Source organism: Adiantum capillus-veneris, chromosome 5, assembly GCF_014529385.1.
Source record: "Adiantum capillus-veneris isolate H3 chromosome 5, ASM1452938v2, whole genome shotgun sequence".
NCBI lineage: Eukaryota > Viridiplantae > Streptophyta > Polypodiopsida > Polypodiales > Pteridaceae > Adiantum > Adiantum capillus-veneris.
Genome location: NC_140935.1, coordinates 82,983,960 through 83,128,138, shown reverse-complemented (window position 1 = coordinate 83,128,138; position 144,179 = coordinate 82,983,960). Strand labels below are relative to the sequence as shown.

Here is a 144,179-nt window from a genome sequence, read left to right as displayed (position 1 = left end):
GATTTGCAGCCATATTTTATAGCCGTACACGAGCTTGGTTTACTCTACAGGAGCCTTGTACACTTGGCATTTGGGATTTGCATCATTGCCATTTGTGGAGCACAATGTGGTTACACTACTGCGAGAGATTTTATGCGTGGATTCACATGAGCATTGTAGGTGCTGGTGAGATCTTTTTCTGGAGAGCATTTTCTTGTTGCAGGTTGCTTCTTTTGGATTAGTTGAGTGCATTTCATTGCTAACGTACCTAGAGTAGAGTTACAGCTCTTGGTTATTTTTGACATTCACTTATAGTAGTCAATATGTGTGAGACTTTCGAGTCTAGGACAATGACTCATGAGAGACGGCGTTCTCGTTCGTGTTGACACTTGAGATGTTGGCATTGTGGTCACACAAGGCACATTAGACGGCGATGCTTTCGTCGTATGAGACAGCACAGGAGACAACCTAGTCTCAAGGATATAGTAGATGCTATAGGCTCCGTTGGCTTGACAGTTGCAGGATCAGATACAGTGTCTGAGTACCCTAGTGACAGTGAGGTCACATTTGCTTCCTGTATTACTCCTTATTTTTTGACGTCTGAGGATAGTGCACTTCTTTTGCAGTGGGTGCTAGACAGGGACGCTACTTTTCATGTGACTCCGTATCGTGACTGGTTCAATAGCTATTCTAGAAGAGTGCATGGTAGTGTGCGATTGGCAAATGGGTCATTGCATGAGGTTGCTGGTTCAGGAGATGTGAGACTGTCATTACCGAGCGGTGCATCGTACGTGCTCAAAGATGTGCGTCATGTGCCAGATTTGACGATGAGTTTGATCTCCATTGGTTAGCTCAGGGATAGTGGATGTCGGGTATCACTACTTGAGCGATATTTTGCGTTGCATTTGGGTTCGCTAATGATTGCGAGAGGTGCTAGAGTTGGCACATGGTACCCATTGCACGTAGTACTGGTGCGAGATGGTCGAGTCTCAATCTTGTTACAGCCATGCAGAGAGCGAGAGACCCGGACAGTCTCTTTTGCTCATGGGTTGCAGGGTGCTTTGCATGGAGTGCAGAGTAGTGAGCTCGTTGTGCACACAGTTGGGGCACGACTTGAGCAGTCACACAGAGAGGTGACAGAGTCACACATGCATGCTTTGCTAGTGACTGAGCAAAGCAGAGAGTCAGTTGTGCGAGATACTTCTATGCAGGATAGACAGGTAGAGCGGTCTTGCTCTAGTGAGTCACGACATGAGGACGTTGTGCAAGAGTCTATGCGTACGGAGTTAGAGCATGAGAGCTCTAGTGAGTCACAACAGATTGAGTGGTCATGTTTGCAGTGGATGATTTCAGAGGAGGCTGAGACGTCAGCGATTATGCAATCATTCCTTTCTATGCTCGACAGTGAGCATGGGGATATAGTTGTGCAGGATATGTCTTCCAGCAGACACCTAGAGCAGCTGGTTTGCTCCGAGGTTGCACGATAGGTTGATGCGTCTTTTGCGGACAATCAGGAGATGAATGTGGCTGACATGCCTTGTCAGTCAGAGATGCCTATTGCCAGGGATATATATGTTGATGCATGCTCCGTAGAGCTAGCAAGGCCCGCTAGCATTGCATCGGCATTCGGTGGTCTCATGTATGAGATGCTGATCTTGAGACCGGATATCGCAGCTGCAATGGGAGCATTTGCAGTTGGGATTGTCAGTCGTTTGTTGACTGATGATGGCATAGTGCACGAGGGAGATATGTAGGTATTGCGTACATACTTGCAGTACGTGTGCGATACGTCTGGTGGTGTATGGACTTACACGAGAGCAGGACAGCCAGATGCACACGATCACAGCCAGCCAGTGGACATCGATTGAGAGCGATTTTCTCTCGCCTTTTGTAGTCTTTAGACCATGTTCCCTTGCTTAAAGGCACAATCACCTTTAAGTGGGAGGTTGTTGGGGTATAGGCGCCTGTGCCTTGCCCGGCCGCCCAGAGTCTGGGCGCCCACTGACTTGTATACCTTATACATAGTATAAGTCCCCACCCATATCTATGTGTCGTGTGTCTCCTTCTCTCTCTCACTCTCCGTCTGTGGTGCTCCCCGATCCCCTTCACTTAGCCTCGTGCTCAAGCTCTTTTACAAACCCTGGACTTTTCCTATGTCATTTTTTACACAAGAGGAGAGATCTTGACAGCCTTTTGGGATTGGTTATTTTGACTCCCCATTGAATAGCAACTTTTGGAGTTCAAGATTAGTCAAATAGATCCATGAGATCTCTTGGTTTCTTGGGATTTCACCCTTCGTCTCTTGCTTCCTTCTTCCACTCCCTTCCAAACTTCATTCCTATGACATTAAAACCGCTCGAAGCATTCTTCTTCCTCTAGTCTCTATTGTGGTGAGGCATGCACCATCATGTGGGATCCCCGAGATCGAGAACATCCAACAAAGAACCATATAGCGAGACTTGACATAGAGTCCATCCCGCCATAACCCTCAGCATAACCAAAAAGAAAAATTAGGAAACACCGATCCCAATAGACGTACCAATGTCTATCAACCATTGCCGGAGTTGTAGGTCGCCTCAACAAGCCCTTCTGCAAGATCTCACAGGCCATGCATTCTGAGGTAGCGCGATGCACCAACACAAGGGCCTGCTGAGCCACAATAGCCCCCAAATTGCATAAGCGTTAATCGCTCCCTACAGATGAGCAACAACTTTCAAACAAGGCTTTATCTAAAGCCATTACATTGCACCCTAGCCCGAGATGCGAGGCAGTTCCTCGCAAAGAAGTGAGAGGTCCCCCAAGGTGTCAAAAGTCCAAAAATGGAGGGCCAATAAAACTGTTGCTGAGGCATCATGGTTGCCCAACCATGGCCTCCCCTCTCGAAGGCACCTCTGCAACAAAATCCTTTCCTTACTTCAACCCTATCCTCCATTATATATGTACATCTTTCCAACGTTGTCGTTTTGTAAGCATCAATTAAATTACAAAACGGCACTTACAATTAGGGAGTGTGAACCATTTGTCACGCAGGTATGATCCATGTGATAGTCTTGAAAAAGATTCATGTTGGCATTCTAAGCGCACCCACTATGGTTCAACCCTTGAGACATGTGGGTGTGGATGAGTGGACACAATCCCGTAAAAGCGAAGCTTCGAACGGCTTTAAAAAAAAAGAAGAAAATGTAAAGGAGTCAAGCCATCCAATGAAGTGAAGTAAAAGAACCCATTCACAAACTCACTTCACTTGTTTGTATGAAATGTAGTTCCCATCGATGTAAGAAAACAATAAAATTACAAATGTCCATGAAAGAGTAGAAGCAATAAAAGTACAAATGTTAGCCTAAATCTCTTATCGGCCTCTAAGAGAAAGTCAATTGTTAGGTAAAGGCGATGTGTCTCACCGTGCTTTGCCCTTGTCCGCCAGCGAGTGTCTGGCCGCCCACATTTATCTCCTTATTCTTTGTATGAGGAGCTCTCGCTCACTCTCACACTGTTCTCATACAATGAGATTTGGGAGCTCCACCCAACATCCCTGTGTCATGCTCTCTCTCTCTCTCTCTCTCGCGCTCTCGCACTCTCTCCATCTTCGCTGCACACACGCATGCCTACAATCCATTCCTTCACACCAATATCCTCTGGCATGCTTGTAAGGGTATGCGCAAGCGAAGGGGGGTAAGAGTATGAGTTACCCCCTCCCTCCTCCCCTAACTGCACCTCAAAAGGTTGAAGTTAGAGTTAGGCCTCTTACGAAGTTCCTACTGTGTGCATGAGGAGACGTCACATGAGTGTCACTTCTTTTCTTTCTAACAAATTATGGCCCTGTGTGCATGAGGAGACGTCACATGAGTGTCACTTCTTTTCTTTCTAACAAATTATGGCCCTCTCCGACGTGCGGGGGTACCTAATGTTGGAGGCGTCGGCGAGCTTGGGCCTCGGGACTATTTGACACCCCCTTGTTAGGTGGGATCGACGGTGTACGATCTCTGGATGATGTGAACTGTCCGTTTATTGTCAAGAATAAAAAGATTTCTATTGGGTTTGCCCCCACAATTGAACCCACCAACTCCCACATTGAATGTAACGACTCTCCCATTAAGCTATCACGCATCACTTGAGATGGGGATGAGAAAGTAAAATAATATGGCAACAATGACGAGGTGTGATCACACGGTGTTCACTTTGGGATCGTTGGGGTCACACACTGATCACTTTGGAACACAAGGTGACCACATCTAGATTGGGATTCACACGAGGATCACTTGATGTTCACATCGAGTTTCTTTGGGGTTTACTTTGATCGTGATCACATGATGATCAGTTGGGGATTAATTTGCCATCGGACGATGCAAAACCAATCCCACCACCCCCAATTAATAGGGACCATTGATCCCACCTGACAGGAGGGTGTCAAATAATCACGAGGCTGGACGGAGTGAGGGCCCTAAGAAAATATCCAGATTGATTGATAGTAGATATCCCACGTAGTGACCAGTTGGCACTGAGAATTTAGAAAGTTTGCATGCGCATGTGCATGCGTGAATAGGCATGACATGACTCATGAGTGAGACTTCCATTGCAAGCCTTCAATGGTTCAGATGTAATGTGGGTTCGGACATGCAAGGCAGAAGCCTGACTAGGCTATAGCATAATTAACCTTTCACAAATTCACACAGGCTCGCGAGGCGGAGTTGCATTCCGCACAAACGCACGCAGTACACTGTGTGTGTGTTCTCCCCCGGCTCTCCAGAACCACACAGACTTGCATACACTCTCAAAACGAGGAGCAGCAGTATTATTCAGGCAGGCACGGGTGCCATTCTTCATTATCTTGCACCTCCAGTGTAGATCGACCCCCTCAAGCCCAGCGCACGCAGATCTCCAGCGTTTCTGTTCAAGGTGATTGGCTTCCTCTATGCTAAAATGCAACCTACATTGTCTTCTTCCCTAGAACTTTACTGCTCTGAACATGGTGGCAGTCTGGATATGCTCATTTTAATCTTTAATCATGTGGGTTTGTAGTTCTGCAGAGACGTGCTCCTTCCTCCGGTTGCACATGATTTAGCCTTGCCTTTTCTCTGCCATTGAGCCCAATGGCACCCCGCTTTCATTTGGAAGACTCATTCGCAGTTTTAGAAGAGGAACCACGTACTCCCAGAGAGACAACGTACACTCCCCAGGAAGTTCTTTCTCACAATAGGCCTCAAGATTGCTGGCTAATTATCCATGGCAAGGTTTACGATGTCACATCCTGGTAACTGTTTTGTGGTCAGTACACAGCGTTTTTAATTTTTTTAGCGCTTCATGTATGTTCTTGTTTCCTTCTGCTTGAAATGGTGCAGGATTCCCCATCATCCTGGAGGTACTCTCATCTATGTTAACGCAGGCAAAGACTCTTCTCAGCTCTTTGATTCGTACCACCCTCTCTTTGTCAGGTAATTAGAACCTTCATGTGCAAATTTATTGTTTGAAAATTGTTATGGGTTTTTTCTGGTTATTTGTTCTGGTGGAAGCAAAGAGCAACCTGGTTCAAAACCCTAGTGGATATAGACATTACAAGCCTATGATTGGGAAGTCTACCTACAAGACATTGATAGGGAAGTTTAGCTTGCACAATAAAGGCATGTTACTGAAGCAACAAGGAAACAGTTCTGAGCTATTAGAAGCTGGAAGATTGCTAAGATTATAAGGGTGTGTCTCGATGCAGACCTTGAAGCGCTCGAGTGCCTTCATGTTCAGGAAGGAGAAGCTCGATAGGGAGTCGTAATAGGCATGTAGATTCGACACTGCAAAGGCTTTGGATTAGTGTCTGCTTCTTAGGTGCTAGAGGAATTGCATTATATTGCCAAAGTGGAAGGGGCAACCTGTTTGATACTTTTCCCCAGCATCGACTTCTGAGTTTGTCAGCACTGTCATAAGGCAATATTTCAGGCTGTACAGACACGTTTGTTTCAACCTTAGGCTGGACTATATCAATATAGCAATAGAATTGGTAGCCTACTTATAATTTTATTCTATGACTGCATACATCCATTAAAATGAAGGCTGGAAAAATATGCAGGAAAATGCTGGAACGGTACTGCATAGGTTCTCTTAAACTATGTGGAGCAGAACAAGATTTGGGTGTGCCCTCTGTCAACTACAAGAATGCTGGAGAGGAAGATTTTTATCTTACCCTTAAAAAGCGTGTGGAGGATCATTTTAGAAGGATGAAGGTGCACATGAGCTTTTTTGTGCTGTGAAATGCGCTTGTTGTCTATTGAGTGCCTGAGCTTAACTGTTTGCCTTTCAGGTGAATCCGAGGGTGCATCCCCACATGTTCTGGAAATCTTTATTTGTGTTGTCCATATATATGCTGAGTTATTTTGTCACATTTTATTGGGGTGGAAGTTTTGTCGTAGCCATGGTTGCTGCAGTGGCCACAGGATTTTGGGCTGCTGAAGTTGGTATATGCATACAGCATGATGCCAATCATGGTACGTAAGTTATGCAATTTTTCTGTTGAGGTTGTTTCTCTTACAGCCCTAAAAATTTAGCCAACTGCCGGTGAACTTTTACAGGAGCGTTTTCAGACAGGCGAGGTCTGGGCTACTTAATGAGTGCATCCCTGGATCTTGTTGGGGCAAGTAGGTCAGTGCTGTTGGATAGTTTGTTCATGCCTCCAACCTACTGGCTAGGCGTCTTGTATTGAGTATTGAGATTTACTAAAGGTGGAGTTTGCAGTTTCATGTGGAGACAGCAGCATGTCGTTGGCCATCACAGTTTTACCAATGTAAATGGCTACGATCCTGATATAAGTGAGTTTTCTTTTGCATATTTGCACGGTTTATTATTCAAGCTTCACATCTATGCTCGTATGGTGGTGCTTTGACCAGATTGTATTATGGATTGTCCCAGTCCTACTTGTTAATTTCTAGTTTTTATGTTCAATCAGGAGTGAATGACCCTGACCTGAGAAGGGTTACAGCAGATCAGCCTAGGCATGATTACCATTACTTTCAGGTGAATTTTTGGAAACTGCAATGTGAATCTTTTTCCTGATTTTGCACTAAATTATTACTGGGATTTTGGCAGCATTGGTATCTGGGATGTCTCTATGGTCTTCTCGCTTTAAAAAGTGTGTTTGTGGATGATTTTGTGGCATACAAATCCAGCTCTATTGGCCCGTATGTGTTTGCTCTGTGCCTTAATTAAGTTATTTACTCAGTGGGTACTAAAATAAGTAGATGCTCCAGCTTCTTCAATAAGTTTATTACTTACAGCATTTCTGTTTCAGAATTAAAATCTCAAGGATGACGACATTGGAGTCTTGCGTCTTTTGGGGTGGGAAGTTATTTTACATCTTGTATATGCTGGTCTTGCCTGCTATTTTCAGCTGTCATAGTGGCTCTCGTGTGGTTATTCTGTACTTGATCAGCCAGGTACTTTGTTACTACTTAATTTTTATGGACTTTCAAGCTTGTTGTATTTTTTTGTTTAGAAAGATACTGAATTGTGGTTATGACATGGCAGCTGATTGCTGGCTGGACTCTCGCATTAATGTTCCAAGTAGCCCATGTTGTAGGGGAGGCCGATTTCCCAGTCGTGGAAAAGAAAGATGGAGCGTTTAGAGTATCAGATGGTTGGGCAGCACTTCAGGTATTGATTGTTTGATCTCATTTTTGGTTTCAGAATACTCTTTTCATCTCGCTCGACAAACCTTAGCTACGTTGGTTGGACTCAGAGGACCCCCAGGGTATAGGAAACGAGGTGAAAAGGCTCCACACTTTGATGTTTTTTCCTTGTTTCTGTCCTCAGGTGAGCACAACAAACAACTTCAGCACAGATTCTCTTTTCTGGACGCATATAAGTGGCGGTCTTAACTTTCAGGTTTGTTGTCTGGATAGTGCACCTTCTCTGTAGAATTGGGGCTTTGATGCAAAGTTTTTGATGATTTTACGCGGAAAATTTTGGAGCAGTAATTTGAAATTATGAATTTGAGACACTTAAGAGTATTCATCCATATAGGTCAGAGCAAGTGTGCTCTCTGTTTGTTTCTTCAAGCATGCTAGTTGCACTATGTTCCAGTCTCTCCTTCAAAAAGAATTTGACTGGTCTATAAGGCGAGAGCTATTATCAATGTCGTCAGGTGAGACAATGGACAACTCTGTCCTCTGATAAGAGATGTCCCTTCTGATGGCCTTCTAGCAAAGATTCGAGGCCAGATCTGCATTTTTTTGCTTAAGGCATAGGTCCTCTTAAGGAGAAACTATTTATATGGCTGATATTTATAATGTTTCAGCCATGAGAAGGGTTTCAGATCCTTTTATTCAGATGGAAATCCCGAACCTGGCATTTTCAGTCTAACGTGTAAGTAACTTATCCGTGACCAAGATGGGACCCAGTAGATTCGTCCTAAATCATAGGCACAGTACATGAGTGTGCCCACCCCCCCCCCCCCCCCCCCCCCCCCCCCCCCCCAAGGAAAGAACAGTAATTGTGAAGAATGGCCCTGCTTTGGAGGGCCTGTGGCTCTGCAGCATGCTGTTATAGCTGCCCAGATCCATTATTGTGGGCCACGCATATGGTGGATCAGCTTGAGCCATAGGTAGGGCGTTGATCATCCGGTGGTTCCACAGGCAAAAATTAGATTGGGGAAAAGGAGCCTAAGGTGTAGGTCCTCCATCCTCTTTAAGTGTGAATTGCAGTTTAACACCTTCGTTGAAGAAGCCTCCATCCAACCCAAAGGAGTCATTGCAAATGGAATATGCCAATCTAAAAGGACCACATCCACAATGTCAGTCTCGTCTTTACGATGTCTTAGTCTCGTGCTTGTGTTATCCTGCATTTTGGGCGCTTAACTCCATTGTACATCCCTAGGCAAATCACAATCTGAAGTGAGGCTCCCAGGGTCTAGGCTGGATCAGCAAGTGACTCCCAATCCTTGCAGTGCCATGCATTTGGCCCCCGTACCAATTGCTTGTAAACTCTCTCTTCCATGCAAAATGGGGGGCCTTTAGAGGGAGGGGCAAAGGTGCTTCCATTATTGTAGGAGGCTCATAGGATCATAGCTGAGGCCAGTGTCCGCAATACATAAAAAGCCCAATGCTGTCTTTGGGAGCCATGGATCTTATGTTGGGGGAACTATTATCGATTTTGTGCAATAAAAGCTCCTTCCATTGCTCACTGCCTGAAGGAGACTATGAAGTTGATGAGTATGAGTTCCAATTCACATGTGTTCTAGTACGCTGGCTTCAAACAAATTAATTTATTTCAAGTTTGATTTTTCTCATGCTCTTCAAGAGCTGGGAAAACATGGATTTCTGAAAGGGGTGAAAACTGCCATTTCTTCCTGTTGATGCAGATAGAGCACCATCTTTTTCCTGGCATATGCCATCTTCATTATTCAAGTATACAACCAATAGTCAAGGAGACATGCAAGGAATTCGATGTTCCCTATAACTGCTTTCCCACTGTATGCATCTCAAGTTGATGGTTTTTACTTATTCAGGGTTTAGTCATGGCCGTTATGCTATTGTTTCTCTTCTCATGCCTGCAAATATCTTTTTTGACAGTTTTGGTCTGCCTTAAGAGCTCATTTTGATTATTTGAAGAAAATTGGGAGGGCCGACTTCAAGCTGCGGTTGGATGGTTGAGAATTTGCCTTAGCTCATTCTCAGGGGCACAGTTACCCTCTTTTTTTCCCCCCTTAACCCGCAGTGCACATTTTGGAACAGCAAGGGTAATGACATTTCTTTTGGTATCATTACCGCAAATATTATTAGTCTTTGAAAGGTGTTGTTGCTCTACACATAGCAAGGGTCCAATATTACAGGGTCATGTATGAGCTGCAGTTGAGGAAGTGCATTTGAAGTTTCAGCCATTGTTGCTGTAGTTGCACAATATTATACCTTCCAAAGGTCTCCCTTGTGAACCTTTAAAACATGTTCAAATAATGGAAAGAAAGTTTTGAGTCTTTCAAATTTCAACCATTATGAGAAGCAATAACAGCTCTGTCTCATAATTGAATGAGATAAGCTTTACTTTATTAAAGACTATCTAATAAATTCAGTTTGAAGGCCATTGGGTAAGAGTGCAGACTTGGGGCTAGGTTGTGTGAGGCTGCTCTGCAGCTCTCCTGCCCAGTGGCCCGGTTACAACTCCATGCAATTATGTGGTAAAAGGTGCGGTCAACAGCAGGTCAAGCACGCAAGATAGCAGTGATTAAAGGGAGGGCAGCTCGATTAGCAGGGCGGCTGCTTTGTGGAGGCAAAAAATGGACAAGTCTTTAAGGTACTCATGAGCGAAAGTGGGCGTTACAGCTGATTTGACGCAGCGCTGCCGGTGAAGCTTACGGGGCTGAGGGTGCCACCCGACCTAGCCCTTGGCTCTTCCACAGGTTTTGTTAAGAGACAGAGGTTTCGTCATACCATATGATGGTGTTAGTAGTTATGGTGAGTGCTATATACATAGATAACTAGTTATGATGAGTGCTATATACATAAATAACAACCTTGGAGTAAGGGAACTTTTATTTGGCAGGTTGAAGTTTTAGTTGAAAGAAGCTCCCATCAGTTCCTGTGGTTTTTTTCTTAGGTGCATGAAATAAGTGTAGAAGTCCAAATCAAGGGCTCGTGTCAAGATTTTATTTTGTAAGTTCAACTCTTGCTACCTATTGTGGTAATATTGTTCTATTTCTCTCTTAACATGCAGCCTTATGCTTGATGATAGCAGCAACCGTAGCGTTGTTGAATTTATGTTTCTTCCCATTTTCTTGCAATTTTCATTGTTTGTGACAAGCTAGGTCTAAGCTCTCTCTTAAAGCTTCGTTGTTTGGCATTGTTTCCCGGTAGCTTGGTGATGATGCTTCTACAATTGTCATTACATGCCTGTATGGGGCTATTTGGGCTGTGCAGATAACTGAAACTCCTGTTTGAGAAGTCTGTATCAGCCGACTGCAAGAAGGTAGAAACATAAATCATTGTCAAAACAGTAGTGTTAAGTCGGGCATCTTTCTTTGCTTGGGCAGGTGCATGCATGGTCATTTGGTATGGTGTGTTATCATTGGAAAATCTCTTTACTACTATAAATAGGCAATATGGGCCTATTTTATGAGGAAGAAAAACAAACATTTAGCAATTTTTTAGATGGATTTTAGCATGTAATTCATGCACGCTTGAGGCAAATATTTTGACTTCCAGATGGGAGCATGAATATATTACAAGAAATGATTCTGGAAGGCAGAGAAAAATTGATGCAGGTTTTGGGTCAAATGTCTAAAAAATAGGTGCAAAAGTGTTTTTCTAAAATCGTAGTTCAAACCATGAGAAATTCATGCAGCCAAATGACTTAGAGGTAGGAGCAAACAAAAAAAAAGAATCTATAGGGTAGTTCAACTGAGAGAGAGAGAGTGTGAGCATAGAAATAATGCATGTTATGTTTTTATGGGAATATCGCCTTGTTGTGTCTTGATGGGTGTGCATGGAAAATGGCATCTCGTGGATAGCTTCATTCAGGGCCTAACTAATCCAAGAAGATCAATCCTATGAGTGGGAGAATCTAAAGTCCAAGCTCAGATTGTGTTCATTCTATTGAACTGTTCTTGGCCTTTTCCATTAGACCTAACTGACCGCACAAATTCAATCGGCAAATGAGTGGTAATATAGGCAGATGTTTGGTTGTGATACAAAGCACCACACTTGGGTTTAGATCGCGATTATTAACACTTGTGAGAGTAAAGGAGTCAACTATGAGACATGCTTCAGAAAAGAGAACATACACTCCCAATATAGAGACAAAAAATCTAGCATTGCTCAGCCTTGGCTATTTCTAATGCCTCAAGAAACTCCAAACTGATTTTTCTCAAATGGAGCATTGAGATAAATGTTAAAAGCATATCAGCGTTGTTTAATTCATCTTCTCATTACCAATTTGATGCAATTTTCACATTACAAAATCCCCACCGAAATTACCTTTTTGAGCTAAGTGTATCTAATATTGTTCTTCTATGCTAGCTCCAAGCGGGACCAACAGCCCCCATCCATCGCTTGACATGGGTTGTTGACGACCAAAATGTGATTGACATACACTTCCTCACACCTGAACCCACTCCCTCTTGGGTGCTGGTAGGCCTAATCAACAAGTCACGTGTCTTGATATCCGAGGAGTTCCAAAGACCAAGCAAGATTTTCCAAGCAAACAAAAAAACCAAGCAATTATAACCTTTCAAAGAAAACGACTAACATAGCATTATAAACTTTGTATACATTTTGGCAATCTAGTTTGATGTTGCATGACTAGTAAATACCATTACATTCTTCATATAATATGATTGCAAAGTCGAATGAGTTGAGGATGCTGTACTGTATTGTAATATACGTACATGGCTATGATAGGCCCCTCTCGTGTGTTGTTAGAAAAAAAAAGATCTTTACGTTATCTAAGGTTTCTATTTAGGGCCACATCCTTTTCCATAAATTTGAATGCTACTTTCAATTAACTACTAAATTGAGCATGGAGTAAAAACAAACTTTACCTTGCAGCATCAAGTAAAGAAGAATTATCATATGATTTTATTTTTGCAAATAAAGAGAAATCCATGATTGTCAACCATCCATTTGTCACATGTCCAAGTGACTAATGAGTGCAATTCTATTGAATTAGAGGTTCGAAATTCTCTCTCTCTCTCTCTCTCTCTCTCTCTCTCTCTCTATCTCTCTCTCTCTAAATGAGAGCCGTATGTCCAAGAGACCACTCTTTCTTTGTAAAAAGGTGCAACAAATATGTGAGCTGCCAACCCAAAGCTATTCAATCCATTTCATGATCATGCAGGAGATCACGAACATTACAGGTTGTGATGTGGTTGCACATTCCAAGGCCACCTTCATCACACTTTACTTTATATGCCTACACGTGCACGCGGCGTGGTGGACTAGTAAGGGACGATGGTGGTGGGCCAAAGGATGGCCTGCGTAGGGTATATAGGAGCATGGCAATGTCACAACCCAAAAGGCATCTCGAAATGTTTGGTGACATCTATGACATCATATCACAACATCCACGACACGAATTTCATCTGGTGGGTCAGGATGAGGAAGTGGTAGAGGAGAAAGTGGTGGTGGGAGAGGAAGAATTGGAATCGAAGCTATCATTTGGTAGCACTAGGGTAAAGGAGCCAGTTGTAACACATGTGCCTTTTAAAAGTCATGCACGCCCCAATTTAGAGACAAAAATTTGGAATATGCTAGGAATCTTGCTTATGTGTCAACTTGTGATTTGCTGAAAACTGTACCATTACTGGGCCTTGGGTGTTTCTAACCCCTAAAAGACCTCAAAATTTAAACTTTCTCAAATTGACTGCCCAAATTAAATCAAAAAATATCAATCTTGGTATTATCTAATCCGCCTTTGCATGAGGAATCTCATGCAAATTTCAAAATTCAAATCTGACCAAATTTACAAAATCCCACCCAAAATTACACTTTTTTTCTTGAGTGTCTCTAAACTGGCTCCTTTACCCTAAAAGTTGATGAGAATAATGTGCTTGTAAGACTTTACTGTTAAATGTAATTCTTGTAGACTTCAAGCATGGAGTAAATGACACGTCTTGATGGCTTGCTTGGAGGCCAAAGTCAATGGTTTTGATCCCCCATCGTATCAGTGCGCCTATAATATTAGCTCATCGAGTCCATCACACAAGGAACTTTAAATCAATTCCTACATAGTAAAAAAAAAAGACTTAGATAAAACTTGAACATATATAGGAAAAGTCCAAACTAATAAAAATAGAATATATTATATATATATATATATATATATATATATATATATATATATATATATATATATATATATGTATGTATGTGTGTGTGTATTAAAAAAGACCTACATAATAAAATTATACAACTTTTTGACCAACATATGCACAAAAAAAAACCTACATAGCTCCAACATATGCACGAGAAAAAACTACATAGTAATGTGGATGGAAAAAAATCTATATAATAATATGCACGTGAGTTTTATAATCAGAATCTAATGCAATAGTTACATAAATAGAGTCACATGTGAATACCATAAATTTTTCTTCTTTATTATACATGTATGTGTTACATAGTATTTAATGACCTTATAATTAAACTAATAGTATTATAATGACAAATCCCATAAATGTGCCAGAGATCTTCCATCAAAGAAATTAAATCTTTGCATCAAACTCATTATGTATGGGTATTTGGAACAAAGAGCTCTTAAGAAAAGGATAATATACAAGAATTAACTCACAATAGCTTTTTGAAGAATTCAATTTAAGTCACAAATTTAATAATTGAAAATAGTTGACGATAGAATGTTCACCCTTTCTTTGGGTCTCAAATTACATCGAAATAAACAAATAAACATAACCTCACTCGACCACAATTACATCATCCACACTTAATGGAGAAGTGTCACATTTGGAAATTCTAATTTTATTTGTGACCAAAGGTACGCCACTTCTGATTGACACTCTGATTAAGAATATTCTTCAACACACTCTGCATGCATAGAAAATTGAAATCATAAAAGTTCAATTAGAGCTTTACACTATGAATTTTTTGATAATAAATAGCAACTACGTTTTTCTTGGTGCAATCTTTTTTTGCCTTTTTAGTCTTCATCATATCCATCATCTTTTGATTCTACTACATCAAAAAGGTTAAGTTAGAGCTCAAAGCACTGAAGGATATGAAATACATAAAAGTTAAAGAAGTGAGCAAACCTTCCGTGCACGCTTGCTCTTTCTAACACATCTTCTTGATTTTCTTCATGAGAGCTCTCGATATCCATTTTTTCTTTAATAGGATCAACCTTTGTATATTTTCAAAATAAAATACAATAAATAATAGCTAGTCTAAATAGTGCACATGACACTCACATAGACATACCTTTTGTACAAGAGCGAAGAAAGAATCAATTGAAGCTTAAGCCTCATCCTCTTCTTCTACATCCTAATAGTAAATAACTAGATTAAAGAAAGTGTAGAAAATAATTAGAGATAGTTTATGTTAAGAAAACATACATTTAGAAGGGCTTCAACTTGCACGCCAGTGAAAATTTTCTCTAAATAGTGTCGGTCTTCTCAAATTCAATATGAGATGATACACATCCTCATCGATGGGTTGTAAAAACCTTTCCTTAATCTATGATTGTATAACATTTCCAAATAACTTAATCAATATAAAAAATGCAAAAAATTAAAAGATGTAGAAACTCCCACAAGCTGTGTTCCTTTATCTTCCACCTTTGCATTCACTAAGTCAGCTCCCTACAATGCACAACTTAATATAAGCAATCTTTATATAATAGCTAAAAACTACAAAAAATTAATGAGAATGTGGTTTACAGGTATTGAATTTGTGGTCTTGAATAGCGTTGATTTTTTCTTTTCATTCTTTCGCTTAGCTTGCATGTGATGCAAGCGAAAGGTGTAGATATGTCCTCCACTTTCCAATGGTACTTTGCACCTCGGAACTTCATCTCCTCAATTTCATCACGGTGCTCTTGAATGAAGCTCATAATTTTGTCCCTCCCGTCTGGATTGTGCAGTAGGTCATAAAGCTTGGAAATGACTTCATCCAACGTGTAAACAGTTCTCATATTGGAGAAATGGAATGCATGTACACTGTCAGAGTAATACTTTGTAAAAAACTCTTTTCTATACAAGAGTGTTGGATCTCTATCATTTTTCTTGAGTGGGAAGCGAAAGAGCTGTTCATATGTTGGAACTGGTTTTTTAAATGTGTCTTCCTTAGCAACTTGTATAGCCTTGCTGCGCCTTTGAGACAATCTTTCAATTGCCATACTCTTCTTATTATCAACCTCAGAGGTCTCTCCACCACTTGATTCTAGCTCTTTCACCCTTTTCTCTAACATTGCTATTGTCTCTTTGAGAGACATTGTTTCAGACGAAGAAGCCATGTAACAACTACAATTACAGAAGTTATACCTTAAATCATATAAAGTATGAACAAAACATCAAAGCCAATACAAAATAATGTTTTTTTCAATTAATATAAAGTCTTTTAATGATAGATACATCAAAGCTTAAGCACTTGTGCATCTCCAAAGCTCTGGCAAATTTAAGTGTTCACCACTTTTTGAAGACATCCACCTCCTACTAACTACAATAGAGTCATCTATCGCTACTTTGCATGAGTTCCAACATATCTCTTCATCCTTGTGGCTTTGTATCCTCCATTTACTATGATTGGAATGATCACATATTACTAGCCAATCTAATTTGCATTTTTTGCCTTGGTGGTCAATCTCTCTAACTACTGCGTGAACAAGATCACCTTCACCATCACTTTTGGTTGCTAACACAATATCACCGACCTCTAGCCAAGGGGGTGCATGTCCCTGAACTCTCCAAGGGTTATAAGCCTCTTTCTTTGTATCAAATATTTTACCTCATATGCTACTAGCCTGTTACTTGTCAACGACAGAGGTATGAACTTATGCATCAAAGATGAGATTGGTCTTACACAATCCCAAGTGTATGGCATAATTTGTTGATGTACAATGCTCATTCTAGTTGCATGATGAACTATTAGCTCGTCAACCCCATTGTCTGAGGATATGCATTGTCTATAATAGTCTGCCCCAAAATACAAATAGTATTGACCATTGTGCTTGATAGAGAACAATGTTTTAATTTTGGCCTTCCAATGCCCCACAGGTAGAGCATCAATAATACCATTGTGTTGCTTTACAATCACATGATTGCCAACTTTAAAAGCCTCACCATGGTAAAGTATCTTCTGGTAGGTCGTGACAAGAGTATTTTCACCTTCACTCAGTATCCTCGCCCATGTTTTTTGAAAGTACATTTTCTCCTCATCTGAAAGACATCTCTTTGTGCGTTTCTTCTTGGTTATACTGATCCCCTTTGCTCTTATCATGATGTGACAGTACGTAGCTACATAATTTGCCAAAATCTTATGCCATAGCTCTCTAGCTCTTATTAGAGAAGAGAGCTCTAAGAGTCCTTTTTCATGGAAGATAGAGCATTGTGGACTCATAGGAAGCACTAGAGTAAAATCATCTGAAAGTATCAACCTTTGGTGCAAGAATGACAATTTCTCTCATGTTGCAGGAATCCATCCTTCTCCTCTTGAAGCATGTGAGTAACCCATGTAAACAAAACACGCTTGTATAAGTGGACATAGGTTGTCTCATTATTATTTTTATTTGTCTTAACTCCCATATATATGGAGACCATCCCTTCAAAAATGTAACACCAATATACATTATGAGACCCATGTCTGATAATGTCATCAAGCAATTCCCCATTCCCAGCAACATGCTCCAATGTTAAAGAATTTGGACCAAAGGATTCCTCACTCCTTACTCTCCAAGATGAGAACAATGATCGCATCGTCTCAATACTCTCCTTTGTCCAACACTTCTCCCGACTAAAACTATAAAAGGTATGGGCAATGTCTATTAGTAGGAGACCAAGCTCATACATGGGTCTTGATACATCCCAAAAATCATGGATAAACTTCGGCTGCAATTCAGGTGGCTTTCCCAACCACTTGTCTTGGTTTCTCCACATGTAGAGCATGTCGTGACACAAAGACTTACTGCTCAACATAATCTCAATCTGTCTTTCTTTCAATCGAGAGATAATCAAAGGCTAGTATCTCCTTGAGAGGCTTGTGACAACTCAGGCACCTATCACAACATGCCAAGCAATCACGCTTCGCTTTCCTTTTTCTACTATTATTGATGCATGCACAAATTTTCACACTAGATCCTTCATAGTTGTCCTCCTTGCTTGGACTTAGGAGCTCTGGATCATGGCGATTTTCTTCGTCACCCATGAAGATTCTGTATTGAAGAGGTTGTACCATACCAAGCCCTTGAAACAATGATTGCAACTGCTCTCAACAAGCAAGCACCCTATAATTATCAAATAGAAATCCGTCCCAATCAACTTCAAGTCGAACCAAGATTTTACTTGGGCTTGGATCCTCTCTAGTGGAGTCATTCTTGCCTATTTTGGCCCCACCCATGTCATCGAATAATAGACGAAGCATTTCATCTTGCCCGCTAATGGAAACTTGATCCCATAATGTCTAAAATTGAATGATCTCTGATAAGATTGCAATTCCAAGCTAATGACCTAGACAACACTAGGGGAAGTTTGAGGTCTCTAATTTGCCCTGTAATATATGATAGACAGAGAGAAAATACTTTTTATTTTTGAAAAAATGAACAAGTAATTTTAGAACTCAAAATTGGGGGGAATACTTTATATTTTTACTCGGTGTACGGGATGTCACTTTTCGGGGTCCCACATGTGGTGTCATTTTCATACACTGAGAAGAAAGAGACATAGCTTGGGCTTAGACAAAGACAAAGAAGTTGAAGAATATAGAGAGTCTCAAGCGAGGGGGTGGAGGCTGCAGTAGAAGAATCAAAGCAATGAGATAAAATTGCTCTTTTTTTAAAAATCAAATTGATTTTTGTTTTACAAGTTGGTATCTTTGGCTACTATAGTATTTCTTTGTGTTTACCTTAGGTCCTTAGTTAAGCCAGACTGTTTATAAGGAAACATGAGAGGTGTATCACAATCATTTTGTGAAGTGATTCCACCTGTTTTTGCCAACCTATTGAATGAAACAAGATCTACAGTTGCTAGGTAGAAATGCATCAATCGATTTTTGCAAAGTTCTACTATGGACAAAGATGAAGTTCAAGGCACTTTGGACAAAGTTGGAATCAGTAGGGCAGTTTACCAAAATCTCTTCAAGCTCATCAATATAAACTTGAAGCAGAAAAGAGTGAAGGGGTCCTTGCTTCCAAAGTCATCAGTTTCTCAACAGGCTAGGCTCAAAATTAATTCCAAGGTCATGGAGATTCTTGGAGAGGCTTTCCACATCAATGACATATATCCCGGTAAGAAGAAAGATCTTAAGTTTTTCTCCTTCAACAATCTATTTTTTGACTTGAAAACTTTGTAGAGGGCAATGACAAAATTCTATGATCTTCAACATACTGACGTGAATGGGCAAGCCATTTTTGTCATCAAATTAGATGAGAATAAAGTTGTGAAGGGTAGAATCTTGAGAGAGTATCAAAATAACCCTCATGAATAGAGCTCTTCATACCATAGAGGGGGGAAAAAGCCTAAATTTTTTAATGTACAGTCAGAAAAAAACATTGATGGTTGGGTGATTTTGAGGTTGATAGTGAAGATTTCACAATGTGTTGAATTGGGTATTCCACCACACTACTATCCTTGTAATAATTAAAGCTCAACGTGCTAGGGAGGAGCTAGATGTTGAGGGCTTTGGTAGGTACAAGGTGGAATGGCACATAGGGGGGACCTAAAGACACTGAAGTGTAAGTTCAATGTGTCAAGGGATGCTAATGCCAAAAGCCCCTATGTCTACTGCATGGGTGCATTAAAGGAGCTAAATCTTGCTAACTGAAACAAAGCTCAAGATAGACACCCTAAAGATCCAAACTTTCAAGTTGTGGTTTAAATATTCCCTTTTCAAATATCCACCTCTAACCAGTGCATGCATTTTTGTTACTGTGATAAAAGTCATTAGGGAAAGAATGATCTCTCCAAGTTTAAGAAAGATTTGAACAAATTCAAGAAAGCTATGACAAGTGCTTGGAGCCCGGAGCTCTTTACACACTACATGGGAATACTTATGAATTTTGCTTCTACTAATTTTCTTCATTACTTGTGTATAAGTTGATAAATATATTATCTTTTTTTGTGCACCACATTATCTACAATCACACTCCTGTAAAGAAACATGGAAGCTTGTCAATTTGGTCTACTCAAGGTACGGAGAAGTCCATCAAGCAAGAACGAAGTTTTCCAAACACACTAGAAATGGTGGAGGAGCTCAAAAAGCTAATAGATTGCTTGAAGTATTCCAGTGGTTTTATAGACAAGTGTGACATAGAACAAGATCACAAGAGACTAAAAAATTATTAGACAGCTCTGATATTGCTACATCTATACATAGGAGTATACAAAAAAGAAAGGATGCATACAATAGATCATCTGCAAATGAAAGATTTTTACAATGGATTTCCACTAGAAAAAGGCAAGGAAGCAAGGGGGGATAATACAAGGATCAGTTCTAGCTGCTTGATCAGACTTTACATTTTTCTCCCTCCAAGTACTCTGCTTCTTGTAACCCTCTTCTAGTCAAATCCATGCACAATGATCAAGTCCATGCATCGTAAATTGTGTCAATTCAAATTTTACATGGGTAATTGTGCACTACTATATATAGAGGCATTTGCAACCAAACAATATTTTTCACATTTTTTAGGGTTAACTCCATTCTTTTATTGCTCCACATTTCTTCACAAAGTCGATTTCAACCGAACCTTTATTCATTTTCTACTCTAAAATCTTTGGATGCTCGTTGTAAGAGGTGAAATTTTGTAATCTTAATACTTTCTTTGTAAATTTTGCAACACAACCTTTTCTCAATCTATGTCGTTGCTATGCAAAAATAGTGTAGTTGAATGCATGTTCGACTACCCTGTTTTTGCATAGGGATGACACAAAGGCTTTTGTATAAGTTTTTGGGATGGTGTCCTCCTTATGCAAAAATAGTGTAGCCGGATGTTTGTCCAACTACACTATTTTCGCATAGGGACAACACAAAGACTTTTGTATAAATTTTTTTGATGGTGTCCTCTTTATGCAAAAATAGTGTAGCCGAAAAGGCTTTTGTATAATTTTTTTTTAATGGCGTTCTCCTTAAGTGAAAATGGAGAGCCACCCAAATACATAGTTTTAGTACAAGGAGGACACCATCAAGAAAAATTTGATTTTAAAACTCGAAATATGGTGATTTTAACCTCGTAAGTGTGGCTGGAAGGCCCATAAACCCTAGGATCGACTCTAAGTCGCCTCTTTTGGACAACCGAAGAGGGGAAAATGACAAAAAAAGCCTTTGAAAATGTCTTCGGGGCCTCCCTGTGCAAATTTAGTGGCCTCGGAGGCATTTTCGGAGCCTTTTTTTTATACTATTTTTCCCTCTCCGGCTGTCAAAAAGAGGCGACTTAGAAGTTGATCCTAGGGTTTTTGGGCCTTCCAAAAAAATTGACAGGGTCAAAATCACCATATTTTGAGTCACATTGTTAATTTTTTAAATTCTTGTTAATTTTAGTACTTTATTTAAAGAATTTCAAGGGCACTCTAATTTTGTGCATAAGAGACACCCTTTGCTAAAAAAAATCTTTACCCTGACAATAAACTTGGATGATACTCACCATCTTCTATATCTGTATATGAAAGACAAGTATTCATCTAAATTATATGCTTCTTTTTACTTATACTATGATTGATGATATAGGGAGGGAAAGTCATTAATGGCAAGGACCAAGAAACTACTAGGAAGGTTCCTAAAGAGGAGAGGAAGAAGGAGGAGCTACATGATGAATCAAAAGCAAACCAAGTAGAAAGCTCAAAGCAAGAAGAAAAGCTTGCACCTAAAAACCTATCACTTAAGGAAGGGATTGATACCAAGATTCCACTTCATTCTCTTTCACATAAGAGAATATTTTTTCAAAGAGTGATATGCTTGAGAGAGATTAGGAGAGCACAAAAGGCACTTATTGTGGCAGTTCTTAGGCTTCCTTTTCAGAAACTTTGTAGGTATGTTGCAGAACAACTCATTATAAATATAAGGTGGAACATTTTGTAAAGAGCACGTAACATTTTGTAAAGAATTTACAATATCTCTTTGTAAAAATCAACATTTTGTATAGCTATAAATCCCTTGCAAATCCAAACATTTGATTATAAATTAAGTAAATACAAGTAAATTTAACCAGGCTTTCATTTTTATAATTTCATTGTCTCCAAGTCAAGTGTGACTTCCAATTTAGTCTTCAATTTTTGTTACAATTGTGACAGTCCTTGGATATGTCTCTGCATGTTTAGTCCCATCTAATTTTGCTGAAGGTAGCATGTCAAGTCCCAAAGCGTAGTCGATGCCATCTTCTAGACCTACACCTGGAGGGCCTAAGAGTTGAGATGATGAAAATTGACTCAAAGTATGCCTCTACCTTCTCTTCTACTTCCTCCTCCTCTATGGTCTTCTACTTATCCTCTTTTCTCTTTTTCTTCTCCTCCTTGTTCTTGCTTATAGGGAATGAGGAAGAGGAGCATGTATCTTACCCATATCTGTATCTGTATTGCCCATTGTAGTGTGTATATGTGATTTTTGAAAATTGGCTTGAGCTACTTATAGGGTTATAAAGCAAGGGCATGATAAGACTGTGGTATGATATCACTTTCTTTTCTTAACATACAGAAACCATACAATATTGGGGCATGACATTGACACAACTTTTTCCATCTAACCACAAAAAAACCTTACAAAATGAAACCCAACAATATGAGACATTTGCACCAAACAAGTAATTGCCAAAGGTAATTGTCATTGATACACCTTACTAGCTACATACATACTACATACAAGCTTGTTTCTAATTTTATTGCTTGGAATCTTCTAAAATTCCCTTTGATGTATTTTGAAGATTGTAGGGCTGGCACGGCTCCAAAATTCCTAGGCTATCTATAGGGAGATCAAACTCATTACTTGTGGCTTTGAATAAAGTTCTTTGAGCTAAGACGACCCATCGCAAAGGCAAGCCGCTCTCTGAGCAATCTTTATTTAAAAAATTAAACAAACAAGCTTCTCAACTGGCTCTCTCCTTAACCACGTGGCTTGTGTTTCTCCCAGGCCTGCGTCGCAAGAGCTCTGACTGGCGGCCTCCTTTGCTACACACGCCCGCTGCTTTTTGCTTCTCGCATCGTCGCCGACGTGCGCCTTTCCCTTTGCTATTCGATCAGACAAAGCATCTTCAAAAGATTTTGCCTCCGCTATTTTCTGAAATGTGCAGGACATACCTCGCTACTTGCTCGCTTCTAATTCTATTAGATGGAATCTCACAAGATTCCTTGTTGCTCAAGGGTTTGAATGGTACTTTGCTTTCTAAAATCAAAGACCCATACATGAAATCGAACTCACTCACATGCTTTTGACTCTCGCCTTTGCCTTTGCTATTTGATCAACAAAACATCTTCAAAAGATTTTGCCTCCGCTATTTATTGAAATGTGCAGAACATACTCATTTGCTATTGGCTCGCTTCTAATTCTATTAGATGGAATCTCACAAGATACCTTGTAGCTCAAGGGTTTGAATGACACTTTGCCTTCTAAAATGGAAGACTCATAGATGGAATTGAACTCACACACATGCGCGTCCACAACTATTTGGCTACTCCCATAAGCCATGTGGGTCAACACCCTTCGTGCTAGGATCTATATCCCTTTAAATTAAATGTCTCCCGCCACTCCCAACATCGTATCTCCACCACATGTCTGCCCCCTCCTCTGGCTCTTGCTTCCTTTATCTCACTTTGACGTCTTCTCTCTACCCCGCCAGGGAATCTTCTCTACTAATGCTTGATGTTTTGAATAAAATCTAGTCGGTACCCCCTATTCTCTAATTAAAAGGTATTCCTAATGGCTTAAAAAAAATTAAAAATCAAAAGGTATTCTTAATTCAAAGATTCCCACAATAACAACAAAAACGATGTGCTAGACTATAGCATCAAACAACGAGCAATGACAAAGCACATAGATTAGCAACAATATCAATTGGACGTGAGAAGGATGGATACAACATTGAAAGAAAAGAGAGAGAGAGAGAGGATACTTTAAAGAGAAAAAAACGCAAAAGAGAAAATAAAAGAGAAGAGAAACACAAATACACAATGTGAAATCAACCACCTCTTTATATGGACACAAAAGGTCTTTTGACTTTCCACCTTCATATGTCTTCTGACTTTCTACCTTCATTTTTCTTTTCATTTCCTAAACTCACCCTTCACTTACTCACTTAATATGTTTTGGAAGACTTTTTTTTTCCCGAGATTGGGGAGACTTAATCCCTTGAGATCTTTTCAACTAGCATCCACCTATTGCATACACTCCAAAATTATTTAATCCATATTGGTGATTGAGAAATGATGACAAAGAGCAGCACATGTGCTAGGGCTACTCCTGTTGCATCTTTTATGAAAGCACCTTTACCACTCTATAGGTTTTGTGGTTTGGAAGATTCATAGTAGAGACACTATGAATACCTCATGCATGGACGTAGTCTTACTGAGCTCATTTTTCTTGCATCTTATATTACCAACATCATTTTTCTTGAATTGTTGTACATCACTAGCACCCTTCATGGTGGGAATTTTTTGGTTTCTTCTTTTGTATTTGGATAATGTCAGATCAACCTACTAACTATGTCAATTATTTGTGGACTTTGTGTTGTATTTTGTACTTGGATAATGTCATGATAACCTACTAACTATGTCAATTATTTGTTGACTTACGGTGCCAAGGTAAGATAAATTGCACAGTGCCTTTTGTTGTCCACGTGCTTTTCTTTCTCATCATCATAGCTGAGAATAAGTGGCTTTTGGAAAGACATCCGTGATCACCAACTAGTGCTAGTGATATGTTAATATCAATTAGCTGGCAACCTCTTCTCACCCCCAAGTCTCAAATGTCATCGAAAAATCTCTTGTATACTTGCAAATACCTATAGTTCCTCCCTAATGCAACATCATAAATGCAAGTGTTCTTTATATGTAGCTTGGTTGACCTTCATGTAACAATGCAAGTAGCTATTTTAACAATACAATCCTTGTAATCTATTTGGTTGCCATTATTTCCTTTGGTGAAATGTGTTCCAATTTTTCTTTGCTTAGAAAAACTTGCTTGACATCGAGTAAATCTCTAATATCCAAGAGAATTTTTTATTAGGCAGCAAAAAACATCAGGAGCATTCACAAGTAGTTTGCTTTAGGAACTTCACTTGGAGTTTACTTGGGAAGTTATGAACTCACATTTGCCAAATAGTTCACTTGTGGTTTTACTTGGTTAATATCACGTAGAGTGCACTTAAAAGGATCATACTGAATTTTACTTGTAGTTGAATATAGGATTTGGGTGATGCACATTCGATCTTGCCACTTCGCCTATTTGGGATCATGGATCCATCTGATACAGAGTGTCATTAGCTATGAGGGATCACAAGAGCATCACCAAGCAAAGATCATGATGCTCCTATTTGGGATCATTGATCCATCTGACACTTGGGAGTGCCATTAGCTACAAGGGATCACAAGAGCATCACCAAGCAAAGTAATGATGCTCCAGTTACCATTACTTATTAGCTTTCCCTTGTAGTGGTCACATGCTTTGAAGTTTCATTGTCTAATAAGACTTGCTTCAAACGAGCCAGTGGAAGACAAATGAAAAGGAGCATGGCTCCATTGTGGAAATTGCCTATTGGACCAAAAGTAAGCAACAAATTTCTAGACCCATACAAATATCTTGGAAAAAACCCTAATCTTCTCTTGAGATTTATAAAATAGAGATGTTTTCAAATTTGAAGAAAGTAAATAAGTATTAGATAGCGCAATGGGCATGACACAAGTATAGTGAATAGACCAGAAGAAGATGCCTCATGACTATGTATCAATGCCAAGAGGTTGCCTCTAGATATGCACAAAACTACTAGCCATCCCTTATGGTCAAGTGGCATGCAATGACACTATAAAATGGAAGAAATTAAATGTTTATAGACATGACGCTAACGACATTCGATTTGCCCAGGGGTTGAAAACATATGGGAGAAAATACAAGCATTGCCTAAAGTTCTTTTTGGAAGTTCACTTGAGCTTCTTGTTCTGCATTCTATACGGATGTTAGCAAAAAAAAAGGGTGCCCTACACTTCAATGTAAACGCCCTACAAATGCACTCATATCAATGTCTTACGCAAGAGTAGAGAATGACCATTTTCTTCCAGGAAGAATCACAAACACAAAAACTCAAAAGAACATCTCACTAGCCCAGCAATGCTCGAGCTCTGCTTTGCCACACGAAATGGTAAATAGACTCACATTATGCTTACCTATTCCAACACAAAAATAGTGTCGGATGCAAGTGTCCTTCGTTGGAAACACCCTACAAATGCTCACTCATATCAACATCTTATGGGAGAATAGAGATTGATTTTGTTCTTATAACAAACACAACAATTCAAAAGAACATCTCATTAGCCTAGCAATGGGATAATGGACTCAACATACACTCACCTATTCCAACATAAGCAACACAATTTACCTTACATAAGGAGTGACCAGCTACCAGCGCGAGAGCTTGCAATGGGTGTGCAGCATTTAACTGATTGGATGAACAAAGTTCTCAGGTGTGGAGCAGGTGCTGCTTCATTATCTTTGCTGACCTGGGCACCCAATCATTGCGTCTGGGTTGATAGAGCACCACCGAGTTGTATATCTATTGGCACACACTGAAATTCTGGCCAAGAATGGACTGCAGATGGAGGGCCAGGATGCTCAGCCCCGCGACCCTGGACCTTGACGGTGTAGGGAAAGGACCTCTAGTGTCCTCTCCCCTGTAATAACTGCGACCACCATGGCTCCCGGTGGAGGGATACTAGAGGTCCTTTCCCTACACCGGGAGCGGTATTATGGGGGAAGCACACTGGAGGTGATGAGTTGTAAATTGAGGAGCTGTATGTCTGCAGAGTAATCGACTGCTGACTTGAAAGTGATCTGAGCTACTACAATGGAGATTACTGTCAGTATTATGGGGGGAAGGACACTGGAGGTCGTTTCCCTCTGCCGGAAACTGATGGGTCGCAAATTGAGGAGCTGTCTGCAGAGTTTTCGGCTGCTGACTTGGCAGTGATCTGAGCTACTACAGTGGAGATTACTGTCAGTAAAGTCTAGTAGATGTAGGGCTGAGATCTCATGCCCCCTGACCCTGGACCTTGACGGATCGAGAAAGAGCCATTCATCAATTACAGTCGATGCAATATCATAAAAAATCATGAATCGAGAAAGAGCCATACAACTCTTTGTACACAGGACAGTATCATCAAAGACACGATGGCCTTCAAGTAATGCGGACTTTTGCATCTGGTGCTGTCCAAGGAGATCCAAGGAGGTTATTCATTATGGCCCCAAAGAGACCTGAAAGAATATGGCTTAGTCCTACTCAAGTCATGAGTCCAAAAACGTACATATTGTACAAGGAAGCCTCCAATCCAGTTATCCGCAAAACCGAAAATCATACACAGCCTAATAGATACTATGCCGACATAAAGCAACTTGCTTTTCAAGCCATGAAGCTGAGAATAATTCCCCAAAATGTGGCAATCTCTCAGAGTGAACAAACAGACTTTCTGAGTGTCAGCTAATGCTCCTGCCTCACAACTGAGTTCTGGACACTTCTCCGTCCACAGACCAGGCATCCATAAGAAGTTGTAAGAGCTGCTCAAGACTAGTCCCTGAAGAATCAGCTATCATACTTGTTGCTACTCTTTCCTGTAAGGACAGGAGCAGCTCTTTTTTTACGTTCTCAGAAAAATCCATTCCGTCACTCACAACCAAGTCTGCAACCTGCAATGGATATGAGGACCCACTTTAAATTACTGAAGGACCCACATCTCATGGAAAATGCAGTTTGTAGACTAATATAGGACGAGGATCTATGGATGGATGTATGCCATAACACTTCTATATATGAATGTATCCATGCATGTAGTTGAGTATTGGACGCATGCATAAGTGTATGTATTAGGTGTACATATCGGTATATATGTTGGTTTGCATGTCTACACGGATGTATGTGCGCATAAGTAACATGCATGTATATATGTATACATGCTAGTTAAGTTTTTGTATACAACATAATTCACCTGCTGGATCCAAGCAAAACAAATCTCAAAGTATTTCTGCTGTCGTAAGAGGTGTGCAACAGTATGTAGTAGCTCATTTGCTGTATTGTCAGTAAGCTGGTCAAAGACTGGTCCTGTTCTACTCATCAGTCTCACAAGCATCATCACATCGTCCGTGCTAAGCACTTCAGTATAAGCTGACTCCATGTCACTGGAAAGAACAAGCTCCAAGATGGAGCCCCACAGACTCCATTGACCTTTACTCTGCAATGCCCTTTGAGAGCCCAACCTTGACATTTGATTTGAAAGAGCATCCCCTTCTGAAGCCTCCCTTTCTTCACCAGCAACACGAATTGCTGCCAATGTTGCTTCATCTTTTGATGCTTGCCAAACACTTCTTGCAGAAGGGCCTTCTCCGTGCCTTTCAAGCCCAGATTGTGCTATTTTATCCCAAGCTCTTCTTGTTATAGTTTGCTCAACACCTAAATCTTCACTGCCAAGCCTTGCCATATCACCTGCCTCATGATTGTTTCTTTGCTGATAATGCAGTCCACTATCAAGCACACTCAAGCTGGCTAGCCTGCCTCTAAGGTTTCCACATGTGAAGTCATTCCAGTCCTCAGAAGCTGCCTCAGCAGAAGCCTTGTTACTTTTTGGGGCAGGGCTTGCTCTTCTGTTTAATTGTTTAGATACAGGTTCACTCTTACCCCAAAAATTTCCAAGGTTAGATCTCAGAATGTTACCAGGAGGAGCCACGATGCCACTCATCTCATGGGCTGCTGGCGCATCACTTTTCCATCCAGCAGGCATGTCAGATTCACAAGTCAACTCCACAACCACCTTCTCCAAGAGTCGTACTCTACCTTGCAATGCAAACATAGTTTCCTGAGTGCTTGAAATAAAATCCTGCATGGCAACAATCTCAAGGTCATCCAGGATTTGACATTACGGTACAAGAGTCTCTCTCTCTCTCTCTCTCTCTCTCTCTCTCTCTCTCTATGTACACTATGAGGAGGTAGAGGATGAGGAGCCATAGTTACAAGAAATGGCCATTTTCAGGTCTCCATTCCCCGTTCCCATCCCAATTTCCCGTTCCGTGTTTCAGACGTGAGTATCTGAAACATATTTCATGCATGTTGCCGTTCCCCGTTCCCTGTTCCGATTTCCTGTTCCAAGTAGCTATGTGAGGAGCACTATGTACACAAGTGCAGGGCCTACACTACCATCAGCAGAGCGAGATCCCCTTGAAGAGGACGTTCGCGAACCCAAGTTGGGCGAGTTTGGGCGGCGGTGTGTGTGCATGCAGGTGGTGTGCAGAGATAGAGAAAGAGGAAGCCCTGGTTGCAGGAGAAGAGGCTATGTAAGTTTTTAGAAGTCCAAAAACTTAAGTGATGAGGTTTTTGGGACTCTTATTAAAATGTGTCACTTGGCAACTTGGACAATGTGAAACCTTTAAAAATAATCAAGTGGCCCAAAGGCCAATAAATGAAGAAAAATATACAAAAAATATATCCGCGAAGCTCTCGAGCAAAGCTACGTGCTGAAAACAGTCCAGAGGAGATCGAGGGTGACCTTTGGGCATTTACCCCCAACAACCTCCCACTTAAAGGCCCAAAGAGTCGCCTTTCAGCTATGTAACTCCCACCATCTGTAGGCAATGCTCATGTTGTGCCTTAGACAGATTTTTGGTAAGAGCATCCCCAAGGTTTTCATGCGTGCTGATTTTGATCAATGAGACCAAAAACCATCATCAAGCATTTGTTTGATAAATTGGTACCGCACGTCAATGTGTTTGGTACGTGCATGAAACATGGCATTTTTAGCTAAACAAACTGCACTTTGGCTATCACATCCAAGCACAGGCGTGGCATCACGCAATCCAAGCTCACTGACCAAGCGTGCTAACCATATGGCTTCTTTGGAAGCCTCAATGATTGAAATATATTCAGCTCAATAGTAGAGAGTGCAACTATCCTCTGAAGTCTAGAGCACCATGAAATAACAACACCAGCCAGGGTATAAATGTACCCACTAATTGACTTGCAGGTATCAACATCACCTGCCATGTCAGAATCACAATATCCCTGTAGTTTTAATGGACCCTGTCCATAACATAGACATTTGCTTTTGGTCCCTTTCAAGTACCTAATTATGGACTTTACGACATCCAAATGTGCTCTGCCAAGATTAGACATAAACCTGCTCACTACTCCCACTGAATAAGCAATGTCACATCTAGTGGCAACCATAGCATACATGAGAGAGCCGCAAGTTGAAGCATAAGGTATTCCCCTCATAGCATTGGTTGCATCATCAGTTTTCGGGCAATCACTTGCACTCAACTTTACATGTGGTTGCAATGGCACGCTCAAAGGCTTAGCATCAGCCATATTAAACTTGTCAAGTACTTTTTTGATGTACTTTTCTTGAGACAAATACAACAATTTTTGTTACCTGTCTCTTGTTATGCGCATGCCCAAAATATGTTCAGCTGAACCCAAATCTTTCATTGCAAAAGCTGAATTCAACTCGTTTTCGAGAATGTCAAGAGTGCTCTTGTTCTTCCCGACTAGCAGCATGTCATCCACATACAATACAAGAATCACTGGGCTACTGTCCGCGTCTCTTTTGATGTATAAACAATGATATGTATGGATATATAAACAATGATATGTATGGATGTATAAACAATGATATGTATGGCTGCGTTTGAGCCCATGCTTAAGCATGAAAGTGTCAAACTTTTTGTACCATTGTCTAGAAGCTTGTTTCAAACCATACAAACTTATTTTTAGCATGCATACAAGGTCCGCATCTCTTTTGATGTATAAACAATGATATGTATGGCTGCGTTTGAGCCCATGCTTAAGCATGAAAGTGTAAAACTTTTTGTACCATTGTCTAGAAGCTTGTTTCAGCCCATACAAACTTCTTTTCAGCATGCATATAAGGTCTTCCATGTGAGGTATGAAAAAACCTTCCGGTTGTGCATCATGTACAACTCTTCTTCAAGATCATCATGCAAGAATGTTGTCTTTACATCCATCTGATCCATGTCCAAATCCAAGATAGCAACGAGAGCAAAAAGAACGTGACGGGTAGTCATTTTCACAACAAGAGAAAACACCTCCTAAAAATCAATTCTTGCCTTTTGCGCATATCCTTGGGTTTCCCATTCATAGTTTTGATTTTGTACACCCACTTGTTAGGAATGGCTTTCCTACCTTTGGGTAACTTAAACAAATCCCAAGTATCATTGGCATGCAGCTCTCCCTCATTTGTGAACATAATGTATTGCAAAGAGGGGTCAAATCTTTGAATCAATCTCCTCACCCTGCTAGATCTCCGTATCCAATGATCTACATTATCTAACATAGGTTCTAGATCAGGAGGGATGACATCATCATCATTTATGGGCTACTATAAATCATTTTCAGCCCTATTTTCAGCATGTTCTCCTGGATGCAAATTGCCTTCAGGTGCATGCAATGGCTGTCCAACATCTTCTAGCTCAATAACCACTGGCTCATTGAGAGTTTCGGGCATTTTTGGTGCATCCTGGGGCTCAATTTCAGAACTAATAGATGCATGTACATGCTGAAATTTGACCTTTTTAGAGTCAACATCAGAGGCAACATTGTTTTAAATAAGCTTTGCCTCATTAAATTCAACATCTCGGCTACGTATAACCCTTTGAAGTTGAGGTAGCCATACTCTATAGCCCATGTATCCTTCATCTCCATATCCCATGAAGATTCCTTTCACGGACTTAGCATCAAGCTTGTTCCTCAAATCAGGCCTTACATGCACAAATGCCTAACAACCAAAATATACGTAAGCGGTCATATGAAGTGGGTTTGCCACACCAAACCTCTTCAGGGATGCCAGCTTTCTATGCAACGTGGGGTGAATGATTGCAAATATGAACTGCAGTTTTTAAGTCTCTCCCTAAAAACCTTAAGGGAGATTAGCGGTGGACAACATGTATCAAACCCTCTCACACAACGTCCTATATATCTCTCAGCCACACCATTAGACAAGGGACTATAAGGGGTTGTTAGCTCCCTCTTGATACCATTCTCTTGGCAAACCGTAACAAATTCAGCAAATGTGAACTCACCTACGCAAGCATTTCAACTTTCTACCTGTTTGGGTAGTCACAAATGCATGAAAAGTTTTCAATGAAGCAAACGTGTCATTTTTATTCTTGAGCAAATAAACCCACATTTTCCTAGAGAAATCATCAACAAAGGAAACAAAATACGTAGCACCACCCATACTCTTTAGAGGCATGCTACACACATCAAAATGTATAGGACTAAGACGACCACATTCGCGTGACACCAAAGTAACAAGAATTTCTCACTTACTTTCCATGTCACAAGGCGGGCACCACGTGCCAATAGAAAAGAACAAACTGAACAGACTTATAGCACTTCAATAACAACTGCATTGAGAGAGAGAGACGACACGCGACATGGAGTGGCGGAATTCCACCCCAGAGAGTATTGGCCCCAAACCTTGGCGCCCCTTTCGGTATTTCTTTATATTGCATCAACACAATACAATGCCGGTACTCGCGCTCTGCACCTTCTCATTGAAGCGTGCCAGAGAATGAGCCCTTAGCACATATTTAAAGGCCCTTGGCCTACGAAAAGCAGTTTACATGAAAGCCTTCAAACTCAAAAGCTTCTAGCCCAAAAGCAATGCCAAAAAGCTGCTAGCGTAAATCACGAAAGTCCGTACAGCAATCAGCGCAAAACAAGGAAATCCGTACAGCCTGCCACGTCATCATGTTAGTGCAATTTTTGAAAATCTGCCACGTCATCAGTTTGCGCAAGTCTTTTGTGTGTGTGTAAGAGTCCAGCTTTGTTTGAATCCTTTATGTCACTTGGAGCCTCATCGGATGGGGTCCCCATAAATTGGTAGGACTTCTTCTTTTGTTACTTGTTCTTCTTAGGGTTTAGGCCCCTCGGCCAGCATCTGCAAGTTGGCTCCATTCTTCAGGGCTTTGACACGTCCGCAGTTTGTGATATCTCCCCTTCTTGAAAGAGAGTAATCTTCCGAGATTACAGCATGTCTGCAAAACAACTCAAGTTAGCTCAGAATTTCCTGAGGGTCATTCCAAGGGACAATCAATTTGCTCTTTTTATTAAGGAGTTAGCTTCTCCTCTCGGCTCTTTTGATCAAGGAGTTGGCTTCTCCTTTCGTCCACATCGGAACTCTCGATATTCCGGCGTAGTAAAATTAGCCATCACACCCAGAACGCACTGATCTTCCACGTGTATCTTGATGCACTAAAATTACATACCTAGGCAATCTCATCCAATTAGGAATATTCAGTAGTTGGCACATCACAATGCAACACAAATGCTTACATATGCATGTTACAAGACACAACAAACAGTGCCGCTGAGCACTCCCCTGGGACAAACGGTCTGCGGTATGAAGCTACTCAACGACTACCTCGTCACTCCCCTCGCAAATAACCTAAAAAGGTCCGGGTCATGAGATCAGAGGACTGTACAACCAAACGCTCCCCAGAACGCAGTCTGCGTCGCTTGGAGGTTCAAGCATACAACCAAACGCTCCCCAGGCATCAACCTGCGTCGTTTGGAGGTTTTCTAGCATACAACAGAACGCTCCCCAAGCATCGGCCTGTGTCGTTCCGAGATTCAAACAATACCAAAGCAATGTTTCTCACTTCTCCACCCGGGAGTAAAATCACCAATCATTGAAACTAGGATTAAAACCAGAGTCAAATAATTTAAATCGGCACCAAGACAGGTTTAAAACAGATATCATCCATTTCAAACATTGTTGGGACAACCGAACTTTGAGAACAATTGGCTTGCCCTTCTGCATCACGGTGATGGTTCGATTCCGAACCTGGAGAGTTGCATCATTCTTGTCGTGCCAAGGCATGCCCAAGAGAACGTCGCAATTGCCCAACTTCATAATGTGGAAATCGGCTTTTCCATGATAATCTTGTATAGTCACTGGAAGTGCACCAATGAGAGCGTGTTGGGTTAAAGGCCCTCTTATTGTACATTTTTATACTGAACTTGGACACATTTTTAAAAGTCACTTATAATAAAAGTGGAATGGCCACAAAAACCATTATTGTGGGTTTCTCCAAAAACGAGCGTGCCCCCCCCCCGCCCCCCTCTCTCTCTCTCTATTTTCGATTGCTTGCGCTAGCTCTCTACTGCACTCCGCCTCTTACTTCTTGTCCCAACCTGCACTACATTGCGACGTGCACCTATTGGTACCTTCTGCTTCGTGCTTTCAAGTTTCAACAGGTATCAGAGTCCTAGGGTTTCAAAAAAGCCTTGCGCAATCTGCTGGACAGCGAGTTAAAATCGCTCTTCGCAATCAATTTCGCTTCCATCGCCAAACCCCTTGCTTCCGGGGTCGAAAAGGTCACCAAAACTGCCCAAAACAAGCTGTTTTTAGGTCAAAACAAGTGATTAACAAGTTATAACATGTCAAAACAGCAATACGCAGGTGTAGCAAAGTCGTGGGATCACATGTATTAATGTTTGTCGCAACAAATTGAGTGAACAGCTGAGTACAGGTGCTTGAAATTGCACATTTCAGTTGAAATTTCAGACTTGGACTGTTTCATGTAAAGAAACTGTGGCTCTTTGTATGCAAAGTCTTGTGGTTGCTACTACTTGCTGAAATTTTCAGCCTTTTGCATATCTCTTGTATACACACTTGTGGTTGAATTAAGATGGCTTCTTCCTCTTCTGCATCTGACACTAACAGTTTGGTGGAAATCAAACGGTTCGATGATCAAGGCTTCGATCAGAACGCATGCAAGGTATCCTTTTCTTAAAGGATTGTAAAGATGCATTGGAACAAAATAAGCCACCAGGTTTGTCTGACGAAGAGTGGGCCAGGTTAAATAAGAAGACTATGGCCTACATCAAAATGGCCATCAATGATGACATTTTGACGGACATCAAGCATTTGGACTCTGCTTATGCAATATGACAAAAGCTAAAGTCCAATTATGAAAACACCATGCCTGTGAACCAAGTGCATTTTATGCGAAAGTTGGTGAATGCGCAGCTTGATGACTCAAAGTCAGCTACTGAGCATTTGAGTGCTTTTACAGGTGTGTTGAGTCAGTTGCAGGACAGTGGGCTTCAACAATTTGATGATAAGCTAAAAGCTATTTTCTTGCTTATGACATTGCTAGATACTTGGGAAACCTTGGTCGTCTCCTTGAGCAACAGTCCCACCCTCATGTATGACGGTGTGAGAGGATCTATTCTCAATGAAGAGATTAGATGCAAGTCTAGTGAAGGTGGTAGTTCTGCCTACAATGCAAGAGGTAGAAATCAAAAGCGTGATGCGGGCAACATGACTCAAAATAGAAGTAAGAGCAAGACAAAGAATAAGGATGTCACTTGTTATCAATGTGGCAGAAAAGATCACAAGAAACCTGATTGTAGGTATTTCAAGAAAGAGCAAGAAAGGAAGAAGGAAACGCAAGATAAGAAGAAGAAAAATGATAAGAAAGGGGAAAAATCAGCAGACGATTCCTCCAGGGATGCTGTGTGTAACAGGCTTGGACACTCCAAGTCAAGAATCAATCACAACAGCACCAAATAACCACTTCAAAACAATTCACAGATCACAATAGATTTGCATTGGCCCGACGGAGCTCCGTGCATGGAGATATTGGCCCCAAAGACTGGCGCCCCTTTAGGTATTTCTTTATGTATTAATCAATGTTCAAAGTACAATAGAGCGGTTAGGGTTTCACTCTCAAACTCTGTGTCCAGATGCTCTGCAGAGTGTGCCCAAAAACCGCTTATTTAAAGTTTTACAAGGGATGCCAAAAGCAAAGCCCCAAAAGCTTCCAAATCAAAAGCAAAGTGTTTTCTCTCTATCTCACACAAACTCTCTTGAGTTTTGTGAATAAAGCAATTCAATTCTCTCTCTCACAAGCTCAACTTGCGTAGAGAAAATAAAGCAAAAGCTGCAAAATTCTGCCGCAAATTCAACCAGCGCAAATTTCGAGACTGCCGTACTACCACGTCAGCATACCAGCGCATTTCACAGAAATCCAGCCTGTTGCTAGGGTTAGAGTTAGGGTTTCTGGCAAATTTTAGGGTTTGCAGGTTTTAGGGTTAGGGTTTTCAGCAGCTCGGCTCCCAGGCAGACACGTCATCACTTTGTGACACTGAGAATGCAAATGTATCCTCTAGTGTGGTCATTGAGGAGTTGTCAGACGTTGAGGAAGTTTTGGTTGCAACTTCATGCTCCCTCAGATTTGGTGATAGCTATGCAGAAGACATGCTTATCTCGAAGAAAGATGTCATTGATGCATTGCTTAGTGCTAATGATGGCCTATCCCAGTCTTGGATAGTGGACTGAGGACTCTAGTGCTTCATTCCATATGACTTGTCACAAAGTGAGGACATGGCGGACAGCAGAAACCCGAATTTCTGCCAAAAACCCTAAAATTCCTGCAAACCCTAATTTTTGTCAAAAACCCTAATTTCCGAAAATCGCAGAGGCTGAAAAAAAAAATATATTAAAAAAAAGAAAAAAAAAAAAACGATGAGCGACGCGAATTTTACAAAAGACTGAGAGAGAGAACTAATGCTTTTTATTTTAAAAGCTTTTGGGGCTCTGCTTTTGGGCATCCCTTGTATCTTTAAATAAGTGGTGAGGGCTTCACTTCTCAGAGCATCTGGACGCAGAGTCTGAGAGTGAATCCCGACCCACTCTCTTGTACTTTGAACTGATTAATATAAAAAGAAATACCGAAAGGGGCGCCAATCTTTGGGGCCAATATCTCTAGGCACGGAACTCTGCCGGGCCAGTGCAAATCTATTGTGATCTGTGAATTGTTTTGAAGTGGTTATTTGGTGCTGTCGCGGTTGATTCTTGACTTGGAGTGTCCAAGTCTGTTACAATGGTATCAAAGCACGGCCGATTTCTCTTCTATGGGAAATCCGATCCCCGAATTTTTTTTCCGCGGCACCTATGGCTTCAGGCAATGATCAACCGACTCCCTCTGCATCTGGAGATGCGGGCAGCGATCACAACGAAGATTCTGGCACGGAGTATGGCCCGCCTAGGCCTACTCAAGCGGAGCAGCAAGAGATGGAGCGTCGTCAATTGATTGGCGATGCAACAAAGATGATGCTCAATTTTGCCAAGGACCCGAAGATGGCAAAATATATGAACCAGACCTCTTTGGAAGAGGTACAGACGGAGTGGCAGAGAACCACAACACCACTCCTGACACCCGCTCTCAAGAAACCTTCTGCCTCCAAGAAATATACGGAGAAGGAACTGGAGAACGTGGTTGATGCACGGATTGCTCAGCTTTTCGACGTGCAAAAGAAAGACAAAAAGCAAAAGAAAGGCATTGACTTCCCGGGATATTTGGGTCGTCGGTCGACATTTGACAAGGCAAAGAAACAGAAGAAGCGTGTTCGATTTGAAGGAGTACCCAGTTCTTCTAGCTCCTCGGATTCGAGTGAAGAAGACATAAAAGGTAAAAAGCGAAGAAGAAACAAAGCTTCGGAAAGGGCAAAGAAGGCTACATCTCGCCCAAAGACTGACAGTTCCACTGAGGACTCGTCTACAGACAGCTCAGATTCCGATGATGGAAATTTTTATGCGAACAAGAAAATTTTTTTTTACAAAGCTAGCCAGTATGACTTTCTCGAAGATAAAAGCAAGAAAGTCCGAGAGTTTAAGGAAGGTGGCCACTTGATCAAGTTTGATACTTTTTCAGGATACTCGGATGCTTCGAAGGCTTTGTCTTTTATACAGCAGTTTGACATCGCTTTCGCGGGAGAACGCTATTCAGAGCACTCCAAGATTCGGAGAGCTACCTCTTATTTTAAGGGGAATGCTCGTACTTGGTGGTCCACTCTTCTTTTTAAACAAGACTGCGCCAGTTAAATGGCTGAAATTTAAGAAGCTTTTTATTTCTTCTTGGTTGATGCAAGAATATGAACCAGATATACGAGTTGCTTGGAACCATCTTCGGATGACCAAGAAAGATACAATCAATGCTTATTGTGAAAGATTCTGGAGCTCTTTTCTACCCGCCTCTTCATTCAAGAAGATCTCATTGAGAGAACAGATTGAGCGGTTTACCTTGGGTCTACCTATAGAGATCCGAGATCATTGCTTGGAACAAAAGTCAGCTTCTATTCAGGAGTTGATGAGTCATGCGAAGCGGGGCTTTGCCATTCACTCTGGCAGTCTGACCTACCCCACAGATGAGGCCATGACACAACGAGCCGAACAGACTTCTGGGAATGAAAGTAGAAAGAAAAAGAGTAACCCAGAGAAGAAGGATGCACGACCCAAGCTTACTCCTCAGGAGAAAGCTCGCTTCATCAGAGAGGGGAAGTGCTTTGGATACGGGGAACATGGACATATCTCCGCGAAGTGCCCTAAAAAGGCACAGAAAGAACAGAATGATAAAGATGACGACAGGCTTGAGAGTTCGAGAGCAGCTGAGGAACGTGGCAGAAAAGGCAGATAGAAAAACAAAACTGGTACCACATGTCGTGGAACCTGCATCGAATCTAATGAATGAAAGTACAAACTTTGCCGCTTTTGGGGCAAAGTGAAGGATCAGGAAGCTCTTTTGAAGGAGCCAAGGCCAACTTCTTTTCACTTGGAATTGGCGGCTCGATTTGGAAATTACGCCCGACAGACTGACGCCACAGGCGAAGGTAGTTCGACTGGCACCCGGATGGGATGTTGCCATTACACCGAGCATTGGCAAACTTCATTTGCAACAACAGGGGTGTTCAGGGCACGCGAGTGACGTTCTACTCAAGATCCCTTGGTACCACAAGAACTACGCCCTGGTTGACTACCGGGCCGAGAAAGTGACTTTGATAAATGAAGGGCTTAGAGATTGTACTTGATGAACATCAGTTTCTTACTCATTCTTTTGGGAGAGAACTAAACGATGGATAAAGGTTGAATATGTTTTGACTTGATCAAAAGAACGCCAAGATTTTTCTCCATACTCATGCCGATTGCTTTTCACAGGGCCTGAAGATCAAACCATTGATTCGATACCTGGAAGCACGCCACCGAATCGGCCACCTTACCGTGTGAGCTGAGTACAGAATGAAAAGATTATGAACCCAGTGAAAGACCTCTTGGAAAAGGGTCTTGTCCACCCTAGTACTTCATTGTATTGCTCTCCAGTGTTGTTGGTTTTGAAGAAAGAGGGATCTTGGAGAATGTGCATCGATTATAGCGCTCTCAACAAAATCACAATCAAGAACAGATTTCCGATTCCTAGGATCGATGATATACTCGACAGGTTACAGGGATCCTCGTGCTTTAGCAGGATTGACTTGAAGAGTGGATAGCGCCGGGAGACGCCTACAAGACAGCTTTTCGGACGACTTTTGGGTTATTTGAGTTTTTGGTGATGCCTTTTGGCTTAACCGATGCTCCTGCGACATTTCACCGGATGATGGATAGGATTTTTCGAGAGTACAGGCTATTTGTTGGCACTTTCTTTGATGACATCATTGATTTCTCCAAGAATGAGGCAGAACACAGAGATCATCTGCTTCAAGTCTTTCAGGCATTGCGAGATCACACGTTAGTGATTAAAGCAAAGAAAAGTGAATTTTTCCTACCAGAGATACACTTTTTGGGACACATTGTGTCAGTAGCAGGAGTGCAAATGGACCCGGCCAAGATAGAGAGTATCCGTGAATGGCCCGATTTGAGAGATGTCCATGAAGTTAGAAGCTTCTTGGGACCGTGTTCATACTACATGCGGTTCATACGAAAGTTTGCAGAGGTTGCTTCCCCTTTGCATACCTTGACACAGAAAGGAGTACCTTTTTCTTGGGGACCCACAGAGGTGACTGCCTTTCAGACATTGAAAGAGAAATTGACTACGGGACCTATTTTGACTTTGTCGGACTTGCAGAAGTCATTTGAAGTATATTGTGATGCTTGTGGTCGTAGTCTGGGTACGGTCTTGATGCAAGAAGGCCATGTCATAGCTTACGAGAGCCGTTTGTTCTCTAGACCGGAGATGACAGCACACATTCATGAGAAAGAGCTTTTGGCGGTTATCCATGCTCTTACTCAGTGGCGGCATTACCTACTCGGAGCGGATTTTACTGTCTTTACAGGCCATCGGAGTTTGCGCTACTTCTTGTCACAGAAGCAGCTTTCGGAAAAGCAGATGCGGTGGGCGAACATCTTGTCACAGTTCCACTTCCAGATTGTCCATGTACAGGGACAGAAGAATGTGGTGGCAGATGCTTTGTCTCGGAAACCGTTGGTTCTGGCTGTTTCCGCGATACATCATAGGAGCTTCGAGGATATGGTCGATTAGTATGCCACAGATACAAATTTTGCAAATATTTTCACACGGATACGGGATGGGGAGACAGTAGCTGGATACTCCCTTCGGGAAGGCTACTTGATGAAAAAGACTATGTTGTGTGTTACACAGCCGTTGAGGGAAAAGGTTATGACTGAATGCCACTGTCCACCTTTTACGGGTCACCGCGGCATTGCTACCACCATGAAATGGGTAGAGAGATACTTCTTTTGGCCGTGACTCAAAAAGGACGTGGAAGAGTTGTGCGCAATATGCCAGAAGGTCAAGTTTGACAGGCATAAGCACAGTGTAACTGACTTGGACACTCCAAGTCAAGAATCAACTGCGACAGCACCAAATAACCACTTCAAAACAATTCATAGATCACAATAGATTTGTACTGGCCCGACGGAGTTCCGTGCCTAGAGATATTGGCCCCAAAGACTAGCGCCCCTTTCGGTATTTCTTTTTATATTAATCAGATCAAAGTACAAGAGAGTGGCTAGGGTTTCACTTTCAGACTCTGGTCCAGATTCTCTAAGAAGTGAAGCCCTCATCACGTATTTAAAGGTACAAGGGATGCCCAAAAGCAGAGCCCCAAAAGCTTTTAAAATAAAAAGCATAAGAGCTCAAAAGCTCTTCTCTCTCAAGTTCTCCTTTTTTTTGTTAAAAAAAAAAGCATTCTCTTCAAAAGCGAAATTCGCGTCGCTCATCATTTTTATTTTTTATATTTTTTTTTCAACCTCTGCGATTTCCGGAAATTAGGGTTTGCAAAAATTTTAGGGTTTCTGGCAAAAATTACGGTTTTTGCTATCCGCCACGTCATCACTTTGTGACATACCCCCCTCTTGAAAGCATTGTAATCGACCGCGATTACGCCTGCAAAACCGACAAAAGCCATAAACCGTCTTAGCAGACACTGACTGTTAGTACCTACGTACTAGGAACACACATCTAGCACATGTACAAAATCGACAGTCACATCACACGACATCACATGACATTCAACATTCATTCGGATCTTAGACCATGATTTATCGGCAATGTAGCTAGCAATCACATCTAGGTCCAATCGGGACCTCAACGATGTTCGATTGACTAACCCCTATTGCAACCATGTCTATTCGAGATCAATCAGACCAAAATGCTGCAATCATTTCGGCTATCAGTTCCTGCACTCACAAGAAGTCAAGAACAAATCAGTATCATTATCAAGAATTCCATTTCATAAAGTCATACAGCAAAATACTGTCAGCTCTCAGTATCCCTGAAGCTCAAAGAGACATCAGTGACTCTAGTATCTAAATCAAGGCATCTGTTGACAAAGGAGTGGAGTGACTCTCCTCTTGTGCATCCCACTGCACCAGATCTCCGGCCAAGCTGAATTCTGGGTTCCATTTGGAGTAGACTATGCTAAACCAAAAGCATCGAGGTAAAGTTTCACAATCTGAGGAGTATCTGCTAGGTCCTCCTCCTCCATCCACTTCGCATCAAGTGCAGGATAATTCTTGAACTTAACCAAGAACCGCCTTCGGACTTTACCCTTATTCTTCGTATCCTTATGTGCCAAAATCTGTTCAGGAACAAGGATCTCCTCGTTTTCTTCCACTTCGGGTTGCTCATCAAGCTCCCCATCATCAGGCACATCACCTTTAAAAGGTTTCAAGAGACTCACATGAAATGCATTGTGAATCCTCCAAGTATCTGGCAGTTTCAGTCGGAAGGAGACTTCATTTATCTTTTCAGTAATCTGGAAAGGGCCGTAGTATCGCATACTAAGCTTTGGAAAAAGTCTGTCCTTTCCCTTTTTCTTTCATAGGCGTGCCTTCTCAAAACGTAAGAGCACCCAATCATCCTCCTTCAATTTCATGTCGCGACGATGGCGATCCGCTGCCTTTTTCTGTCGTTCTTGAGACTTCTGCAAAGTCTCGCGAACCTTGGCCAAAGCCGTATCCAGATCTCGCGTATATTCATCCGCTTCAAAGATCTTATCTTTCGTGCTCAGGAAGGGTGGAACCTTCGCAGCACCTTCAACAATCTCAAATGGCGCCTTCCCCGTCGACGAGTGTATCGTGTTATTGTAGGTAAATTCCACCAAAGGTAAATATCTTTCCCATTGAGTCTTCTGATCTTAGATATAAGACTTCAATAAATCTAGAACCACTGAATTGGCAATCTCGGATTGCCCGTCAGTCTGCGGGTGGAACGATGACGAGAACTGCAACTGCGTGCCAATGTTCTCCCAAATTGCCTTCCAAAACAAACTCGTAAATCTGGGGTCTCTGTCGGAGACAATTGTCTCAGGCATGCCATGTAATCTGAAAATCTGGGCCACAAACAGTCTCGCTAAGTGATCTGGCTTGACTGTTTTCTTCACTGGAATGAAATGAGCCTGTTTGCTAAATCTGTCAATAACAGTTCAGATACCATCGTGACCACTCTGTGTTCTCGGGAGATCAAAAATGAAATCCATCGCTATACTTTCCCTGGGGCGGGTGGGTATGGGTAAAGGCTGTAACAATCCCTGTGCTTTATGCCTGTCAAACTTGACCTTCTGGCATAGTGCGCACAACTCTTCCACATCCTTTTTGAGTCACGGCCAAAAGAAGTATCTCTCTACCCATTTCATGGTGGTAGCAATGCCGCGGTGACCCGTAAAAGGTGGACAGTGGCATTCAGTCATAACCTTTTCCCTCAACGGCTGTGTAACGCACAACATAGTCTTTTTCATCAAGTAGCCTTCCCGAAGGGAGTATCCAGCTACTGTCTCCCCATCCCTTATCCGTGTGAAAATATTTGCAAAATTTGTATCTGTGGCATACTAGTCGACCATATCCTCGAAGCTCCTATGATGTATCGCGGAAATAGCCAGAACCAACGGTTTCCGAGACAAAGCATCTGCCACCACATTCTTCTGTCCCTGTACATGGACAATCTGGAAGTGGAACTGTGACAAGATGTTCGCCCACCGCATCTACTTTTCTGAAAGCTGCTTCTGTGACAAGAAGTAGCGCAAACTCCGATGGTCTGTAAAGACAGTGAAATCCGCTCCGAGTAGGTAATGCCGCCACTGAGTAAGAGCATGGATAACCGCCAAAAGCTCTTTCTCATAAATCTGTGTTGTCTTCTCCGGCCTAGAGAACAAACGGCTCTCATAAGCTATGACATGGCCCTCTTGCATCAAGACCGCAACCAGACTACGACCACAAGCATCACAATATACTTCAAATGACTTCTGCAAGTCCGGCAAAGTCAAAATAGGTCCCGTAGTCAATTTCTCTTTCAATGTCTGAAAGGCAGCACCTCTGTGGGTCCCCACGAAAAAGGTACTCCTTTCTGTGTTAAGGTATGCAAAGGGGAAGCAACCTTTGCAAAATTTCGTATGAACCCCCTGTAGTACGAACACAATCCCAAGAAGCTTCTAACTTCATGGACATTCTTCAAGTTGGGCCAATCACGGATAGTCTCTATCTTGGCCGGATCCATTTGCACTCCTGCTGCTGACACAATGTGTCCCAAAAAGTGTATCTCTGGTAGGAAAAATTCACTTTTCTTTGCATTAATCACTAACTTGTGATCTCGTAATGCCTGAAAGACCTGAAGCAGATGATCTCTGTGTTCTGCCTCATTCTTGGAGAAAACAATGATGTCGTCAAAGAAAGTGCCAACAAATAGTCTATACTCTCGAAAAATCCTCTCCATCATCCGGTTAAATGTCGCAAGAGCATTGGTTAAGCCAAAAGGCATCACCAAAAACTCAAATAATCCAAAAGTCGTCCGAAAAGCTGTCTTGTAGACATCTCCCAGCGCTATCCTGATCTGATGATATCCACTCTTCAAGTCAATCCTGCTAAAGCATGAGGATCCCTATAACCTGTCGAGTATATCATCGATCCTAGGGATTGGAAATTTGTTCTTGATGGTGATTTTGTTGAGAGCTCTAAAATCGATGCACATTCTCCAAGATCCATCTTTCTTCAAAACCAACAACACTGGAGAGCAATACGGTGAAGTACTAGGCTGGACAAGACCCTTTCCAAGAGGTCTTTCACTTGGTTCATAATCTCTTCATTCTGTGCTCGACTCACACGGTAGGATGGCCGGTTCGATGGTGTACTACCAGGTATCAGATCAATGGTATGATCTTCAGGATGAGCAGGTGGTAACTCTCCTTGCAGGCCTTCTGAGAAGCAATCGGCGTGAGAGTGTAGAAAATCTTGGCGTTCTTTATCAAGCTTAAGACATATTTGTCCTATCATCTTCACTCAACTCTTTCATAAAGATCGAGTAAACAAACAGATTGGATTTCATTAATTTTGAAATGGCCGAAGCCAATACAATAGGGACAGACTCGCCCTTCAGTTTAATATCAAGTACAATTGTTCTGCCCTTTTCTGTAGTCAAAGTCGCTTTTCTCGCCCGATAATCGACCACGGCGTTGTTCTTTTGGTACCAGGGAATCCCTAAGAGAACATCACAACCCTCCAAAGGCATTATGAAGAAGTCCTCATGCCCCAAATGCCCTTGACAATGCAACCGAAGTTTGCCAATGACAGGTGTAATGGCTACGTCCCTGCCCGGTGCCGCTAGAACTGCCTCTGCAAGTGGTCCCATCCGATCGGGAGTAATCTCGAGCCGCGCCGCCAATTCCGGTGAAATGAAGTTGGCGTTGGCTCCTCCATCAAAGAAAATCAGGGCCTCTTGATCTTTCACTTTGCCCCAAGCTCGGCAAAGTTCTGTACTCTCATCCATGGTGTCGGGATCAATACCCACACAATCTGGAACCAGTCCTGTTTTCATCTTGCCTTTTCGTACACGGTCCTCAGCTGCTCTCGAACTCTCAGGCCTTTCGTCGTCCTTGTCATTTTGTTCTTTCTGTGCCCTATTAGGGCACTTTGCGGAGATATGTCCAAGTTCCCCGCATCCAAAGCACTTCCCCTCCCTGATGTAGTGAGTTCGCTCCTGAGGAGTAAGTCTGGGTCGTGCATCCTTTTTCTCTGGGTTGTTCTTTCTTTTTCTACTTTCATTCCCAAAAGTCTGTCCGGTCCGTTGTGTCGTGACCTCATCTGTGGGGTAGGTCAGATTGCCAGAGTGAATTGCAAAGCCCCGCTTCACATGACTCATCAACTCCTGAATAGAAGCTAACTTCTGTTCCAAGCAGTGGTCTCGGATCTCTGTAGATAGACCCAATGTAAACCGCTCAATTTGTTCTTTGAACGAGATCTTCTTGAATGAAGAGGCAAGTAGAAAAGAGTTCGAGATTCTTTCACAGTAAGAATTCATTGTATCGCTCTTGGTCATCCGGAGATGGTTCCAAGCAGCTCGTATATCTCGCTCAAACTCTTGAGTCAACCAAGAATAAATAAAAAGCCTCTTGAATCTCAGCCATGTAACTGGCACAGTCTTGCTTAATAGAAGCGTGGACCACCAAGTGCGAGCATTCCCCTTAAAATAAGAGGCAACTCTGTGAATCTTGGAGTGCTCTGAAAAGCGTCCTCCCGCGAAAGCGATGTCAAACTGCTGTATAAAAGACAAAGCCTTCGAAGCATCTGAGTATCCTGAGAAAGTATCAAACTTGATCGAGTGGCCACCTTCCTTAAACTCTCGGACTTTCTTGCTTTTATCTTCGAGAAAGTCATACTGGTTGGCTTTGTAAAAATTCTTCTTGTTCGCATAAAAGTTCCCGTTGTCAGAGTCTGAACTGTCCGTAGACGAGTCCTCTGTAGAAGAGTCACTCACTGGGCGAGACTTAGACTTCCTTGCCTTTTTCTTGCCCTTTCCGAAGCGTTGTTTCTTGCTTCACTTTTTGCTTTTCCTGTCTTCTTCGCTCGAGTCTGAAGAGCTAGAATAACTGTCAGAAGAAGAACAAGAAGAAGAACTGCGTAGGCCTTCAAACTTGACGCGCTTCTTCAGTTTCTTTGCCTTGTCGAATGTCGACCGACGACCCAAATATCCCGGGAAGTCATTGCCTTTCTTCTGCTTTTTGTCCTTCTTTTGCACGTCGAAAAGATGAGCAATCCGTGCATCAACCACGTTCTCCAGTTCCTTCTCCATATATTTCTTGGAGACAGAAGGTTTCTTGAGAGCGGGTTTCGGGAGTGGTGTTGTGGTTCTCTGCCACTTTGTCTGTACCTCTTCCAAAGAGGTCTGGTTCATATATTTTTCCATCTTCGGGTCCTTGGCAAAATTGAGCATCATCTTTGTTGCATCACCAATTAATTGACGACGCCCCATCTCTTGCTGCTCCGCCTGAGTAGGCCTAGGCGGGCCATACTCTCTGTCTGAATCTTCGTTGTGATCCCAGCCCACATCTCCAGATGCAGACGGAGTCGACTGATCATTGCCTGAAGCTATAGGTGCCGCGAAAAAAAATTCGGGGATCAGATTTCCCGTAGAAGAGAAGTCGGCCGTGCTCTGATACCACTGTAACAGACTTGAACACTCCAAGCCAAGAATCAACCGCGACAGCACCAAATAACCACTTCAAAACAATTCACAGATCACAATAGATTTGCACTGGCCCAGCGGAGTTCCGTGCCTAGAGATATTGGCCCTAAAGACTGGCGCCTCTTTCGGTATTTCTTTTTATATTAATCAGATCAAAGTACAAGAGAGTGGCTAGGGTTTCACTCTCAGACTCTGCGTCCAGATGCTCTGAGAAGTGAAGTCCTATCCACGTATTTAAAGGTACAAGGGATGCCCAAAATCAAAGCCCCAAAAGCTTTTAAAATAAAAAGCATAAGAGCTCAAAAGCTCTTCTCTCTCAAGTTCTCCTTTTTTTTTGTTTAAAAAAAAGCATTCTCTTCAAAAGCAAAATTCGCGTCGCTCATCATTTTATTATTATTATTATTATTTTTTATATTTTTTCAGTCTCCGCGATTTCCGAAAATTAGGGTTTTTGGCAGAAATTAGGGTTTCTGCTATCCGCCACGTCATCACTTTGTGACACACAGGGATTGTTACACCCTTTACGCATACCCATCCACCCTTGGGAAAGTATTAAAATGGATTTCATTTTTGATCTCCCGAGAACACAGAATGATCACGATGATTTTCCGATTACATGGCACGTCTGAGACGACTGTCTCCGACAGAGACCCCAGATTTATGAGTTGGTTTTGGAAGGCAATTTGGGAGAACATTGGCACGTAGTTGCAGTTCTCGTCATCGTTCCACTTGCAGACTGACGAGCAATTTGAGATTGCCAATTCAGTGATTTTAGATTTATTGAAGTCTTGTATCTCGGATCAGAAGACTCTATGGGAAAAGAACTTACCTTTGGTGGAATTTGCCTACAATAACACGATACACTCTTCGACGGGGAAGACGCCATGTGAGATTGTTGAAAGTGCTGCGAAGGTTCCATCCTTCCTGAGCACGAAAGATTAGATATTGGAAGCGGATGAATATTCGCGAGATTTGAATACGACTTTTACCAAGGTTCGCGAGACTTTGCAGGAGTCTCAAGAACGACAGAAAAAGGTAGCGGATCGCCATCGCCGCGACTTGAAATTGAAGGGGGATGATTGGGTGCTCTTACGTTTTGAGAAGGCACGCCTACGAAAGAAAAAGGGAAAGGACAGGCTTTTTCCAAAGCTTAGTATGCGATACTACGAACCTTTCCAGATACCTGAAAAGATAAAAGATGTCTCCTTCCGATTGAAACTGTCAGATACTTGGAGGATTCACAATGCATTGCATGTGAGTCTCTTGAAACCTGTTAAGGGAGATGTGCCTGATTATGGGGAGCCTGATGAGCAACCCGAAGTGGAGGAAAACGAGGAGATCCTTGTTCTTGAACAGATTTTGGCACATAACGATACGAAGAAAGGTAAAGTCCGAAGGCGGTTCTTGGTTAAGTTCAAGAACTTTCCTGCATTTGATGCGAAGTGGATGGAGGAGAAGGACCTGGCAGATACTCCTCAGATTGTGAAACTTTACCTCGATGTTTTGGTTTAGCATAGTCTACTCCAAACGGAACCCAAAATTCAACTTGTCTTGAGATCTGGTGCAGTGGGATGCACAAGAGGAGAGACTCCGCTCCCTTGTCAACAGATGCCTTGATTTTGATACTAAAGTCACTGATGTCTCTTTGAGCTTTAGGGATACTGAGAGCTGACAGTATTCTGCTGGATGACTTTATGAAATGGAATTCCTAATAATGATATGATTTGTTCTCGACTTCTTTTGAGTGCAGGAACTGATAGCCGAAATGATTGCAGCATTTTGGTCTGATTGATCTCGAATAGACATGGTTGCAATAGGGGTTAGTCAATCGGACATCGATGAGGTCCCGATTGGACCTAGATGTGATTGCTAGCTACATTGCCGATAAATCATGGTCTAAGATCCGAATGAATGTTGAATGTCATGTGATGTCGTGTGATGTGACTGTCGATTTTGTACATGTGCTAGATGTGTGTTCCTAGTACGTAGGTACTAACAGTCAGTGTCTGCTAAGACGGTTTATGGCTTTTGTCGGTTTTGCAGGCGTAATCGCGGTCGATTACAATGCCTTCAAGAGGGGGGTATGTCACAAAGTGATGATGTGGCGGACAGCAGAAACCCTAAACTTCCTGCAAACCATAATTTCTGCCAGAGACCCTAATTTCCGAAAATCGCGGAGGCTGAAAAAAAAAGAAAAGAGAGAGAGAGAACTGATGCTTTTTATTTTAAAAGCTTTTGGGGCTCTGCTTTTGGGCATCCCTTGTATCTTGAAATAAGTGGTGAGGGCTTCACTTCTCAAAGCATCTGGACGCAGAGTCTGAGAGTGAATCCCGACCCACTCTCTTGTACTTTGAACTGATTAATATAAAAAGAAATACCGAAAGGGGCGCCAGTCTTTGGGGCCAATATCTCTAGGCACGGAACTCCGCTGGGCCAATGTAAATCTATTGTGATCTGTGAATTGTTTTGAAGTGGTTATTTGGTGTTGTCGCGGTTGATTCTTGACTTGGAGTGTTTGAGTCTATTACATGACTCCATCTTTGGAGTGTTTTGCTACATATGCTGCAGGCAATTATGGCAAGGTGTACCTTGGTGATAATTTTGCTTGCAACATTGAGGGAATGGGTACCATGCGTTTAGCTCTTAACAATGGTCAAGAGCTTGTGTTGAATGATGTCAGGTTTGTACCTGGCATTAAGAAAAGTTTACTATTTGTTGGCTAGTTAGATCCACATGGTTATACCAACATCTTTGTTGGGGGTTCATGGAAGTTTCTTAAGAGCTCTATGCTTGTTGCAAAAGGGTCTAAAAGAGGTACTTTGTACTATCTTTGATGCAAAGCTTTGCCTGGCAAGTTTCTTGCTGTTGTTGAAGTTGCTTCACACACGGAATTGTGGCATAAGAGACTTTGCCATATGAGCCAAAAGGGTATTGATGTGCTTTCCTCTCTAAAGAGGATTGATGTAAAAGGCAAAAACTTAGAATTTTGTAACGATTGTGTTCATGGAAAGCAAAAGAAATCTTCTTATTACTCTGGTGTCTCTCGCAAAGCTAATCCTCTTGATCTTATTTACTCCAATGTATGCACTATGCCTGTTAAGTCTTTTGGTGGTGCATTGTATTTTGTTATATTCATTGATGACTGCACTAGGAAAGGATGGGTGCATTTGTTGAAAAGTAAGAGTGAGACTTTTAATGCTTTTAAGAAGTTTCATGCTTTTGTCACTACTCAAAAGAGTACTAAGATTAAATATCTCAGATCTGATAATGGAGGAGAGTATGTATCTGCTGAATTTCAACCGTTTTGTGATGAAAATGGGATTAAAAGGGAGTTGACAGCCCCTTATAATCCGTCTTCTAATGGTGTGGCTGATAGGTATAATCGTACTTTGTGTGAGAGAGTGCGTTGCATGTTGTCCACCGCTAACCTTTCCCAAGAGTTTTGGGGAGAGGCATTGAAAACTGCAGTTCATATTTGCAATCGCTCTCCTAATGGTATGCTGAAAAATGGCATTCTAAAGGAGGTTTGGTCTGGCAAACCTGCCTCTTATGAGCATTTGAGAGTATTTGGCTACGAAGCTTTCGTTCATGTACGCAATGACTTGAGAATAAAGCTTGATATGAAGTCCATTAAGGGAGTCTTCCTAGGTTATGGGGAAGAAGGTGAAATGGGATATAGAGTGTGGTTACCACAATTTAGAAAGGTAATTCGCCGCCGAAATGTAGTGTTTAATGAGGCAAAATTGCTTAAGAATGCTACAAAATCTGATGCTAACAAGAAAACAATCAAATTTCATCCTTCTGTGCCATCCATTGATGTTGAAAAAGAGCCTCATGATGCATTACCGCAACCTGAAATTGATAATCAGCCGGTTAACCTTGAGCCAAAAGAGGTAGGACATGATCTTGATGCTTTGAAACGTAAGTTAAATTCATCATTTGCTATGAAGGATTTGGGTGATGCAGAGCATATTTTGGGCATGCGTATTAAAAGAGATAGAAAGCTGAAACTATTGTTTTTATCTCAAGAAAGGTATATTGTAAAAGTACTTGACATATTTAATATGGTTGATGCTAAGCCTCTTGGAGTACCTTTACTTCCTACACTAAGCTTAGCAAAGCAGATTGCCCAACGGATGAAGTGGCATTGAAAGCAATGAAGGGAATCCCTTATGCATCAGCTTGTGCTTCTCTTATGTATGCTATGGTTGCCATTCGTCCCTACATTGCTTATGCAGTGGGAGTTGTTAGTCTATACATGTCGAATCCTGGCAAAGCGCATTGGAAAGCTGCCAAATGAATTCTGAGATATTTGAAAGGTGCACAACCAAAGTGTATTTGTTATGGCAAAAGTGACTTAAAGTTGCAAGGATATTGTGATGCAAACATGGCACGTGACATGGATACCAGGAAATCTACCAGTGGATATGTATTTGCTATTGCTGGTGGTGCAATCTCTTGGTGTTGTAGGCTGCAAAAAATTGTGGCGTTGAGTACTACTGAGACTGTTTCAGCCATAGAGGCTTCAAAGAAGGCCATTTGGTTGGGCAGACTTGCAAAAGAACTTGGCATGCCTGCTCATACATCCGTGTTGGGTTGTGATAGCCAAAGTGCTGTCTATTTAGCCAAAAATGCCATGTTTCATGCGCGTACCAAACACATAGATGCGCGGTACCACTTCATACGACGACAGGTATTGGAGGATGGTCTAGTCACCTTGACTAAGATCCATACACAGGATAACCCTGCAGATGCTCTCATCAAGAGTCTTGCTAAGGCTCAACATGAACATTGCATACAGCTGGTGGGAGTTGGTTAACTTAAAGACGTCATTTATGCCTTTAAGTGGGAGGTTATTGGGTTAAAGGCCCTAAATGACCTCTTATTGTACATTTTTAAACTTTGTGAACCTGGACACATTTTCTAAAGTCACTTATAATACAAGTGGGATGGCCACAAAAACCATTATTGTGGGTTCCCCAAAAACGAGCGTGCCCTCTCTCTGTTTTCGATTGCTTGCGCTAGCTATCTGCTGCACTCCGCCTCTTGCTTGTTGCCCCAATCCCGCACTACATCCTGACGTGCACCTATCGGTACCTTCTCCTTCGCGCTTTCGGAGCGGTACCACTTTCTGAGTTTGCCCCGTGGCTAGCTCAGCTTCAATTTCTCCACCCTCTGCATCATAATCAAGATTCAAAGTGCATCTGCTTCAAAAATTCTGGATGGATGAAGTTCTCCATAGCTCTGGGGTCAAAGAAAATAAGGGCTTTCAAGCCGTTGACTTTTCCATAAGCTTTGCATAATTCATTAAAACTCTTGAGGTGTATACCATAAATATCGGGTACTAGTCCAATAACACGTCTAGCCTTCTTGGCCGAAGGTGGCCCTGGGGATCTGTCTAACGTGGGAGCAGAAGGTTGCACTGAGGATGTCGAGGCTCGCTCAAGACATGTATTGAACGTATGCCCTCTTTGGAAACATTCGAAGCATCAGCCTTCTTGTAACAAGGCGTCTCGTTGACGTTGTGTCAGACGAGGCCGTTGAGGTTGGTTTTCACGGGATTCCCGAGAATTTGTTCGTTGTTGCCGGGAGTTCTGGTTAGTGGCCGGAGATTCTTCTGTGGTAAACTCTAGCTTTCCTTTCGTGAGCTTGTAGCCGACCGCAGCATGGTCCATAAGCTCTTGCATGGTAGAGACTTGCTTGGAGAGACAATATTCCTGCAATGGTGATGGTAGTCCAATGGTGTAGCGCTCGCATCAGAGTAACAGGGAACGGGCGGAACGGACCCCTCTCGTTCCCGAAACACGTTCCCGGCCAAGTTGGGTCCCCGAAACGGAAACGGAAACGGAACGGCGTGCCGTTCCCGGGTGTAACCGAAACGGCTAGGCGGAACGGACAGGGAACGGCCGAACCGGAACGGGAATGCCTAAACGGAACGGAATGGGAACGGCCGATTTCAAAATTTGAAAAAAAAGACCGTTTAAAAAAAAAACAGGGGGCGTTTAGGGACCATTTTTGAACGTTTGGGGGAGGGGTAGAGCTCTCTAAGTCCTATATAATGCCTCAAGGGAAAGGTTGAGAGCTCATAGCCTCATCCTTCCCTCAAGGCTCAAGCTCTCAAGCTCTCTACGTCGGCTCTAGCCTCTCCTAAGTTCCTCAAGGCTCAAGTGAAAGCTCACTCTCCATCTCTCCCTTTTCCTCTCTCTCTCACGGCTTGCCATCTCTCCATAATACATATGTCCCTCATCTCCCTCTCCCTATCACTCCATCTCTCCCTCTCCCTCTCCCTATCTCTCCCGAGTCCCTCTCCCTTTCTCTCTCAAGCTCCCTCCCTCTCTCGAGTCTCACATGGCGCAAGCTTCCGCATCAAGTGAACGTGTGCCCTTGGGTGCGAAGAAGAAGAAGAAGGAAGTATCATGGTGGGACGAAGTGCATTCCCGAGTGTTGGGAAAGTCCGGTGGTGCCCGTGCATGGAAGTGCAAACTATGCGGCTTCGAGAGGCAATCCGGCACAAACAAAGTCCGCGCTCACCTCCTTAAGCTAGAGGGACAACAAGTGGCAATATGCAAGGAGGTCAACGAGCATTTGTTGAAGGTCTTTCAAGCCAAGGATGCCGCCATCAAAGCCAACAAGGAAGAGAAGGATGCGGCCAAGCCAAAGCGCCCCGCAATCGACCCCAACGATTTGCTCTTTCCCTCTTCTACACCTTCTTCATCCATCGGTGGTAATAGTAATGCGGCGACGGCGGAGACGGGGGCGACATCATTTCGATCGGCATTCTCAACCCCTAATACTACGCCGGTCTCCACTCCGAAGCCGCACCAACGCACTCTACATGCCACTTGGGATCCGAAAAGGAAGGAGGATGTGGATGCAAGTGTTGCACGCTTCTTCTATCATGACCACATTCCCTTCATAAAGGCTCGGTAAGACATTCCTCCATTTTTGGATTTAGATATATTGACCAATTTATTAATTTAATTTTGAATCCTAATACCTATGTGTTACATCTTATGTGCAGGTCGGAGTACTTCAAGACTATGTGCACATGGATAGGAGAGTATGGGGCACGATATGTGCCACCCTCTTCCGAGGCCCTCCGCACTACTCTACTCGATAGAGAGAAGGCCGTTGTGGAGATGGCAACCCTTAACATGAAGAGGCAATGGACCAAGTATGGAGTGACCCTCATTGCGGATGGATGGAGCGACACCAGGAGGAGATTCATTCATGGCATTGTTGCCTATTCCAAAGGGGAAATGTATTTTGCCCACTCCCATGATGCTACAGAAACAGGAAAATCAGCCGATGTCCTTGCAGGAGAGTGGGCCTCCGCCATAGAGACCATTGGGTCCGAACTTGTGATAGGGATAGTCACTGATGGGGAGGCATCGAACAGGGCAGCCGGGGCTATTTTAGAAGGCACATACCCCCACATCACGGTGTCCTTTTGTATGGCGCATTGCCTTAATAACCTCCTGAAGGATTTCGGCAAACTACCTTGGATAGAGCCTCTCTTTGCATCTACAGCCAAAGTGGTTTCTTTTGTCAACAACCACAACGTCCTTCGAGCAAAGTTCTTGAAGCGGTCGGGGGGGGAAGTTCTTCTCAAGTATTGTGAGACCCGCTTTGCCTACAACTTTCTTATGGTAGGCCGATTTGTGGAATGTCAGAGTGCAGTGCGGCAGCTCTTCATCAGTACAGAGTTTGCTGAGACTTCCCATGCACGTACAGCAGCAGGAATCATTTGTACAGAGAAGGTAGAGGATCCAGAGTTCTGGGAGTCTCTCAAGACTCTTGACAAAATGGTAAAACCAGTGATTCACTTGCTTAGAGTGATAGATGGTACCTTGCAAACACAAGGTTGCATACCATCTATCACTCTAAGCAATGGATCGCATGGTGGAGGCGCTTGGAGATCTTGAGAAGGACCAAGATAGGCTTGAAGAAATCAAAGACCTATGCAGCAGCAGGTGGAACTCCTATAGTTCACCTCTTCATGGTGCAGCTTTTGTGTTGGATCCAGAGTTCCAAGGTGCAGGACAGGAGCATGATTCAGAGGTAAATACACATTGGAACACTATTTTGAAGGGCTTCACCCTGATAGAGACATGCAGCGCAAAATCAAGGACATGCATTTTACAGGGATATGCGAGGATCATTTGGGACTGCCGATGCCCAACTTGATCGCGCCAAGATTTCCTCGGTCTTGTGGTGGCAAGAAAATGGTTCAGATGGTCCCGATCTTCAGCGACTTGCTATCCGCATTCTCAGCCAAGCGGTTAGCTCCTCTTGCTAGGAGCAATTGTGGAGTGTTTACAGCCACATTGCATCTAGAAAGAGGAACCGACTTGGAGTGGAGAAAGCAAATGACCTTGTTTTTGTCAGTGCAAACTTACGAATGCTTTGCAAGTCAACATCTAAAGTGACAGACCCTTTTCTACAGTGGGAGATGTAGGCAGAGGTAGAGGTGCTTGGAGAGGCGGCAACATCTACACATGAGGATGAGCCTATGCAGGAGGATTGGGATGATATTCATGACATCCAGGACACCACTACAGATTGGGAGGCAAGAGGCTCTTCTCAAGCATGACTCATGAGTCATGACTGATTGCTCCTTATATCTTTTTATAGCGACTTGGCTAGCCTTGTAAGCCATCGTCATGATCTATCTAGTATCATTGTTTTGCTCCAAGCTTTTGTGTGGAGTCTGGACTCTTTTAATTTTAAGTTAAGTTAATGTCCTTTCTATGAAGAATCAAGATGCTTCTGTGTCATGTGAATGGTGGATTCGTGTCATGAGTCATGACCGCACCTTAAGACTTGAGCATCATTGCAAAGCATGCCTAAATAGGATTCTACTTGGAGTAATGAGTGTGGGGGAGCAGGAGAGAGAGCCCACTTGCTACTCTATGCAATGAGAGTGAAGGAGAAGAGGAGAGTGGCGCAGAAGAAGCACACGCAGAGAAAAATACGTGAGAGAGAGAGAGAACACGTAGAAGTTTGGGAAAAGTCACGATAGTGACATTTTGGGCTTGACCTTTGAGTATATGAGTAAGTGACTAGGGGGCCATTCACACTTGGGCCCCCTCACTTATAAGTCTTTTAACTTATAAGTTAATAAGTACAAGGCACTTAGGCCTTTATTCCCTAACAACCTCCCACCTAAAGGCAATGTACCTTGGGAGATCAAAGAATCAACTAACTATGATACATCAGCTGATCATGCACTTACTCATCCAACACCCATCATCTGACGGCAATATGCAAACCGCTCTGCTGGAAGACTCTTGGTCAAAAGATCTGCAGGATTGTCATCTGTGTGCACCTTGACAAGTGTAATGCTCTTGTCATCAAGCACACTCCTAATAAAATGATACTTCACCTCTATGTGCTTTGTCTTGGCATGAAAAACAAGATTCCTTGCAAGCATAATAGCACTCTGACTATCACAGTGTAGCACAGGAACCGGTGACTTAATGCCAAGCTCTTCTACCAAACGCATGAGCCACAAAGCTTCTTTGCATGCCTCAGTGGCAGCCACATACTCAGCCTCAGTGGTAGACAAAGCAACACATTTTTGCAGTCTAGAAATCCAAGAAACTGCACCTCCTGTGAATGTAAACACATATCCAGAGGTAGACTTCCTGCAATCTGGATGTCCAGCAAAATCTGCATCTGTAAAGCCGTGCACAGATGTCTCACTCTTCCCAAAACAAATGCACAAGTCTTTAGTGCCTTTCAAGTATCTCAAGATACACTTCACTGCTTCCCAATGCTTTTTGCCAGGATTGCTCATGTACCTGCTTACCACTCCCACCGCAAATGCAATGTCCGGACGTGTAGCAACCATAGCATACATCAAACTGCCAACGGCTGATGCATAAGGAATCTTGGCCATTTCAGCCCGCATATCATCTATGTTTGGGCAATCATGTGCAGTCAGTTTTACATATGGAGGCAGCGGAGTACCAAGTGCCTTTCCCCCATCCATATGAAAACGATGTAGCACCTTATTAACATAATCTCGTTGAGATAGATACAGACGCCTGTTGGGTCTATCTCGAGAGATACGCATGCCCAAAATATGATTAGCATCACCAAGATCCTTCATGTCAAAGCGATTCTTTAAGCTTTGCTGTAATGCATCCAACTCCGTGACATTTTTACCCGCAATAAGCATGTCATCAACATACAAAATCAGCAATAGAAGAGATCCATCACTTGCCGTTTTGATATACAAACAGTGATCAGAATTACTTCTTTTGTATCCTTGAGACCTCATGAATGTATCAAACTTGTGATACCATGCACGGGGAGACTGTTTCAAACCATACAAGCTCTTCAAGAGTCTACATACTTTCTTCTCTTGCCCCTTTGACACAAAACCTTCTGGCTGCATCATATAGATCATCTCAAGCAAATCGCCATGCAAAAACGCTGTTTTGACATCCATTTGCTTTAACTCCATATTTTCAGAAGCAACCAGGCCTAAAACAAGACGTAATGTGGCAAGCTTTACAACAGGAGAAAAAATCTCATCAAAATCCACACCATGCTTTTGCTTGTACCCTTTAGCAACCAAACGTGCCTTGTACTTAGAAGAAGCATCAGATGTGACCTTGGTCTTGTAAACCCATTTACATGGCAGAGCCTTATGCCCTTTAGGCAAATCAACCAAGTCCCATGTATGGTTTTTCTCCAAAGACTGCATTTCCGAAACCATTGCTTTGAACCATTTCTTACTGTCTTCCCGTTGCATAGCCTCTTTATAGCAAGACGGCTCACCACAATCAGTAAGCATGACATAGTCCAAAGACGGTTCATATCTATCAGGGGGCCTTGTCACCCGAGTAGACCTACGCACCCAATGATCCATAACAGGTGGATTTTCAGCCTGTAAACCATCAAAAACAGCAGGCTGTTCAGCCGGTTGCATCGTCACAACGGGCGGTCTAGGAGCATCAACCTGTTCCCCTACCTGTGGTGCATCAATGGCAACTTGTTGGGGCTGATTTTCAGCAGCTAATGGCTGATTTTCAGCACCATTTTCAGCATGTAAAGGCTGCTGAACATTGGGCCTTCTTGGCTGTCCATATGTAACATCTTCACGAAAAACAATCCGGCGCACTTCCTCGACCTTTGTGGGCTGTTTGTGCATGCAATTCTCATTGAAGATGACATCATTGCTGCGTATGATTTTCCGTAATGCGGGATCCCATAATCTATACCCCATTTCACCATCCTCACCATATCCTAGAAAAATGCATTTATGAGACTTTGGTTCTAGTTTGGTGCGCAGTTCACTCCGGATGTGAACATAGGCCTCACAACCAAACACTCTTAAATGTGCATATGAGGGTGGCTTGCCAGACCACACCTCCTCAGGCACCTTTCCACCCAAAGCCTTGCTAGGTGAGCGATTAATCAAGTGAATAGCTGTTTGCACAGCTTCTGCCCAAAAACCATGAGGTAATGCAGCATGTGACAGCATACTCCGAACTTTCTCTTGGATAGTCCGGTTCAACCTCTCTGCAACTCCATTCTGAGAGGGATTAAAAGGAGCCGTGAGCTCTCTTTTAATACCTTTAGTAGCACAAAAGTCAATAAATGCTTTTGATACATACTCCCCCCCATTGTCTGAGCGCAAAGACCTAAGCTTCTTGTCAGTTTGATTCTCAACAAACGCAAGAAACTTCTTGAACGTATCCAAAACATCGCTTTTAGCACGTATTGGATACACCCACACCTTACGTGTAGCATCATCGATAAACGAGACAAAATATTTCTTTCCCCCTAAGGACAACTGTGGCATTTCACATACATCGGAATGCACTAAGTTTAACCTGTCAGACTTCAAAGAAAGAGACCTTTTGTGCGGTGTTTGACTGTGCTTACCATAAATACAGTGCTCACAATGAGAAAAATCAGCATACCTCAAACACGGCAAATAACCACAACGAGACAGAGTTTCCATTCCTCTTTTACTCATGTGTCCCAACCGGCCATGCCACAAAGAAACACTTGGCTGCTCGGTTACGGCGACAACATGGTCACGCACACTAGATACATGCAAAGGATACAAAGTGTCCGATTTACAACCCTTGGCTACAATCCGGGCCCCTTTACAAATTTTCCACTTGCTATCGCCAAAAGTGGTGTGATAGCCTGCATCATCTAGCTGCCCTGTACTAACCAAACTCTTCTTGAGTTGTGGCACATGGCACACTTTGTGCAAAACAAAAGTCATACCATCAGCAAAGGAAAACTGGACACTGCCAATACCTGCAATGTCACATGCATAGTTATCTCCCAAATAAACAGTGCCTTGCACCTCACCTGAGTACTGTGTAAACCAATCCCTATGAGGTGTTACATGAAAGGAGGCTCCTGAATCAAGAATCCAAGTATGCATGTCCACATCAGAACCCATAGCAAGGGTATGTGCATCCACAGAAGAGGCATTGAGTACATCAGTGCTGCTGTCACTGTCACAACTACTAGCAACATTGATTTCCTCAATCAACACAGTGCTCTTCTTGGCATTTCCCTTGTCCTTTGCATCAGTTTCAGCACCCTTGTTCTTCTCTTTCTTCCACTCATAGCATTCCCGTTTATAATGCCCTTTCTTTCCACAATGATGACACACAACATCTTTCCTACGAGATTTGCTGCGTGCCCTGTCCTTACTGTCAGATTTCTCCCTCTGTTGAGACCTGCCTCTCAAGTGCAATGCATTAGAAGACCCACCTGTGGTGTTCTTCCTGTTCATCTCTTCCATCAAGAGAGAACTCTCTACATCTGCATACTTAAGTGACGCACTTGAGTTACTAAGAGCTGTCCGGAATACATCCCAACTCTCGGGCAATGTGCATAGCAGAAAAGTAGCTTTGAACTCCTCATCAATCGTGAATTTCAGCTCTGTCAGTTGGCTGAAAATAGAATTGAATTCATTGAGGTGCACTGACATGTGCGTGCCCTCCTTCATGCGGAGATCCATAAGCTTCTTAAGCCAATACACTTTACTGGCAGCACTCTGCTGTGCATACAACTCGTCTAAACGCTTCCACATGCCCCATGCTGTCTGCTCATTCTCTACATTGAAGAGTAAATTGTCAGACACCGAAAGCATGATCGTGGAGCGAGCCAACTCGTCCACTTCTTCCCATTCTTCAACCTCCATATCATCCGGTTTCACACCCTGTAACTTAATAGGTTTCGCCTGTTTCTTCTGCAACATCACATTATAACATTGCTTCTTCCATATAGCAAAGTTATGGGCCCCTTCAAGCTTGCGAATGTGCAACAAATTGCCACTTTCACTGCTAGAAGCCATTCTGAGTGATTGCAAACACTGAAACCCTGTTTTGCCGACCTAAACACGCCCAAATGTGCGCAATCGGGCAAAAAACAGCTTGCTGTTACAGAAAAACAGCGAGCAAATTTCACGCGAAATCACCCCAAAACGGCGTACATTCACTGCCAAACCCTTACCAAAGGTTTCCACAAGGTGTATACATCATTTGCTTGCTGAAATTCCCTGTTTTAGGGCAAAAATCAGACCTGTAAACACCCGTTTTGCTGAATTTTCAGAACCTCGTTGATGGAAACACCTGTAAGATTGACCTGTGATACTTGCCCTAATGAAATTGCATCAAATTGACCCCGAAATTGGTCAATTTCAGCAGAAATAGGCTGCTGTTCGCCAATTTCTGAAACCCTAATTTTGGGGAAACTATCACCGGAGGTCGATTCTACACAGTGAGAGGATCCCTTCGCGACAGAGTTGATCGAAAACGGTTGAATATCCTTCCCGCGGCGAGCAAGAACAGAATTCTGATCTGTGTTGCGAAAATGGCTCTCTTGGAAACCCTAAAGCTCTGATACCATGTGTGGGGGAGCAGGAGAGAGAGCCCACTTGCTACTCTATGCAATGAGAGTGAAGGAGAAGAGGAGAGTGGCGCAGAAGAAGCACACGCAGAGAAAAATACGTGAGAGAGAGAGAGAACACGTAGAAGTTTGGGAAAAGTCACGATAGTGACATTTTGGGCTTGACCTTTGAGTATATGAGTAAGTGACTAGGGGGCCATTCACACTTGGGCCCCCTCACTTATAAGTCTTTTAACTTATAAGTTAATAAGTACAAGGCACTTAGGCCTTTATTCCCTAACAATGAGTGTGTGTGGCTCTCTACTAATATATAGGTTGAATCCACCCTAATTTAAGCATAATTCGAGTTTACCGTTCCCGCCCCCGTTCCGCTTTTTCGGGAGCCCCCCGTTCCGGAAACGTTCCGGAGGCCCCCGTTCCCGTTCCGGGTAACTTTGGCTCGCATTGGTCCTCCAAGGAAATGAACTTAAAGAAGGACACTGGAAGGTACACGTCGAGAAACCTGTGGTTATAGTCGTCCATGGTTTTGGTGGCAAGCATTTTCAAGTTGCCCCACTGCCAAAATCCGGACTTCAAACATCGAAGTCATGTAACTACGCGCAAAAACTGTTTTAAAAGCTTGCTAGGTCCTTGGAGCATGCGGTTGTGTCGCGATTGAACTCCACCATTGCATAGCATTATCTTTAAGAAATCCCGCTGCTCAAGAAATCTTGGATTCTTCTGTATAGTTCCCCAAAGCATAGACGTTGTCAAATTGCTGTAGAAACTGCAATGGTTTCTTGCGATCTTTCACCTCGGAAAAAGTGAAAAATTTGACTGTCGTGCTGCCATCTTTGAAATCTTTGGGTTGGTTGGGCGCATATCCCAATTATGGATAATAAGGCATATGGGCTCCAATCATTGTAGCCTGGTGGCGGTGGGGACAATGGCGGTGGCAAAGGCGGTTGCACTGGATCAGGGTCAGATGGCTCCACCATATTCTTGAAGACTACCCCGATCGGAACAGACGGCTGAGAAGGTTGCCGGTTGGAAGCTCTCGTACTTTCTGGTGGCGGAGGAGGAGATACCACTTGGGGCATCAGAGGGGGTAGCATGTAGTTCCAAAATTGATGGAAAATTTGCAGCATTCAAAGATTCTGTTGAGGATGCCGCGAAAGAATGTCGTGAAGCTCGTTGAGCAGAAACTGTAAATTTTCTGTTGAATCAATGAATTCTATGTCTTGGATTCTTTATGGCTTATGCCTTGTAAGACAGAGCAATGAAGACGGGAGCGCGCCCGATGCGCGATGAAGTAAGGGTGGGAGTGGCTAATAAGTCCGGGGTCGGAGCCCAAAGACACCTTGATTAAATTCCAAAAGTCTCTGGCTTGCTCTGTCTGCTCTTTTGTGGGACCGGTATGGTTTCAGAAAAGCACACACCTGATGCTCTGATACCACTGTCACAAGGCGCGCACCACGTGCCAATAGAAAAGAACACACTGAATAGACTTTTAGCACTTCAATAACAGTTGAATCGCGAGAGAGAGAGAGAGAGAGAGAGAGAGAGAGATGACACGTGACACGGAGTGGCAGAATTCCACCCCAAAGAGTATTGGCCCCAAACCTTGGCGCCCCTTTCGGTATTTCTTTATATTGCATCAACACAGTACAATGCCGATACTCGCGCTCTGCACCTTCTCACTGAAGCGTGCCAGAGAATGAGCCCTTAGCACGTATTTAAAGGCCCTTGGTCAGTGAAAAGCAATTTACATGAAAAGCCTTCAAACTCAAAAGCTTCTGGTCCACAAGCAACGCCAAAAAGCTGCCAGCGTAAATCACGAAAGTCCTACAGCAGTCAGCGGAAAACGCGGAAATCCGTACAACTTGCCACATCATCATGTCAGTGCAATTTTTCAAAATCTGCCACGTCATCAGTTTGCGCAAGTCTTTTGTGTGTGTGTGAGAGTCCAGCTTTATTCGAATCCTCTATGTCACTTGGGGCCCCATCGGACGGGGTCCCCATAAGTTGGTAGGACTTCTTCTTTTGTTACTTGTTCTTCTTAGGGTTTAGGCCCCTCGGCTGGCATCTGCAAGTTGGCTCCATTCTTCAGGGCTTTGACAGGTCAGCAGTTTGTGACATTCCACATTGGCATTCATTTCAAAAATCAAGCTCTAAGCCCTTAGTATCAACACGAGAGGAAAGAACATCAAGTCCTTTCTGGCTCATATGGCCTAATCTTTTGTGCCAAAGCTCCAATTGAGACCCAATCTCTGCTATAGCAACAAACTTGCCTAACAAGGCTTTGCAATGCAAGAAATAAAGTATCCCCATCTTTGTGCTCTCTACAATTTGCATAGTACCCATTGTGAGCTTCCAAGCACCACCACTGAAAATGGTGTTATAACCATGCATATCAAGCTGTCCATCAGAGAGCAAACTCTTCTTGATGCCAGGAACATATCTGACATAATGCAAAACAAGCTCTTGCCCATTATCAAGGGCCAAATGAATAGTGCCTATTCCATCAATCGTGCAAGCATGATTATTTCCAAGATAAACTTTACCATAAATGCCTACATCAAAAGTGGCAAAACACTCCCACGATGAAGTCACATGAAAAGAGGCACCCGAGTCCACTATCCACGACTGGGACAAGCCATCACTCATAGACAACAAAGCATTAATGACATCACCGTTGGTGATCAGCATGTCCTATGCATGATAAACCTGGGCATTAAAGTTCCAATATCTGAGGAGTATCTGCTAGGTCCTCCTCCATCCACCAATGCCAGATAGTTCTTGAATTTCACTAAGAACCGCCAAATCACTTTACCTTTCACTTTCCTTTCTTTGTGAGCCAGTATCTGTTCTGGAACGAGTATCTCCTCGCTCTCTTCCACTTCAGGTTGCTCATCAAGCTCCCTGTCAATTGACACCTCACCCTTAAAAGGTTTCAAGAGACTCACATGAAAAGCATTGTAAATCTTCCAAGTGTCTGGCAACTTGAGTCTGAAGGATACATCATTTATCTTTTCATGAATCTCGAAAGGGCCATAATACCTCATGCTGAGCTTTGGAAAAAGCCGCTCCTCTCCCTTTCGTTTCCTTAGGCGTGCCTTCTCAAAGCGTAAGAGAACCCAGTCATCTTCCTTCAACTTCAGGTCGTGTCAATGTTTATCTGTTGCCTTCTTATGCAGTGCTTGAGACTTCTCTAGAGCCTTGCGAATCTTGGCAAAAGCAATGTCGAAATCCCCCGTCCGCTTCAAAAATCTTGTCTTTGGTGCTCAGAAAGAGAGGAACCTTCTTAGCACCTTCAATTACCTCAAATGGTGCCTTCCCCGTCGAAGAGTGAACCGTGTTGTTGTAGGCAAATTCCACCAAAGACAAGTACTTTTCCCATTGAGTCTTCTGATCCAAAATGTAAGACTTTCATAAATCCAAAACCACAGAATTGGCTACCTCAGATTGCCCATCTGTTTGCAGGTGAAATGAGGATGAGAACTGCAGCCACGTGCCAATGTTCTCCCAGATTGTCCTCCAAAACAAACTCGTAAATCGGGGATCTCTGTCCGAGACTATCGACTCAGATATACCATGTAACCGAAAATCTGTGAAATGAACAGTCTCGCCAAATAATGAGGCTTGACCGTCTTCTTTATCGAAATCAAGTAAGCTTGCTTGCTAAATCTGTCAATGACTGTCCAAATGCCATCGTGCCCACTTTGAGTCTCGAGAAGATAAAAAATGAAATCCATAGCAATGCTTTCCCAGGGGCGCGAGGGAATGGGTAAAGTCTGTAGAAGTTCCGGTGCCTTATGCTTATCAAACTTGATCTTTTGGTATACTAAGCAACTGCGAACAAAGTCGTCCACATCCTTTTTGAACCTCGGCCAATAGAAGTAACGCTCAACACCCTTCAAGGTGGTATCTATGCCGGGTGGCCTAAAAAGGGTAGACAGTGGCACTCTATCAAAACCTTTTTCCTCAACGGCTGAGTAACATACATCGTTCTTCGCATCAAGTAGCCTTCCCGTATGAAATAGCTTGTAACTGTCTCCCTACTCTGTATCCGGCTAAAGATGTCTGCAAAGTCAGAATTTGTTGCAAACTGATCTTTCTAATCAAAGTTGCGAACCGCGAACATAACGGGTATCATTACATGGTATGCATCCATTACACTCCTTCACCAAGCAGGCTTGTTTATGAACCACGTAGACATGTAATTTTCTCTTTCACTTTTTTGGTCTGCTCAAGTTGCCATTCGTCAAAGGCCGTGCAGTTGAAAGTGTCAATCACAACGCACTTGTTGCGTAGGAGTGATACCAATGTATAAAAGTGCGTGCAAAATCGAGTTTCAACAAGTAATTTTAACATAACTGACATGTGCATCTTGTACAAATCGAACACTCTTTGTCATTTCAAGATGAACTTAACAACTTGTCACATTATGTCAATTATTTTTGCGAACCATGTGGTTTCTTCACTAATATACCAATCCTTTAGCACAAAGTTTAAATTGTGCGTAGTGCAACCATTGGCAAAAATGTGTGGAAAGTACTTTTTTATTAATTTGCTAGCATTTTTACAGTTCTTTGCATTGTCCATGACTACTTGAACGACATGTTCAGCACCGATTTCTTTAATTACATTAATCAAGACCTCAACAATGTATTTGCCACTTTTAATTACACCAGAACTATCAACCGCCTTGATGAACGATTCTCCCCTTGGACAAACCAACATCACATTGATCAGTGGTCTTGTTTAAACATTAGACCAACCATCACTCACAATTGTGCATCAAGAAAGCAATATATTCTCAAGTATTAGTTTGGAAACACGCTCTTTGACTTCGATGTAACATTTGACCAAAAGATCATTTTATATAGTGTGATACGAAGGAGCTGAAAATCCTGTGCCGAACTCATCGATTTTCTTTTATGCATGTTTCCAATGATTGTTGTCTATCATGACTAGAGCACTCCCAACGAAAAAAATTGCTTTGACGAGTGCAGTTTGTGCTTTCTAGCTACTGCATTCGAAAGCTTTGATACAATGATTTTTGGCGCATTTGCCCAAGTCCACCTTCATCGTAGCGCTTAAAAGGAACACTGCTTGACATTTCCTCTCCTTGCGCAGGCTGTTCTACAGGGTGGGTTGGTGTCACCACAAGATTAGAAGAGTTGATAATTAACTTTGTCTGTTCTTGACATGCATCCATAATAGATTTATGTACGCGACGTTTCTTGCAGCTTGCCACCCTTCTTGACAAGCTCTTCTCTCAAACGCTTTGCACTTGCAGGCGCCTCGGGATGATCACCTTTTTTACAATTCTTTGTAAAGCTACCCAAAAAAATGTCCCTAATATGTGATGCACCGCCTGATTTTGTGGTGAAGCAAAATATACATTGTCACTCCATATATCGATCGCATATGTTGTGAGCATAATCCCACTCTTTGCTAGGGGCTTTTTTATTCTTTGCCTTCTTCGTACCACTTGTACCGACATTCTGGTCCATTGCTTTCAATTTAATGCTAAAGGCATAGAACTAGATGTTCAATTATAAAAACATTTTTCTACTTTTCAATATATATTTAGAAAACCTTCATTGAGAAAGCAATCAAATCTACACAATGTGCGATTTGCAATGCACTCTGTTCAATCTATATATCGACCACATATTTTGTGAGCAAATATACACATTGCAATACACTCTATACCTGGCATTATTCATACAATAACGCTATGAATTTGCAATGCAATTAAAAATATGAGGATCAATTATACACCCTCTACGATTTGCAGACAATAAGACACATCTATTTTCAGTGCTACAAAGAATAATCAGAGTAATCAACTTCTACATTGAAACGATGATAATTATTTGCAAAACACAAACGAAAGCCATCTCATGCACTAACAATCTTTCATAATACACAATGCACTCCCTATGTAAACCAATGCATAAAACAAGATAATGAAATATTTGTGCCCCCTTATGCATCCAATTCAATATATAAAAGCTATTTTTACCCAATTAAGGATTATAGCTCTTATATTGTGCAGTAACAATGTATTTCCGTTTAAACCTACGATGGTGTAAAATGTAAGACTTCAAGGATCTTTATATACCTATTACATTAATACAGGGCATTCGATCCTTGATTATCAACTCGTTATTTAAATATGCTCATCTTCTAAAACCAACTTCGGCCCTTTTATGGACCAGTGGCTTCATCGCAATGAGTATGACTCTCCAAAGATTCAATTGTTCTGGCTTCATACCTTTGTTTTCGGTGAAGGATTTAAATGTTTTCAGAAGTGGTTAACCGTATTAAGAATCACGCTCGGCCCAAAAAAAGGACCTGTGACTCTATAACCTTACGTTAATTCACAAGGAGGTCATTGTATCTAAGCTCAGATACACTCCCCAGGGATTTGTTTAGTCAAAATGCCAAAGTTTAAAGAGATTTTACTACATAAAATTTAGCTCGTCGGGCTTCAATTTTGCCCGGTGGACTTACCAGCTCTATTAGTTTCTGCAGGTCACCATCAAAATCACGTTAATAATTAACATGATCGCGTCTTTTTCATGTGTAATTACTTGCGTTGTTAACGTAATCACACGATCGTGAACACGTTAGTGAAATCCCTGGTGAGCATCTTTTGTATTTTTGTCATCGTCTTTGTGTGTTGCCTCCTCTTAGGCATACCATATTGCACGATGTACATGATGCACTCACGAGTGGGCACAGAGGCATGAATATAACTTTAGAAAAGGTAGAAAGATTCTTTTTTTTTTGCCTAAAATGCGAAAAGATGTGTTCAAGTATGTCACACAATGTTCCATTTGTCAAAAAGTCAAAGCCCCTAGGGGTAAGCAACAAGGCCTCTTGCTACCGCCCTATTCCCGAAGATCCATTTCACGATATTTCCATGGATTTTGTGACTAATCTTCCGCCTAGTTTGCATTCAAGAAATACTCAATGTCTAACCATCGTTGACCGTATCAACAAGTTTTGCATGTTGATTCCTTGTAAGGCCACAGTAACAACACAAGATGTAGCACGTCTATTAATTAAGCACTCGTATCCCCTTTGTGGTTTACCAAAGTCGATTGTGTCAGATAGGGATGTCAAATTCACGTCACATTTTTAGAAAGCACTTTTTAAAAAATTTGGCACCAAGTTGAATTTTTCGTCCGCATTTCACCCACAATCCGATGGTCAAACTGAGATCTACAATCAGTTGGCTTTCAATATTTTGAAGTCTTATGTGCATGATCAACAGTCTCATTGGAAACAGTATCTCCCATTAGTTCAAGCAATTTTAAATGACTCATATTTCATTTTAGTGCCATTGGTAGAACTCCGTATGAGGCAGCATTTGGCCGTCCGTTTCAGTCTTTGTTGACTCAACTGGTCAATCAGTTGCCTGATGCCAATGTTGAAAGCTAGTAAATACCTCTCTAGCAACAGAGAGGGGGCCCTTGGAGGGGGCTTTGGGACCCCATCTGGTGTCGTCTCTTCTCTCTCTCTCTCTCTCTCTCTCTCTCTCTCTCTCTCTCTCTCTCTCTCTCTCTCTCTCTCTCTAGCACTCTCAACACTATTCACTCACAGCTTTCCACTCTCTTTGTTTTGGTCATTGCACATTCTCTCTCTAAGCAAGGAAGGCTCTCCCTTCCTCTAAAGTAAAAGCAACCTTGGACACTCACTGTTCACTCATCCTGAGCTTACACCATCCTTCACTACCACTGCACATTACATAGTGGCCCACTCCGGGCAGCTGGCATGCATACCACATGGAGTCACAGCCGAGGGACGGGGGAGGTGTACTGTGGACTACATCATGGGATCTAGAGAGGCCACCCATCTGCTTAGCTTTTTTGCCATCCTGCCCATACCTACTGGAGCCGACCATACCTATCTCGCACTCTCTCATTGGAGACGCCACACCCTCCACATCCACGACACGCACCCCACACACCACGATCCATTTCACATGAGCTAGCCTCTTATACTCGACAGAGGTCGAAAAGAGACTCTTTTTACTCCACCCTTCTACGCCACTACCCATGCTCACCTCCCACATCACATTTCTCCTTCAAACATCAGCCATTAGCTCTTTCCCACACACCATAAACACACCCACCCCCCCCCCCCCCCCCCCCCCCCCCCAAGGGACTACGCCACAGAACCGCTGGTATGATGAGTGAAGAGGCCTTTATCACCGGCTATGTGCGCAGCTGGCCCTTGGAGAAATCACTGATCGAGAGGCCAAACGCTACATGAAGACACACGCTCAAAGCGACAAGCTTTTGAGGAGGCACAAAAGCTAGTGCTATACCGCTTATTCATGAGCATGGACAGTGCCACAGCATGGTGCAATCTTTTAGAGCCACGACCCACTATTACTATTGAGGATCCACAGGTATGGCATGATTATGCAGAGAGAGACTCTATGAGGTTCCGGACCAGCCTTCGATTCCACAGCCACCCGGACCTTGACCAACGTGCTCTTCCTTCTTCATAGCCGAGATGGTCCAGAAGGCCATTCACTGCCTACAGCACCGCCGGTCTTCAAATCATGCAGTATTACAGAGTGAGCACCTCATTTACGCAACTGCCACTATAGCCCCTTTGACTGCACATATATTCAACCGGCTATAGGGGAGGGTTTCCCAAAAGAGCAGACTCGGCACAGCATAGTGCCAATCCACAAATCTGGAGACACCATGGACCCAAGGAACTACAGAACTATAATGATTGGTCATACAATGGCCAAACTGTATGGGGCAGTACTTAAGGCTGAGCTTAGTTCATATGGGGAGATTGAGAGCCTACGGGCTTCTGGATTCTCCACCATCGATCATATCTTTGTTTTGCACTACCTCATTGATGGGACAAAGGTACAGAAGAAGAAGCTTTATTGCTGCTTTGTGGATCATGATCCCACATGAGAGGCTCTTTGTCACGTGACACATCTAACCCTATGTGCCCGTGGACAAGCTACAACACGACAAGGGTTCAGTCAGTCCAATCGGCCTAGATTTAGAAGTGATCTGGCACTTTTATGCATCTATTCGTAGACCGTGCATGCCCAATCACTTAGTATAGATGCATATCCTTTGGTTGCACACAACATGATCATCAGTATTCCCACCAGAATCCATCAGATTCCATCAGGGGAATTTTCCAATGCATTTACCCTATTTTACCTATTTTTGGCATTTTTCACTTATTAATTTAAGTGACTTTCCAACAAAAGTAGGTAGGGCAATTTTGCTAAGTTTGTATATAAGCAAACTAGAGCTAGCACTATTTGGCAGAAGAGGCAACAGGAGCCAAGCTCAGCAGGCAACTTCTCATCAAGACCTTGGCGGTTTCCCCCACCAAGCAAGAAGAAACAGAACCTCCCTTAGCGTTTTTGACAGAAGCATCATAGCTTGGCGTTTTGCATCATCACACCATCGCCAGAACCCCCAGCATACCTAGCGTTTGCATCAACAAGGAATCGCAAACAGAAACCGAATGACCTAGCGTTTTTGCCATCAGCATCTCTAGCGTTTGCAGATCCCAGCATATGCAACGTTTTCCACAGCGATTTTCAGCATCAGAAGACCTGCAAGATCAGCCCAAAGAAGTAGCAGATTCAGCCCGGAAAGACCATCAGTTTTCAGCCTTTAGGAACCTCTGTTTTCAGCCCTAAACCTGCAGAATTTCAGCGACAAAGACCCACAAAAACAGCCCAAAAATCAGCGTTTTTGGACCCACAGTAGATTTCAGCCCATATCGTTTTTGGACAGCAGTAGAAAGATTGCAGATTTCAACCCTTAGGTCAACGTCGTCATCACCGACATAACCTAGACTTGCATCAGTCCCATGCATACCATTTGTACCAGATTGTGCAATCATAAGTAGACCACTCTCGCCGACGAGAGTGGGGCCTTCGGAGGAGGGTTTTACAACGTCTCTGGTGTCGTATCTCTCTTCTCTCTGTATCTCTCAATCTCATACACTTGCACGTACAATGTCCATTCACTTTGTTTGTGATCATAGCATTCTCTCATTAAGAACGGAAGGCTCTACCTTCCATAAGAACAAAAGAAACCTTGAGCACAGTTCGGAGCACTCATCTTGAGCAAAGCGCAAACATTCATTCCGCTGCACCTAACACTCTTTCGGCAACTTTAGAGTATGGGGACACCATCAGAGATGATATGGGCCATCCATGCTCTCTATGAGAGAGTGACTGGAGTGTTCGTTTTCCAGACAACCTGTCAGAGTCTACCGCTAGCACCATTGGTGTTAAGCAAGGATGCCTCCTCTCCCATACCCTCTTTGAATTCTACATCGACGAGATCTTCGACTACATCTTACGAGCGAGAGGGGCAAGAGTTGACCTAGCAGGTACTCCAATCCACATTTTGCTATATGTTGATGACATTGCTCTGATTTCAGAGTCACCAAAGGGCTTATAGAGCCATTTGAGCACCTTGGATGAGTTTTGTATACATAGAGAACTAACAAAGAACATGGGGAAGACCAAGGTCATGATCTTCAACACCCCTAGATTAGTCTGGCGAGTGGCCACATTTACAGCAACACGAGGACCAGTCGAGGTGGTCACATCCTACGTCTATCTAGGAATTACATTCACTAGAAGACAAGGACCCTTCTCCATGGCACAAGTTGCCACTGACAGACGTACCCGAGGATATGCAGCTTTCTTCACAGATAACCAGTGGGGGACACGGATCGAGAGACCCACATAGTGAGAGAAACATAGCGCTTCGACAAAATCTCTTGCAACTATATATCAGACAGACTTGGATCACATCCCCCCTTCAGTGGAAGATGTCACACTACAGAGATCATTTCCTTACCATACTCAAGGACGGGTTCATACAACGACCACGCTATATGGACACTAAAAACCGGCCCGCACAGCGGTAGACGTAGGCTTTCACCCGAAACTTTACTTTACTTTAATAAACAAAGAAACTTTGCAAATAAAAACGTGTAACGAGAATTAACACATCAAAGGACACAAGGCTTGGAAGCTAGAATGCTTCGAGCAAATGCCGACAACCTGTAGGTCCCAAAAACTGGCGCCTCTTTCAGTATTTCTTTATTCCTTTAGAGGGTAAAGTTACAAAACTAGAGTTCTGGGGATCTTCTGAAACCGGCCCGTAGGGCGGTAGGCGTTGGCTTTCACCCGAAATTCTTTACTTTAGACACACACACAGAATACTTTGCAAAGGTAACCTGTAACGGGGATTAACACCTAAGAACACACACAGCTCGGAAGCTAGAATGCTTCGAGCAGACGCCGACAACCTGTAGGCCCCAAAATTGGCGCCCCTTTCGGTATTTCTTTATTCTTTAACAGAGGGAATAAAACCTGTGATCTCCTACAAGCTGCCCCGCACAATCTAGGCTAAGAAACACCCGTTCTCGCCCGATTTTGGCAACATAACTGTACTAGGATGCTTCACAGTCAGTATCCCCACGCAATAGGTGACTTTCCCGACACATACGAACACTTTGCAAAACCTGGCGAGAATCTGCAGCACGCTGAATTCTCTGTTTTCTGCCCCGAAAATGCGCCAGTTCACCTGTACAGCGTTCCCCTCATGTCCCCAAACCTCCTGGGGGTATTAGGGTCCGTTTAGGGCCGAAACCCTAAACCTGCAAAAATACACAGCAGGCTGTAATTCTCTGTTTTGGGCTCCGTTTCGCGTGCCAGTCGCATTTGTAGCAAGACCTCGAGCTCCCGCACCTGTAGGGCTACTTGCCCTTTGAATCAGACGAGATTTCTGGCGTGAAACCTCTCCGAATTCACCTGTACCTGCGGGGGATTAGCCGCTAGCTAATCCAGTACCTGTGCAAGAGGCTCTTGCCTCAGCAATCGCGCATGAACCCACATAACTGTACATTGGTCAAATGAAAAGCCCACTAGTGGGGCATAACATACTGCTCGTAGGGGAGAGAGAGAGCAGTGCGTAGCGTGCAGGGCATCACTCCTGGCACTGCACTGTACATAAGGGGAAAGGAAGCACTCCATAGCTCTTAACCTGTGACAAAATGCAAAAGAGGCCTCTTCCCAGCTTAAAAATCAGCGCCCATTTTTCTGCATGAGGCAAGTTCATGAAAAACTGCCACTTGGCGCATTTTTACAAGCATTTTCCCGTTTCATGTCTGTAGCTTAAAAATCTCCCGACTGGTCGCTCAGTTGACTTCGTGGCAGAGTTGTAAAATGTTCCCCTAGTCATACCGGAGGTAATGACGCGAACACATTTCGCGGCCAAAATAGCAATTCCCTAAATTTTAGGAAATGATTCCGTTGGGCTCCCTATGGTCATCTGACCATCAATCCTCATTGGGACCGCATCCAAAAGTGCAATGTGGCCCAACTGTCGGATACTTTCTGTTGGTAGTCACACCTTGACTTTAGGCCTTTATTGAGTTCACTTCCTAGTATCCACCAACTTGCTAAGTGCGACGGGGGGACCTATATGATCTTGCTCTGAGCCTAAACATCCTCTTACCATACGAATTCCAATGCCGACCACTATCCATCTGCGGGTGAAACTACCGTTCACATTGGCCATACAATGTCCGACCATTTGCTACTTCAAGAAGAGGGTCTCAAAAATAAAACAAAACCCCTTGGAAAGAAACCAACAACTAAAGTTAGCAATTGCCACATCCCCGTGACATCTTCACCTGTATCCAACTAGATCACAGCTATTCTAGCAAAATTCAAGCAACATAATGGCCCCAAAGCTCGCAACTTGACCGGCGATGTCTAAGTGCTGAAAACTGAAAACGCTGATGCAATGGAGGTACTTGTCACTGGGAATCTGCAAAACGCTAGAGATACCTGCAACTTGCAAAAACACTCGGCTGATCTGTTGGAAACTGCTAACGCCAGGCTGATCTGCAATCTGCAAAACGCTGGGGCTGATCTGCAACTGCTAAAATCGCTAGGCTTGACTTGATGGCTGAAAACGCTAGGGATTCTACCGGTCTTGCTGAGAAGGTGCCTGTGAGTTGGACTCCTGCTGCCTCTTTTGCTAGAAAGTGCTAGCGCTAGCTTTTCTTATATATTCACTTACCAACTTTGCCCTACCCAGTTTCCAGCAAAGTCACTTATTAATAATAAGTGAAAAATGGCTAAACTAGGAAAAATGGGCTCTATGCACTGTAAAATGCTCATGATGGCTATTGACTGCAATTCTGATGATCATGTTGTGTGCAACCAGAGGATATGCAACTGCCTGGACATGCACGGCCTGCGAACAGACTCACAAAGGTGCCAGAACACTTCCTAAGCTGGACTGAACCCTGGACATGAAGTAGCTTATCCACATGCACATAGGGTTAGATGTGCATGTGACATGTACATTTAACATTTTAAAGAACAATGCACACTTCTATTACACTGAATCCATATGTACATCCGATCTGCTAGCTCTATCATTACCCCTCCTTCGTACACGTTGGGTTGGGGCATACGTAGGTTGTAACCCAAAGGCCTCGGGCCTCAAGGTAAAGTTGCAATACATTTGGTGACTCTGACAGTTCATGCTCTTCCATCCAGTTTGCATCCATAGGTGGATAGTTCTTGAACTTCACCAAGTAGCATCTTGCAATATGTCCCTTGACTTTTCTTTCCTTATGTGCCAAAATCTACTCAGGAACTAAAATTTCATCAAGTTCCTCAACTTCAAGCTGGTCCTCATTTGGCATATCTTCTGGCACATCACCCACTAAGGGTCTTAGAAGACTCACGTGAAACGCATTATGAATATTCCAAGCGTCAAGCAATTTCTGCTTGTAAGCAACATCGCTGATCTTATCAAACACTTGAAAAGGCCCATAGTAACGCATGCTGAGCTTCGGAAACAACCGTTCCTTGCCCTTCATTTTCTTCAACCTTGCCTTTTCAAATTGCAAAAGTACCCAATCACCAAGTGTGAACAGTAATTCACGACGGTGACAATCAAGAGCCCTTTTCTGCTTTGCCTGAGTCTTCTCTCTAAGGCAACTTTAATTTTCTTATACATTTCATCCATGTTTTCAACATATCGATCTGCCTCAAAGATCTTCTCCTTTGTATGCAGATTGGGAGGAGCCTTTTTGCCACCTTTAACAATCTCAAAAGGTGCCTTGCATGTGGACGAATGCACTGTATTGTTGTACGCATACTCAAGCATGGGCAAATACTATTCAGTGTTCCCACTTGCCCTTATTATCTGACGCATAGCATTTCAACAGATCCAAGACAGTAGAATTAGCCTCTTTTGATTGTCCATCAATTTGTGGATGAAACGAAGACAAGAACTTGAGCGTAGTACCCATGTTCTCAAACAATCCTCTCCAAAACAAACTTGTCATGAGAGGATCACGTATCACAATCGATTGTGGCATACCATGGAACTTGAACACATTGTACATGAATAACCGTGCCATCTCATCATTCTTTATCTTCTTCCTGACACAGATAAAATGGGCCTGTTTGTTGAACCTGCAAATAATGGTCTATATACCATCATTCCCTGTTGGCGTTCTTGGAAGATCAACGATAAAGTCCATAGCAATGCTTTCCCATGGCTTATCCGGAATCGGCAGTGGCTGTAACAAGGTGCCTTTTGCCTGTCAAACTTGACCTTTTGGCAAATCAGGCATACTCGCACAAAGGCATCCACATCTCTCCTCAAGATAGGCCAATAAAAGAATGTCTCTACCGCTTTAACTATCGCATCAATACCACGATGTCACAAGTGATGACGTGTCTGCCCGAAAGCTGAAAACCCTGATTCTGGAAACCCTAACCCTAAAACCTGCAAACCCTAAAATCTGCCAGAAACCCTAACCCTAACCCTAAAATCTGAAAACCCTAAAACCTGCCAGAAACCCTAGCCCTAACCCTAGGGCAGCAGGGTCTGAATCCCGGAAATTGCGGGAAAAAAAAGCAATGATGACGTGGCACCGTACAGCAGTCTCGAAAATCACAGAAGCTGAAGCTTTTGCTTTTGCGGCAGTTTTGGGGCTGTTTTTACGATGATGAGAGAGAATGCTTGGCTTTAATTTTGTAAGCTTGAGAGAGAGAGAGAGAGAGAAGAGCCTTTGCTTTATTTTGTTAAGGCTTTTGATCTGAAGCTTTCGGGGCTCTGCTTTTGGCATCCCTTGTAAACATTAAATAAGTGGTTTGGGCTCCCACTCTGCAGAGCATCTGGACGCAGAGTCTGAGAGTGAGACCCGATCCACTCTTGTACTTTTGAACATTGATTAATACATAAAGAAATACCGAAAGGGGCGCCAGTCTTTGGGGCCAATATCTCTAGGCACAGAACTCCGCTGGGCCAGTGCAAATCTATTGTGAACTGTGAACTGTTTTGAAGTGGTTATTTGGTGCTGTCGTGATTGATTCTTGACTTGGAGTGTCCAAGTCTATTACACACGATGCCCTGCATACGGTGGGACATGACTTTCTACCATGACCTTATGTTGCAATGGCTTAGTGACATGCATCATCATAAAACCATCTCTGGGGAGGTAGTGCTCATGATGTTGCCCGTCATGCAACTGTTCAAAAATCCTTGCAAAATCTTCATCTATAGCATATTGTTCCTTCATGTCATCCAGCTCATTATGATAAGGAATTGACAAAGCTGCAATTTGCGGTTTTCTTGATAACGCATCAGCCACAACATTCTTCTTGCCTTCCACATGCATAATCTGGAAGTGGAACATAGAAAGAATGTTTGCCCATCGCATATGCTTTTCGGATAGCTTTGACTGTGTCAAGAAGTATCGCAAGGTCTGATGGTCTGTCTAGACAACAAAATCAGCACCTAACAGGTAGTGCTTCCAGCTAGAGAGCGCATGAATGACGGCCAATAACTCTCTCTCATAAATTTGCATAGTCTTTTCTGGCCCTTGCAAGATTCTACTCTCATAAGCTACTACCCGACCATCTTGCATTAGCATTGCTCCGATGTTGTTGCCACACGCGTCACGCTGGACCACAAATGCCTTCCTAAGATCTGGTAAAACAATCACGAGATCCAAAGTCAACTTTTCCTTTCAGAGACTGAAAGCTGAAATCTCTCTTTGGGTCCATCTGAAAGTGACCTCTTTCTTTTGCAAAGCGTGAAGAGGTGAAGCTATCTCTGCAAAATTCGTGATAAACCTTCTATAGTATGAGCACAATCCCAAGAAGCTTCAAACATCATGCACAGTCTTTAAGTCTGGCCATGTCTTAATAGCTTCAACCTTTGCGGGATCCATTCGGACACCGTCCTTTGACACTATGTGGCCAAGAAAGTGGATCTCTTCCAAGAAGAATTCACTTTTCTTAGGATTGACAAGTAGCCTGTGACTGTGCAGCTCTTCGAACACAATGATCAAGATTCAAGTGACGCCTATGCTCCTCTTCATTCTTCAAGTAGACTATCATGTCGTCGAAGAATGTGCAAACAAACTTTTAATGCGAGCGGAAAATACGGTCCATCATCCTATTGAACGTGGTGGGAGCATTTGTAAGACAAATGGCATCACTAAGAACTCATAAAGACCAAATGTCGTTCTAAAGGCAGTCTTGTGCACATCCTCTGGCCTTATACGAATCTGATGGTACCACTCTTAAGGTCTACCCTGCTAAAAATTGCAACACCCTCTAAACGGTCAAGAATATCATCAATCCTTGGGATAGGAAACCTGTTCTTGATGGTATTCTTGTTCAATGCACGGTAATCAATACACATGCGCCCATCCTTCTTTTGTACTAAAAGCACTGGGGAGCAGAAAGGTGAAGAACTAGGCTGAATCAGCCCCTTCTCTAAAAGCTCCTCTACCTGGCCCATAACCTCTTTCTGTTGCACCCCCAAAATTTGTAGGGAGGTCTGTTTGGTGGGCTACACCCTGGCACCAAATCTATTGCATGGTCCTCGGGCCTCTCCGGCGGCAATTGAGCCAGTAATGAATCAGAAAAACAGTCATTAAAATCTCGCAAAAATGCTGACCTTTCTTTATCTAACATAGATAAATTTGACTGACAATTATCTGAAACATCACGTGCAAGAATCAAGTACACAGGAAGATGATCTTTAATTAAAGAAGTGATAGCCGAAGCAGATACAATAGGGACAGACTCCCCTTTAAGCTTTACATCCAAAACATGAGTTTTGCCCCTATGTTGAAGGGTGATCGTCTTGTCGCAGACATCCAGCACGCCATGTGTTCGGAACATCCACGGAATTCTCAGTAGCGCATTGCACCCTTCCAGCGACATGATTTAAAATTCTTCTGTGTCCACATACGACTGAATATGCAGACACAGCTTTCCAATGATGGGAGTAACAGACTCTGAGTAGCCAGGACATACCAACCCTGCCTCTGCCGCGTACCCCATCTCTTCAGCTCTGATGCCCAGCTTCATAGCTAACTCTGGTGAGATAAAGTTTGCTTTGGCACCTGGATCAAAGAAGGTGAGTGCCGTTTGATCTCTGACTTTACTCCATGCTCTGTATAGCTCGCTGGCATTAGTGTTTGGCCTGTCACCCACCATATTTGGCACCAAACCTACCATGGGCTTAGGCTTCTTTCCTATCTTCTTTATCATCTGAATCAACTGGCCTTTTCCTCTGTGGACAATCTGCAGCAAAGTGACCAGGCTGCTCGCATATAAAGCATTTATTTTCAGCCATCAAGACCTTCTTTTCCTCGAGCGACTTACGCACAAAAGGCTTCCTTTTCTGTTTCGTTGGCTGCGCTCCAGAAGTCCCGGTTGAGTCCTTATCCTTGTTGACCTTTTCTCACCCCTGTGACACTTCAGGAGCTGTTTTCACAGAGGGAATTTTCGCTGAATTTTTCTTTTGCTGACCCCCTTTCACGTTGCGCGGGAACCCCCCGTCCTCTCCCTTCAACAAGGCGAGACCAGTGTTGGCAACTTCAATAAGCTGAGTGAGGATAGCCACTTTGTTCTTTGTACAGTAATCTCAAAGCCCTTTAGGCAGCCCACAACAATACTTCTCAATCTGCTCTATCAGTGGCACAAACCTGTAGGAGGTTACTGAGAGCAATGCTTTACAAAACCTCCGATTGTACTCCTGTAGGCTCTTGCAAGTAGTCGCAGTGAGTTGGTGCCAATCTGTCACAACATCGGCTTCAAATTCATCTGACACCTACGCAGATGCAAACATTTGCTTGAAGTATACCCATGTGGCGAGTGCTTGTCCTTGCATCAACAATGTCATCCACCATGTAAGCGCATTGTCTTTCAAGAAAGTGGCAACTTTCCTTACCTTGCCTCTGTAAAATTCCCTCATGTATAAGCTGTAGCAAATTGCTAGAGGAAAGTAAGAGTCTTTGCCTTATCCTCAAAGCCGCTGAAAGTGCTAAACTTTACAGCTGCACCACCTTCTTTGTAAGCTTTCGGCTTTTCCAGTGCCCCCAAATTGTCATAAGGAATTGTCTACAACATGGGCAATGTAGTAGGATCATCAGCATTCCTTGGCCATTGACATTTTGTTTGTAAGTGCTATACTTGGCTGCTGTCCAGAAAAACTAGCCATGCCAAAATTGCCCTATGGCACCCCAAACTGACCTTGATTGCTTTGAAAGCCTTGCTGCATGCCGATATTACCATACATGGGGTTTTGCATCATGCCTTGCATACCCCCAAACACTGTTCCTCGCATATATCGCTGCATAACCAGCCATACTTTGGAACACAAATCCATCCCTAAAATACCCAGGATGTACCGTGGGTGGTAGAAAAACCTGATACATTGCCTGGAAACTGGTTTCATGTCCCTGTAACGCAGCATGCGGACTTGGAAAGGTGGCAGGCTGAACTGGCAAAGCCTGTAGAATAGACGTCCTAACCACCTGTTCATGGACGAAAGGAACCTGTTTTGGAGCCCCTGACTCCGCAACATGCGAGTGCTCCCTATCTTGTTGGGATGCATGAAGTACCTGGGCTTGAGCCTCAACAGGCTACACGGGATGTGTGAGTTGCCTTGACTGCTGTGGCACTGGTGGCGCTTAAAAACTCCATAAACCTTGGGTTCTACACCGGTTGGGAAAACACGTTCATAGCGGCAACTAACTGAGTCCTAAACGCATCATCTTCAAGTTGCCCAGTCATAAAGTCTTGCACTCGAGGAGAATTTACATCGGTAGGAGGTACAGACAAACATGGTCGTGAACTCTCGCCAACCTCAAACACTCCTGCCTGTCCTTCGAAGAGGAACCCTCATCCATAAAGCCCTTCCCTTTGTCGGCCATAGTGTAATCCCGCGTTCCTGTACTTTGTGTCTTCACCGAACCAACCAAGGCTCACTTCTTGAGGAAAAAGTGCTTCTGTCCCGACGGCGACGGAATCATGAAACCGGCCCGTAGGACGGTAGACGTAGGCTTTCACCCGAAACTTTACTTCACTTTCATACACAGAGAAACTTTGCAAATAAAAACTGTAACAGGAATTAACACTTCAAAGGACACACGGCTCGAGAGCTAGAATGCTCCGAGCAGACGTCGACAACCTGTAGGCCCCAAAAACTGGCGCCCCTTTCGGTATTTCTTTAGTCCTTTAGAGGGTAAAGTTACAAAACTAGAGTTCTGGGGATCTTCACTTGTATCCAACTAGATCACACCTATTCTGGCAAAGTTTCGACAACATAACAGTCCCAAAACTCGCCCTGAACAAATGAACAAATCCCCCTGCTGGAACTCGCTTCCAAGGACATAAACCCTCTGTTTTCAGCCCAAAAACAGCAATTACAGCTCGCTGTATTCACTGGTTTTTACCCTGTTTTCAGCCCTAAACAGTCCCGAAACTGTCATCTAACAATGGGACACTGTTCCCAATGCTTCTGGCATCCATACGACTACAAAACAGTCCAAAAACAGCACATAACCAGCATTGAAAATGCACCTGTAAGTGAGGTTATCACCCTCACCGGTGCCTGCATTTGGAATAGCAGTTAGCTACTCATGTTCCTGCTCAAAGAGGCTCTTGCCTGGGCACACAAGCATAAAACCACACAATTGTACATAGGTCAAATGAAGAGGCCTCTTGTGGGGCATCACGTTACTGCACGTAGGGGAGAGAGAGAGAGAGAGAGAGCAGTGTAGAGCGTGCAGGACATCACTTCTTGCACTACACTGTACATGAGAGGGAAAGGTTGCACACAGTAGCTTTGGGACGTACAACAATCGACTATACAGCTGAAAAATGCAGCCCACATTTTATTTTAACGCTTCTCTCTCTCTTAAGGTAGAAAATGCCCAAAAACGTGCCAAGTGGCACTCATGCATGGTTTTTCCATTTTTCCATTCCCGTCTAAAAATATCTCAACCGGTTGCTCAGTTGACTTAGCGGCAGAGTAATAAAATGTTCCTCTTGTCATTCTGGAGCTAATGACGCAAACAGATTTCATGGCCCAAAATAGCAGTTCTCTAAATTTTAGGAGATGCTTCCATTGGACACTCACCGGTCATCTGACCATCTTTCATCATTGGGACCACGTCCAAAAATGTAATGTAGCCCAGTTCTAGGGTGATTTTCTTTGGGTGACCCCACCTTGTCATTGTGCTTCTATGGAGTTAATTTTCTAGTATCCACCAACTTATTAAGTGCGGCGAGGAGGAAAACTATCGTTTCACACTGGCCATACAATGTCTGGCCATTTGCAACTTCAAAAAGAGGATCCCAAAAATTAAACATAAATCATCGGAAAGAAACCAACAACTAAGGTTAGCAGTTGCCACGTCCTCGTGACAGACACCTACATGCTACACAGCTCATGGGTGGCGATCAGGCAGCTCATAGTAGAATCACACAGACTAGCGATCGAGGTGGGGCAAGCTCGTGACATTTCTAGGGAGTAGTCAGTCTTTTGAGTACGACGAGAGGTGGAGAGCGAGGAGCATTTTGTTTGCAGATCCAGAGCTTATGATGATATTGAGGCAAATACGAGTCACTATTCAGTGCCAGCCTACCCTGCGCGAGATCATGCACTCTAAAGATCAGAGACAATTGGGGCGCTACCTGCTAGAGATATAGAGGCAAATACGAGTCACTATTCAGTCCCAGCCTACCCTACGTGAGATCATGCACTCTAGAGATCAGAGACAATTGGGACGCTACCTGCTAGAGGTCTAGAGGCACAGAGATACACTTCTACAACAACCTAAAGAGACAGGTCGGAGAGCAACAATCACAGCTTACAGATTTTTTCGAGAGGACTACGCCCCTTCCACTCCCAGATCCATCAAGGGGAGTGACTCTCTAGCAGGGTGAGACGAGGAGGCTAGACGACGCCCGCATGTTACCGGATGCTACTAGCTGCGTACATTCGAGCAGCCCTTGCTCCCGTTCCTCAAATGTACCACATTTTACACCCCCCTATTAGCACAAGATGGAGCTAGCTAGCTAGATGCATCTGCATGGTTGTACTATCATGAGCATATAGACATGCACATATCCCTTGTACTAGAGCTCCATCCCCCCCCCCCCCCCCCCCCCACCCCACCCCCATAGATCCCATCATACACCAGGGTTTTTTCTTTTAATCTGTATCAGCTTGGATTGTTGTCTTTTCCAATAGATGGAGGACATAGACACATGTATACTTGATTTGTCTCATAGGCCAACTTCGGCTTGATGATATAAATGTACTCTCTCTCTCTCTCTCTCTCTCTCTCTCTCTCTCTCTCTCTCTCTCTCACATATTGTTTTGTCTCATAGGCCAATTTCGGCCTCTAATAGACGTAAAAAATATTTCTTCTTCTTTCTTTCTCCTACGCACATGGCACATAGAGCCACTGTGCAATTGACAGCCAATTGCCTGAATGAATAACTCTGATGAAGGTCTAGGCCAGCAGCTAAGGTCCATTGCCCACAAGGATGTGACATGGTTTGATTTCAATTCTGACAAACGAATTATGGACATGGATCAGTCGAGTCAGTTGCCAATGGGTGTATGAGTCAGACCCAACTCATGCAGGAGACAGTTGCCTACAAAGAACACAAACAAACTAGGAATTAGAAAAACCTGCACAAACTGCAACAGGCTTGATTGCTGTTGCCCAAGCTGAGAAAGCTTCCTTCGAAGAGACTTTAGAGTGACCGCTTCATTCAAAATTTCATTTCTTTGCAGTCCATTAACCTTTGGTAAGTTCCATGACCAACCATATACTTCCTGATCCGGATCATCTGCATCCTTTCCTGGCAAGAGAATGTCTGAAGTTTCCCCTTGGGTCATCACAAAGTTTTGCCTAATCTGATCCCTAAGCATTGGACTTCCATCATTATGCTTGTCCAAGGCTTCCCATTCATCATTACAGACAATACCAGTACCAGTACTGTACATCTCTCTACCTGGAAATAGGTGCTCTTCACTTGAAAGACTTCCATTTGTCAATATCTGTGCAGCAACCGCTTCACTATCACTCGTCTCAGCATCCATCAGTGGTGACTCTGCGATCAGTGGGGGGCTTTTTCGAGGCATGGCTACCTCAATCTCACAATCATCAGTGTTTCTTGCAGAAAGTTTTTCGAAAAATTCAGGATTGACTTTCTTATCACGAATAGAAGGGGCCCTCTTTTTTACACTACCTATAGGCTTGTCCGATGAAAACTTCAGCTTCCTACTAGGGCGAACATCTGTCATTACTTCACGTTTGTTTCCATTTCTTGGGCTTTCCCCTGGTCCAAGGCTCTTCTCACTTGCAGTCGGGCTCAGGGTTTGAGAAACCTCTTTCTCCATAGCCAGGTTCACATCAGGGCTGTCTGTGACAAGAAACACGATGCAGAGCGGAAACATCAGAAACTAAGTTTTCCAGAATTCCAACAACATCACAGACAATGCAGTTGAAAACTCTTTCTTTTGAGAGTGTAGTCTTCATGAGATAAGCTAAATCAGGTCCAAACAAAATTACCCTGCTTTGAATCTGACCCTAAATTCTCTATCTGGCTCCCTGGTAGAGACTTCCACAGCTGGATGGAATCAAGTATGCTATCCTTAACAGGCTTCACCTGAAACAAATTAGATATTAATAACTGTAGAAAGGGAATGTTCTAAAACAAGCAGGAAACATTGATAAGTTCTATTAAGCTCAGGCTTCAGTAGACTAACCTTGTCAAATCTGATTGACTCTAGATTATCGAGAGTCAACTGTCTGAAACTCACCAGCATGTTCCAAGAGTTGATGCTGATACGACCAAGCGCTTCTGCTGCTGCTTTTCGTGTGGCCCAGTCACTACTTTTCAAGGCTTCGTGTATACAAGGCATCACCATTTTTAATTGCCCTTGCTCAAGAGCCCCAATCTACATGGTCCAACATGTGAATTAGATGTAAACAAGAAAGCAGAGTAAAAAAAGCACCATCTTCTCTTTCTCTCTCTCTCTCTCTCTCTCTCTCTCTCTCTCTCTCTCTCTCTCTCTCTCTCTCTCTCTCTCTAAAAAGTGGGGCTTTAACCCTTTGCATTACATAAAAATTGACCATCGGTCCATATACGAAAATATGGGAAAAACCTTGACGAATGTACAATGAGATCATGGGGAAAAATTCCATGACAAACGACAGGATACATCTCAGGATAAAGATACTCTAATCAGGTGTAGCTATCTGAATAGTGATCAAGTCTACACAAATCTGCCCAAAGCTCTGTCTACCTCGGGCGATGTAGCAAAAACCACAAAGTCCAATCCTCTATCTGACTGATATGAAGCATCCGCTGTAAAACCTCCTAGCAGCTCACAAAAGCCAATAGACTATGAAATCTCTAGGCCGTGCCTCCAAAATCATCCGCATCCACTCTAGCATTTCCTGATGGTGTACCCCAAACAACGATGCGGATCTACGGCACGACCAAACTATAAGAGAGGCAGGGGGACCCACTCGCTGTCCACCTCAGAAGCCAAGGGAAGGTACCAAGATGCACACCTCTCTTTCCTCAAGCCTCTCTAAACTGACTCTCAAACAAATCTGCAAATTGTCTAATCTCCATAAAGCAATTGGCCTCAACCATTGTCTGCCCCTATATGGTACCATAGACAACCTCTCTCGTCCAAAGGAGTCATCATGAAAAACTACACTCTAAATCTAATCATGGGAGCTCTCTCTGGACCAAAGAAAATGTGTCGAGTTCCTAACAATTGCAGGAAAAGCATATCGACACATAGTGGCCCACTGCTCAAGTAGGTTCTAAATCCCCAAACTCCGACAAATTTGGAGTTGATTTGTAGAATTTATGGCCTCCCCACTGAAGCTGAAATGTGGAGAGAGATTCCATTTATAAGACGGAGTTGTCACCTCAAAAAATAGGATCTTATAAAGAATCTGATGGCATGCTATATATCAATGGATAGATCTTGATGAGTACATTCTAAATCCAAAAGGTCCGACAAGTTTTGATTTCATCGGTAAAAATTTTACGTGCGCTCGTTTTGGACAAGAGGAAGAAAGTCAAAGTCCTTATAGGGCCCATTTGAGAGTCCAAAAATTCCCTAATGGGACCAGTGCTCTCTTGGGGTGGAACGCCACCACTCCTCATCGTGCATCTCTTTCAATTCAGTTGTTATTTGAAGTGCTTAAAGTTGTTCAATCTCTTCTTTTTTTTCCGTTGGCATGTGGTGCTCGTCCCTGTGACAATATGACCCCTCACATGTAGTAAATACTACAAAGTATCGAAAACACATCAGTTCTTTTATTTGGGTTCTCAACACCCAGTTTGATGTCACTTTCCTAATGAGACTTCTCAACTCTTTAATGCAAAGACCCGCCAAGTCACATATGAAGCAGGCTCTTCAAACTCTACAGTATTTAGAGGCGACCAAGTCATTAGGCATTCATTGTTCGGCTGGAGATAGGAGATCCTGATGGAGCACGGTCAACTACAAGTCACATCTTTCCTTTGAGAGGGGATGTTAAAGTTCAGTGCATGGAGTGATTCTAATTGGGGTGGAAATCCAGATAGAGGACGGTCGAATAGAAGTCACACCTTTTCTTTGAGAGGGGGTGTTAGAGTTCAGCGGCCAGCCAGTGGTGGCTCCAATATCCCCTAGGGAGCAAATAAAGGAGTGAGGTTGTTTTGTGGCTGTGCTTGGCCGTATTTGAGGTGGACGTACCTTTTCTCGGCGGTGCATTCCACGGTGTTGCCCACCCGTTATGCTAGTATGAAGTGGGACCCTTGTTCCTAGGGTTCCCTGAGGTCAATGTCTCAAGTGTTCTGCAATTTTGCTACTAAATGTGTGTCACACGTCACTTTTCAATGAGTTTACACATTTATTAGCATTTTTAGGCCATTTTATGGGATCGTGGGGTTTTACAATAGGTAGGGCAAATCTGGGATTTGCCTACATATGTAGCCTCTTCCCCCCATGTTGTATAGATCAGCCCGCCATTTGCAAAACTCTTAGCTAACATGGCATGTTGTATAGGCAGCCCCTAGTGCGCCAAATGCTTTTAGAGCAGTAGCTTTTCATGTGAGATGCTTTTGGACGGGCCAAGGGCCTTTAAATACATTGTGGGCTCTCTCTCTCTCTCTCTGATATTCTACCACATGGAGAAGCAGAGCAGAGTTCCTAGAGCTTGTACCTTGTTGAAGCGATATAAAGTAATATCGAAAGGGGGGCCAAGGTTTGGGGCTATTGAAATCTGGAAGTGGAACTCCGCCACTCTGTGTCTCATGTGAATTCTCTCTCTTTTTGTTCAAGTAATTAAAGTCTGTTCCGATCTATTATTGTCAATTGGCACATGGTCACTCGTGCCCTTCCGTTAGAGTGGTATTAGAGCTTCAGGCGTGTGTGTTTTTGAAACAATACCGGTCCATTCAAGAGCACACAAAGACAGGTGGCGCTTCCAGATTCTACCCCAAAAAAAAATCCCCTCTTCCGAAGAGAAAGATGGAAGGAAAGTATATAGTTCTTGCATAAGTCGTTTGCTATTTTGACAAGCAAACCGGTCCTACATCAACTTACAAGCTATGGAGATGGATGAAGAAGAAATGGAGGAGAAGAAGAAACAAGAGTTCGTTTACACTGTAAAAAGCTCTAAAAACATGCTTCTCAACGTTTGTTTTTCTGTTGCAGAGGCGTCTAAAATTCTCTTCAACAGTTGAGAATATGGATATACAACAGAAGTCAAAGTTGATCCTCTCGACGAGCCCTACGCATCTAGAAGTGGAATTCTCTCTCTCTCTCTCTCTCTCTCTCTCTCTCTCTCTCTCTCTCTCTCTCTCTCTCTCTCTCTCTCTCTCTCTCTCTCTCTCTCTCTCTCTCTCTCTCTCCAAGTTCAGTTGTTGCAATTTATGTTCATGTGTTGCTATTGTTTTCTCGCTTGGGTGTCCATGCCTGTTACGAAGTGTCACAAGAATCCCTACTATCGGAGCGTTGTGATCGAGGATTCTGTGTAGTTGTCAGTTGGTCCTCAATTGTAAGTTCCAATCTTTCGTTCATTAGTTTGCAACCAACCGCAGCATGGTCCATAAGCTCTTGTATGGTAGAGACTTGCTCGGATAGACAGTATTCTTGAAGCGGTGATGATAGTCCAATGATGTAGCGCTCTATTGCTCAATTGGCTTTATCTGACAGAAAAATAATTCTAAATGAAAAATTGGAATTTTAAGTAAGAGGGTTTTTCTCACTGGAGACAGCCGAGTACAAATATTTCTAGTGCGTCATTCAGAGTAATGACGGGAGCACAGTGAACGGGAATATCTGTAAGGCCGCCAGGAACGGGTATTTCTGATGCGTCACATCGGATGGGTGACAGGGAGCATCGGGAAGAAGTATTCAACCATCCGGGAACGGACATCTCTGATGCGTCATAGGATGGGTGACATGAAGCATCGCGAAGGAGATTGTACCATAAGTTCGATAGGAAAAGACTAGGTGATGGGTATTCCTGATGCGTCACATGGTGGGTGATGGAGACATCGGAAAGGAAAAATTCCATAATCGGGAGGAAATTATGAACCGAGTAAGAATCGTGCACAAGGATGAGCAAGCAATTGAATGAAGATGGGTTCAAAGAAAACTTTGAGCAAAAAACTGTTGCTTTCTAAGAAAGCAGGTTGCTTTTTGAAGTCTATGTCTGCATCGCATCCGTGCATGTGGTTGCATCCACGGAGGCTTGGGAAGTGCTATGTATGCATTGTTTTCAACTTATAAGGTTTGATTGAGTTTTTGGGCAGGTTCAGACATTTTTTTTTAAAAGAAAGAAAAGGCAAACCGCCCACTTATTGCTGCCCACTTAATAAGTGGGCAGCCCTCAATCAAAGAAAGCCAAAAACAAATCCAGCGTTGGCAGCCCCAGTTAAAAAACTCTCTTCGTCTTCAGCATCAGCAATCTCTCTCTCTCTCTCTCTCTCTCTCTCTCTCTCTCTCTCTCTCTCTCTAGGCGCCCCCTCTTACCTATTCCTGCCGAAGGGGGGGAGACTCCTATTCTTGCCAAGCTGCCAGGACCTATAAAAGCAACCTAGCAGCCTTAGTTGTGGGTGCGTGGAAGAGCTGCAAGACCAGAAAAACAGCCAGCGCTAGCAATGGAGGGGTTGTCATAGATTTCAGCAGTGAAGACGCCAACGCCGGTGATGCACATGGCTGCCCCGAGTGTACCAGATGATGCCAAGACCTAGTGCGCAAGTTCCATCGCGAAGAAGTGTCCACAGCATCGCAACAAGCTGTTTTTCTCTGTTTTCAGCTCGTGAACGTTGTAGATGGGGCTGATTTACGAGAAGGAACATGAGAACACGCCTCTTCTTTGTGTAGGATTGGAAGAGAGGCTCCTCAGTGTAGAGATCTCTTCCTGGAAATTGCTTTCTGAGAACCAAAATGCGTTTCGAGCGTCGAGACCTCAAAGGTAACTTTTTTTTTTCAGGTTATGATTTTTCTAATAATGAAAAAAAATGATTTTTATGATTTTTATGACTTAATGTGCACATATGAATTAATGCATTCATAGTTACGAGACAAGATGTACGCAGTTTATGACCGTTATGAATTTTCCCGTCGTCCGGGCAGTGCAGAATAACCGGACACACAACAGAGCGCACCAGAACGACCAAGGACATAAATGAAGATGGGTTTCTAAGAACACCGAGTGCATTCTTGGTCAGAAACAAACTAATATGTTAAGTTCCGAGGACGCCCGAGTAATATTTTAAGTATTTTAAAATGTTCATGTTCCCGTTATTTTATGCAGGAAATTACCAAGTAAAGTTCTCGGGGCTATGAAGTTAAATACATGAAAATGTGATTCTAATGTATGTTTTTGCAAGGGGGGGGGTGGTGGGGGGGGGGGGGATCAAAAACCTTTTAAAATTGGGAGTTTTTAAAAGGTTTTGGCCACTTAATGTGAAAGGGCCAAAGTTTAATTAAGGCTCAAAACTCAAAAATGTTGAGACTTTCCTAGAGCCAGCGTGGGTTATCTTACGAGCACTTTCGTGAGCAATATGGAAGGATCTACACGCGCACACTTGGCAAAATTGATCGCCAGCACTCCCCTTGCCTATTGAAGGTAAATCACCACCCCTCATAGCATATTAAAATGTTTTACAATTTTCAGATAGGAGGGAGAAGAGAAAGAACAAACTGAAAATTGTTCTACAGAAGTACACAGAGAAGGAACATGAGGGTGATGAGACCTCTCTCTCTCACACATAGACCTCATCCTTCTCTCTCTCTCTCTCTCTCTCTCTCTCTCTCTCTCTCTCTCTCTCTCTCTCTCTCTCGTGTTGTTTTCCGGAGCTGAAAGTTAAACGCAGCCAAACGAGCATCGAAACAACTGTTTTCATCCAAGAAGTTGTATGGAAACGGGCACCGGTTGTAGACCTACGAGCCGGAAAAAGCTGTGACGTGCAAGTAGAAGGGAAAAGCGTCAAGTCAATCTATTGGGCTGCATGTAAGTAAATTTCAGCAAGCTCGCTGTTTCTTCCAGAGTATAGATGCATAAGCATAAGGAGTTTTCCGCTCGGTTCGTAAGATCCTCATAACGGTAGGGACGCCGGTTCATAAGAATAAAAGGATTCAGTAAGAGGTAAGCGCCCTGCTTCCTCTCAGATAGAAAGAATATAATTTCTTCCTCTCAGCTGAAGGATCGGAAACGGAAGGGAGTCCCGGTTTATGTGCTTGTAATGAAAGATTCCCCATCAATAAAGATTATCTTTTTAGGGTGGGGACCAACCCATCTTTTGGTCCCCAACGTGTTGTTTGTCTCTTGAGTATGGATTAAATGTGCATTTAAGTGTGCACTAATTTTAAATACGAACGCTTTCGTATTTGTGACAGACTTCGCGTCCAAGGAAAGCAGAGTTGTTTTGCAAGAAGAGGATTCTAGGAACAGGGATGTTATGCCTTGAAACTAGTAGGTGAGGTCCAGAATCGATAATCTTAGTTCTCGAGGAGTCAGAATAAGGAACAGGAGTTTCTTGGAATAAGGTTCTGCCCTAGGAATAGGAAGCTGAGGCTTCCAAGAACCATCAAGTCTTATCCTAGAACGAACGTGGTAATATGTTCGGTTCAAGTGCTTGTATAGACTTCTCCTCAATAATAAAGATACTATTACGGGGGGGGGGGGACCAACCCATCTTCTGGTCCCTAGTACTGTGTCGATCTTCTCACTCTCTTTCTCTCTCTCTCTATTTCTCTCTTTCTCTCTCTCTCTCTCTATTTCACTTAAATTCTATTTATCCAAGTATATTTTAAATTGCTATGCACTCCCGTTTGTGACTGTGGTATCAGAGCATGGTCTCCTCTCTTTCTCTGTAAAGGAGAACAACTTTGGGAAGATACGGGAAGAAGCCATGACAAGCCAAGAGAGAAGTAAGCATGCGGAACCCTAAGCCCTGTACAAAAAGCTCGCAGAGTTGGGAAATTTTTTCTCTCTGTGAAGAAGTCGACAAGACTTGGGATTCTCTGAGAAGGCGACACGAGCATGATGCTCATGACCCTAGAGAATCCAAGGAGCGAAATGCTCTAGATCCTTCAAAACCCAGAAAATATCCATGAACATCAATCCAAAACCATACCCAAGAAATCCTATCATTTCAAGAAGGAAATGAAGAAGGTCTCTAGACCTCAAAACATTTCAGTCAAGTTTGATCTACCTTCATAAGTTTAGAATAGTCTGAACTCACGAATTATAAAAGGGAATAAAGCACTCATAAAACTATAAAAGCACGGAACACAAGAAAAGAAAAGAAAAACAAAAACAAACAAACTAAATCACTTTGTTTGCTATGAAACAAAACTAGATAAAACAAAACATTATTAACTTAAAAATGTTTTTAGAAAAGGCATGTGTAAAATAAGTAGACGCAACTTACTTGGCTTAAAAAAGTACTCAACTTTAAGCAAAAAAGAATAAGACATCTTTAAAACTTAATCTTAAAAATCAAACTTCACACAACTTCTAAAGGAACACATTCTTAAGTCCTCAAGTAAGCTAAATACGAAATCGAAAAATGAATACTACTACAAACCTACGAAGAGCAAAGAACCAAACTTGACAATATGTGATCTCAACTTCGCTGCTTGTCCAAACAAGAAGAATAAGATTATCACCTTTATCATGCATAGCTTGGACAACACCTATGACATCCCTACTCACGTCGTCAATGCCCAAGAGTAGGTGCAGGTTTGTATAGAGGTCATCCATGCTTTGAACGTACTCTACAAAACCAACGAGCTAAGTTTCTATCACCCTCCGGAGGTGATGGGCATACTCAGCCATGATAAAGGCTAGCATTTGTCAAGCTATAGTAAAAATACTAAAAGCGCTAAAGATCAAAACAACAACATAAGGTGCTATTAAGTCAAACAGTAAGTGGGCTTTTTAGCTCCCCACTTCTATTGAATTTACTATTGATTATCTTGAACATTCCAAAGGAAGAAATATTAAAAATAAACTTACTACGACGCAAAAATGAACGAACGTTTTTCATGATTCTTTTGAATGAGTATCCTTTTTCAACTAGTAACGAAATAAGATATCAAGATTGAACAACAGAAGCAGATTTACTAGAACAAAGACGAGAAAATCTAAATAGTTGAGAGCAAATGACACCGTACTTAGCTAAAAAAGAAACGTTTGAAGAAATGTAAGGCATACGGATGATATTTAGATTTGCATATTCTGGTTCAAAGCGCTTATCATAGATATTTACTTCTAATCCCAAGGGAGTTTGAAAAATCTTAAGGTCTAAAAAGGCACAACAATCACTATTTGTGGTACAGTTAAGTTCACAAAACTCCTTGGGATAAATTTCTCCGCCTACAGAACTCGAATTCAAGTACATAAAATCTTGAAAAGAAGGAACGTCAAGGACAAAAAGATCATCAACAAAGCGTCTTACATTGCATAACTTGTGCAAAAATATTGGGCAAGTGTTAGCAAGGACAAGACGCTCCATAAAATCAAACTCATAAGTAAAAAGATAGAAATTAGCAAGAAAAACAGCACGATTGGTGCCCATAGGGATTCCAATTGTTTGCTTGAAAAGAGAGTGGCCGATGGTTATATATAAATTGTCCAAAAGAAAATCTAACCAAGATATGATGTCAATGCCATCTACAATCGTGACGAATCTCTTTCTTCCTTTGTCTACATCTATATTCTTACTTTTTAGCCATAAGAAGTCAAAGTTCAAGGCTGACTTTTCTACTAGCAATGCCTTCTACCTATCCTTCTCAAGCTTGTACGCAAAAACTTTTGAAATAAGAGACTTGACTCTAAATTTAATGTCCTCCAAATTTAGCTTTGTGTATAGCGTTGTAAAGTCAAAAGTTTGGAGACACAAAGGAGAAGATTTCTCCTTAAGGCTTCTTGAAGAGTTCAAAAACTTTAAAGCAGGAATCACACCTACTGAATCATTTAAAATCCAACTTGAATCAATAGGTACGTCTGCTTTCTTTAACATATTTTTCCACAATTCATTTACGCTAAGTAAAATGGCTTTGAAACAATAACTAAGCCATTTGGAAACCTCGGTCAAAGAGGTATTACAAGAAGCAGCTATAAATCTAGGCTTTATAGGGTTCTTGTGGAACTTCCAAACGGTATATAAAAAAGCCTAATTTAAGCTGGCACTTGAAACCAAAAGTCTTGATATTTCAAGATCCCTCTTGCATTGATAGATCACAATCATTGTAAGTCTGAGAGTTTACTTCACCTCACAAGCATTCTAAATAGAACTTTTTGCATGTGACAACAAAGTTATTAGAGCACTTATCTACGTAGGAGATTACAAAATCACGATGAAATTTCCTAAGGACATCACGATCAGAAGAAGATAAGCTATTCCTTCCTGAAGAAACGTTCCTAGAGCAAGATGCTAATTTCAAAGAAGCTTTCTTGAGGACTACAGACTTCCAATGGGTAAAAATACCTTGAACTCCTAAAGACTCTTCAAACTTTACTACGAAACTAGAAATTCCTTTCTCTATGGCTTTGAGAAGGCAAGAGTCGTTTGAGGAAGGGAACCTATATTTAGTACCTCTTGAGAAAAGGTCGTTCAAGGAATCCGAAGGAAGAATAAAACAATCGGCATTAACTACATGACCCAAAGCTCCATTTACGTAAAAAGAAAAGGCAGTTTTACTACAAGGGCAATCAATACTTGAGATTGCTAGCCTTTTTTTCTTTTTAAAATTACGTCCTATGTCACTATAGTTGAAAGCTTTTTTTCCTAAAGTTCACATATTTGAAAGCTAGGACGGGATGATTCCATATCTTTCTCACACAAGGAGGGAGAGCATCCAAAGCTTCTTGAGATCTCAAAATAGAGCTTAATCCAATCTTGTCTAAGTCAGGGGAGGTAAAGATAGTTATCAACAAATCTTTCTTTCCAACCAAGGGATTTTTCAGACTAGGACACTTGGACTTCAGAAATTTACCTAACAGTACTCGAAGTTAAGTACTGTGAGACTCTCTTAGCTCCAAATCTTCATAAGAGTAGTTCTCAAGGGTATACAAGAGCTTAAATAGGATCCTTATATTATACCTTTCAAATAATTTATAAGAAAAAGAACCCGATTCCATGGCTCTAGACAGGTAAATCAATCTCCGTTTGAAATCTCTATAAGCAAAAATTCTATGGTTAGAAGGGTCATCACTCTCAATTCTAGAGATTAAAGCCCTAGGGAGACCTTGTACTCTACTAGAAATAGTGTTGTGCAAGACAACTGGATTGATTTCAGGGATAGAAGGTGGATCTGAACAAGAACCTTTTGGAATCCGAGTTCTTTTAAACTGACTTGAAGGGAGAACTAACTCAGGTTTGGGATGCCTTCGCCAAAGCATAGGTTTCTTATGGTAAATTGTCTTATTTTTACGTAAAGAAGACTTTCCTTCCAAGTTGAAACCTTAGGGAAAAAAGTATGCAAAGTTCTCATCCAAAACAACTCTCAAGGCCACGCTGATTTATAGAACTCTTTAGAGTTTCTAAAATTACCCTCTATGTGCTCAATGGGAAAACAACGGAAAGACTCAAAGCCATGTTTTGTTATTGCCACATACGAGGGTTTCACACTTTCACATACGGTGCTCTTACTTTGAACTTTTCTCGCTTCTCTTACATGTTCCTGAAAACGGACAAAAGTTGTTCGAAAGGTTTGGCAAACATACATCATAGAACTATCATGAATACTATAAAAAACATAAATAACTTGAGAGGTATGAACCGGACTTAAAGGACGATATACCACAGGATGTTTTTTCCTTAAATGCCTCAAACGATTGAGGGCTTTTATGGAAGAGCTTGTGTAATGAGTACTAACTAAGACATTCTTGAAAGAAGCCCAACGAATAGGACCATCACCAAAAACATGCAAATTCTTCAAATTAGACTTGGCTAAAAACTTAAATCTTTCTTGATACAGATTATGACTACTTCTAGCTACTGAAAAGAAAGAAGGGTCGAAAAGACATACCTGTGAGTCATCAACATTGCTGGTTGAAGCTGAAGAAGAAGTAAAAGTGTTTTTCATTCAATCCTATGTTAAACAACATCTATTTCAGGCACGTCTTGTAGTCGTTCCTTAGCACACATTTGAACTCATTCTGCTGCTGCAAAAACGTTGTCCTTGCTGGTGTTAAAAACGCTGTTTTGTTGGTTTTAAAACGCTCGTTTCGCTATATCGAAACGCTGGACTTGCTGCATCCAAAAACACTGATCTGAGGGTCTTCACTCGCTGGTTTGCTGAGCTACAAAAACGTTGAAGTGCTGGCTCTAAAAACGCTACTATGCAAGCTGGGAAATGCTTTAGTTCAGTGCTGAAAAACGTTGTTGTTCAATGCTGAAAAACGCTGTTGTTCAATGCTGAAAAACGCTATTGCTCAATGTTGAAAAACGCCAAGTCTATGGGGCTGAAAACGCCAGGACCTTAGGGACCTTGCTTGAGAGAGAGGGAGAGATGCGTGTTGCAAGCATGTTGCCTGTGCACTTCTTCCACTTCTGCCAGATAATGCTAGCGCTGATTTTCTTATATATTGTCTTATGCAAATTGCCCTACCCAGTTCCCAACAAAAGTCACTTAAAAATAATAAGTGAAAAATGTCAAAAATAGGGAAAATAGGTTTATGCACTGTAAAAATGCTCCTGATGGGTTCTGATGGAAATCTGATGATCATGTTGTGTGCAACCTGAAGATATGCATCTACTCTAAGTGTCTGGACATGCACGGTCTGCGAACAGACTCACAAAAGTGCCAGATCACTTCCTAAGCTAGGCTAACTGACTGAACTGAACCCATGTCGTGAAGTAGCTTGTCCATGTGCACATAGGGTTAGATGTATCGCGTGACACCCCGCAAAGGTGGAACAGGTACGTAATTGAGATTTGCCCAAAACTGCATATGATGTGCGTTCTTTTCTTGGTTTATATCAAGCATATAGTTCGTACATAGAGAATTTTGCACGCATTGACGCACTTATGACTGATGTTTTAAAAGGGGTAAAGACTCACCGTCAGCGCGTAGACTTGCCCAAAGCAGCCGTGGAGGCTTTCGCAGCTCCCAAGGTTGCGGTGACAGAAGCACCGTGTCTTATCCTTGCCTCTTGGGATGACCCCTTTGATGTATGAACGGATGCGAGCAATGTTGCCATAGGCGCTTTGCTTCAGCAACATGGTCGTCCCGTAGCTTTCCTTAGTCGGAAGCTCAATAGTGCAGAAAAGAACTATTCAGTTTATGATAAAGAACTTTTGTCTGTCATTCACTCTCTTAAGCATTGGAAGCATTTTCTTTATGGTAGAGAGTTTACAATTCGCACAGATCACCAAGCGCTCAAGTGGCTCCAGTCTATGTCTAGTGCACATTGGACTGATCGCCAAGCACAATCAAAACAATTTTTTGAGCAATTTGGAGGTTTGATTGAGTATGTGCCTGGAAGAGCTAACCCTGTTGCAGATGCGTTAAGTCGCAATGGACAAATTTTGGCTCTTGAGTCAAGCTCCACAGTTTCTATTCACGGTGTGTCTTGCGACAGCATGAAGAACCAATATGCGGATTCCGAGTTTGGTAAGCAATGGTTGGAAGCTCTTGCTTCACAAGGGCCAAGCAACTATCTCATTCGTGATGGTTTGTTATATTTTCGTCATCGTCTATGTGTGTTGCCCTCTCTCAGGCCAACCATATTACATGATGCACATGATTCTCTCACGGGTGGGCACAGGGGAATGAACACCACTTTGGAAAAAATAGAAAGATTCTTTTATTGGCCTAAAATGCGAAAAGATGTGCTTCGTTATGTCACACATGCACTATATGTCAAAAGGTAAAAGCTCCTCGGGGTAAGCAACAAGGCCTCTTGCTTCCGCTGCCTATTCCCGATGGACCTTTTCAAAATATTTCCATGGATTTTGTGACTAACCTTCCACCTAGTTTGCATTCAAGGAACACTCAATGTTTGACAATTGTTGCTCGTTTCAGCAAGTTTTGCATGTTGATTCCTTATAAGGCCACAGAAGAAGAACCGAAGATCATCGATGAAGCACAAGTCATGGAGCTGGAGAAAGTATTGTTGCATCGGTCTCGACATGGTTCGAAGAAGCAAGTGAGACAATACTTTTTGAAGTTCAAAGATCGCGGAACCCACCAAGCAGTGTGGGTCCACGAAGAGTTTTTCAAAGATTACCCAGAGTTGTTGGCAGACTACAAGGAAGCCATGCAGCTCGGTACCAGTACCTCACTTTAAAAAGGAGGGGATGTCACGTGACACATCTAACCCTATGTGTACGTGGACAAGCTACTTCATGACAAGGGTTCAATTCAGTCTAGTCAATCTAGCTTAGGAAGTGTCCTGGCAATTTTGTGAGTCTGTTCGCAAACCGTGCATGCCCAGGCACTTAGAGTAGATGCATACTACTAACACGGTGAAGACCTCATGGATGTTCCTTGCTTTGTTGGTCTACTCGAAGGCTATGACTTCTACAACAACGGTCATACTTTCCGATGCATCCTCTCAGCTGTTCTTTACCTCACCACACTCCATTACTTTCCCGAGGGGGATTTCTCCTATCTCGCGACTTGCACTTGCAGACTCTCTCTTGGATATTTTGTCTAGACCCAGGTGGTATGCGCTCCCACAGGTTGACTTACCCTAGGATCTCCTCCGACTCTTTTGTCCGATATTGTGTGTTTGCCATGGAACAACAGATCATATTACAGCTTATATACCTCCAAGACGACTCTTCTACCGGAAGATTGCAGATATTGCGGTCTCTACATGGATGGATTGCTTTTCCTGTCATCTTGTCTACTATGGTGGACGATGCCTTCCCTATTGAGCCTCTTCTTCCTGCTCTTCCTCCCTCTTCTGCTCGAGCTTCTTTGACTTGGACCTGCTACCGGTTTCCCACCTTGGCAGCTTCCTCTCCTTGTGGTCAAAGTGTTCCTCTTCAGGGCGGGTCCCCATGTCTTGTCTCCTGCTGCTACACTTGGTTCCTCCATCTCAGTGGTGATCATCACCGATGGGCTATTGGACGCTCATCTTAAGCTACTTCCTCATATAAATCCTCTTCAGTGACTTATTCTGTAGCTTGCCACTTCATCAGCTTCCTTGTGTGACTTGATCAGATTCACCTTACCTTCGGTCATCATCACATTGGTGTTGTACGGATTGTCATGTTGTTTGGCTGGTGTCATCATCCTCTTCTTCGAGATTCACACCTTCTCCAGATTTACCAGGCGTGTTGCATTTCTTCCTCGACAGTTTCTCTGCATCTGTTGTTGAGGGGGGGTGTTAGATTTTCTTCATCTCCAGATGCTTCGCACACTGTCTACAGGCTCCTCACTTTCACATGCATTGGCCCTTGGTTGTGGGTTGGCCACCCGTACACTTGCTGTACAAGGATCTCATGCACATTTAGGATTGTTCAGCACATTGCCCACTTAGTTTTGGTCACTTCTGTTTTGATCACTTCACATTCTCCCATTTATATTGGAGGGTCATTTATTAGGTAGGGTGATTTATTCGGCATTTGCCCGACCTGCCCCTATTCTCCTATATATAGGAGCAGGGGCACCCTCTTTTCCATTGTCTCATCATTGTACATGTTCACCATCTAGAGTATATTGGCTTGCCACCCTTTCACCATCTCTCTCTCTCTCTCTCTCTCTCTCTCTCTCTCACCATTGTCTCTTTCTCTCTCTCACCTTCCGCTGCACACTCTGACAATTATGCGGGGGTCCGTACTGCTACCATGTGTCAGTGTGCGTCCGGGATCTGCTGCCATGTGTCACCAGTTTGTGACAGATTAGATGGGGACAATTACCCTATGTGGGCTTATATGATGCAACATGTTCTTGTGTCAAAGGGCGTTTGAAACATTTTGTAGGGCATTGATGTACGTCCTGGTTCTGAGGATACATGCGATGCTGAGGATGTTGCAAGTCTTGCTGCAAGAATTGCTACTGTCGTAGTTGTTTTGCCTACGGCTGAGCAAGCTCGTTGGGATGTAAAAGATGCGCAGGCTCATGCATTGATTGCATTGTCTGTGAAGCGCACTATTACTCCCCACATTCGTTCAACAAAATCTACAAAACAGGCTTGGGATATTTTGGCTGGTCTTTATGCAAGTCGCAATGAGGCTAAAATTGTATTGCTGCGTAAAGAGCTGGAGTCGAAGATTATACATGAGAAAGATGATATGGACACTTTCCTTACTGGTGTCAAGGATATCAATGAGCAACTTATTTCTGTAGGTGAAGTCATTTCAGACAATTCCCTTGTGCAGACTGTTCTTGATGCCTTGCCAGATTCTTTTTGCTAGTACTTAGAGACTTATGACCCAAGGAAATCCTGAAGTTGTCAAGTTTGATGCATTATGCACATTGTTGTTGCAAGAGTCACTTTCAAGAAAAAACAGGACTAGACAGCATGCAGTTGAACATGCCTTTATTGCTGCTCAAAGAAAAGGTGGTAACAATAATGTAGCCACTTCTCATGGTTCTTCTGCGAGTACTAAATCACGTGTTTCTAATGCTTCTGTTGGCAACAATTTGTATGGGAATTCTCGTGAAAAGGGCAAAAAGAAGAAGCGTTGCCACTATTGTAAAGCTAATGATCATTTGATCAAGCAGTGTCCTAAGTTGAAGGCCAAAGAGGCTAAGAAGAAAGAGGCCGGTTCCACTACAAATGCAGCTATTGTTGAGTCTTTTGTGAAAGGAGATTGTGATGCTGATGTTGATGCAAAATGGGCTTTTAGTGCAGAGTGTACCTATAATCCTATTGTCCATGATGCATACATGTCAATTGCTGCAGATTCACATGTGTGGTATTTTGACAGTGGTGCTACAAAGCACATTATCTCACATCATGATTTGTTCACCTCTCTTGAGTTTGTCCCTCATGGGAATTCAGTTACTTATGCTTGCCTCTTATTCGGTTCACGGAGTTGGAAAGATTATGCTTATGTCACAAGACGGACACCATGTGCCATTACAAAAGAACAGACTGAACAGACTTTTAGCACTTCAATAAAAACAGAACTAAGAGAGAGAGAGAGACGACTCGCGACACGGAGTGGCGGAATTCCACCCCAAGGAGTATTGGCCCCAAACCTTGGCGCCCCTTTCAGTATTTCTTTATATTGCATCAACACAGTACAAGCCGGTACTCCAGACTCCGCACCTTCTCCTTCTCCACGAAGCATGCTAGAGAATGAGCCCTAGCCTCATATTCAAAGGCCCTAGGCCCCAAAAGCAGTTTTTTCATGAAAAGCCTTTTAACTCAAAAGCTCCTGGTCCAAAAGCAATGCCAAAAAGCTGCCAGCGTAATTTACGGAAATCCATACAGCCTGCCACATCATCAGCCAGCGCAATTTTCAAAAATCTGCCATGTCATCAACAGCTACGCAATTTCTTGTGTGTGTGTGTGTGTATGTGTGGGTCCTGCTTTATTTCCTTTTATGTCACTTGGGGCCCCATCGGACGAGGTCCCCATAAGTTGGCAGGACTTCTTCTTTTGTTACTTGTTCTTCTTAGGGTTTAGGCCCCTCGGCCGGCATCTGCAAGTTGACTCCATTCTTTAGGGCTTTGACACATCAACAGTTTGTTACATCTCCCCTTCTTGAAAGAGAGTAATCGCCCGCGATTACAGCATATCTGCAAAACAACTCAAGTTAGCTCAAAAATTTCCGAGGGACAATTAGTTTGCTCTTTTTGTTAAAAAGTTTGCTTCTCCTTTCGGCTCTTTTGATCAAGGAGTTAGCTTCTCCTTTCGTCCAAATCGGAACTCATGATATTCCGGCGTAGTAAAATTAGCCATCACACCCAGACCGTACTCATCTTCCACGGGTGTCTTGATGCACTAAAATTACAAACCCATGCAATCTCATCCAATTAGGAATATTCAGTAATTGGCACATCACGATGCAACACAAATGCTTACATATGCATGTTACAAGACACAACAAACAACGCCGTTGAGCACTCCCCCGAGACAAACGGTCTGCGGTATGAAGCTACTCAACGACTACCTCATCACTCCCCCCCGCAAATAACCTAGAAAGGTCCGGGCCATGAGCTCAGAGGACTGTACAACCAAACGTTCCCCGAACTACAGTCTACGTCGCTTGGAGGTTCAAGCATACAACCAAGCGCTCCCCAGGCATCGACCTACGTCGTTCGGAGGTTTTCTAGCATACAACAGAACGCTCCCCACGCATCGGCTTGCGTCGTCCTGAGGTTCAAACAATACCAAAACAGTATTTCTCACTTCTCCACCAGGGAGTAAAATCACCAATTATTAAAACCATTATTAAAACCAAAGTCAAACAATTCAAATCGGCACCAAGACAAGTTTAAAACAGAGAGCATCCATTTCAAACAAATTTCAAACAATACTTTCTCAAACAATGTTCAAAAGTATCTAACTAGAAAACAACTAGAGAGGTTATTCAGGGTTTTGTTTGGACAACTGTAATAGACTTGGACACTCCAAGTCAAGAATCAATCACGACAACACCAAATAACCACTTCAAAACAATTCACAGTTCACAATAGATTTGCAAATGGCCCAGCGGAGTTCCGTGCCTAGAGATGTTGGCCCCAAAGACTGGCGCCCCTTTCGGTATTTCTTTATGTATTAATCAGTGTTCAAAGTACAAGAGTGGATCGGGTTCTCACTCTCAAACTCTGCGTCCAGATGCTCTACAGATTGTGAGCCCTCACCGCTTATTTATTGTTTACAAGGGATGCCAAAAGCAGAGCCCCAAAAGATTCAAATCAAAAGCAAAATCTCTCTCTCACAAGCTCTCTTGAGCTTTTAATAAAATAAAGCAATGGAGTTCTCTCTCTCTCTCTCACACACAATTGCGTAGAGAAAAAGCTTGGTCACTGGCTGCTTTTCCCAGCGCAAATCCCGCCGCTTTTTTCGGGACTACCGTACGGTGCCACATCAACAAGTCAGTGCTTTTTTTGGGAATTCACCTTGCTGCCCTAGGGTTAGGGTTAGGGTTAGGGTTAGGGTTTTTGGCAAATTTTAGGGTTTGCAGGTTTTAGGGTTAGGGTTTCCAAAATTAGGGTTTTCAACAGCAGTCAGGATTAGGGTTTCCCGCATGCTCTCGGGCAGACACGTCATCGCTTTGTGACAACAACCGAACTTTGAGGACAAGGGGCTTGCCCTTCTACATCACATTGATGGTTCGGTTCCGGACCTAGAGAGTTGCATCATTCTTGTCGTGCCGAGGCATGCCCATGAGAACGTCGCAATTGCCCAACTCCATAATGTGGAAATCGGCTTTTCCATGATAATCTTGTATAGTCACTGGAAGTGCACCAATGAGTGGTACCACTTTCTGAGTTTGCCTCGTGGCTAGCTCATCTTCAATTTCTCCACTCTCTGCATCATAATCAAAGTGCATCTGCTTCAAGAATTCTAGATGGATGAGGTTCTCCATAGCTCTGAGGTCAAAAAAAATAAGGGCTTTCAAGCCGTTGACTTTTCCATAAGCTCTGCATAATTCATTAAAACTCTCGAGGTGTATACCATAAATATCGGGTACTAGTCCAATAGTAGGTCTAGCCTTCTTGGCCGGAGGTGGCCCCGAGGATCTGTCTGACGTAGGAGCAGAAGGTTGCACTGAGGACGTCAAGGCTCGCTCAAGCCATGTATTGAACGTATGCCTTGTTTGGAAACATTCGAAGCATCGGCCTTCTTGTAACAAGGCGTCTCGTTGACGTTGTGTCAGACGAGACCGTTGAGGTTGGTTTTCACGAGATTCCCAAGAATTTGTTCATTGTTGTCGGGAGTTCTGGTTAGTGGCCAGAGATTCTTCTGTGGTAAACTCCAACTTTCCTTTCATGAGCTTGTAGCCGACCGCAGCATGGTCCATAAGCTCTTGCATGGTAGAGACTTGCTTGGAGAGACAATATTCCTACAATGGTGATGGTAGTCCAATGGTGTAGCGCTCGCAATGGTCCTCCAAGGGAATGAACTTAAAGAAGGACACCGAAAGGTACACGTCGAGAAACCTTTGGTTATAGTCATCCATGGTTTCGGTGGCAAGCATTTTCGAGTTGCCCCACTCTGCCAAAATCCGGACTTCAAACATCGAAGTCATATAACTACGTGCAAAAACTTTCTTGAAAGCTTGCCAGGTCCTTGGAGCATGGGGTTGTGTCGCGATTGAACTCCACCATTGCATAGCATTATCGGATTCTTCTATATAGTTCCCCAAAGCATAGATCTTGTCGAATTGCTGTAGGAACTGCAATGCTTTCTTGCGATCTTTCACCCCGGAAAAAGTGAAACTGTCGTACCACCATCTTTGAAATCTTTGGGTTGGCTAGGCGCATATCCCGGGTATGGATAATAAGGGTATCCATATGGGCTCCAACCATTGTAGCCTAGTGGCGATGGTGGTGGAGGTGGGGGCAATGGCCGTGGCAAAGGCGGTTGCATTGGATCAGGGTCAGATGGTTGCACCATATTCCTAAAGACTCCCCCGATCGGAACAGACGACTGAGAAGGTTGCCGGTTGGAAGCTCTTGTAATTTCTGCTGCCGGAGGAGGAGGTACCACCTGGGGCATCAGAGGCGGTAACATGTAGCTAAAAATTTAAAATTGTTGAAAACTTTGCAGCATCATAAGATTTTGCTGAGGATGCCGCGAAAGAATGTCGTGAAGCTCGTTGAGTAGAAACTGCAAATATTCTGCTGAATCCATGAATTCCAAGTCTTGGGTTCTTTTATGGCTTATGCCTTGTAAGACACAGCGATGAAGACGAGAGCGCACACGATGCGCGATGAAGTAAGGGTGGGAGTGGCTAATAAGTTCGGGGTCGGAGGCCGATGATACCTCAAATAAAATTCCAATAGCTCTGTCTGCTCTTTTGTAGGACCGATATGCTTTCAGAAAAGCACACGCCTGATGCTCTGATACCACTGTCACAAGACGGGCACCACGTGCCAATAAAAAAGAATAGACTGAACAAACTTTTAGCACATCAATAAAAACAGAACTGAGAGAGAGAGAGAGAGAGAGAGAGACGACTCGCGACAAGGAGTGGTGGAATTCTACCCCAGAGAGTATTGGCCCCAAACCTTGGCGCCCCTTTCGGTATTTCTTTATATTGCATCAACCAAGTACAAGCCGGTACTCCAGACTCTGCACCTTCTCCTTCTCCGGGAAGCATGCTAGAGAATGAGCCCTAGCCTCATATTTAAAGGCCCTAGACCCCAAAAGCAATTTTTTCATGAAAATCCTTTTAACTCAAAAGCTCCTGGTCCAAAAGCAATGCCAAAAAGCTACCAACGTAATTTACGAAAATCCGTACAACCTACCACGTCATCAGCCAACGCAAAACGCGAAAATCTGTATAGCCTGCCACGTCATCAGCCAACGCAAAACGGGGAAATCCGTACAACCTACCACGTCATCAACCAACACAATTTTCAAAAATCTACCACGTCATTAGCAGCTACGCAGTTTCTTGTGTGCGTATGTGTGTGTGTGCGGGTCCTGCTTTATTTCCTTTTATGTCATTTGGGGCCCCATCGGACGGGGTCCCAATAAGTTGGTAGGACTTCTTCTTTTGTTACTTGTTCTTCTTAGGGTTTAGGCCCCTCAGCCGACATCTGCAAGTTGACTCCATTCTTCAGGGCTTTGACACGTCAGCAATTTGTTACAGCTTACTACTACAAAGTAGTCAAATTTGTGGATGGCAGATGTACAGTACATGATCTCAGTTTCGGTGATGAAATTGTTGCATCTAGCATCTTATGCTGTGGGCTATATAAGCTCACTTTGTATGAGAAGTGTGGACAAAATTTTGCAAATGCAACTGTGGACTCAAAGGCTATTTCAGATGCAAAACTTTGGCATGCACATTTTGGACATCTAAATTTTGTCAGCTGCGTTTGCAAAAATTTGATATGGTTGCTTCTTTGCCACCTCTTGAACAACCTGTCAAACATGTTTGTGAAGGCTGTATTTTGGATAAGATGCAACGTTCGAAGTTTCCAAAGGATGGTTCAGTTAGGGCCACATGCAGGTTGCAGCCTGTGCATAGTGATGTTTGTGGGCCCATGCAAACTCCGTCCTTGGGCAATTACCTTTACTTTGTGACTTTCATTGATGATTACTACAGGCATGCATGGTTATATCCGCTTAAAGCGAAGTCCGAAATTTTTATGTGCTTCAAACAATTTCTGGCTATAGCTGAAAATGTCTACTATGGGCACCCTTTGTTCCGATCGAGGGGGGGAGTATATGTCTCATGAATTTAATGCATTTCTGGCTAGTCGTAGGATAAAACACCAATGTATAGTGCCTTATACGCCTCAACAAAATGGTGTTGCTGAGAGGAAAAACAAGTCACTTACAGAAACGGCACGATGTACAGTCAAAAGTCAAGCTTTGCCGCATTCGCTTTGGCTTGAGGCCATCATGTATGCCACTTATGTAATAACAAGTTTCCTACAAAAGCTTTGCAATCTATTACTCCATATGAAGCATGGCATGATAGAAAGCCTTCTATTGAGCACGTGCATGTTATTAGTTGTTTGACATATGCTTTGGTGCCACAAACACAACGAAGAAAATTGGATGATAAGGCTGTCAAATGTATTTTTGTTGGTTATAGTGCTGAAAGCAAAGGTTACAGGTTGTATCATCCGCAAACAAAGCGTAACTTTGTCTCACGGCATGTTGTGTTTGTGAAAGATTCTCTTCAGCCCTTGTTGTCATATACTAGAGACAGTAATGTCAGCTCACAAGACATTTATGACACTTTGTTGCCTCTTTTCTGTGGTGGAAATTCAAATGTAAATTCCAATGAGGCAAATGTACAACTTATGGGGGTTTCTGAAAATGTTAGAGATCAGCCTATTATTGATGTAGATGTACATGATGTACTTGATGAGGAAAGGGTTGAAAATGAGCAAGCTAGAGGTATGCCTAAATGGCTAGTGCATGCTTTGCATGACAGTAAATTGAATGCACCTTTGTCTAGTCGTACTCGTTCAGGTTCTCGCCATGCATCTTATGCATCGGATTGTTATGCTTTGGCTGTGTCTAGCTTACATGACGTTGAGGAACCTCTATCTTTTGATGAAGCACAAAAATTCAGAAAATTGGATGCTGTCATGTAATCAGAATATGATGCACTTCTTGAAAATGACAAATGGACTTTATGTGATTTTCCTCTAGGTAAAAAGACCATTGGTACAAAGTGGGTTTACAAGTTGAAACGTAAGCCGGATGGTGAGATTGATCGCTATAAGGCTCGACTTGTTGCAAAGGGTTATGCACAGCAAAAGGCATAGATTATGAAGAGACTTTTGCTTCCACTTGTTGTATGACTACTGTGCGTTTTCTATGTGCATTGGCAGACATTTTGGTTGGGATATACATCAGTCACATATTGTTACTGCTTTCTTGAATGGTGACATATTTGAGGAAGTTTATGTAATGCAACCTCGCGGTTTTGTCAAGAAAGGACAAGACCCCTCCCGATTTGCGTTTGGAAACGCCGACTGGCGGCCCATCCTCCCCTCCCTTCACTCATTGTACACCCCCCCCTTCTCCTTGGTGAGGCAACATTTCAAAACATTGTTCCCTAGGACTCTCTCGGGGCTTTTGAGCAGCAGGGACGGTTCAAATGATTGCTCTCCTAGACGACTAGAGCAAGGAGATTAAAGCCCAGAGAGGGGTCAAACCGAGCCTTCGAAGGAGCTTGGTGGAGAGATTTATCACACGGCTTGGAGGAGTGCAGAGTGCTAGGCTTTGAGTGGCCAATTGGTGGGAGTTTCGAGCGGTTTCGAGTTCCATAGAGGGATAGCAAAGGGTGTGGAGCGGCTTGGCAGAGGCGGGGAAATTGGAGATCTTGCGGCTTGGCATTAGTAAGGCCACACTTGGAGTGCAAGAAGGTTCCCCAAGTTCCATATCTTGCAACTTCACCATGGCCCCGCATTGCTCAAGCTCCAACAACAAATTGAACGGGAAAAACTACGCTCATTGGAATTTGATTATGCGACTCTGGTTCTCACGGAAAGGCTTATGGGATGTTGTCGACGGCTCGGAGCCTCGTCCCACACGGGATTCCCATAACAGGTACACCCGTCTTCAAGATGAAGAATATCTCAAATCATGTGTCGATTGGGATGCGGCTAATGCAAAGGCAATGTCGGCCATTGCGGAATCTCTTACAAAGGACCTTTCTCCAACTATTCAGACCTTGAAGACTGCCTACGAAATGTGGTTCAAGCTCGTAGGTATGTTTGATCGGGATTCTACGATGCGAGCAGTCACCCTTCTTTGACACTTGTTTGCCATCCACTTTCCTCGAGGAAGTTCCATGCAATCATTCCTTATGAAGACTTCAGTTATTCATGATCAACTATCAGCTATGAAGAGTGCACTGATGAGTACCTATCTCACGAAGTTGTCTCGAGTATGAAACAGTGGCTAGGACACTACGGCTACAAGTCACGAAGGAAAAGCTGGAATTTGATGATCTCAGCTCTTTTCTCATTGAGGAGGAAGCCGTGTTGGTAACTCAAGGCAAAATTCAGATTTCTGAGACAGTGGAAGCACATGGTGAAGCACTTGCTGCTTCGGATTCCAGAAAGAGGACAAAGTACCGTTGTTACAAACGTGGAAAGCGTGGTCATTTGGCCAAGGATTGCAAATCCAAAGCAAAGACAGAGATTCTACAAAGGACAAAGGTAAAAGCAAGCAACAGGAGGAAAGCAGTGATAGTGACTCAGGGAAGGACAGCAAGGAGGCTGCTGGTGTGGTGGTGACTACACTGGCACAGACTCTCGCCTTCTAGTCACATAGAGACCGGTGTCACCACTAGCTTCAGCCAGAGAGAGGCTTGTGAGTGGCAGAGAGGGGCAAGCATTGCTCCCTATGATTGATTTGGACCCTTGTGTAGGAGTTCAAGTTATTGGTGTTTGGACCCGTAGGTCGACGTTCAATGCACATGCATCTGGTAGGGAACCAATCAGACGTCTAAAACACTATAGATAGGTGCACCAATTCATTGTTGTTGGTCAGATTATGGACAGGATGTGTTCCAACAGTTCATTATCTTGAAGTTTATATATTGGACGTGATGTGTTCACAATTCACGAATGGGGATTATTAGACGTAGTATGGTCTACAGTTCAAAGTTTCTACAAAGGCAACCGATGCTCAAGGTGGCGTTACTTTCAGGTACAAAGTTGAGGAGAGCAACATCGAGGTGTATCCAGTAGTACAAGGCCTTCTATTAGGGTGTCCATGGTAGCTTCTTCATCGACTTGGTCTCACTATTGATGTCCACTATGAGCTGCGTAGAGGGTATTAAAGTTTAGGCATCTCAAGTGAATTGCCCAATGTGATCCCATTATTTAGTTTGGATTTTAGGTAATTATTTTACATATTTGTCAAAGTCTTAGGTAGGGCAATTTACTTCTTGGTTAGGGCAATTTACTGGGATTGCTATATAAGCAACCCCTTGCCTCCATTGTATACACATTCAGTTATTCATTGCAAAGGTTGATTGGTTCAGGAGACTCTCTCTCTCTCTCTCTCTCTCTCTCTCTCTCTCTCTCTCTCTCTCTCTCTCTCTCTCTCTCTCTCCTTCCTTGGTCTCTACGCTTCCGCATCGTCAACTTTGACACTTCTCATTGTGGTTCTCTATGTAGATGATTTGCTGATCACTCAATCAAATGAGAGACATATTGCTGAATTGGCTGATTTGAATGCTACTTTCAAGATGAAAGATTTGGGGTTGTTGCATCATTACTTGGGTACACAGTTTAAGCAGTGTGATGGTGGTATTGCCTTGTGTCAGAAAAGTTACACAGAGACATTGTTACGTAACTTTGGACTTGAGGATTGCAAAACAATTCACTCCCATGGAAACAGGTTTGAAATCGAGTCTTCATGATGCTCGTGATCCTGCAGATGTCACTCTTTGTTGGATGCCTCATTTATGTATGCAACACGAGGGCAAATATTCAGTTTGCAGTCTCACAGGTCAGCAGATTTATGCATAGCCCAGGGTCTAAGCATTGGCACGCTATCAAGTGGATTTTTCGCTACTTGAGTGGCACTTTACATCTTGGCTTGTTTTATCCCAAGGGGGGATCATTGCCGCAGACTTACATGCTTTTTCGGACTCGGATTGGGCTGGTTGTTTTGACACACGAGTGTCCACAAGTGGTTTTTGTTTCATGCTTCACAGCTCATGCCTATCATGGTTGAGCAAGAAGCAACCTATTGTGGCCACTTCCAGTTGTGAGGCTCAGTACACGGTAGTCTTCACAGCTATGGTTGAGTGTGTATGGCTCAGACGCCTTATGGTTGATTTGAGTGTTGGACAGGACACTACCAACACTATCTACACTGACAATCAGAGCGCATTGGCAATTGCGAGGAACCCAGTTTTTCATGCTCACACAAAGCACATTGAGGTGCATTACCGCTGTGTTAGGGAGAGGCTCTCAGTAAGAGAGATCAGCTTGGCTTATGTGCCAAGACAGGAGAACCTTGCAGATCTTTTCACAAAGGCATTGTCTCGTGAGAAGTTCGAAGCTTTCTGCAAAGCTTTGGGCTTACTCCCCTTTGTGGACTGATCATGTCCTCACAGGGCATGGCACTTCCCTCTACTCTAGGCGCCAGCTCTCATTCACGACATCACTCCCATGGTGGGTTTGAACCATATACATGTGGTAGTGATGTGTGTGAGCACACTTAGGACCGCCGAGGCATTTTTTCCATAGTTACCCGGAACGCGGAACGGGAACGACAACGGGATCCCCGCGGAACGGGGGAACGGCTAGGGGTCCGGAACGGGAACGGCGCGGAACGGGAGGTTAAAAAACACCCAAATAGTGCATTTTTTAGCTCCTTGTGTTTAAATACAAGGAGTATTAGAGTGCTTTGACTCTAATACTCACAAAAAACTCGTTTTGAAGACCATTCAACCTTGCTATGACTAGATGAAGATGAGAGAGAGAGAGAGCTTGAGAGAGTGAGAGGGAGAGACTTGAGAGAGTGAGAGGGAGAGGGAGAGATTTGAGAGAGTGGGAGGGAGAGGAAGAGAGCTTGAAGGCTTGAAGCCTTGAGCCTTGAGAGAGTGAGTCTTGAGAGGGAGAGATCTTGAGAGTGTGAGAGGGACAGAGCTTGACCCTTGAGGATTAGCTTGTGGAGAGAAAGGGGGAGGGGGGTGCATTTTATGAGTCCTTGAGGCCTTGCACACTTCAAAAAGAAGCCCAAACATTTACTTCAATTTTTCCAATTTTTGCCAAATTTGTTTGTAGCCGTTGGCCGTTCCAGAGGCATTCCGGAACATTCCGGGGACGTTCAGGAACGTTCCGGAACGGCCATTCCGGTTTGCACTGGCCACTTGGAACGTCAGACGTTCCGAGACGTTTCGGAACGTTCGGAAAGGGAACTGCCCCCCGGAACGCCGGAACGGGGGCTAGGGGGCGTTCCCCGGTAACTCTGAAATTTTTTTCTCTCACTAGGAGGTTTTCTCCCCCGTGGATTGTATATACGCCCAGCACTCTAGGGCTATCTTATCTTTCCATTGCACACTAAGTAATACTCTCTTTGTTGTGTGCCTTGAGCTTCCTTCGTCTTCTCCAAGCTGTGTGTGTTTTCTTGCAACCCTAAGTCCAACATTTTTAAGTGTCCAAACTTGTCCTCTTCAATTTGGCCACTTTCGGGCACTTTAAATAGATCCTCTTCAATTGGATAGGCCATGTCATCACTTAGTGACACTTGCGTTTCAAGAAGCTGCCTTGGAGTCCTTTTCATAGCATCTCAAAAGGCTGCCCGGTGGTGCTCACTGACTCTACGTTTCAAAACACAACGTGATGACAAAGCCCCTTCTAGCCAGCATTTAAAAATGCAATCGATGCCAAGGCTCCCGGTCAAGTGGCGTTTCAAAAAGCAAAGCAGTGCGAGGGAGAACATGATGCCCAACCTTCTCGCATTTCAAAACACAGTTTCCTCACTCACAGCAAACACTTGTATCTGAAGGACATTAGCCTTATTCTTGATAGCGTTTCAAAGCGCTAAAGGGAAAACAGAACTGCCCATGCTCACCTTCAACCCCTCCTCCTCTTCCCCGTGCTCGCTCTCCTGCGATCAATGAGCCGAGGGCTCTGATACCAAGTCAAAGTCAACAATTTGAAAGCTTAAAGTTAGAAAGAGAATGCACAAGAGAAAAAAGAGAGAGAGTTGCTCATAACCAACCAACACAGAATGAATTAGATGATTATACAATGCAGGCAGAGGTGCACTTGTATATATACAAGGCATGTACCATCAGACAACTTCTAGATGCAAGCAGGAGGGGCCAAAAGAAAGTCATCCTTGCAAACTTGTGAAGATAGTTAATTGTATTAAAGCTTCAGACTGTAATAAAGCTTATTAGGTTAAATCTTCAGGGAATAATACTCTGTGGAAAAACTTGGTTTTGTTTTTTCACATTCTGCAGTTCCTTTAATTCTAGTCATTTAGCAACTACTTGCACTTCTTAGATGAAGATGGTCATCTAGATAGTACTACAGCAAAAGAAGCTGTTTGTTCAAAGAACTAAATAAAATTGACTATGCAATGGCACTAGTTTTCTAAGGAGCTGCTGCTGGACAAAAACAATCTACAAACTTTGTAATGGTGATGCTAGCCAACAGTCTTATTTTTGTCAGAATATAAGGCTATGAAGAATGAAAAATGGTCAGAACTCTATTGGTCTTCAAACCCTGCTTTCCTGGTAAAATAAGTCAAAATCTAAATGTACCTCAGATAGGCCTCTGATGACAGACAGCAGGGCCGGCCTTGCGACAAAGTTTGGATTGTTCATTAACTTGCATATTCGAGGGCATAGGCGAGACATTGCTCCTAGAGGAGGATCTCTGGCACTTTCAATGACACGAGCAAGGCACATTGCTGCACCTGTCTGTACGCTCTTGTTTTGCTCACTAAGAGCGTCAAGTAGAGGCTTGGAGAATGCGTCTAATGTCAAGGCCGAGGAAGACATTGAAGAACTCTTTGCACCATTCCCTTGCGTAGGGGATGACGATGACAATGGAATCGTATGTGAAGATAGAATGCCCATTGCATCCACACATGCATCCCATACACTGCTATCAGGGTCCCTGAGGCGGCGTAATATACTTCCAATGACCTTTGATAGATGGGGAATGATAAGATCACCGTGTCTAGATGCCAAAGACCCAAAAAGTCTTACGCATTCCTTCTTTACAACACTCTTCTGCTGCATTTCAGAATCATAGAGACAAGACAAGCAGACTGGCACACAATCTGGAGATAGGAATTCCACAATCTTGTCAAGTTCCTCCACTGCAATCTGCTGTGTGTCGCGGTCAGCAAGCTTGGCGAGAGCACCCCAAATGCGTTGCTTTAGCTCCATAATGGCATGCTGAGGGGTGGGGTTTCCAGCTTTAACAGCCCCTGTTCGGGTTCTTGAAGAGCGAAGAGCAGCAGGGGGAGCCTGTTGAGTCATGCCTGACAGAAACAAGAAAAGGGTAGACAAATGCAGCTTGTCGGCTATTGCAACGGGTTTTCTCCTGGGAAAATATACATTTGCAGCCTCAGCGAAGCTAAAGAGAACCTACACCTGCAGCTTGCGAGACCGAAGCTGTATGAATTGTCTGTGATCGCCATGGCCAGGCAGGTTCACGAGCTCGACAGCGAAAGCGCAACAGACGACTACGGCCACAAAGTTAAATAGCATTTTATAATTGACTTTGAAATCTTTTTTGCCGCCATCAAACTAGAGTGCTTCGTTAGCTGTGTTCGCATGGAATTGAAATTTTGCAAGTTTCCATTTCAACACTTCTCGGATGAAAAAAGATCTATAAATTTTTATAATTGAAGTTATTATAATATCTAACATATTTATTAAGTGAGGGAGGAAAAGGGATAGGACGACAAAGATTCATCAAAGCTTGTGATATTTTTTCATTTGATGATGATAGTGTGTCTAGAGAGATGTACCTCCCAAAAAACCACAAGAAGAATTAGAGTTTTCTAAAGCCCAACGTTTGTAATTATATAAAACATCAATATAATTAACCCTTTGTTGTTCCATTCAAAAAAAAATTGCAAGTTTCCTTGTGTGGGAGAGTTTGCACAGTCCTCCCCAAATTATCATAATACGTAAAAACGTGTCATCCCCATGATAGCATGCAATTTTCAGTGTGTTTATCAACTGAGTTCTCAGTGTCAAAAATCAAAAGATGGTAGTGCTTACGCATTGCATGATTAAATGCTTATCATCGATGTACACAAGTTGCATTCAACCTTTCGTATGGCCTCACTACTCGAGAGAAACATGATAGAGGAGCCAGAGTGGACATTGCAAAGGTTGAAGCTGCATCACCAAGCTTTGGTATGGAAAAGCCGAGTGGGATCTTTTGCATTGGTAGGGGACCAACATGAGCGTCGTAGGTGCATAGTGTTACCATATACATGTGGTAGTGATGTGTGTGAACACACTTAGACCCTCGGGGTATTTTTTTCCTCACTAGGAGGTTTTTTTCCCCGTGCATTATATATACGCCTATCACTCTAGGGCTATCTTATCTTTCCATTGATCACTAAGTAATACACTCTCTGTTATGTGCGTTGAGATTTCTTCATCTTCTCCAAGGTGTGTGTGTTTTCCTATAACCCTAATTCCAACAATTGGTATCAGAGCAGGTTGCGTCCTCCCAGGCTTAGTCGCCAGCATCTCCAGCACGCGCTTGTTCACTTTCTCCAATTTTTGTGAGCTTTGGCAAGCGTCAACAGGATGACAAATACATCAGGAAAGCTTGCAGAGCTTGGTCTGCTCAAAATTTTTATTTGGGCTCATTTCGGCCTCCGTTTCCACTATAGGTAGTACTGTGCAGGTTATTTTGTCATTTTGTGCAGGATTTCTATCAATGCCGTTTTTTGCATAACAAGGCCCTTACAGTCTTCTACGGTTTGTGCTATATAGCACATGTTGTTCTCGCTTTGTTTCTCCTCTTTTCGGGCAGTTTTCACATCAAGTGCAAGCCTTCACCATGGCTGACAACAACACATATGTGTTTAAGATGTTTACTGCTAAGGACAAAATGGATGGGGACAATTACCTTATGTGGGCTTACATGATGCAACATGTCCTTGTGTCAAAGGGCGTATGGAACATTGTGCAGGGCATTGATGTACGTCCTGGTTCTGTGAATACAGGCGATGTTGAGGATGTTGCAGGTTTTGCTGCAAGGATTGCTGTTATTACAAATGTTTTGCCTACAGTTGAGCAAGCTCGTTGGGATGTAAGAGATGTGCAGGCTCATGCATTGATCACATTGTCTGTGAAGCGCGCTATTACTCCTCACATTCGTTCAGCAAAATTTGCAAAAACAGGCTTGGGATATTCTAGCTGGTCTTTATACAAATTGCAATGAGGCAAAAATTGCATTGTTGCGTAAAGAGTTGGAGTCGAAGATTATGCATGAGGAAGATGAAATGGACACTTTCCAGCACTGGTGTCAAGGATATAAATAAACAAATTATTTATGTAGGCGAAGTCATTTCTGACAGTTCCCTTGTGCATACTGTTCTTGATGCTTAATCAAATTCCTACCAGGCTTTTGCTAGTACTTGGAGACTTATGACCCAAGGAAATCTTGAAGATTTCAAGTGTGATGCATTGTGAACATTGATGTTGCAAGAGTCACTTTCCAAAAAAAACGGGGCTAAACAGTGTGCAGTTGAACAGGCTTTTATTTGCTCAAAGAAAAGGTGGTAACAGCAACGTAACCACTTCTCATGGTTCTTTTGCGAGTGGAAAATCTTCTATTCCTAATGTTTTTTGCTGGCAGCACTTCGTATGGGAATTCTGGTGATAAGGGCAAAAAGAAGATGCGTTGCCATTATTGTAAAGCTAAGGATCACTTGATCAAGCAGTGTCCAAAATTGAACGCAAAAGAGGCTACGAAAAAAGAGGTTGGATCAACTACAGGGTCCAATACAAAGTGCAGCTATTGTAGAGTCTTTTGTGAAAAGAGATTGTCATGCTGATGTAGATGCAGAGTGCACTTATGATCCTATTGTCTATGATGTATGATGTTAGTTGTTGCAGATTCACATGTGTGGTATTTTGACAGTGGTACTATAAAGCACATTACCTCACATCATGATTTGTTTACCTCTCTTGAGTTTGTCTCTCATGGGAATATTGTCACTTGTGCCAACAATGCCTCTTATCCGATTCAGGGAGATGGAAAGATTGTGCTTACTACTGCAAATGGGAGTTTTTTTGACACTTGTTGATGCATTGTATGTACCTTGGATCAAGAAAAATCTTTTGTCTATATCTGCACTTGCTCCAATTGGACTTGTAGTCCTCTTGTAGTCAAATCTGTGGATGACAGATGTACAGTACATGATCTCAGTTTCGGTGATAAAATTGTTGCATCTGGCATTTTATGTCGTGGGCTATATAAGCTCACTTGTATGAGAAGTGTGGGTAGAATTTTGCAAATGTAGTTGTGGATTCTAAGGCTATTTCAATGGAAAACTTTGGCGTGTAAGTTTTGGGCATATGAATTTTGCTAATTTGATGTGTTTGCAAAAATTTGATATGATTGCTTCTTTGCCGCCTCTTGAAGCACCTGTCAAACATGTTTGTGGAGGCTGTATTTTGGTAAGATGTAGCGTTCAAAGTTTCCAAAGGATGGTTCAGTAAGGGCTACATGCAGGTTGCAGTTTGTGCATAGTGATGTTTGTGGACCCATGCAAACTTCGTCCTTGGGCAATTACCTATACTTTGTGACTTTCATTGATGATTACTCCAGGCATGCATGGGTATACCCACTTAAAGCTAAGTCCGAAGGGTTTATGTGCTTCAAACAATTTCTCGTTATGGCTGAAAATGTCTCGAAATGTACAATGGGCACCCTCCATTCCGATCGAGAGGGGGAGTATATGTCTCATAAATTTAATGCATTTTTGGCTAGTCGTGGGATAAAACACCAATGTACAGTGCCATATACACCTCAACAAAGTGGTGTTAGTGAGAGGAGAAACGGGTCACTTACAGAAATGGCATGGTTTATGGTCAAAACTCAAGCTTTTCCGCATTCGTTTTGGCTTGAGGCCATCATGTGTGCCACTTATGTACTTAGCAGGTTTCCTACAAAAGATTTGCAGTCTATGACTCCATATGAAGCATGGCATGATATAAAGCCTTCTATTGAGCACATGCGTGTTTTTGGTTGTTTGGCATATGCTTTGGTGCCACAAACGCAACGCAAAAAGTTGGATGATAAGGCTGTCAAATGTATTTTTGTTGGCTATAGTGCTGAAAGAAAAGGTTACAAGTTGTACCATCCAAACAAAGTGTATCTTGATTTCAGGGGATGTTATGTTTATGGAAGATTCTGTTCATCCCTTGTTGTCATGTACTAGAGATAAAAATGTAAGCTCAAAGGACATTTATGGCAGTTTGTTGCCTCTTTTGTTGATGCAAATGTACACGATGCACTTGATGAGGAAAGGGCTGAGAATGAGGAGGCTAGAGGTATGCCAAAATGGTTGGTGCATACTTTGCATGATAGTAAGTTGGATGCACCTTTGTCTAGTCGTACTTGTTCAGGTTCTTTCCATGCATATTATGCATCAGATTGTTATGCTTCAAATGTGTCTATCTTATGTGATGTTGAGGAACCTCTGTCTTTTGACGAGGCACAGAATTCAGAAAATTGGATGGCTGCCATGGCATCTGAATATGATGCACTTATAGAAAATGACACATGGACTTTATGTGATTTTCCTCTTAGCCAAAAGGCCATTGGTACAAAGTGGGTTTACAAGTTGAAACGCAAGTTGGATGGTGAGATTGATCGCTATAAGGCTCGACTTGTTGCAAAAGGCTATGCACAACAGAAAGGCATAGATTATAAAGAGACTTTTGCTCCCTCTTGTTGTATGACTACTGTGCGTTTTCGATGTGCATTGGCGGCTCATTTTGGTTGGGATGTACATCAATCAGACATTGTTACTGCTTTCTTGAATAGTGACATATTTGAGGAAGTTTATGTAACGCAACCTCGCAATTTTGTCAAGAAAGGACAAGAGGATAAAGTGTGCAAATGTAAGAAAGCTTTGTATGGGTTGAAGCAATCTCCTCATGCTTGATATGAGAAAGCTGATACTCATTTGGTCAAACGAGGATTTTGTAACATTCCAACAAAAAGCACATTGTAGGTAAAGCGTGAGGGTGATGTACTTCTCATTGTTGTTCTCGATGTGGATGATCTGTTGATCATTGGACCAAATGAGATACATATTGTTGAATATAAGGTGTCACTCTTTACCAAGTTGTTGTTGGATTCCTCATTTGTGTATGCAACACGAGGGCGGATATTTAGTTTGCAGTCTCACAGGTCACTAGATTTATGAATAGCCCAGGGTCTAAGCATTGGTAGGCTGTCAAGTGGATCTTTCACAACTTGAGTGGAACTTTACATCTTGGGTCATTTTATCCAAGGGGGGATAATTGCCGCCAGATTCACATGCTTTTTTGGACTCAGATTGGGCTGGTTGTTTTGACACGTAAGCGTCCACAAGCTGTTTTTGTTTCATGCTTTGCATATCATGGTTGAACAAGAAGCAACCTAATGTGGTCTCTTCCAGTTGTGAGACTGAGTATAGGGCAGTCTTCACAACTACGGTTGAGTGTGTATGGCTCATATGCCTTATGGTTGATTTGGGTGTTGGACAGGACACTGCCAACCCTATCTACATTGATAGTTGCAACGAATTGGCAATTGCGAGGAACCCAATTTTTCATGCTTGCACGAAGCATATTGAGGTGCATTACCACTATGTTAGGGAGAGGCTCTCAACATAAGAGATTAGCTTGGTTTATGTGCCAACACAGGACAACCTTGCAGATATTTTCACAGGCATTGTCTCGTGAGAAGTTCGAAGCTTTCCGCAAATCTTTGGACTTACTCCCCTTTCTAGAATGATCATGTCCTCACAGGGCATGCCACTTCCCTATACTCTATGTGCCAGCTCTCGATCACCACATCACTCCTAGGGGGGATTTTTACCATATACATGTGGTAGTGATGTGTGTGAACACACTTAGGACCGTCGGGGCATTTTTCCCCTCACTAGGAGTTCCCCCCCCCCCCCCCCCCCCCCCGTGAATTGTCTATACGTTCATCACTCTCGGGCTATCTTATCTTTCCATTGCACACTAAATAATAGTCTCTTTTTTGTGTGTCATGAGCTTCCTTTGTCTTCTCCAAGTTGTGTGTGTTCTCCTACAACTCTAATTCCAACACATAGTGGAAGTTGATAGGCAAGTGTGAAGGTTGAAGCTGATTTATTTGATTGCAATTTTTGGCTTCTTAACTATCATGCAATAAATATTCTACTTTACAAGTTTTCTAGAGAGTTTCTACGCTTCCCAAATAGTTGTTTCCCGGACATAGATTTTTTGTCCACCCACTCATGCTTCTACCCACATATGCTATAACATTACATTTCTCTAGTTCTGTTGCATGCTTGAAGGCCAATCGTCCAAGCTCCACATTCCCCCATTTTTCAGCAAGCACCTAGAAGAGTCAACCAAATTGTAGAATAATTAGATGATGGAATCATCTAAATTACTCTCATACCTTTGTAAAAAATGCCTTCTATGATCCAAAAGGTCAACCATGAAATTATAATGTTGTGTGTCTGGTATGATGGCATATCTTTCCCTCATGCTATCAAAAAGAATTTGGCCCGTGCTTTCATTAGAGCACCACATTTGACATACATGTTGACCAAAGTGCCACTAAGTATGACATCTTTTGTCAACTTCCTCTGACTAACAATCTCATTGTGAATTATGCCACTCATATTGACGTATTATGTAAGGCCACTAGCCTTCAAGGTGCGATCATAGGTGACTACATTTGGAGAGAAGCCTTCTCTTAGCATTTGGTCAAATAACACAGTGTGGAAAATCATGACATAGCTCGTTTTCGCAAATTTTGTGGTTCATGAATTATTCTATAAGTGTGCCCTATTTTGTGTCCACAGAGCGGCAGCTCCACTGAAAAATCTAGGAAAGAAGCAATGTTTGCAACACAAGTCAAGCATAGACAATAATAGCATGATGAGAAAAAACGGTTCAAAGCTTCCTCAACTAGCTCTTGTTGAGCACTTCATGTGACATCACCAAGCACATCTTCTACAACAACAACCCCTAGGCTTCTACAACAACAACCCCTAGGTAGAAACATCTTGTGTAAGGCCATATCAAGGAGCAAGCAAAGTGTTTGGAGAGAGGCCTTCCCTTAAACCACCCCAGAACTTCCTCACTACAGCCATGTTGGGCATGATTTTAATTGGAGAGAAGCCTTCCCTTAAACCAACCCATACCTTCCTCATCATAACCATGTTAGGCGTGATTTTAGTTGGAGTGAGGCCTTCTCTTAAACAAACCCAGAGCTTCCTCATCACAGCCATGTTGGGCATATCTTGCAATCAACGCTCTGTGTGTCTTTGCCTCAAGCCTTTCTATGAGAGAGAGCGGCTTCCCCTTAAACCAACCCGGAGCTTCCTTGTAGCCATAGGCATGTGGGTGTATCCTGCAGCCAACACTTTGTGCGTCTTTTCTTCAAGCTTGTCACACACACACACACACACACACACACAAACACACACACACACACACACACACACACACACACACAAACACAAACACACACACACACACACACACAAACACACACACACACACACACACAAAGAAGCTTGCAGAATAAACGTCAATTTCTCTTGCTACTATTGATAGTTGAAGCCTTTAAGAATAGAGAGCAATGAGAAACTTCCATGTGGTGAATCCATAGTCCGAAGATTTGAACGGAGCTTATAAGCTAATGAAGTAAAAACCATCTTAATAGCTACGCCCCACACATAGGTTAGAGGGGCTGCAGCACACCATGTTGGAATGCATTGCAAGTGCAAGAAAACTATCACACTACACATGCACATGTAGCTTGTAGTTGCCAGAAAGCTTAATTCTAATCACTTTAAAAATGCATTGCAATTGTAAGAAAATTATCTCATTGCACGTGCATAGGCTACCTAGTAGCTCCCAAACTATTGTGCTTGAATCTTAATTTTAATCACATTACTATGAAACCAATGTAGAAAGTTGCGATGTGAAGCATTTTTCATGACTCTCTTAGGAGTGGCTGATGAAAACGTCTATAGATTGGATGGACAAAAAGCTTGTGTTGCAAAAATTGGTGAAAATTCAATACTTTATATTGGTTGTGGTGGGAGGGTAAAGCTCACGAAGTGCTACAATGGATCAATGGTGTCGTGCAGCTCCGCTGCCATGATAAGAAAAAGAGCAGAGAAATGCAAGCTAAGCTTCTTTGAAGCCTACTTGATTAATGGTCAGTGATGAGGGCTTGTTAACAGGCCAAATCTAATGATTAATGTATGCCAGATGCGGCTTTAAAGGGCCAATTGATGCCTTAATGATGCCAAAAAGGAGTATGCATGAAGTGAGCACATATGTGAGTTTATGATCTAGAACTGCAGTGCTTGAAGAGCTCTACCAGCCTTTCTTTACGGCTCGTCAATTGGAGCTACGGTGAAGAAGTTATGGCAGTTTGAAGTTTAAGTCGATTGCAGATCCGTACCGGATTGGGCAACTGCAGCTGAGGTGACAGAAATGAAATGAATGCACGGACCTGAAGTGCTCACTTTGTGGAGCGCATCGGTCTTTTCAGATCAGTGATTGGAGTTACGGTTGCCAAGTGATCGGCCCTTAAAGATTCACCGGGGGTCGGTTTTGTATCAGTTCGGTCGGCTCTGTCGGAGTGCTATCTGGGAATTTTTTAGCTTTATTTGGGTTTTGGAATGCGGGAGCAATAATAGCTTGATGAGAGTCATGTCCGGGATGCCATTTCATGCAGTGCTTGACCGGCAGTGGTCGTGATTGGCAATGCTCGGCTAGCAGGAATAAAACTCTGACACTTTTATCGGATGTGATGGGAAGGCCTTACTTCAATGCAATCACTCATACTTGTATCTAGTAGGCTAGTGGCACTGTTCGAGGCCATTTACAGGCACAAAAATTCATGGTAATATTACTAGCTAGGGGATGTTGAAAATAATGATGTTATGCTATGCATCGCATTGGTCGGCATTTGTGCCAAATGTTATGCCCTTACAATGATTACGGCCGCCCAATGGAGAAGCTTGGCAAGCCTCGGTCGGTACTTATGCAAAATGTTGCTCTTCAAATGGTGCCCAATAAGACCGACCGCCCAATAAAATTGTCTACCCAATTAAGGGGCATGCCAATGGCCACCCTTTTTTTTAAAAAAAAAGGTAGTGTGAACAAAATAGGGGAAAGCCCATGGCGTAGACAGGGGTAAAAGGCAACAACGCGCAGGCAACATAGTGAGGGCAAAGGGAGCTCGCGCCCGCCAGCAGAAGGCTCAGACGAGCATGCTCATGAAACAAAAATTGAGCAGAAGCCCGGGGCGACCAAGTTTGGAGGCATTCCCGTCGAAATCTGAGCTGGCCAAGATCCACAGCTGCCACGTCATGGACCCGGTTCATGTGCCACGTCAGTAGCGCCGCTTCAGTAGCGGCGGCGCTACTGTTAAGGGAGGGGCAAGCTATTAATAGCTTGGATTCTTTTGCATGAGGGTATTGCAAGCCAACGAGTGAAGAGGGGGAAGTTAACGAAAGAAGGCAAGCCAACGAAGGCTATCAACGAACGAAGGGCAAGTTAACGAAAGAAGGGCAAGCGTAAGGGTATTGCAAGCCAATGAGGGCTATGAACGGGAGGGCATAACACAAGGCACGAAGCCAAGGCAGGGAGGGCTCGGAGCATGAAGAAAGCTCTCTCTCTCCATCATATACTCGAGAAGAGTTCTTATTCTCTCTCTCTCTCTCTCTCTCGCTCTCTTTCTCTCTCTCGGCCCTTGAGAAGAAAAGGGAGATGGAGAAGGGCAACGAGCAAGGAGGATAGCAAGCATCAACGAAGAAAAAGGAGAGTTTTTCGAAGAAGAAGAAGACGAGCTTGGGAAAGAGAATCCCTCGAGGCTTGAGCAGGTAAAGGCAAGAAGAAGGGATTCCAAGCAAAGTCGATAAAATAAGCAACCAAGATCGGAGCAAGCCAAGGCAAGAAAGACAGATCGAAGGGCAAAGCAAAAGTGAAGTCTCTCTCTCATCGAGCATAAGATGAGCGACCGTGATTAATAAGGCAAGGAGAAAACAAGGTTAAGCAAGAAAAAGGAGCATTGCAGAGCGCTCTTGAAGGCAATTGAAGCAGATAATTCAAAGACAATATAAAGCGATAGGAGGACATTTCCACAATCGTCATCATATAGAGATTGAATTAACATTCTTTGAAGTTCGGTGTCGTTAATGGCCCAGTTAATTCTGTAAAGCGGGAGCCTAAACTCCTAGTTAGCAGATGATCCAAGTGATGGTGCTGTTAACAGCCCGCCTTGGCGTAAGGACTAAGTTGTACTCAAAGTAATATTCAATTAATTGATGATTGCTGTGATTGGAAGAGCTGTCATTGTCTCTTGTTCTCTCTCTTTCACACCTCCCACAGCCAGAGGCCCGGCGCCTTCCCGGCTCACATAGCGAACACATATCCCCCGACATCTTTGGTGAGCCCGACGCGAAACGAGCCGGGGTGGGAGGTAAAGATGGAGATGCCAGAGCAATTAAAGCAGTTTATTGACGATTTCAATTCAAATGGATTTGATAAAAATCTAGCAGTTACAGATTTGCCAAAAATGATGGAATTGGTTCAGGATTATCTACAAGAAGCAAAAGCCATGCAGATAAAAAAGCAGATTGATGATGCTGTAGAGCTAGCACTTGATGCTGTTCGGGAGCAGTATTATAATTTTCAGGGATATGATCCAGAAGGTTTTATTGCATGTTACGAAGCTGAGATGAAGAGCCGAAATGTTCCAGAAGATCGAATGATTGCATCTTTTGAAGAGGCTGTAAACTCGGATTTTAAAAAGCAGGTTCAAGAACTGGCAGAAGAATATCCCACACGGTGGGAGTATTTTGCAGAGGAATTTATTTACGAAAGCTCAAGGATTCTAGATCGGGAAATAAAGGAGATGACCGAACGAAATAAGGTTGTCTTCAGTAAAGGTGAAGGGGATCAGATGCAGATCCTCAACTATGATGAATTCTGGGCGCATATTTCTGCAAGAAGTAAAGCCAAAGAGAATGCTAAGCTGGAAGTAGCAGATTCAGTTTCAAAGGAGTTTAATTTGAGCAAAGAAGAAAAGGTAAACAATGAATTTAAAGTTGGAACAGATTTATATGATTTTTTTTCAAAGATTGCTTGCATGGACGCTACCTCTAATAATGGTTCAAGCGGAGACATAGACTATACAGCAAGTGGTTCACAAGCTGCTGACCTTGACATGGGTTATTTCGAAGGAGTTCATCAAGCAGATGAGCCTCTACACGACATTACTAAAACTATCGGCACTATAGCCGAGCAGGATAACATGTCTACTGCAGATGAGTGCATAAATAAAGCTATTATATACACAGTAGATGAAGTTGTGGACCCAGCACAGGATGAGCCTGAGGATGTCAATGAACCTATGATTGCCACTAACAATATGCTTGCAGATGATGCTATCATAGAAGAGGATTCTATAATCGATGAATTTCTGTCTAGATCTGAAGGAGATGTTTATGACAGTATAGAAGAGCTTTCTAATGCATATACCTCTTCAGAGGGGGTGCCAGATGAGCCTTTACAGCTCTATAATATATTGCTAAGTAACATGGATGCAGATGAGGAAGCAGAGGGTGATATCGAGGAGTATGAAGATTGCTTGGATCATATTGATTGCGAACAGGTTATCGATAGGGATTTTACATATACGCTTGTACATGGACTACATGAGGAGATATCTCCTACAGTTTTGATTAATGTTGAGACTTCTAAGAGTGATTTTCCCGAGGATGCTATGGATGAAGATCTACATGATAAAGCTATTTTTCATGATCAAGTTGAAGTCCCAACAGGTGAAAATTCATCTGATGATACAGGTCGAGAGACTCCCAAAGTTTTTCTTGATTGCTATGAAGCTAGAGGGGGTGATGATGCTAAATCATCCTTGATACTGCATAAAATGCACAGGGTTTTTCATTTGCTTGGACAATGTGCCAGAAGTGGCTGGATTTGGATGCTATTCCTATTGATGCTTATGTCAGTGATGTCTTGGCTGCCAGTAAAAGGGAGACAGATTTCTTTAATGCTTTCTGGTAACGAGCTTAAGTTGCCAAAAGTTTATGAGATGTGGGTGCTGCACTATGCTTCAGGTGAAGCTCTAGTATATTGCGGAGCCCATCAATGCTATGTGATCTCGATGGTGTTTGATCTAGGAGATTCTAAGGATATTCATAAGTAGATTCAATATGGATGGATACTATTGAGTATGAATAGTATTGCGTGCTGTTTGCACCAAGGGTAGCATATTTGAACCAGAAATGCTTGATGTTGATTGATACAAGAAATGTATGCTCATGTGGATATTATGATGCTCCAGTGTGTGGACAATTCCTTATTATCCCATTTGATCCTGGGGGTTGCTAAAGTGCAAGTTGCAGATGCAGAGGATACCAGATGCCTGATGTAGCAGGCTGCAAGATGCAAGATTTTGTTTTCTAGATTATGCCAAGTTAGAAGAGTATTTGGTTATGCATTCAATAAGATAACATGGTTGGCTTCCAGCTAACTTCTTTGGACAATTAATGAAGTATCTTCACATCTTTTGAGTTGGTTCTGCTAACAGAACTTGAGGTAAAGGACTCGACGGCCATTCCGTGTGCAGATAGAGTAAGGCATACTTGAGCTTGATAGGGTTCCTTAAGGAGAGCTTAATGGTCACTGATGAACAACTACCTAATGATTAAGCTAAAACATTGATGATAGGGTATAAGCCTTATTTCATTTTTCATATGTTTACCAGTTACGTGAGTCTGATGATGGAAAAGAGCTTAAGGTACATGTAGCAGATGCAGATTGAAGTGCTATTGGCACAAACCGGAGGCTGTGCAGGTTCAGAGGGGGTGAATGTCGTGCAGCTCCGCTGCCATGATAAGAAAAAGAGCAAAGAAATGCAAGCTAAGCTTCTTTGAAGCCTACTTGATTAATGGTCATTGATGAGGGCTTGTTAATAGGCCAAGTCTAATGATTAATGTATGCCAGATGCGGCTTTAAAGGGCCAATTTATGCCTTAATGATGCCAAAAAGGAGTATGCCTGAAGTGAGCACATATGTGAGTTTATGATCTAGAACTATAGTGCTTGAAGAGCTCTACCGGCCTGTCTTTACGGCTTGTCGATTGGAGCTACGGTGAAGAAGTTATGGCAGTTTGAAGTTTAAGTCGATTGCAGATCCATACCGGATTGGGCAACTGCAGCTGAGGTGACAGAAATGAAATGAATGCACCTAACAACATTGCAGATTCATGTCATGGCATGACATCTCTTTTGGGTACAACTCCAATGGGTACAACTCCAACCAAGATGGATATGTATACTCTAGTAGGTAGAGGCTCCTCAATGTCTGAAAGCCAAGCTAAAGAAGGCAAGGATGTAGAAACAAAGAGGATGTAGAGGGAGATCATGAAGAAAGGTTTGCAGGAACAGACTTAGGGAACATCTTCAATGAGCTGGCAGGATCACGAAGATATCTAGAAATCTTTGTGAATGAATTTTGATGCTCATACAGGTACACTTTTGGCAACCCCAAAAACAACTCCAAAGCAAACATCAAGCAACATTTTCTCTACCAAACCTTCTCTGAAGCTGAAGAGGAAAAAGTGGGATGTTTAGGAAACTGAGGAAGAAAGATACAGTACATCCGCATTTGAGAGAGGAGAAAAGTTAATTAGCAAATTTGAAAGTCAAATTAGTATTGCAGATGGTAATAAAGCTTTGGAGCTAGTTAAGAATTTTGTTGGTCAGGGATAAGGACAAGTCAACTCTAGTGTACTACAGAGGGAAAAGTCCCGATTGCAGAGCCAAATTTTAAAATTACAAAAGGTGTCAAAGAGATCAAAGGAGATGCAAAGTTGATTAAGGATCAGGAGAAATCTATGGAGATTTGAATAAGGAACTACGCGAGTCTAAGATTTTTCTTTATTTTATAAATCCCAACTATATAGGAGAGAAAGTATTGCAGAGAGACTTTAAGAGTGGAAAGAAAAATGGTTTGCACCTTTAAATGAATAGTTGGAATTGATGAGGTTTGATTACTCCAAAATTCAGCCAGAAAACAACATTTTACTAAGTAGGTCCAAGCATGTAAGGAGCTAGAGGGGAAGTTGAGAGACATGTTTGAAGAAGACCTAGAGGGTTGGTATATGTCAGCACAAGATGTAGAAGTACTTAAATTTGCGGTAAGGAAACATGGTGAAGGGGTTTGGATGGAGCTGAGGAAAATATTGTTTTCTATGGTGAATGTTCCTTACCAAGTGTTTGCTAAAGAGGAAGGAAACACTGAGTATTTGTTGATTCAAAGAAATTTTGAGGACTTCGAACTTGAGATCGAAAAAGTGAAGGCAACAACTACTATAGGAAATGCTCAAGTGTTGGCTCGGGGAGTGGAGGTAGTTGCAGGCAAAGTGCAGGTATGTGTAGCAGAACAAGACTTTTTCACTTTAGTGGAGGCTGTAGAAACACAAGAGTTCCTTGAAAAAGGTAGTGAGGTGCAAGAAGCTAAAGATCAAGCTGAAGGGATGCATGAACAAGGAACTAAAGCAAGAAACATATTTGCAGAAGTGGTTTAAGAATGCAAGGGAAGTGCAATTTGAAGACTTGTCAAGTAAAGAAGGGAAGGCTTTGGAGGAAACTCGGTCTGAAGTACTAGAATAGATGGAGGAAATTGATGTGGAAATGTCAGAGTGTGCTGATACTTTGGGGTACCCTCAAGGGAGTTACCAAAGTTATCCATTGACATGATTGATTAGAAAATTGTTTTTAAACATTAAGGGGGGTTTGTTTTGTCAAGGGTAAAGGGAGTAATTCTCACATGTGACTGCAACTTGGATTTAGTTCACAAGAAGTTATTATGCTTCCAAAAGTATACCACATTTGGCCTCCATGTCAAAGTCACATGTCTTCAAGATGCAAGAGTAAGTGATCCCAACTGGAGAGAGACCCTCGCTTTGCATCCGATTTTGCACATGTTGTACATACCCTACAATAAGTGGTCTAAGAGATGACATTCAAAACAATAATCCTAGCAAGCACGATGAGTGATTTCATGAATACACCACACTAGCATACATGTCGACCAAAGTATTGTAAAGCATGAAAATTGCCCCTTGCAAACAATTGGATCATGAATTTGTTTGCCCAATCAACTTCTTGTGTAATGCTACTTCCCCTAGGCCTTTAATTTGCATACAATCAATGCAATTCAATGCTTCTTTGCCCTACACACATTGGAGAGATATCAGCCCAAACAAGTAGCTCTTCAATGAGTGCACTGTAGTTGGTGTACATACTAACCCTAGGCCTTTAATTTGCATACAATCAATGCAATTCAATGCTTCTTTGCCCTACACACATTGGAGAGATATCAGCCCAAACAAGTAGCTCTTCAATGAGTGCACTGTAGTTGGTGTACATACTAACCCAACCTGTTCTTGAAGTATGTGTCCTTCTCAAGTTATCCATGAGGGCTAACATCAGCATGCATCACATTGGTTAGATTGTAAAGGAAACCTTCAAGTAGGCATTACCATTGCTCCTTTGCATGTTTTTGTAGATGTAATTTAATCAAGATATTTGGAGTTGCTATATTAACACTTTCGCACGGGAGCAAGAGAGAGTGGGAGGGGAGAGGGAGCGTTTTTTTGCTCTTGGGCAGGACAATGATGCAGTATGGGGGAGAGCAAAATGGATGGCTAGTTTCTAAATAGCTTGGTGCCACGTAAGCTACCAAAAGTCTTCAGACGCACATTAAAAAAATGAAGCTTTTGAGAGCACACGTACAAAACAACAAAGGCACCAGTTTGTTATGTTTATGTTGAGCATAGAACAAAGACTTGGATACCATATGTGGTAAGAATGGAAGGTACACATCCACCTGGAATCTCCTCTCGTGGCAGGCATTGAGACAAGAAAATTGAAGTGCTCTAGGCACACGTGTATGTGTGTGTGCATGTGCGTGTGTGTGTGTGTGTGTGTGTGTGTGTGTGTGTGTGAGAGAGAGAGAGAGAGAGAGAGAGAGAGAGAGAGAGAGAGAGAGAGAGAGAGAGAGAGAGAGAGAGAGAGAGAGAGAGAGAGAGAGAGAGAGAGAGAGAGAATGCTTTTACCGCTGGCAGGCCAAAAAGACAACCAAATACTAGGCCTCTACCATTGATAGGCCTAACAGTGGAAGGGGACCCACACTTTGGTGTATAAACAATCAGTGATCCACTACTAGACACCCTAAGAGCCACATCCCACCACATGGTTATGGGGGCTAGACGTCCTCTTTGCACTAAAAATTCAAGATCCCGTTGTCGGGGGATATGTGTTCGCTACGTGAGCCGGGCAGGCGCCGGGCCTCTGGCTGTGGGAGGTGTGAAAGAGAGAGAACAAGAGACAATGACAGCTCTGCCAATCACCGCAATCATCAATTAATTGAATATTACTTTGAGTACAACTTAGTCCTTACGCCAAGGCGGGTTGTTAACAGCACCGTCACTTGGATCATCTGGTAACTAGGAGTTTAGGCTCCCGCTTTACAGAATTAACCGGGCCGTTAACGACACCGGACTTCAAAGAATGTTAATTCAATCTTTATATGATGACGGTTGTGGAAATGTCCTCCTATCGCTTTATATTGTCTTTGAATTATCTGCTTCGATTGCCTTCAAGAGCGCTCTGCAATGCTCCTTTTTCTTGCTTAACCTTGTTTTCTCCTTGCCTTATTAATCACGGTCGCTCATCTTATGCTCGATGAGAGAGAGACTTCACTTTTGCTTTGCCCTTCGATCTGTCTTTCTTGCCTTGGCTTGCTCCGATCTTGGTTGCTTGTTTTATCGACTTTGCTTGGAATCCCTTCTTCTTGCCTTTACCTGCTCAAGCCTCGAGGGATTCTCTTGCCCAAGCGCGTCTTCTTCTTCTTCGAACAACTCTCCTTTTTCTTCGTTGATGCTTGCTATCCTCCTTGCTCGTTTCCCTTCTCCATCTCCCTTTTCTTCTCAAGGGCTGAGAGAGAGAGAGAGAGCGAGAGAGAGAGAGTAAGAACTCTTCTCGAGTATATGATGGAGAGAGAGAGCTTTCTCCATGCTCCGAGCCCTCCCTGCCTTGGCTTCGTGCCTCATGTTATGCCCTCCCGTTCATAGCCCTCATTGGCTTGCAATACCCTTATGCTTGCCCTTCTTTCGTTAACTTGCCCTTCGTTCGTTGATAGCCTTCGTTGGCTTGCCTTCTTTCGTTAACTTCCCCCTCTTCACTCGTTGGCTTGCAATACCCTCATGCAAAAGAATCCAAGCTATTAATAGCTTGCCCCTCCCTTCACAGTAGCGCCGCCGCTACTGACGTGGCACATGAACCGGGTCCATGATGTGGTAGCTGTGGATCTTGGCCAGCTCAGCTTTCGACGGGAATGCCTCCAAACTTGGTCGCCCCGGGATTCTGCTCAATTTTCGTTTCATGAGCATGCTCGTCTGAGCCTTCTGCTGGCGGACGCGAGCTCCCTTTGCCCCCACTATGTTGCCTGCACGCTCTCGCCTTTTACCCCTGTCTACGCCATGGGCTTTCCCCTATTTTGTTCACACTACCTTTAAAAAAAAAAAAAGGGTGGCCATTGGCCATGCCCCTTAATTGGGTGGCCAATTTTATTGGGTGGTCGGTCTTATTGGGCACCATTTGAAGAGCAACATTTTTCATAAGTACCGGCCGAGGCTTGCCAAGCTTCTCCATTGGGTGGCCGTAATCATTGTAAGGGCATAACATTTGGCACAAATGCCGACCAATGCAATGCATAGCATAACATCATTATTTTCAACATCCCCTAGCTAGTAATATTACCATGAATTTTTGTGCCTGTAAATGGCATCGAACAGTGCCACTAGCCTGCTAGATACAAGTATGAGTGATTGCATTGAAGTAAGGCCTTCCCATCACATCCGATAAAAGTGTCAGAGTTTTATTCCTGCTAGCTGGGCATTGCCAATCACGACCACTGCCGGTCAAGCACTGCATGAAATGGCATCCCGGACATGACTCTCATCAAGCTATTACTGCTCCCGCATTCCAAAACCCAAATAAAGCTCAAAAATTCCCAGATAGCACTCCGACGGAGCCGACCGAACTGATACAAAACCGACCCCCGGTGAATCTTTAACGGCCAATAACTTGGCAACTGTAACTCCAATCACTGATCTGAAAAGACTGACGCGCTCCACAAAGTGAGCACTTCAGGTCCGAAGGGTGAAATTTTTGTGGTTCTATCTTTCCTCTTCTTCTTTTGGTACAGCTCTGTGTTCAGCCTCTAAAATAATAAATTAGCCCATCCAATCTTCTTGCCAGTCTCTACAGCATGAAGTATGGCATAATTCTCTTTGGGGATATACTCCAACTTGACTAACACGCAAACTCTTTCTAAGTACCATTTAATCTACTAGTGCCTGAATGAATTCTGCATCTTCGGGATTGGGTAATAATCTCTACTACCTTGGGCTTGGCCAAATCTAACTCCATCAGATCATCAGAATCCTTGCGTACCTGATTGTATTCTTCCACATGCAGGTTGAAAATTGTGCCTACTAGTTCAGGGCTCAACCAGAAACCACGTTGCCCTTTGTATCTTGAATATGAGTAAGTGTATTCACCATTGTAAGGTTGTTTCTCATGTTTCCAAGGCAGCATAGCATAGTCCAGTAAGCCAATCTTCTCAAGTCACTCTTTGTGCACTTGCATGTTGAAATTAATTTCTTGACACATATCCACAAAGCTGTAATCTATTGGACCCATCTCCATTGCTAATGGTGATTCTTCAATTAATGTTGAAAGCTCTTCCTCCATCAGCACATCTGGTGATGTTGGTAGGGTCTAAGCAGCTGCCTTGGCCTTTCATGCAGACCTTCTTATAACCATGGCTTCTGGCTCTTCCACCTTCGAGGAAGTTACTGTAGAGTCCCCTACTTCTATTGCTAAGGGTTTCTTAGACACGGCAAGAGAGAAATAGCACGCATAGAACTTGAGACAGCTCAAACGCACGCATGAGGACAATGAGAGGTTTAGGACACGGGGTACGTTTAAACCCACTTCTAATTCCAAATTTGAAACCCGTCGATGGGACCTGCCTCCACTTATGGCATAAACCTCTCCCAAAGATCCTCCTAGATTTATGCTTCTTGACTCACCCTCCTTGAAATGAGAATTTCCAGTAACATAAGGCTTCAAGAAAAATCTGTTAATAGCTTTGGGGGAAATCCTTCCCTGAAGGTCATCTAACAAATAGGTTGTTGAATGCCTAATTTCTTCAGCTATCTGAAAAGGACCCAAATACCTGAGCTTCAACTTTCATGGACTCTTTCCTAACCTATTGTTGCACATCAATTACCAATCTCCCTCTAAAAATGTTTTGTGTTTCAAATTTCCATCCACCCATGCTTGCCTCCTCCTTTGGATTGCTTTAGTAGTGTAGGCAACCTGAATTCTGCTCTCTTCTAGGTTTAGGAGATGTTCCTACCTGAAAGCTAAAGAATAGTCCCCTCACAATTTATTGTCATGCAACCCTTAATCTTGGCACAACAAACTCCATTTGCACAAATGGCTTCTAGCCCATATATAATCTTAAATGGTATGATCCTTCTATTTGACCTTGAATGTTGTTCTGCCCACATTATAGAATCCAATTCAATATCCCAGTCCTTCCTGTTTTCTAAAACCATTTTTCTCAAAATTCTGATCAAGGTCTTGTTTGTGGACTCTACCTGACCATTTGCCTGAGGATAATACATTGTGGACTTCTTGTGAATAATCAGGTGATATCTAGTCAACTTTTAGATCACCTTGTTAATGAAACGATCTCCCTCATCAAAGATGAACTCCACTTGACATCCAAACCTTGTCATTATGTTCTTGTACAAAAACTTTGCCACAATTTCTGCTTTATTATCCTTCATTGCCTATGCTGGTGCAATAATCTCTTGCCACCAAACTTTACTTATTGCATGTATACTTTGTAGCTGGTTTGACAAGCTCCACAAAATCCAGACCTCACTTTTGAAATGGCTCAGGTGGAAGAAGTGGTTGCAGTGGCATTTTATTTGCATCCAATGGTCTATCATCACGTTGGCAAGTCAAACAAGTATTCACATATTCATGAGCATCCTTGAAAAATAAGGTCCACCACAAGCTAGCATGGAAAATATTCTTTGTAGTAATATTCCTTGGAAAGTGACCCCCTACATCACCTGTATGTGCTTCAACCAATATTACTTTTTTTTCAAACTTTTGAAAACACCGTCTCAAAATCCATTCTATCCCCCTCTTATAGAGAACACCCATATTGATTGTATATGTCATGCTTCTCAATACCAGCTTTTTCCTTTTCACCACTAACATTTTTTTTTGGAAGGACTCCCTGAAGTAAGAAATGCAACATTTCTTCATACTAAGAGTCTTCATCATCAACTAGTTCTATTGGAAACAGAACTGCATCAGGTAACTTATCTATTTCTTTGGTAGGGGCTTCTCCACTAACCAACTTGCTCAAATAATGTGCTATGACCTACTCTTGACATGGGCTGTGTATCACTAGCTATGCATCAATAACACCCACCTAGACAATCTTCCTGAAAGATGAGGCTTGTTAACTAGGTATACCAAAGCTTGATGGTCCACATGTATCACTACTTTGTTTGCCAACAGTACCTTCTGAATTTATAAAGTCCAAAAATCATCCATTTCCTTTCAGTCTCTGTATAATTCCCCTCTGCAAGCGTGAGCACCCTATTCACATAATAAAATGGTTTGAACCACCCTTTTTCTTCCTGCATGAGAACTGCTCTCGCTACTGCATGGGATGCATCTACAAATAGGTGGAATGGTAATTCCCAATTGGGTGGAATCAGTATTGGTGGAATCACCAACATCTTCTTCTTTCTTGTTCTTCTTTCCACACAAAATACACATATTTTTTAGTCAAATAGGTGAGTGGTAAACATACGTGAGCTAGGTACTTCAAGAGCCTGCTATGCCACTTCACTCGACCAATGAACCTCTTTAGTTGTTTCATTATCTTTGTTGGTGAAGCCTTCAAGATTGCTTCCACTTTTCTTGGGTCAATTGCTATTCCTTCCTTACTGATGATATGTCCCAATAAAACGTCCCTCTTCACAACAAAAGCACATCTTACAGGGTTCAATGACAACCCGGATTCTTTGCATTTCAACACAATCTCAAATTCTCGAGGCGATTCTCCTTCTTTCTTGAAACATTGAAGTCATCTAGAAATACCTTCATGAAGTTTGTAAGGTAAGGACCAAACACCTCCATGACCACTTCTGAAAAGCAGGTGGTGCATTCTTCAATTTAAAGTTCATCACTCTAGAAGCATACACTCCCCATTCATATGAAGGTTGTTTTGTCCCCATATTTTAGGGCCATTATGGTTTAATTATAACCACTAAAACCATTCAAAAAACTATATATTTCCTCATTTGCAACTACATCCAACATTGTGTCATACTATGTGTAAAGGAAATGGATTAGTAATTGTGACAGCATTCAATTTTGTTTAATCTACACACACCCTGATTTTCCTATTCTTCTTTGGGACAACCACAATTGGTGATAGCCAAGTTACTTTATCCACTTGGTAAATGAAACCAACTTCCAATAATTTTTCAATCTCTTCTTTCACTTGTTTGGCATAATTGGGGTTCATCCTGTATCTTTGCTACTTCACTGGCATTGCATCTATTTTCAAATTAATGGTGTGTTGGCATACAGATGGATCTGCTCCTTTCACATCTGTATATGACCAAGCAAACACATCCCTAAATTCTAATAACAAAGCTTTCAATGCCCTTTTAAACTCAATATCCAATTTAGTAGATACTTTTACCATTTTGGGGTCATCTTCATCTCCCAAATTCATATCTTCTAGGTCATCTTCTTTCACTCTAGAACTCCTAGACATTTGTTCTTCAAACATCTTTTTTGCATGCCTAATGGCTTCAAATGCTTCCTCCTCCTCCTCCAGTCTTTGCAATTCAAGTGGTTGTTTCTAATTTTCTACCTCCAAAATTGGGACCATTGTTTCATTTCTTTGAAGAAATTCCTTCTCCTCATCTTCCTCAATAGCTTCTCCCATATTGATCCCTTCTTCATACAAAGTTCTGAATAAATGTGGGATAGTCTTCTTTGGAAACATCTCCATCCTTACCTTCTTTTTCCTTTTTTTTAATCACAATTGTGAATACACCCTGGCTACCCTTAGCCATTGTCTTCCCAAAATCATTGGGTAAGAGTATGTTGACTCTTCCAGTCTCAAAACAACAAAATTCACCACAAAAGTTAATCTTGCTACACTGATTGTATGATTTTTAGAATTCCCAAAGGTTGTACTCTCCTTTGGTCAGCCATTTTGACCTAAAAAGGTGTTGCCTCACATTTCATGAGATTTAGCTTCTTACATATTGATTCAGAAAGAATGTTAAACTCCTGAACCTCCATCCAGTCTAGCACATCTAAAAGGTAGACCTTCCCAATGGAAATATTTATTACAGCTACTTTGTAAGAATGTTAACTCCCGAACTCCCATCCACTAACACATCTGAAAGGTAGACCTTCCCAATGGAAATATTCATTACAGGTACTTCGTAATCCACATCCGCTGGAGCTGCATCTCCACAATCAATCTGAGCCAAATCAATTTGACTGCTTTCCACCTTCTCCTTTTCTTCCTTATCTTTAATCTCGCTTGTCAGTTTTTTGAAAAATTTTGGGCTAAAATCAAAGACTAATTTCAATAGTTAACCCACCTATATTGAAATGGGTGCTTCCAACAAAGCTTCAAAGAGATCATCTTATAATTCTTTGTCAGGTACTATGGCTGTCTTCTCTAAGGAACTTGATTTCCCACTTTTTGAAGATCTCCTGCCTAGATTATCCCACATTGTTTGCATTGTCCTTGCTAGCCATGGAATTGTAGGTTCTGTAGTATGCTGATTTAACTGAATTTCTTTTAGTACCCCTATTTAGATCCTATCCTAGGCTTCCCAATCAATGGATCATTCAGGAATATTTCCTTGCTCTCCCTATTTTTCCTTCAGTTTCCTCTTTGACCTAGTAATGGCTAGGCTCTCCACCTCCAGAGGTTTTTCCAAGAACACCTTAATCTTGATGCATATAGGAGAATCACCACCTCCTCTTGTCACTTATGTGTGAGCCATTTCAGGGTGATGCTCCCAAATTTCTCCTTTTGATTGACTTTTCTGCTGCTCCACTTCAAGAAAATTTCTTCCAAGAGTACTGCATTCACTTGAGGAGGTGCCTTCACTCTCCCATCATAGAAAGAACTAGCTCCTGCATTTTCAGGTGTGTAGTTCATGATTGGAATTCCCCTCTCATTCATATGCTTGCACCATAGTTTACATACATGCCACTACCTGTGTCCCAAAGTTTCACAATAGATGCATGGCTGTAATGAATTGTTTTGTTGCTGGTATCTCTACACATTCTACAAATTTCTTTGCTAAAATATCCTTGGTAGGCCTGAGTTTTGAAATTTGGTCCTAAAGGGTTGTGGTTGCACCACATTTGCCCCTGATTTCATCTTGGCAAGAATATGTGATGGTCTCCTTCCCTTGAAATTAGGATTATGATAACAATTATCATAATCATGCCCAGGTCTCTGGCATACTGGCAAAATGGTGGTTTGGAAGAATTTGCAAATGGTGAAGATTGAATCTCCTTCAGCTTTTCTAGAATCAGTTTGTTGATGTTGGATGTATCTTCAAAATTTGATTTACCATTTTTCTTCTTTCCTTTTCTCTTTTGCTTCTTTGACTTGACATTTTTCTTGTTTTTGGACCTCTTTTTCTTTTTTGCATTCCATGTATCTTCTTCATATTCATCAATGTCTGAATCTTCATCTGAATTAGTACCTGAATCTTTATCTCCATCCTCATTTGAGTCTTCCTCTTCTGAATCTAAATCCTGTCTAGATTTCTTCTTTTTGGTTTTCTTCTATTCACTTGTCCCATACCTCCTTTCGGCCCTCATTGTTGTATCCACCAAAGCACCAAATTATTGTTGTTGAGCAAGGGGTACATGACCTGCCACAACACTCTTGATTTTCTTTCTCAGTCCCATGCAAGAATAATCCCCTAATTGGCTCCAGGATGGTATCTGATTTTCTTGTAGTCTATTCATCAAGTTCTTGAGCAGTTGTGCACATTCTTCTACCAATAAAATCTTTTTCTTGATTTTCTTGATCTTCTTTGGGACATCTTTAGGGGTCTTTTCTGCCTTGAATCTAGCCAAGAATCTAGTCTTCAAATTGTCATATTCTAGAAAAGTGTTAATACCATACTGCATGAACCATGTCATGGCTTTCCCCTGTTGTATGACTGAAAGATGCTCCTTCTTAATTGCATCATTGTATAACACATCATACCCACTTGCTCACTACCTAGTCTCAAACTGCCCCACATGGCTGTTAGCATCAAGGGATTCTTTCCCATTGAATTTTACTACCCTTACTTTATGGTTGGCTGGCGATAATTGAGCTATGATTAGCGGTTGAGGGGGTTGTTGACCTCCCAGTGGGTTAAATGACAATCATGGTAATGGAGGTAATTGGATTGGGGGTGGTTGAAACTGTTAGGAAATAGGGCGTAGCTAAGTAGACATTAGAGTAGTTTACTTAATGGAGAGAGATAATTTTTCACACATAAGAGATTATAGAGTAGAGAGAGAGAGAGAGCGCACACGATATATGTGGTTCACCCAATGTGGGCTACATCCATGGGAAAGCAGCCACTCAATGGCTTTAGTACATCAAACAAAAAGTAGGTTACAAAGGGATTATACCCTTTTGGAGCTCCCACCTTGCTTCACTCTCACTACCTCACCTCAACTTCACAATGCACCACAATGCTTCACAAGCTGTTTTTTGTATGTAGAAGAGGCCTCCTTTCATAGGCCAAAAGGGTTGAGAGGCAGCAGTGTGTAGCAACCCTTGTGTTGACCAGTCTGACTTGGACTCTCCAATGCGCCCATGTGTGGCCGCCCTTGAGAAGACAAGTCCATCTTGAAATCGTCCACCAGCCATTGACTTCCGACCACCAGCCATCGACCAACAGACCAACCGTTTTCCGACCACTTTTCGCCCGCCGTCTGACCATAATATTCCGGCGAATGATCGTGAAAATTTTTGGTTTTCGGCAAGTAATTTTTCTTCATGCACGATGGCTTCTCCGCATAACGGGGGCCTTACAAATGTGTGTGAAAATTACAAGGGGTAAATCAGGCTCTATACTCAATAATCTCCCACTTGGAGACTGATCTCCAAACCAAACCTATGACTGCTTTCCATCCTGGCTTCTTATCCTTGAATGTCGATTGAAGATGAGCAAAAGCTCAACTTCTCCTTGTTGACTACCTTTGTAAACATATCTACAGGATTTTCACTTGTATGCACCTTTCCTAGCTTTAGTTGTCCCTCTTCCAAAAGAGTGCATATGAAGTGATATCTCACCTCAATGTGCTTTGTCCTTGAGTGAAGGGCTAAGTTCTTTGCAAGATGGATAGCGCTTTGGCTATCACTGTACAAGACACAATTGTTTTGTTTGAATCCAAGCTCTTCTAAGAATTTGTGAAGCCACATAATTTCTTTGCTTGCCTCTGTCATTGCTACATACTCTACTCCGTGGTAGAAAGTGAGACACTTTTTGCAGCTTTGTAGCCCAGCTTACCGTTGTGCCTCTAACCATGAAGACATAGGTAGTAGTGCTCCTTCAAGAATCTTTGTCACCTGCCATATCTGCATCAACATACCCTTATAGAAAAATATAAGTTCCTCCAAAATACAAAGCATTTGTTGTTGTCCCTTTCAGATACCTAAGTATTCACTTCACAGCTTGCCAGTGCTCTTTACATGGGTTGTCCATGAACCTACTTACAACTCCCATTGCAGGTGCAATGTATGGCCTTGTCCAAACCATAGCATACATAAGAGAACCTATCGCTGCAACATATGAAACTTTAGACATATAGGCTATCTCCATATGTGTCTTTGGACACATATCCTTGGTAGTTTAAAGTGACCAGCCAAAGGTATAAAAACCATTTTTGCATTTGCATTGCAAACCTTTCTAGTACCTTCTTGATAAAATCCTCTTGAGATAGCTTTATTGTCTTCTTCGTCCTGTCCCTTGATATCTTCATACCAAGTATCCTCTTTGCAGCACTTAAATCTTTCATTGAAAAAGATTTAGACAACTGCTCTTTTAGGTCTTTGATGTCCTGTATGTTAGCACTTGCAATTAGCATGTCATCACCATACGATATTAGGATGATGAACTTCCCATCAACCAAATTTTTCATGTAGACGCAATGATATGAGTTGCATCTTTTGAATCCATGATCCAACATCCATCGATCGAACCTCAAATACCACTGTCTTGATGCTTGCTTTAAACCATACAAGCTTTTCTTTAATCTACAAACCATTTTTTCCTTACCCTTTACTTCATACCCCTTTGGTTGAAGCATGTAAAGTTCCTTCTCTAAGTCACCGTGAGGGAATGCTGTATTTACATCCATTTGCTCAAGATTTAAATCATGAGTAGCCACAAGGCTTAAGACAAGTCTAATTGAGTTCATTTTTACAACTGGAGAAAATATTTCATTGAAGTAAATACCTTTCTTTTGAGAAACCCTTTTACCACAAGCCTAGACTTGTACCAAGCTTAGACTTGTACCTTTTCTTCCCACCTTCTTCTTCCTTCAGCTTGTACACCCATTTGTTCTGAAGTGTCCACTTACCTTTAGGCAACTCAACTAGCTTCCCTGTTTGGTTGGGATGTAATGAGTCCATCTCCACTTGCATGCTCTTTATCCACTCTTCTTTGGATTCGTGTTGCATAGCTTCTTTGTATGATTCCAGCTCTCCAGAATCTAAGATCAAGAGATAGTTGAAGGAATGAATAAACCATTCTGGAGGTCTACTCAATCTTGTAGATCTACAAGGCATAAGTTGAGGCTCCTCATTTGGTTGACGTTGTTGCACATTGTCACCGTTTTCACTCCTTGAGTCTTCACCGTCCTCAAGTCCCATGTACTCATCACCTGGATCTTTTGTTTGTTTTCTTTCCAAGTAATCTTTGTACATATTTTGTTTGTTGAAAATTACATCCCTACTTCTAAAGATTTTACCATCTTCAAGATTCCATAGGCGATACCCAAAATCAACTTCTCCATAGCCGATGAAGAAATACTTTTTGGAAATTGCATCTAGCTTTGACTTAGGCTTCTATCTATGTGCATGAAAGATTCACACCCAAATACTTAGAGAAATGTATAATTCACTGGTTTACCTATCCATGTCTCTTCTGGAACTCCCCCATACAATGCCTTTGAGGGTGACCGATTGATTAAGTACACGAACGTACTTACTGCTTCCGCCCAAAGCACAACCAGGAGGCCATTCTATTTATCCTTTCTAAAATTCCATTTTGTTGAGTTGACCTTGGGGTTGTCCTTTGCCTCCGAATGCCATTGCTAAAACAAAAGATTTCAAAAGCTTGGCTGAAATATTCGCCTCCATTTTTGGATCCGAGGCATTTAAGCTTGGTACCTGCTTCATTCTCCACAAAGGCTTTCCACCTTTGAAATATGGAGAACACATCGGATTTTTTCTTTATTACATAAACCGATGTTTTCCTAGTCGCATCATCTATGAATGTTACATAGTACAATGAGCCACCAAGGGATGGTGTGTTGATAGGTGGGCTACGGTGGATGATGATTTGCAGGACTCATGGCCTGCAGTAGAAGAAAAGAGAGAGAGAGAGAGAGAGAGAGAGAGAGAGAGAGAGAGAGAGAGAGAGAGAGAGAAAGAGAAGGTCGACACGATACACAGAGAAAAAATAACGCTATTCATTTGTATTAAAGTCTATTACATATATATGAACCCACAAAACTTGCCATGTACACTAATTTTGGAATGATTCTAATCTGCATGCTGTAAGAGGTATTCCCACGGGCTTGGAAACCTAACTGGAAACCTAACAATCCCCCCCTCAAGCCCAAACTAGGCTGACCCTCTCATGATACCTCGAGTTTTTGGTGTACTTGTCAACCGTGAGTTTTAGGTTTTCTCACAACCAAGGATTTTTGGTGTATCCATAACCTGGTGCTATGATAATAACACCCCCTTGAACAAATAGGGTATAGGTCAAAAATTAGCTACCATAAATGGAGTTTTTGGTTCACTTCCAAACCTTAGTTTTAAGGTGTACCCAGTAACCTCATGAGAAGGGGGAACAAAGTAGGATTTGAGAACAAAAACTACTAATTTGGGAGGTCTTACCACTCATGTGTGGCAGTGTCTAGAGCCTGTACAAATTATGTTGACTAAAAACATGAAAAGAGTTTAACTAAAGAAGGTCATTTTCAACAGAATATATTGCAGGTTCGGTGTCTCCCTCAGTCATATGAATTTCATTTTTACCCTTTTGAAAGCATCCATTTGACAGATGATTTGTTTTACCACAATGAACACAAGGATTCTTCTTGAAACAGTCTTTTGTCTGATGATTGTTGTGCCCACAAATAGCACAAGATCTGGTTCCACTGAATGGTCAAGATAAAGCTAAGGTAGCATCACAATTAGTGACTGCATAGGCACTTGAAGTATCAAAAGAATTAATGGGGGATACTGCATTGGAGACTATATATGCACTAACAAAAATAGTAGAATTGGTACTAGGTACCCTTCGTTCTTATTCCTGCAATGAATTGATGATACCATCCAAGGAGGGAAACGGATCTTTCTCCTTTAAAACAGTAACAATCTAATGAAATTTGTCAGTCAAACTTTTTAACAAAACGGCTATGAGATCTTCTTCTGGTTTTGGGGCTTCGACATAAACAAGTTGAGTTTTAATACTCTTCAGCCGGTTAACTAAAGATGTAATATTTTCATCAGCACACATAGCAATAGAATACAACTCCATCTTTAGACTCATCATTGGATAGTTAGCTTTAGCACCAAAAACCTTCTCTAGCTATATCCAGGCAGTGCTGACAGATTGCATGTTATCTAGACAATGAATAAAATCATCTTCGAGAGATGTCAGAATTATACCTAATGCTTGCTCGTCCTTGCGTTGTTGCTTGACAGATAATGCTCTGGTAACTGTAGCCGATGTACTTGATTCATCAGCTGATAGCGGCTTGACGACGTTCCAAAACTTTTTTTGCATCAAATATCCTTTTACTTTAATTTTCCAGGTGTGGAAGCCGGATCCATTAAATTTATCTACCTTTGATGACATGATATTCGAATGCAATTGGATTGTCCACACCACCGGTTAAAAAAAAAAAAAAAGCGAGTCGTTTTAAAGGTGTCGATTGATTTAATGCCGTTCGAATTGGGGCTTGTAAACTCTCAGCAAAAGCTTGCCAATATGCCACCTATCTGGAAGTGGGGATTGAAAGACAGCTTCCAAGATCATTTGCTAATCAACCATGAGTATTGACGAGCACCGAGGGTGTGAATACCCGGTTGCTTAGGGGCTCAAGACCAAAATTGGGTGGTCACTTCCATTTAGTGTGAACTATTCAACAAAAAAGTGGCGAGCATTGTTAATTGCAGAGATGGCGCAAGACCAACAGGACGATGCCGAGTGATGCTTAGGGCGGGCTGTAGCGGGTGTATTAGTAGACCTGCCAGTGTCAAAAAGCACTAGCATGCCAATGCAACCCTATTGATGGTGTTTGTGCTCGGTGTGTTGTAGGTAGATGAGCCGGCTTCTCCTTCTACAGGCAGCAATTCTCGCGTGCCGAGTCGAGCCGAGGCCGACACCTTGCTCTGATACCAGTTGTTGATAGGTGGGCTATGGTGGATGATGATCTACAGGACTCATGGCGGGCAGCAGAAGAAACGAGAGAGAGAGAGAGAGAGAGAGAGAGAGAGAGAGAGAGAGAGAGAGAGAGAGAGAGAGAGAGAGAGAGAGAGAGAGAGAGAGAGAGAGAGAGAGAGAGAGAGAGAGAAAGGTTGACACAATACACAGAGGAAAAATAACGGTATGCATTTGTATTAAAGTCTATTACATATATATGAAACCACAAAACTTGCCATGCACACTAATCTTGGACTGACTCTTATCTGCATGCTATAAGAGGTATTCCCACGGGCTTGGAAACCTAACTGTACTTGCACAACCTCAAACATCAGAATGAACCAATTCAAGTTTTTTATTTTTCTTTCATTTCTCACCTTTTGAAATTTTACCCTCTTTTGTTTACTATAAACACAATTTTTATAGAACTGTAAGTCCACTTCTTTCAAACCTGGTAGAAGCTTCTTTGATTGAAGGATTTGCATTCCTTTGGCACTTATATGCCCAAGCCAGTAGTGCCACACCGCACTATCGACTTCTATAGCCGTTGCACAAGTTGAAGGTTGAGTGTTAACAATGCACACTAATGTGTACCAACCTTTTCTCCTTTGGCAACAACCAAAGATCCCTTTGAGATCTTCCACCGTTTGTTTTTGAATGCAATGTTGTGACCTTCATTGTCTAATTGTCTTGTAGAGATCAAATTCTTGCAAAGAGAAAGAACATGCCTAACATCTTTAAGCTTCATCATCTCCCAAGTATACATACCCAAAATTACCTTTGGTGTAATCTTGGAAATGTTGCTTGTGCGGTGTCGCATAAAATGAAGCCCCGGAATCTACTATCTAGGAATTAGACACATTGTCTAATGAGAGAATTAGAGCGTCTTGCTCTCCTTTACCTGCCACATTGGCCTCCAATGTTGGTTTGTTGTCTTGAGACTCAGACTCCTTCTTCTTCTTGGACCAACAATCCTACTTGACGTGGTCCTTCTTGCCACAATTCTAACATTCAAGAACTGACTTTGTGCGTGATTTGCTCTGCCTTGAGCGATCACGACCCTTTTGGTTTTTGAACCTCTCCTTAGGCTTTCCTCTTGTTTCCACTGACAATGCAACACTTGATGATTCACCTGTGCTTCTCCTTCGCATTTCCTTGCTTAGGAGAACACCCACAACATCATCAAACTTAAGAGTATTTGTGCTAGAGATAGAGTTACTTACAGCCATCACAAGCCTGTCCCAATTATCAGATAGCGACGATAGTATAAGGAGAGCTCGCACGTCATCATCAAAATTGATTTTCACCGATCGAAGTTGACTTATGTTGGTGTTAAAGTCATTTAGGTGTTCTGTAGTTGAACCATTCTCTGCCATTTAAGTGTTATGCAGCTGAACCATTCTCTACCATCTTTAGATTGAACAAGCACCTCATGAGAAATACCTTACTAGATGCCGATTTCTCATAGAGGCCGTCAAGTGACTTCATCAAGTCCTCTGTGGTCTTCATCTTTGAAACATTGAAGGACACCGTTGACGCCAAGCTTAGTCGGATTGTTCCTAATGCCTTTCGATCAAGGACAATCCATGCTTCATCTGCCATTGTTGTGGGCTTCTTTGCAAGACCGCCTAGTGGAAAATAAAGGTACTTCTGGTAGAGATAATCTTTAATTTGCATCTTTTGAAATGAAAATGGCCTATGAAGTTTGAGAATATCGGAATTAAGAGAATTAGAGTGAGCACTTTTGTGAGATTACTTTGAGAACTTGGAGGGTGAACTTAATTGATGGTAGAAACATAAACATAGTACTTAATTAACTTAGCATCAACAATACTTTTGCAAGAGAGAGAGTATTAGAGAACATGACAATAGTTGAGGACCGGATTTACTTGGAGCCAGTCCCCCCTCCAAAAGACGTTTGTATTATAGATTCTCCCGTCAAGAGAGACTTGTTACAATACAATCTTTGTGTCTCTTGTCACCTTGGTGATGCTATGAATATGGAAAGCTTCATGCATCACTAGCTTAACATAAACTTTGCAAAAAGCATTAACTATCCCAAGCCTCAGTCCCAAGGCCTCAAACACCTTCGAAGGTGGAGAGAGCTAGCGGGGAATGAGGGTAGGGAAGAGGAAGAAGAAAAATTCCATAGAAGAAAGAAATAGTTCCTCACTTATCATCACTCTTCTTGCTTAGCATAGCATAATAGCATAGTAATGAGGATGAAGAAGATGGCAGGCTTAAACATTGAAGCATGGATCTTGGTTGGATTTGCATTCCATAGCCAAGAGTGTTGGTGTAGGCTCTCCACTTCTCAACAAGCTTGGAGAAGGAGATGGAGCTCTTGCATTTTGCACGCCACACAATGAGAGAATGTGTGTGTGTGTGTGTGTGTGTGTGTGTGTGTGTGTGTGTGGGAGAGTATACCCCCCCTCTCATGCTTGGTCCACCTCTCTCTCTCTCTCTCTCTTATTATTTTATTATTTCCTTTGGACATGTGTCATCTTTTTCCTCTTTGAGAGAAAGGACTTAATTATTTATTTTTATGTATCTAAATTCTCATTGGAACCCTTTAAAACCTATCCAATAGCATTCAAACACATCATGAGGCCACATGTGGAGGATCATT

The 144,179-nt window shown here is 42.6% G+C and overlaps 2 protein-coding genes and 1 pseudogene across 3 annotated transcripts; 1 reads left to right on the top strand and 2 right to left on the bottom strand.

Moving 5' to 3' along the window:
- Window positions 1–4,559: 4,559 nt before the first annotated feature.
- Window positions 4,560–9,931, top strand: LOC147457619 (acyl-lipid (8-3)-desaturase-like). The gene is made up of 14 exons (XM_086512491.1): window positions 4,560–4,875; window positions 4,999–5,230; window positions 5,319–5,411; window positions 6,038–6,191; window positions 6,269–6,452; window positions 6,537–6,606; window positions 6,700–6,773; window positions 6,911–6,978; window positions 7,051–7,142; window positions 7,253–7,397; window positions 7,489–7,614; window positions 7,774–7,845; window positions 9,320–9,430; window positions 9,531–9,931. Exons 2-14 carry the CDS (start codon window positions 5,070–5,072, stop codon window positions 9,609–9,611), a joined length of 1,431 nt encoding a protein of 476 aa, XP_086368617.1. The 5' UTR covers window positions 4,560–4,875; window positions 4,999–5,069; the 3' UTR covers window positions 9,612–9,931.
- A 15,985-nt stretch (window positions 9,932–25,916) lies between these two features.
- LOC147457617 (microtubule-associated protein TORTIFOLIA1-like) lies at window positions 25,917–112,157 on the bottom strand. Of its 2 annotated transcripts, none has more exons than XM_086512489.1 (6): window positions 111,190–112,157; window positions 83,639–83,776; window positions 83,388–83,484; window positions 82,502–83,238; window positions 27,785–28,669; window positions 25,917–27,485 (listed from the first exon to the last, which is right to left on the bottom strand). In XM_086512489.1, the coding sequence occupies exons 1-6, from the start codon at window positions 111,913–111,915 to the stop codon at window positions 27,294–27,296; spliced, it is 2,775 nt and encodes a 924-aa protein (XP_086368615.1). In that variant the 5' UTR covers window positions 111,916–112,157; the 3' UTR covers window positions 25,917–27,293. The 2 variants fall into 2 exon arrangements, with proteins under 2 accessions (XP_086368615.1, XP_086368616.1); XM_086512490.1 differs by having other exon boundaries at window positions 83,585–83,776; window positions 111,190–112,010.
- Window positions 91,264–91,923, bottom strand: LOC147457618 (uncharacterized; annotated as a pseudogene).
- Window positions 112,158–144,179: the final 32,022 nt, after the last annotated feature.

Bases quoted from the DNA above. Each gene is read 5' to 3' on its own strand.
- LOC147457619 (XM_086512491.1), top strand. From the start codon at position 5,070: ATGGCACCCCGCTTTCATTTGGAAGACTCATTCGCAGTTTTAGAAGAG. The intron at 6,774-6,910 runs GTGAGTTTTCTT...ATGTTCAATCAG, and splicing joins TGGCTACGATCCTGATATAA to GAGTGAATGACCCTGACCTG. The intron at 7,846-9,319 runs GTTTGTTGTCTG...CTGTTGATGCAG, and splicing joins GTGGCGGTCTTAACTTTCAG to ATAGAGCACCATCTTTTTCC.
- LOC147457617 (XM_086512490.1), bottom strand. From the start codon at position 111,915: ATGACTCAACAGGCTCCCCCTGCTGCTCTTCGCTCTTCAAGAACCCGA. The intron at 83,485-83,584 runs GTTAGTCTACTG...AATTTGTTTCAG, and splicing joins AGTCAATCAGATTTGACAAG to GTGAAGCCTGTTAAGGATAG. The intron at 83,239-83,387 runs GTAATTTTGTTT...TTCTTGTCACAG, and splicing joins AGGGTCAGATTCAAAGCAGG to ACAGCCCTGATGTGAACCTG.